This window comes from Natrix helvetica, assembly GCF_964273705.1.
Source record: "Natrix helvetica genome assembly, chromosome: 6".
Taxonomy (NCBI): Eukaryota; Metazoa; Chordata; class Lepidosauria; order Squamata; family Natricidae; genus Natrix; species Natrix helvetica.
In genome coordinates this window covers 46,733,664-46,877,842 of record NC_138553.1, presented here as the reverse complement: position 1 = coordinate 46,877,842, position 144,179 = coordinate 46,733,664, and the positions used below count along the sequence as shown (strand labels likewise).

At 40.6% G+C, this 144,179-nt stretch overlaps 1 protein-coding gene across 4 annotated transcripts; it reads left to right on the top strand.

Moving 5' to 3' along the window:
• Positions 1-66,433: 66,433 nt before the first annotated feature.
• CNOT2 (CCR4-NOT transcription complex subunit 2) lies at positions 66,434-138,933 on the top strand. Of its 4 annotated transcripts, none has more exons than XM_081958376.1 (16): positions 66,435-67,428; positions 96,344-96,411; positions 112,753-112,875; positions 115,232-115,298; positions 119,365-119,512; positions 120,404-120,586; positions 122,230-122,309; positions 124,707-124,832; positions 126,942-127,066; positions 128,271-128,391; positions 128,487-128,643; positions 130,777-130,838; positions 130,943-130,992; positions 132,559-132,659; positions 133,260-133,404; positions 137,791-138,933. In XM_081958376.1, the coding sequence occupies exons 3-16, from the start codon at positions 112,765-112,767 to the stop codon at positions 137,875-137,877; spliced, it is 1,563 nt and encodes a 520-aa protein (XP_081814502.1). In that variant the 5' UTR covers positions 66,435-67,428; positions 96,344-96,411; positions 112,753-112,764; the 3' UTR covers positions 137,878-138,933. The 4 variants fall into 4 exon arrangements, with proteins under 4 accessions (XP_081814504.1, XP_081814502.1, XP_081814505.1 ...); XM_081958377.1 differs by lacking the exon at positions 66,435-67,428 and adding an exon at positions 67,680-67,999; XM_081958378.1 differs by lacking the exon at positions 96,344-96,411 and having other exon boundaries at positions 66,434-67,428.
• Positions 138,934-144,179: the final 5,246 nt, after the last annotated feature.

Here is a 144,179-nt window from a genome sequence, read left to right as displayed (position 1 = left end):
ACAATTAATAACACACTACAAAAAACGCATACCCTGTACCCATTGTACAGCACCTACTACATTTGCTAGGCCCAGGAAAAATCTTTGCTAAATTAGACATACCAACAGTTGCCTGTAGATGGTGCTACAGTGGAGGTTCAAACCATTGTGATGCACGGGTGCATTCAAATGCCACCGCCTGCAATTTGATGTTAGTATCACCCCTGGACTGTTCCAAAGCGTCATGGAACGGCTTTTGCAGGGGATACCAGGAGTCGTCCCCTATTTCGACGACATCTTGGTATCGGCTGCAAATGAGATGCAACTCCTGAACAAATCAGCCAAAGCCCTACCCAAAAGGAGCAAACACTCACTCCTTCTACAGCCAGCTCAAGCCCGGGGGTACCGGGGGACTTATCTGAATTTGTTGTAGGCCCACAGCGAGCTCCAAATGAGCAAATCCCAGAAGCTCCAGCCGTGGCCTGGGAAAAGTTCCAGGAGATTCCACCAAGCGGAGCTGGAGAGCAGACAGGTCTGTCTGACCTGCCCAAAGAACTGGTTCCAAATGAACTGCCCAGGTCTGGTAGGATTAAACAAAAACCCACCTACCTACGTGATTACGTGACCAATAGAAACATCCCAACTAAAAGGGGAGGGGTGTTAGATATTCACTCTAACTACCATAGTTTCCACCAAGGTCCTCTGTTCCGGCTGGAACAGAGGTTCAATCCTATTGGTTGAGAGGTCTGACAGCTCCCTATAAAAGGGCTGCTGTCAGACCAAGCAGTTGCTGGATTGTACATACTGTTCTACTGTTAATAAAGAGCTGTTGTTGCTATAAGCCAGTGTCTGCCTTCTCAATACCCAATCTAACAGAGTCCTCATTTAAAAATCACATCTTGGACTGGCAACTTGACCCTTAAACAAAGCAGTCATAAAGTGAAACTGAGACTGTGCTTATAATCTTACTTCAGCTTTCTTTTGCTTTACAGACCTACAAAGGTCGTAACTGTGAGGATAGACCACAAAATTTCATTTTTAAAAATCACTGCAGAACTGTGAAATAAGGCAGTTTCTAAATAAAATACTCCCTTTACTGAGAGTTTTATTATCATACCCATTTCCTTTTGATAAATATCCACTAAATTTTGGTTTAATACAAAACCTTTGTGCATGAAATAAATGGAAACAAATCAAAATGAAGCTTTTTTTTGTTAGAACTCTTTGTAGCCATTGCTGGTAAAACTAAATGATTACCGGTACTAACAAATGAAACATTTTAGCCTACTTTAGTATAAACTGATTTAGGCAATAAAAATCAATGAAATTAAATTCAAATGTATGTCTGATCAAGTTGGATTTGACTTTAATTGTTTATTTTATTGGTGCTATAGAACACAATACTTGTACAAAAGTTCTCTTCCTTTAAATAATCCCTCAACATATTTAACTGTCTCCTCAACAACTTGGGTATCCTGGACTTTTACAATACAATACAATACAATACAATACAATAGTAGAGTTGGAAGGGACCTTGGAGGTCTTCTAGTCCAACCCCCTGCCTAGGCAGGAAACCCTATACCATTTCAGACAAATGGCTATCCAACATCTTCTTAAAGACTTCCAGTGTTGGGGCATTCACAACTTCTGGAGGCAAGCTGTTCCACTGATTAATTGTTCTAACTGTCAGGAAGTTTCTCCTCAGTTCTAAGTTGCTTCTCTCCTTGATTAGTTTCCACCCATTGCTTCTTGTTCTACCCTCAGGTGCCTTGGAGAATAGTTTGATTCCCTCTTCTTTGTGGCAACCCCTGAGATATTGGAACAATGCTATCATGTCTCTCCTAGTCCTTTTTTCTCTTAAGCTAGACATACCCAGTTCCTGCAACCGTTCTTCATATGTTTTAGTCTCCAGTCCCCTAATCATCTTTGTTGCTCTTCTCTGCACTCTTTCTAGAGTCTCCACATCTTTTTTACATTGTGGCGACCAGAACTGAATGCAGTATTCCAAGTGTGGCCTTACCAAGGCATTATAAAGTGGTGTTAATACTTCACGTGATCTTGATTCTATCCCTCTGTTGATGCAGCCTAGAACTGTGTTGGCTTTTTTGGCAGCTGCTGCACACTGCTGGGTCATATTTAAATGGTTGTCCACTAGGACTCCAAGATCCCTTTCACAGTTACTACTACTGAGCAAGGTATCATCTATACTGTACCTGTGCATTCCGTTTTTGTTGCCTAAATGTAGAACCTTACTCTTTTCACCATTGAATTTCATTTTATTAGATAGTGCCCAATGTTCAAGTTTGTCAAGATCCTTCTGTATCTTAAGCCTATCTTCTGGAGTGTTGGCTATTCCTGCCAGCTTGGTGTCATCTGCAAATTTGATGAGTTCCCCATTTATTCCCTCATCCAAATCATTGATGAAGATGTTGAAGAGTACTGGGCCTAAAACAGAGCCTTGGGGTACTCCACTGCATACTTCCCTCCATGTAGATGCAGTTCCATTGAGGACTACACGTTGAGTGCGGTTGGTCAGCCAGTTACGAATCCATCTGGTGGTGATGCTGTCTAACCCACATTCTTCTACTTTATCTAGTAGTAGGTTATGGTCTACCTTATCAAAAGCCTTACGGAAGTCCAAGTAAACTATATCAACGACATTCCTCTGGTCCACTAATTTTGTCACATTATCAAAGAATGCAATAAGATTAGTCTGGCATGATCTGTTTTTGACAAATCCATGTTGGCTTTTGGCTATTACTTTGTTTGCTTCTAGGTGTTCGCAAATTCGTTGCTTGATTATCTTCTCTAGAATCTTTCCTGGTATTGAGGCCAGGCTGATAGGTCTGTAGTTTCCTGGATCTATTTTTTTCCCTTTTTTGAAGATGGGAACCACATCAGCTCTTTTCCAGTCCTCTGGTAGTTCCCCGGTGTTCCAGGATCTCTGAAAGATACAATTCAGTGGTTCTGAGATCTCGTCTGCTAGTTCCTTCAGGACCCTGGGGTGTAATCTATCCGGTCCTGGTGATTTGAACTTGTCTAGGGTAGACACGTGCTCAGTTACCATTTTCTTCCCTATTTCAATTTGTGTTCCTAATCTGATTTTTGTGGTGCTGCTTTTGATAGGTTGGACTGTTTTATCCCTTTGTGTAAAGACAGATACAAAACATGAGTTAAATAGTTCTGCTCTCTCCCTGTTGCTTGTAACCTTCTTGCCACTTTCTCCTAGCAATGGACCAATTGTTTCCTTAACTTTTTTCTTGTTTTTAACATGTTGTAAGAAGCTTTTTTTGTTAATTTTTACTTTTGTGGCAAGCCTTTCTTCATTGTGAGCCTTAGCTTTCCTCACTTCATCTTTACAGGATCGGGCTATTTGCTGATATTCTGCCTTAGTTATGTCCCCCTCCTTCCACTTTTTATACTTACCTTTTTTGTCTTTTAGTTTGTCAGATAGTTCTTTATGCAGCCATGCTGGTTTCTTTTGGGAGCTGTTATTTTTCTTCTTCATTGGTATTGTGCTAGACTGGGCTTTTGTAATCTCATTTTTCAAAATTTCCCAAGCTTCTTGAGTTGTTTTCCCCTTGAGGATTCTCATCAATGGAATTTTTCCCAAGCTCTCTCTAAGTTTATTGAAATTAGCTTTCTTAAAGTTCAAGACTCTAGTTTGACTTTGTTCTACTACTTGTGTTTGGATAATTTTAATTGAATTCAGAATGCATATAGAAGCTTGCACCATTTTGCATATTTTTTGATAATTATTCTTGGAGTGAAATCTGACCTGTATACGTAAAATTATGAATGTGCATTTAACCTTTCCAATTTATATATTTTTTCTTTCTTTGCTGAAAATTAAAATGAATTCTCCACTGACTACCAGTATTAAAGCATATCCACAATTGTTTCATATTTAGAAATGCCATATTGATTTTGCCATATTGATTTTGCCATATTGAAATGCCATATTGATTTTGCATGAACAGTATTATTGGACAAACAGGTTGCGATATAATTAGGGGTTCATTGTCCAATTCAGCATGGAACCCTGTATCTCACACTATTATATCGCTCTCAAATATGGTATACCTAAAACGTAGTGAAACTACCCTATTCTTTATCAAACTGCAAAGTCTGAACATGGTCTCTTTCTCTAAGACTGGGAACATTTGTCTATTGGTAAAAGAATGAAATTCCTCAAGCAAGTAGCCTATCTCAAGCCATGGCTAATGTTCAGACTAACCCCAAAGGTATCCACAATTTTCAGAAATGATGTCTGCTAATACTGTACTTCCACCCATTTGTTTGCATATTTAACATAATCTCAAAAATTCACAGTCCATTATTTTTTTTTTGTAGGGGGGAAGGTTACATTGTTATTGCTGTAATTTCAATACTAATAATAAGAATTGTTTACAGCAGTGGTTCTCAGACTTTTCTTCATCACAGACCACCAATACCCTTAAATACTGTTCATGGCCATATACAATTTAACTCAATATTAACTCAATATTTAAATCATAACATTTCTTCAAGCCTTTCCAGAATCCATGTGATGACATCGTGCCCTTCCCCCAGAGGTCCACGGACCACCATTTGAAAACCAATGGTTTACAGAACTGTTTATACTTCTCACTTATCCAAGTAAGAAGGGTGATTTCTATTTCTATTCTGGTTGTAGACTGTGTTATCATCACTTGATTCAAGGAGTGAGATAAATTAACAAACACTATATAATAACCTTAATAATTGAGGAGGAGGTTTTTGCAGGATTTTTGACTATGACACATTTTTAAAAGCTGTCTTAGTAAACAATCTTATAAGAAAGGTAATGGCTTTGCACAATTACAGCAAGCCATGTTGAATCATGTTTCTTTAAAATAGTTTTTACAATACTCTCAGCTTTAAGTCATGATTTACAAATCACATTTTCAGATTGCCTAACATCCACTAAATTCAACTAAGCTAATATAACCTGAATATGATATGTTTATTTATTTATTTGATTCTCACATGTGAGACGATGATGTACTTGGTTTAATTTGTGTGTACATGAAACTGTATTCTGAAATACAGTGGATTAAATGCTACTGGTTAGAGCTAAATGCAGCATTTAATTTGGAAAGTTCTCAAGGAATGTTCTTTTTGATCTATTGATGTTAGTATTTGAGCAGAAAATCTGGAGTTGTGCATTATATAAATTCTAGGTCATTAATGGAAAAAAGGATTAATATGATGGACAGAAGCACTCTTCTTTTGGGGTACAACAATTCTATGACCATTTCTAGAACTCCATATGAGGTCAAATACCCAACTTATTTAATTTAGGGAGCTAAAGAAAATAATTATTTAAGTTAATTGCAAGTCAAATTGCTGGTTAGCCAGTTTTGGGAGGACTGTTATCCTGAAAAGTAGGATATAAAACTTGATTTATTTTTCAGTTTCTGCCAGATCATCTTAAAGTTGCTGCAATCTCTCTAGCAGGAGATCACATTACCATGGCAATTTTAGAAACTGGAATAAAATCTCCATTAATTACTCTATTAAAGAAAATTGTTTGTCACCAAATGTAATTGTGCCCTCTTCTACACTAAAAGCATTTAGAGGCTAGTGTAAAAGCAAAAGGTTTTGTCCTGAAATGTAAATGATTCTTACCATTATTTTACACACAGACCAATGAAGACCTTGTTATAAGGGAAAAATGAAAATACAAAAATATAGTGAAAATTAAAGACAAGTATGGCAGGGATAAGAGTTAAGGGTATGATAGCTAGAGGTAAAACTATGTGGTGAGTGCCCCCTTCCCCAAGTGTACTAAAAATGCTTATTTTCCTTAATGATTAATCCAGGGTTGCAATATGCTTTTGTGCTGTGTCAGTTTCCTGGAAAATGAAAAATAATAAGGGTTTAGGCTGAAAGCATCATTAAATGTTAATCTGTCAGAACTCCTGAGTCCACTAAGGTCAGTTTCAGTAGCTGAATATAGTGACAGATGGAAGATCTTCTGTGAAATAATGCAGCTTTGCCAAAAGCTATCAGTACACAAACTCTCTGGGACCCAACACATGTTCTCCCATGCATCCTATACTAAACTACAGTACATATGTGAGCATGACAGAAAAGCTCACAAAGGAGTACTAGAAATCTTGATTGTCTCATTATGCAGCTTCTGATTACCGTTTGCAAAAACTTGCCTTTGGATAATTTGAAAGGGAAACAAACCAATGATGTAGAAAAAACATAATTAGTGACACTGTTTTCCATTCCTTCCTTTGTTTTTCTTTCCGCCACGAATTTTGAATAAGTACAATCGATTCCTAGTGCACCCTTTCTCATAACGAATCTTGGTACAGCCTACTGATATATTCACTTTAGAAATAAACATTTGAGGTCACTACAAGCTTGCTCAACATCATGACAGAAGCCTGAAGGCTTTACTTGACCCTTTTCAAGTTTCAGAAACTGATACAGGTGGGCAATCTTTTTGGGGAAGGCAAAAACGAGCTATTTCTGAAGGGGGGGGGGTAGCAGGAGGTGTATTAATGATGCATGCTGCTCTAAGGCCACTAATGTTCCTTGGCCTTAAAAAAGGCCAAGGAAGTTAATAGGATGACTAGTCTAGAGATTTGGACAAAAATGGCTAAAATTCCTGGATGTTTCACAACTATATTTCTCCTTTAAATACAAAGCAAAATTGTAAAAATGCTGAATGATCTGGGATTGGTAGAAAATGGATGCAGCCAGATATACTAAAAAACATAACTGACAAAAATAAAGGCAAAGACCTAAAGGAAACCTCACAAAAATATATTGATTAACAAAATAAAAACAAGTGCTGCTCCTTTGCACTTCATTTTTTACAAACGGTTTTCCTTTAACGGTATAAAATATTTTGCAATTCATATACTTTCATTTTATAAACTAATCTTAAGAAACCATCAGATTAGTGAAATTCCAGATTGTTAACCCATAGGTACACTGCAAACTTCTCATCTGAAAAATCAAGAGTGACAGATGGCAAAGTTAAACTTTTTTTTAATGAGATGGAAGGGAGAAAGATTTCTGATCGTATTATTTTTATAAATAACTCAAGGCAGTGAACACATCACATCCAACAGATTTTCCTCTTCCTATTTTCCCCACAACAAGAACCCTGTGAGGTGAGTTGGGCTGAGAGAGTGAGCGACTGTCTTTCATGTCTAAGGCGCGACTTGAACTCACAGTCTCTGGCTTTCTAGCTTGGTGCCTTAACCACTACACCAAACTGGCCAAACTAATAAACACAATAAAGGTATAAATATATTTAGTAGAATTAAAGGAAGAACCTTAGAATGATAAGCATAGCAATAAAGAATGTAAGAAAAAAGAGAAAAATGTAGAGCTGAAAATGATATTATAAACAACTGCACAAACATTCATCATGTTGCGAGGAGACTTCTTCCCTGGCATTTTGTCAAAGACTATAAAAACTAATAAAACAAAACATGCACACCATCATTATTTGAAATGCCGACAAACAAAACTATCAACAATATATTGCTACACATTTCTCCTTCCAGTGTTGTATAATAAAGAAATCATGCTGTGAGAGATCCAGTTTATCCCCCAAACAGATGTAGACACCACTTTTAAACTGCAATTATCCCACAATGTAAGCTTCTTAGGAGTAAATAGGTCAAAGTTATATTTGAAATGCCCAGTGTTCTCCATATGCCTTACAGCATTCAGTGTGTTATGAAAACTGGTTCCTCACCAGCGGGGATCCCAATTTATGCTGGGATCTGAGACTACTTCGTTACTACCTCTCAACTACAAGAGTAGGTGAATTTGAAAGTTCCCCTTTCCAGACAGTAATTGATGCTAGAATGTATCCCCAGAATGTATCACTTGAATCTGAAAGTGTGTAGTAGAAAATTAATTCCATCTTTACAGGTAATTGTAAATACAGTGACAACTTTTGGAAAATCTTTGCCAAAGAAATACCTTGAATAGTTTGTAAACTCATACAATTCGCAGTAACTGGTTTCCTTTGCTATTAATACATATTCCAGCAAGTTCCATAAACCACCTTATCAGTGATGTTCTTGATCTTCACATGCTAGCCTTTGTTTCCATCAAGTAACACTCAACACCTCATGATTTAAATTGACATACCCATGTCATTTTCTTGATAGTAATACAGAAGAGGTTTGCCATTGCTGCCTTCTTTAAAAAAAAACTTTTCCATCTAACCTGCAGACCTGGTATTTTTGGAAATCTCCTGCATACTATGTATGACCCTACTTGGCTTGTGAGCCAAATCAACATTGGCTAATTGCTGCCACCTGCTGTAATGCATACTTTCCACAGAAAATAAATTCTTTTTGTGTAGCGAGTGTTGAGTATGTGGGGATCCCACAGAATGTTGTTTGTCTATGTCTTCTTAGATTTCACACACTGACAATAGAACTTGGCAATGTACTTTCATGGCTTCCTCAGTCTATTTTTCATTGAAATTCAATTGCTCTGGAATGACCTTAAATAGAAAATATTTGTGGATAAACACTTACTCCTGAGGGGGGGGGGGGCATGTTCTGTAAGACTTTTTTCTTTATAAGCATTAAGTTCTGATTAATATAGATATCCGACCTATTTGATCAACTTTTAATATTGTTCCCTTTTGCTGAATACTTGGATACTGATAGGAGGCATAGTGGGCTTCTTTGTGCAGTTTGTTGACCACTGTTAGCACAGATTGCTGGACTGGTTGGGTCAGGGGTCCAGCAGAGCATTGCTTATGTTCTTATGTTTTATGGCTCCTATTCAAATTATTTTTTGTTCTCCTGAAAGAAAAATACATTACAACTTCAGAATGCTAAGCATTCAGTTGTTTATCCTCACCAATTTATTGAAATTTACAGGCATGATCTAGTTTTATTCATTTTAAAATTAACCTTATATTGTGTCTTCTACTGTTATGAATGACATGGATGGTCCTGCAAATGATCTATTCAGGCTGCATCCTGCTGCCAAGAGACGGGCTTATGGCTAAGATCAAAGAATACTCTTGGAGGATTTGAGTTTATAATCCTCAGAAGAAAATATAGTCTATGGCAGAGGTTCCCAATCTTTTTTGGTTTGCGGCTCCCGTAACACTTCGGATTTTTTCCGTGGCTCCCTTAATAGGTACATCCGATTTTTTTTAATTTTTGACTTTTTAAGGATTTGGAAATCTACTTTTTAGTTCGTTAAGGTTAGGTTAATTGAAAAATAAATTAAACACGAGCTTTAAATTCACAATTTATTGAACATCGTTTAATGATTTAAAATTATTAATGGGATGGATGGGCTTGTTGTTCGCTGCACAACTTCTCAAATCTTGGATCAGAAAAATAGCTTTTGAAAAGTAACTTAACCACCACACTAGCCCAGTGGTGGGCAACCTTTTTTTTCAACTGAGCCAAATCTCGCCAAAACCACGATTGAAATTTATTTGGAGAGCCGCTCTTGCTTAGCAACCAAAATTTTGGGCTCAATTGTGGTCATATGTTGTTTTTCTTTCTTTCTTTCTCTCTCTCACTTTCTTTCTTTTTTTCTTTTTCTTTCTCTCTCTCTCTCTGGCTCTTTGTCTGTGTGTGTGTGTGTCTCTGTCTCTCCCTCTGTCTCTCTCCCCTCCCTTCCTCTTTCTCTGTCACTCTGTGTATGTGGGTGTGTCTGTCTCTCACTCATTCACTTAATCACTCACTCTGTGTGTGTCTCTCTGTCTATCTTTCTCTCCCTCCCTCCCCCCCCTCTCTCTCTGTGTGTGTGTCTGTCTGTCTGTCTCTCCCTCTGTCTCTCTCCCCTCCCTTCCTCTCTCTCTGTCACTCTGTGTATGTGGGTGTGTCTGTCTCTCACTCATTCACTTAATCACTCACTCTGTGTGTGTCTCTCTCTCTGTTTGTCTATCTTTCTCTCCCTCCCTCCCCCTCTGTGTGTGTGTGTGTGTGTGTGTGTCTGTCTGTCTGTCTGTCAGTCTCTCTCTGATTCCCTCCCTCACTCCCTCTCTCTGTTCCTCTCTCTGTCTGTCTGTCTCACACACACACACACTGTGGTCACCACAGTGTGTGTGTGTGTGTGTGAGTGAGACAGACAGACAGAGAGAGGAACAGAGAGAGGGAGTGAGGGAGGGAATCAGAGAGAGACTGACAGAGACGAATCAGAGACGTACTTTTAGCTACCTGGCAGCGGCGTTTTGCCTTGGGGGGCTCCTCAGAACTTCCCAAGACTTCGGAGGGAAGTTTACAGCCCTCCCTCGGAACGCTTCGGAGGGAAGCTTCTGCAAAGGCGAGTGGCAACAAGTCTCCCAGGCTTTAATTTGCCGAGCTGTGCGCATGCGCCTGTTTTCCACGGCGTGGAGCAGCGGCGAGATTCTGCGCGGTGAGCGATGATTCCAGGGGCCATCCGGGAAGATGAGGAACGCGAGGGGGACCCTGCCCCCCCCACTGATGCCCCCCGGAATCATCGCTCGCCGCCCAGAATCTCGCCGCTGCTCCACACCGTGGAAAACAGGCGCGCGCGTACAGCTCGGCAAATTTCAGCCTGGGAGACTTGTCATGCCCGGGCTTTTGCAGAAGCTTCCCTGCAAAGCCCGAGAGGAGGGAGGGAAGTGGGCGCCCGGCGCACAGAAGAGCCGCATTAAAATGTGCAAAATATTTCACGGCGCCCTTATGACGATAGCGCGGCTCCCCAGGGAGCCGCGGCGCACACTTTGGGAATCACTGATCTATGGGGATTCTTGATTAAATGGGTAACTTTTATTTGCTTCTAGTCAAAATGATTTAAGATCTGGACCTACAAACCATACCTCAAAGATGAAATCAAATACCCAACAAACCCTACAAACCCTTTTTGAACAACTCCTTTTTTTAAAAAAAAAATCATGATACTATAAAGCCAACAGTGTCCCACCATCAATATTAGTTTGTACCTGGCAAAATTAATTGAGGTTTATTAAACTCTTCAAAATGCTGATTTTAAAGGCTTTATATAGCTTTTTTTCACAATAGGTGGCAGTAAGTAGTCAACTTTGATCCTGAAAAAATGAACAGAGGTATGGTTAGAGTATGGAAAGTTTTAAAAAAGAGAGAAGGAAAATATCCTGGAAGATGGCCATGCAAATCACTGCCCATACTATTGGCCATCCAAGAAAGCCACATGGATATGCCTTTATAGTTACCAAAAGTAAAGCACAACTCAAGGGAGTCTTTACCTTTTACCATTCATGTATCAGCCTAATATTAGTGAGAAGCTTCCTTCAAGAATCGAATTCCTTCAAGGGTCACCATCAGGGACTTATTTCTCTCCTGCACAAATCTTGCAGATTGGCCTGATCCAGTGATGGGTTCCTAACCGGTTTACTACCGGTTCGCTGAGAGGGCACTTTGCTGCGCATGCGCGGTTGACTGAAAACTGCTCTATGCATGCGCAGAAACATGCCGGCAACAGCAAAAGATACTGGAGAACCGGTTCAGGGGCATGGCAGGGCTGGGTCGCTGCCGGTTCCAGCAACCCAGGCTGCCATACTACTACCGGTTCGGCCGAACCGGTCCAAACCGGTAGGAACCCATCACTGGCCTGATCTGTTCTTTAGGCTGCAGGGGACAAATAAACAGCAGTGAGTAGCAATTGGTTAAGTTGGCCAGCTATAGAAAATGAATGAATGAATGAGCTGACTCCATGGATTGGGAATTTGGGGTACCATCTTTGTAATCCTAGGTCTCTTGGCAGCTTTTGATACTATCAATCATAGTATCGTTCTGAGCTGGCTCCATGGATTGAGAATTTGGGGTACCATTTTATGGTGGTTCTCTTCCTTTCTCTGGAACTGGTTCCAGTGCCTATTGGTTAGCAAGGAGAAGCCATCCTGTGCGTGTTTGAACCACAATATCTAGGGATATTATAGCTTTAACTTTAGATATGGTTCACCTTCCCCAGATTGGTTTGCAATTTGGGGGTCCTCCTGGACACTCATCTCCTGATCATTGTGGCCAGGAAGACTTTTGCCCAACTTCATTTCATGCATCAGTTGTGCCCTTTTCTAAACTGGGGAACTCTTCATTCACTCCTGGCAACTCAAGTCTGGACTATTGCAATGCACTCAATATGAAGCTGCCCTTAAAGACTACCGACAAGTTCCAGTTGAACCAGAATACAGCAGTGTGGCAGTTATGGGCATGCCTTAGTATAGTATACTTATGTAACAGTTCTCCTTTACAACTCATTATCAGTTCACTTCCAAGTATGATTCAAGGTGCTTTTTGCCACCTATAAAGTCCTACATGGCACAGAGACTGGTTACTATTTTTTGTATATTTTTTATTTTATTTTTAAATATTCATAGACATCAATACATGAACAGTGTGGCATCTGGGTATCGTTCATTTTGATACAAATAACAATAACAACATTAATAATATTTATTACATTAGTCACACTTTTGTAAGTTTGACTAATGTAATAAATATACACGTTTGTATTGAAATATAATCCTTCATTGCTTAGTTATTCAATGTTTCAATACGCCATTCTAATGCCAGTCATATTTAAAGATACATAATGATACCATCTTTCATCTTTAATCTTTCTGTCTAGTTATTGCGTTTATTATATAAAAATGTGTATTCTTATTTCTACCTCTATTCTAGCTTTTAGTCAAGCCACCATTATATTAAAAGGAACTTCCTTTCTATCCATCATCTCTTGCCCATTTTAATACTTCAATTCTTATTTGATTTTTGTCTTGCCTCCCATATTCCTCTCTTGGATCTTTGTCTCTATCTACTATTTAGTCTGAATATTTCTCCCAATTCTACTATCTTATGATGCCAGGCCTTCAAAGTGTCTGCCCAAGCCCCTATCTCCCTTTTGAAAGTATCTTCCTGTTTTTCCAGTTCCATTTTTAAATCTCTTAAAATACTTTTTCCTTGATTTGTTTCATCAATCATTATTGACTTTATTGTCTTCTCCTTCTTGTCTTCTTGCTTTATTTGCTGATTTGTCTGTTCTGTCTTTTCCTCCATTCTTTCTGTTGTCTCCTCTCTTTCCTGGACATTTTGATCTTTATTCATGGTTCCTTGTAGAATAATTTCCATTTTCCCATCTATGCTAAGCATTAGATTCTTTATCTCCCTTATTTTTTTTGTCACAGTGTCTTGATACTTTGGAACATCAATGCCATTTCTTTTAAAATTCCACTCATTTTCCCTAGTGAAGAATCTCATTTTAGTAAGTCTTGCTCAATAGTCCAAAAACCATGTATTCAGGCCAAACGTTGCTCCTCAGAAGGTACAATGATCATAGTTTTTTATATCCCAGGATTATTCAATCAGTTCCATGTAGATATTCCAGGAAGCTTTCCAAATATCTCCTTACATCCACTCTATAGGTTTAGTCATGTATCTTAACATTCAAGAGTCACTTTTCTTAGGTATATTTCTTGTTCTCACAGTTGAACCTCCAATAATCATAAAGTAGATAAATATAGAACAGTAGATGTTAGATCGTGGGAAGGGATGAGGCAGACTCAGGCTTCAGCAACAACAGCTCTTTATTAGTGACTCAGAATCCAGCAACGACCCTGTCCGGCAACAGCCCTTTTAGAGGGCTCAGGCAGGGCCTCCGACCAATCAGGTTTGAATGAGTTCCTACTGGTAACAGCGGACCTGAGTGAAAACTGCTTACAAGGCTATTTACATGTAGATTACTCCAAGTACTTAACTCTCCTCCCCTCTTAGTTGGGTTCACCCAACTTGTGACATAGTCACGCAGGTAGGCGGGTTTTCTGGTAGCTCGACCAGACCTGCGCACTTCAGTTGGTGCCGGATCTTCAGTCAGGTCGGACGGACCTGTTGCCTCAGCTTCTGTGCATGGTAGAACCTCCTGGAACCTTTCACAGGCCACAGCTGGAGTTCCTAGAGCCGGCTCGCTCGGAACTTGCTGTGGCTCTGCACCCTCAACAGATAGGTCCCCCGGTCCCTTCGGGTTTGCGGTGTCCGTAGATGGAGTGAAATTGTGCTCCATGTTACCGTGTTTCCCCGAAAATACAACCTGTCCCGAAACTAAACCCATGCCACATTTTTCGCATGGGCAAAAATATAAGCCCACCCCCGAAAATAACCCCCCCTCCGGCCAGGCAGAGCACCGCTCACTGACCTAGCGTTATTCCGAAAGCACCAAGTCGCAGGAGCCAGGGGGGGAGCGCTCACGTTGCTTGCTGCCTTCGGGATACCGCTAGGTTGGGGAGTGGCGTTCTGCCTGGCCGAAGGGGAGAGTTGCCGGGCGGCTGCTCCCTTGTGAACTGGCTCCCAAAGAGCCGGGCACAGCCTCAGGGGCAAAGCAGCCATGAGGTAACCATGCTCACGAGCAGCCGCCCGGCAAATCCCCTCTCCAGCCGGGCAGAGCGCCATTCACTGACCTAGGGGGTAATCCCTAAGGTGCCAAGCCATGTGGCGCTCTGCCCGCCCTCCAGCTCCCGCGGCTTTGCACATTCGGCATACCCCCTAGGTCAGTGCATGGAGCTCTGCCCAGCTGGAGAAGTGGGTTGCGCGAGCGCCTGTTCCGCCCGCAGCTTCACCAAGCACTTGCGCAGCTCTCCCAGGCCACCGCCGCTGGCTGCTGCTGTCCGCCACCGCCCGCCACCGCCCCATTCCGCTTTGCGCATAACTTCCAAATCCAAAACTCGGGGCCGAGTGTTTCAGCATCGGCCGCTCTAGGAGTGCTCTCTATGGTGGGCCGGCTGCTGGAAGACTCTGTCTGGAAGACTCTCTGTCCGGCAGCCGGCCCACCATAGAGAGCACTCCTAGAGCAGCCGATGCTGGAAGACTCTGTCCGGAAGACTCTCTGTCCGGCAGCCAGCCCACCATAGAGAGCACTCCTAGAGCGGCCGATGCTGGAACACTCGGCACCAAGTTTTAGATTTGGAAGTTATGCGCGGAGCGGAACGGGGCGGCGGTGGGCGGTGGAGGGCAGCAGCAGCCAGCGGCGGTGGCCTGGGAGAGCTGCGCAAGTGCTTGGTGAAGCTGCAGGCGGAACAGGCGCTCACGCAATCCACTTCTCCAGCCGGGCAGAGCTCCGTGCACTGACCTAGGGGGTATGCCGAATGTGCAAAGCCGCAGGAGCTGGAGGGCGGGCAGAGCGCCACATGGCTTGGCACCTTAGGGATTACCCCCTAGGTCAGTGAATGGTGCTCTTCCCGGCTGGAGAGGGGATTTGCCGGGCGGCTGCTCGTGAGCATGGTTACCTCATGGCTGCTTTGCCGCTGAGGCTGTGCCCGGCTCTTCGGGAGCCAGCTCACAAGGGAGCAGCCGCCCGGCAGCCCCAAAACAATAAGCCCTCCCTGATAATAAACCCAAGGGCATATTTCGTGGGGCAAAAGAAAATAAGCCCCTGTCGTATTTTCGGGGAAACACGGTAGTAGGGCTTTGGCTAACTCATGCAAGAGTTTCCTCTGGTTTCCTAAGTCTGGATTCGGAGAGGCGGCTATGGAGTTGGTCAATGTGCCTCCTCCAAGTGCGACTGTCCTGAAGCTCCACCTGGTATGAGCAAGGTCCGGTAATACCTGTGACCGTGGCAGGAACCCAGAGTGATCCCCCAGCGTAGTTGTGGGCGTAAACTCGATCCCCTATGCTGAACTGTCTAATTTTGCTGTTTGAAACAGGGGGTGTTACGGCAGAGTAGTTTGGGTGCAACCAGTCTAAGTGTGACCTTAGCCGGTGACCCATTAGAAGCTCAGAAGGGCTTCTCCCAGTGGTAGCACTCAGGTTATATGTTGGATTAGCAGAAATTGGTCAACCCGTGTTTGCCAATCACCCAGCCCCATCATGGATAGGGCTTTTTGTAGCAGATCACACCATTCTCTCCGCCTGTCCATTACTGGCTGGATGGAATGGAGCGACCAGGCATGCCTGATTTCCTGTGCTGCTAGGAAGGTCTCGAATTGCATAGCTGTGAATTGAGGCCCATTGTCGGAGACCAAGACATCGGGTAGGCCATGCATGGAGAAAAGCGGTGCCTTAATGACTGCTTCTGCTGTGGTCGAGGTCATTAGGACTACCTCTAGCCATTTTGAATATGCGTCCACAACTACCATGAACGTCTGGCCGTGAACTGGGCCAGCAAAGTCAATGTGCACCCTAGTCCAGGGAATCTGGTCTGGGCTCCTGGCATGGTTTGCAGATAGCCACCCATTCCTCAATCTCTTTATCCATGTTAGGCCACCATACATAATTCCTGGCCAATGATTTCATCTGGACAATTCCGGGATGCCCCACGTACAATGCTTCTAATACTGCGACTCACAGTTTTTTCTGGAATAACAACCTGATCCCCCCACAATAAACAACCATTTACAATGGACAGTTTGTCCTTCTTAACATAAAACAATTTAAACTCTGGTAACAGCGGACCTGAGTGGAAACTACTTACAAGGCTATTTACATGTAGATTACTCCAAGTACTTAACAGTAGGTATCACCGCAATCCTCCAGGTAAATGTTTATTTCTCTTATTAAAATATTTCCCAGACTTGTAGCGGTAAGGTATATTTTCCATTCATCAGTAGGTGGTGCCCTCAGCTTAGGTTTCAGCATTGTCTCAGATCTAACAAGTATTTAATCCAATTTTAATTCTATTTATGGAAGCAAAGTCAGTTATTAAATAAATAGTTCCAGCACTTTAAAATACATTTCCAAAAACAATGCCTACCAGTTTAAAAGTCCAATTCGCTATGTTTTAAAAGATTTTTTCTTTCTTCCCCTTAGTTCCTTTCTTTTGGGTCTGGGATTTTTCTCTAAGTAGTTATTTGCTGCTTTAACAAATAGTTCTGAGAGTCTTTTTTCCTATTTTTTTTCCTTTTAGGATTAGGTTCTAGGTACAAAAGGAATCATCTCACCCAGATCCAATCACTTCATCTACACCGCTCCTGCACTTTATTTGTTGTCTCTGCTGTCCCAGCTTCATGGCAGCTATGATGGCTGCCTCTTCTCCTTGTGGATGAGAGGAAAAAGAGCCCTGAGTCAAGTGGAAGAGATGCAACTCTTTGTGACCTACAGGGCATCCCTCCTTTCTTCACCACCCCTTCAGGGTGGCTTTAGTTCCTTTTGAAGCCCTCGAATAGTGAGAACCAGGCGTGGGAGCACAGAGACCTGCTTCTCGCGTCCAATCTCGCCACAATGTCAGCCGGATGTCCTGCACAGAAACTGGTTACTTGAGGGACTGCCTGTCTCCCATAATATTTTCCCAGCTGGTTCAATATAGCAGGATTGGCATGCTTCAAGTTCCATCAATTAAACAATCTTATATATCAAGACCATGAAATCTTCTCTGTCTTCTAGAATGATCCGCCCTTTGATATTCAAATGGCTTTTATCCCACTGCTATTCCAAAGAGCCTTAAAAATCTGGTTCTTCATCCAGGTCTTTGTGAGGATGACTGATATGTCTTTCTTCTTTCTTGTTCCCCTCCTGGTTTGTTTTCTTTGCTTTTGCTATTCTATTGTGTGCTGGGTTTTTAAATGTGTTTTTGTATTGATTTCTGATTTAAAATGTATTTAACAATCATATAATTTCCAGAGTCACTGGGAGTTAATCAGCATGTTAATTTAATAAATTAGTATTAATCTAATCCAAATTATAATAAATGGATTAGTGTCTTGTGCATATCCAGCCAAAACAGCCAAATCATGGCTTAGTTATTTGATCTGAACGTTGCTTTCTAGTTTTTCTTGTCTAATCATAGATTTCCAATATTTGTCTTAAAATATCAGTTGCGTCATTCACTGATAGATGACCTCCTTACCAACCTCCCAAGATTCCCCATGAATCCAGCACCTCACTTCATGCCTATCTCTGTCACTTTTGCAAAGTTTATTTATTTATTGGTAAATATTATATAACCTTCCAACTTAAATACATAATTTTGGTAATGAGTTTAAATGACTATATCTAGGCTTTGTCATATACATCTCTTAGACAGTTGCTGCTTGCTTTATTTTAAAATCCTTGACGTTAGACATTCAGTTGTGTATGATCAGCTGTAAATCACATATAGTTTAATGTTATTAAGCATTGTTCCAAAGTTTTATACTTTCTGGGATTTAATCCAATGTCTTTGTTCTTTGGGAAATAACTTACTTTACCACTAGAATCCATATGAGTGTGGAACACCTACTTTGATGTTATTTAGGAATTATATTAATGTCCTTCCAGAAAACTATGATCTTCAGGCAGAGGAGTGATCTTTACATTTTAAGACTGCTGATTTCAAAATAAGGCTTCACTGCTGCAACAGATAAGACTGTCCTAGAACATCAAACAAGGATCAATTGAAGTTAAACGACAGATCATTAATGGGGATGGGGGGGCTAAAAACAAGGAAAATAGGGATAAGAGTTATAGGAAGAGAAAAAGCAGACATGTGGACATAAGCAGCTTAATTTCACAAATTTATATGGTAGCTGAAAAGAGGAAATTCATTCCTGAAAACAAATCAACAAGTGAAACAATAAGCAATAAACAATGTTATGTTAGCACTGGCAGTCTATTACCACATCACAGTATCCTTGTCAACTGTATATAATACAGTGTCAAAAAAGATACTGTGGTGCTGCACTTTAATCCCCAGCTTTTTCTCATAATGGACCATCCTAGTGAGCAGCTCAGACTTGCTATTTATAAATATCCAGGGGGGCCACAGATTCCAACTCATCTACGAGATAAAGTCAGTGTGACAGAAGATGAAAGACATGGAATGGAGAAAGGAAGAAAGCTAACAGTATATTTTACCTGAAAGCTTTTTTGCATTCTACTTTTTGCTGCATTCATTCTCAGAACATACTGTATATTTGGTTAATAATAGCTATCTTCCCACAATATATTGAACTCTCAAGGGTGAGCTAGTACATTGCAAATATAAAACCAGACATACAAGGTAGGAAATGGTAATTTTTAATTCAAACTAACCCAAATAACATTATTTGGAATTTCATCTTTTCTTGGTCCATCATACCAGGTAAAAATGGAAAAGATGTGTTGGTTAATATAGGGTTAATTCCAGAGTGGTATTCAGCAGGTTCTGACCAATTCCGGAGAACTGGTAGCAGAAATTTTGAGTAGTTTGAAGAACCAGTAAATACCACCTCTGACTGGCCCCGCCCCCATCTATTCTCTGCCTCCCGAGTCCCAGCTGATCGGGAGGAAATGGGGATTTTGCAGTAACCTTCCCCTGGAGTGGGGAGGGAATGGAGATTTTACAGTATCCTTCCCCTGCCACGCCCATCAAGCCATGCCCACCAAGCCACACCATGCCCACCAAGCCACACCCACAGAACCGATAGTAAAAAAAAAATTGAATCCCACCACAGGTTAATTCTCTATTTTGGTTTCCTGCAATGACATAAAAATTTAGAGCAGCTCAGAACGAGACTAGTTTAGGCCATTTCTACAGATTTATTTTTTATTCATACTTGTAGTTTTATTTCCCTTTTTTCCAAATAGGGAAGGCAGAGATGGAGACAGCTACCAGCCTGGATATTTGGGACGGGCCACTGATCCCAGCGTTTTATGTATTTTGCACAGCAGTGGGCAGACTGGGACGGCCAAGAGTATGAGATATTATTATTGTGCCATCAAATCGGGTGACTGCCAGGACAAATCCCTGCAGTTTTCTTGACAAAATTTCAAGAAATGGTTTGTCTTTGCCTGTTTCCTAAAGCTGAGGAATGACTGGCCCAAGGCAAGACTAGATCCCATGGTCTCATGGTTCCTAGCCTGGTGCATTAACCACTTCACTAAACTAGCTCTCTTGTGAGTATGAATGGAGCCAAGATTTATGAATTTCTCAGCTGCATTGCAAATATGCTTAAACCTTGGAAATAGACAAGATGCATCTGTTTTAGGATCAAATAGTTGATCTCTCATCCATCAAAATAGATCGCCATAAATAGATCTGGTTGTGATTTCAGGCAGCAAAGTCATGAGGCTGTAATTTCATTGTAATTTGCTGAGAGCTGGCATGAATTCATTAGTGTATAAATTAAAAGTTGATAGATAAATTGAAGCCAATGAGTTCTTCCCTGTCTGTCTACAATAAATTAAGTTAAAAACTAATTTTCATTTAGGAAGATGTTTTTATTTACAGATAAATAAATTTGATTGATAATAAATAAATAAATAAATAAATAAATAAATAAATAAATAAATAGATAGATAGATAAATAAATAAATAAATAAATAAGCCATAGTCATTCCTATCTTCAAAACGGGAGACCCCAGCCTAGGTGAAAATCACAGACCAATCTCATTGTTTTTGCATCACCTGCAAAGTCATGGAATCAGTTATAAACCAATCCATTACCCTCCACTTAGAGATAAACAACCTAATCTCCAACAAGCAGTTTGGTTTCAGGAAAAATGTGTCCTGTAATCTGCAACTCCTACACTGCAGAAGCATTTGGACTACACAACTCGATCAGGGTAAAGCAATAGACGCAATTTACATAGATTTCTGCAAAGCCTTTGACTCAGTGGTACATGACAAACTACTGTTAAAACTAAGCTCTTACAGCATTTCCGAATCCCTGCACAAGTGGATAGCTGCGTTCCTGTCAAACAGGCAACAAGTAGTCAAAATAGGGAGTGCCCTATCAAACTGTGTACCAGTTAATAGCGGTGTCCCCCAAGGCATCGTTTTAGGACCCACACTCTTTCTGCTTTACATAAATGACCTCCGCAATCATATTATAAATGGACCAACAATAATGCTGCCTTACAAGGTGATCTTGACTATGTGTCAGAATGGTCGAACTCCAAATCTCAACCAACAAATACTCTGTCTTACGCATTGGCAACAAAAATCAGAACACCAAATACAAGCTGGGTGGATATGACCTCGTAGACGACCCTCACTCTATCAAGGACCTAGGAGTATTCATCTCAAACGATTTAAGCCCCAGAGCTCACTGTAACAGAATTGCCAAAAAGGCATTAAGAATTGTTAACCTAATTTTGCAAAGCTTCTTCTCCAGTAACATTGTACTGCAAACTAGGGTATACAAAATCTTTGTATACAAAATAAATAAGTAATAAATAAATAAGTTAGCTTGTTAACTTATATACTAACTAAAATCCATCTTATTTTTTATTCTCACTCATTTTAAAACTTTTTAAAGGAAAGACTTCCACACAATTAGTAGGCCATGAAAGACAGTTGTTAATATACAGTATATTATATATGTATACATTTATTCTCCAGAAAATATTTCTTTCCTAGTGGTTTATTACATTTAAAATTTTTCAAAAGGTATTACCATGAACATTCCTACCTATGATTGTCCAAAACAGGCAAGCAAACCTCTTGATATTCTCGTTCCATGGATGACATGATGATTCTCTCTCAAATCCCAGTAGGTTTAAAACAGCATTACCCACTCCTGCTTCCTACTATGACAACCAATCTTTAGAGATTAATTATGACAAAAGTAAAATAATGGCATTCACTAAAAGGCCAAGGATGCTAAATTGGTCACTAAGTGAGCACAGGTTAGAACAAGTAAACTGCTTTAAATATCTTGAAATAATCTTCCATGTATTGGATAAGGCATGTCCATAGAGATTATGTGACACAAAATGCATGTACTGGTAAATTTGCTTCAGCTATCCAAGCTGTTTACTGTTCTCAGGGTGCCTAGTTTATTCCTATTACAGTAAAATCCCTTTCAGAAAAAGCTCATGTGTTTTATAGAGTGCAACTTGATATTTATTTCAAATTCTCAAGAATTGAACGTGCTTAATACAGTTCCTAAGACATATTTTCCAAGTGCCTGAGGGTGTGTCCAGTGCAGTTTGTTGTATAAACGTAGTACTGTTTATAGTTGAAGAGGTTAAATCTTTGAATTTGAACTAAATTTGGTTATTTTCTGTGTAAATTTAGCCACAAATGGTTGGCTAATCATTGGATGACCCCTTTGCGTCAAAATGAAAAAACGGGGTTGAAGGACCTATACCAGGGGTGTCCAAACTTGGCAACTTTAAGACTTGTGGACTTCAACTCCCAGAATTCCCCAGCCAGCAGAGCAGAGCTGGCTGGGGAATTCTGGGAGTTGAAGTCCACAAGTCTTAAAGTTGCCAAGTTTGGACACCCCTGACCTATACCATTAATGTTGTTGGGGTATACTTATCCAGGAAGAATATTAGACAGTGAATAATTGATGTGGACCATCAAATTGAGAATAGCCTAGTTCCTAGTTTAGTTTAGTTTAGTTTAGTTTAGTTTATTGTCATTGCACATTATACAATGAAATTAAATGCCATCTTCAGTGTACATTATAACTATAAAAATAAAAACACAAACACACATCCTTCATATGCTATAGAATTTAAATTGAAAACCCGATATTGCATTAATATTATTCCTGATGTCTTCTTAGGCAATCAAATTACCAGTTTTAAGCTGGTAAGGTTTCTTGATCTTATCACTATACAAAATTTTGAAGAGCATGGAAGAATAATAAAATTCCCATGGTGGAGAAATGAATGATGTCAGAATTTGGAGAAACAGCAAAACTGACCTTTTGGTCAGAAAACAAACAACAAAAACATTTCTGAAAGGCTGGAAACTTTATACGAACTCTTTGCTGAAAGAAAAAAAGAATCGGTGTATGAAGAATAAGAATGATGTGTACTAAATAAGAGAAAGAAGGACAGTAAGATTGCAATTATTAGCCATTGAAATAGTCAAATGTTTCTTTAATTTCAGTCCTACAGAGATCTGAAATGCAAAATTATCAAATATTTTTTGTTCAATATCCAGATCATACGGATTCTTTTTCTTATAATTATCTTTTATCTGACCATAGTAATGCACTCTATCACCCTTAAGTTTTATTTAATAACCAACAAGATTCAACAGATTATTTATTTAAAAGATTTTTATGATCTGCTATTTTAAAACACAAGTCTGAACAATTCCCTTGGAATCACATGACTTGATTAAAGTCGCTCCAAGTTTAGTAATAACAATAACTCCTAAACCTCCCATTTATTTGTTTTTAGCTGTAATTTCAGTGGTCTTTTTACTGAAGTTAATAGTGTTAGTTTTCAAAGTGCTTTATCAAAACGAAGAAAGTTTTACCTCTGCTAGTTATGCTATCTTTTATTCCATTTTGTCTTATATTGATGTTTTAAGTTAAATAAGACTGGTCAATGACCAACATCCAGAGTAATTCATTTCCAAAAACTATTTACCACAGATGTAATCCAACATTATTTATAATTTTTTTAAATCCTTAAATGTATTTATTACAAATGCTAGCTTTAAAGGAAATGATCACTTTTTGCAGTTTAAAAGAATACAAAATATTTTGGAAATAGTACTTGCATCTCAGATTTTTCTGTTGTAATCCTATCTATCTATCTATCTATCTATCTATCTATCTATCTATCTATCTATCTATCTATCTATCTATCTATCTATCATCTATCTATCTATCTATCTATCTATCTATCTATCTATCTATTTATCTACCTACCTACCTACCTACCTACCTACCTACCTACCTACCTACCTACCACCATTTGTTAGTTTGATAAGGAACTTTTTGTTCAATTGTTCTGTGTATACTAGCCTTTTGTTCTCTTGGATTATTTTAAATGGTGGTGGTGGTTGATTTTGTCCTCACATTGACATCTAACTTTTGAAATCACCCCAGTGCTCTCCATACTATCTGTAACAGGGTCTTAAGAAGGCCCAGGTAATATTTCTTGACCTCTTGGTAGGTCAGTCACATCCATAATTAAGTTCTGATTTGTATAGGCAGACAGATGGATTGTTATATGTATCAGATGCCCTTCAACTTCACTTTTTAAACAACTGTTTTGAAGTTGTCCCTCACTGATAAACTCCTACATATTAGTTAAAAAAAGAAAAGTAGCTGCTGTGGGTTAGAATTTCTACTCAACCATTAACTTTGAATTGATCAATTGCTGCATCTTGCTTGGGGAACCGACTTATTTAGAGAAGCATATAGGCCAGCAATGGTGAACCTTTTTTGGCTCACATGCCATAAGGGGGGGAGCACAGGGGGGTTGTGTGCGGGCATGCCGCACCCATAATGCAACGTGCAACCCCCCCAGTGCGCATGTGCACATGAGAGGCGCTTCCCTCCATTTTTGCATGCTTTTTTCACCCTACCCATGCTCCAGAGGCTTTATAGGAGCCTGGGGAGGGCGAAAACAGCCCTCCCGCCCCCCAGAGGCTTCAGGGACCTTCAGGAGGCTTCCCTGAAGCCTACGGAGGGCTTAAACCGACTCTACGAGCAAATTGGAAGTGACTTCCGGTTTGCTCGTAGGGCCGTTTTTAATCCTCCGGAGGCTTCAGGGAAGCCCCCTGAAGATCCCTGAAGCCTCCGGAGGGCTTAAACCGACCCTACGAGCAAACTGGAATTCCGCTCCCAAAGTTCTGGTTTGCCCATAGGGCTGTTTTTTTGTGCTCCAGAGGCTTCAGGGAAGCTCCTGAAGCTTCCGGACAGCCTCCGGGGTGGGGAGGCTCTTTTCACCCTCCCCAGGCTCCTATAAAGTGTCTGGAGCCTGGGGAGGGCGAAAAATGGCTTTAAAAAGGCTGAACTCAGCTGGCCAGTGTGCACATGCTTAGCTGTAAGAAAAACTGATGTAATGATGTAATAGACAGTTGAAATGATTCATATAGATGAAGATCAAGGTCTGTTTCATTCCAGAGCGCAGGTCATAATATAGTGGATTTAGGCTGCAGCAAGGCAGATACTACTGAATGTTTGGGGGCAGGAACTTCTTAATGTAAGAGCATTTTGACAGTGATCTAAAGAGATGAAGGTCTTCCCTTCCTTAGAAGAGTTCAAGCAGAAGATAGACAACTATCAGACCAGTATGCTTCAATTTAAATTCCTTCATAGAGGATGCAGCACGCACTGTGGCTAAAGGATTTTTTAATATGATTATAAGATCTTGTTCACTATGGTGTTTGGTTACTTTAGAATTCAATGGATGACAGTGGATAAATAAGATATGCCTCCCATGGAATAATGACCCCCAAGTTATAATTTTATATTCCAGCTCTGCAAAAGTTTTTTTTAAAATTCAGAATATTTTAAATATTTTGTTGTTTTTCTATCTAAAATTCACAGGCCTCAGAAAACTAATTTGTATGTTAATACACACAATTTTTTGCTGCAGTATAAAATTGTTCTTCTGATTATTAGATCTCTCCTTTATTGCTTTTTTGCCAAATGTTATTTGCAAATAAAATTGGTCAATCCATCCAATTAGAAAGATATAGTTACTGTAAATATGAGCTTCTTTTTAAGTCAACAGTGAAGGGAAACTTATTTACAGATCCTGAGGACACGTTGTTTTGTGCAAATTTGTCACAAAGATTTATTAAAAATGTAATATAATTAGATGACAATTTCAAAGTTCCATGTATTAAAATTAGGTTCTAACACATTCCATTTCTGGAGTGTGACCTTCACCTTGATATTGAAAGTCTCATAAAAGCTGCACATATTGAATTACACTACAAGCTACTCTAGAATTTACAGAAGCTTCCCTTTGTGAGTAACGATGCGTGAAGAAATACCACAGACACTGTAAGTGTAAATTTTTTTATTGTCAGCTTCTTTTTAAAACAGCAAATAGAAAATGCCCATAATTGGTAACACACACACACACACACACACACACACACACACACACGCATACAAACATCTTGCTGTGAAAGAGGACATCAAATAAAAATTGTTAGCATTAATTTCAAGGACAGCAGGATTAGACAGGACTTAGGTCAATGAGTCCAAAGCAAATAAAGATTAAATCTTCTGCAATATCACAGAAGGTTCTGAAGGATTTATTGGTCATTCATGCCAAAACTCATATAAGTCCCCAATTTGTGTGTTTTTTCAAAGGCTACCTTGGGTGCCATGTTACAGGCATTCAGTGATGAACCATATAATGTGATTAGCCATCCTATGTCTAAGAAGCAATGGGTGGAAACTAATCAAGGAGAGAAGCAACTTAGAACTAAGGAGAAAGGGCATTGGTCTTACCTGATATGCCTCTTCTCATAAGGTGGAGATAGCATCCAGGGTTGACTTCGTCTGCTCGTTGATTGGACTGAGTCTGTCAGAGCTGTTTAGACACTTCCCTGTTTCTAGGGCTTCCCAGCTTTTCAGCAAAGTTGAAGTGACAGACCCGACGTGTCTTGTGTTGAAGCTATGTTCGTTTGAAGCGAGGACCAGCATCCGTTAGGGTGGGGCTGGATGCTATCTCCACCTTATGAGAAGAGGCGTATCAGGTAAGATCAATGCCCTTTCTCCATTTTTTTAAAAAGAATTTTATTGGTTTTTGAACATTTATAGGGAAAGGTAAAAAGGGTACAAAGAAAATTTTGGCAGCTCCTGTGCTAGTGGTAGAAATTCCCCCAAATCTCACAGTTTTTAAAATGTTAAAAACAATGTATAAAAGATGAGCATAAACAGAATCTTGTTTTACATTATATCATCCATATGTTCAATCATCTCTTTCTTTGTCACTTTCTAGTATATCAACAATTATCATAGTATTTCAAATACATTCATTTTTGTGACCTGAGCCTTTTCGATATTGCTCCCTCCTCCCTGTCCCCAGGTGGAGCCACAGCCCCCCCTCCTTCATATCTTGCACACTATCTTTTTCACCACCTCCCCTATTTTCGTCCTCTAGGAGGGAACTATGTTTTTTAATGAAGGCTTCAGCCTCCTCCACTGTATTAATTCTGATTCTGTTTCCCTCCCAAAAAATCAACATTCCCTCTGGCAATAACCATCTAAACCAAACTCCTTTATTGTATAATTTCTTTGATAAGGAGGAATACTTCCTCCTTTTTTCCCTTATTTTTATTTTTTTGGAATTTGCTTTAGAATGGTGATTTCTTTATCTTTATATTTTAATGGTCCCTCCCTTTGGGCCCCTAGCACCTCATCCCTCGTGGTCCTCCTAATAAACTTAACATGTACCTCCCTTGGAACATTATGTGTTCTAGCATATGCTGAGTTAATCCTGTAAACCAGATTCATATCCCACCACAACTGTTCTTTATTTCTCTTAATATATTCTGCTAAAATTGTAGCCCTTTCTCCATTGAGTGGAGATAGCATCCAGAAATTGGACATGCCAAAGTTGGCTTGTCCTTACGGGTTGACTGCAGCCTGTCCGAAGTTTCCTGTCCCATGTGAACACTCTGCAGCACCCTTTGACCAAACACTGCCTCAGCCGAGGCAAAGCTGTCCAGTTTATAGTTTTTAAAGAATGGGGAAGGAGAGGACTATGTGGCCGCTCAACAGAGCTCTTCCAATGATCCCTGCATCGCCCACGCTATGGTAGTAGCTGCGCTCCTGGTAGAGTGAGTGGTCATTCGAAATGGCAAATCATATGCTTTGGCGATACACACCCTTAGCCATCTACCTGTAATCAAGGAAGTTACTTTCCTACCCAGGGATGAAGGCTGGAAGGACAGGAATAGGGACTCTGACTTCCTAGGAGAAAGTTCTCTTTATGTATACCTCCAAGGTGTGCCACTTCTTCTTCAGGGGGTGAGAAGGAGCCGGGCTCCATCAATGAGCCACAGGCACAGTTTGGAAGGATAGTTTCCTGGGCCCTGTGGAACCAGGGGCACACCTTGGGAATGAAGGAGGGATCAAGATGTAACACTACCCTGTTGGGGTGGAAAATACACAGGTCCTCCCTTATGGAGACAGCCTGCAGTTCTGAAATCCTGGCTGAGGCAATTGCCACGAGGAATGCCACCTTCAGGGTAAGGAAACATAAGGTGGCCATCCGCAAAGGTTCAAAGAGAGCTCCAGTGAGAGAGTTCAAAACCCTGTACAGGTCCCAGGTAGGGTACCTGTGCACCACCGGTGGTCTGAGGTTTGTAGTGCCCCTTAGGAAATGACACACTGTAGGATGCTGTGTGAGAGACTGTAGGTTTCCACAAGTCAGCACTGAAGCCAGTGCTGCCACCTGTCTCCTGATAGTATTTTGAGACAGACCCCTGTCCAGTCCATCCTGGAGGAAATCCAGGATCTGGAGCACTGTCACCTCTGTGGGATGGATGCCCTTGCTAGCACACCAGGTACAAAAGGTCCACCAGGTGAAGTTATATATGTGTTCTGTGGAGGGCCTCCTAGAGGCCTGGATGGTCTTAATGACCCTGGAGGAGAAATTGTCTTCCCTCAGAACACTCCACTCAAGCTCCAAATGGTCAGATGGAGCCAATGTGGTTCTGGATGAACCAGAGACCCCTGGCTGAGTGAGATCCTGTCTTGAGGGATCCTCCAGGGCCAGTCCACCGACAGGTACAGTAGATCGGCAAACCATGGCCGTCTGGTCAGGATGGGGCAACAAGCAAGACCTCCGCCTTCTCTATTACCTTCCTTATTACCCTTGGGATAAGGGGAAGAGGAAGGAAGGCATAAAGCAGTCCTGGAGGCCAAGGCCACCCGACAGCATTGACCCCCTCTGCCCCTGGTGCTGTAAACCTGGTGTAAAACCTTGGTAGGTGCGTATTGTCTGGGGTGGTGAAGAGGTCCACTACCAGGAGGCTGAAACAGTCCGTGAGTTTTCAAACTAGTGGCGAGTGCAGGCACCACTTAGCGTGGTCCACTGAAGCTCGACTGAGCCAGTCCGCCTGCACATTTGTCACCCCGGAGATGTGTTCTGCCATGATAGATGATAGGTGCCTCTCCTCCCAGAGGCCCAGTCACTTCTTGCAGGAGGGACATGGAGCAGGTCCCCCTAATGGTTTACGTGGGCTTTGGTGGCCACATTGTCCATCAGGATCAGCACATGCCTGCCTGAGACTGTCTGTTAAAATTGAGGGAAGGTCAGGTGGACTGCTCGTAGCTCCAGCCAATTGTTATTGTGAGTCTGGTTCCTCTGTCCCTGGGCCATCTGTGACTGAATCCACCCCCCCTCCCATTCATGTAGGCTGGTGTCCATGGAACGATGGAAATACTCGACACCATTTTGCCCAGGAGCTGTGAGAGCTGGCCAAGGATACAGTCTGCTCCCTCTTGACCTGCCCTGTTAGGTCCCTGAGACTGATCTGTTGCTCCTGGGACAGGTGAACCCTGCATGCCACCATATCAATAAGTGGTCCCAATTGGAGCAGCTGGTTAGTTGGTTCAAGGTGGCTCTTCTCTATATTAATAGATAAACCGTGGTACTGCAGTGTCTGGGCCGTGACTCTCAGGTCCTCCTTAGCTCGGGTCATAGAGGAGGACTGGATCAATATATCATCTAAATAGCATTGGACCCACACAGGCATAGCCCGCAGATGGGCCGCCAATGCTGCTAGGACTTTTGTGAATGCCCTGGGTGCCGAAGAGAGTCCGAATGGTAGAGTCCTATACTGATAGTGACAGCCTGCATAATAAAAATCGAAGTTATTGCTGCTGGAGAGGCAAAATGGGAATAGGGAGATAAGCCTCAGTTAAATGTATAGACATGAGGAAGTTGCCCTCCTGTAGGCTCCCCAGAATTATTTGCAATGAGTGCATCTTAAAATGCCTGTAAAGCAGATGATGGTTCAGGAGTTTGAGGCCTAGAATCACTCTTCTTACATCCTCCTGTATTCAACCATTTACATTGAGCTTTGCCCTTCAGGGCTTGAGCCAAAGCTCTGCCACCAAGGGGAAATCAGCGACTGCGAGTGAAAGGAGTCAGCTGGCAGAACTCATGGATTCGAAAATAGTTCAATCTCTTGTAAATATTATATCTTTGTCTTTTTCTAGACAAGAGCTCTTCTATGGCTCTTTTTGCCGACTGATGGGAGGAAATTACCACAGACGCTTGGGTCAGAGATATGGTGAGGTCAGGGCTCTCCCTTGAATTCATTTCCACACACCCCATGGTTTTTCATTCAATGCAGAGTCTCAAACAATCCGGCAAAGAGGGCCCTCATGCAAGCTGCAATTCAGCACCTGCTGGAAATTCAAGCCATACAGCAGGTACCAGAGGGCCAATGAGGGCAGGGGTTCTATTCAATTCTATTTGTGATCTGGCTGAGGTTCGCACTCAGTTTAAAGGCTTATTTGAAACCTATTGACCCTACAGGGCAACAGGAGCTTCTCTCCACCCAAGCCTCTACCCAGCCACCTTTAAAAGGACATTAGGGCCCCAGGGCCTGTCTACAAGCCAAGGCCAAGTTTTTGGGGGGGCTGTCACGATGCTGGCTATATCTCCTGAGGCTCCATCTAGACCAGTAGCCATTTTAAGAGCTTTTTTCTTACAGCCAACAGTGACAGTGATTGCAAGCGAAGATAAGGGAGGTAGATTATGCACTGCTCTACAAGGCAGCAGGAAACATTGGGAGCTCAATTCTAGCTGCACCAAAGCCAAGCAGAGCTTCACGCTTTCTGGGCATCATACTAGTCGTGAAGCGTCGCAAGCCCCTTTAAAATGCTGGTGCATTTAAGTCTCCTCAGTGCTCAGGAGTTTTCACCAACCCCATGGAGCTGACTGCAAGATCGCACTCACAGAAAGAGTGATAGGTGTGAAGCCTTGATCCCTGTAAGCGATCTCAGTAGGCGCAAATCAGCTGTTTTAAAAAAAGGCACGAAGCAGCATTCTGACAGGAGTGAGCTGCACGTCAGTGAGCCAAGATGGAAGCAATAGTCGCCGGTCTCCGTGATCAAGAGTCTGACAGGGACAGAGCAGCTATCCCAGAGCCACTGCCAGCCCCCCCCGCCGCCCAGAGCCTCCTTTGCAGCCCTCTACATCAATGAGCCACAGGCACAGCTCCAACACTGTTCAAAAAAGGGGGGAATCCCACAGGGGCTCCTAAGATACTACAAAGTTTGAAAAGGAAAGAGATAAGGCCCCTTGTTCAAAGGCTAATAGCCAAAGGATTCAACATTCACATGCCAGAAGTGAGTCAAGCCATGCCTGTGGGAGACACTCATTAGTTCTGTCACCAGAGGGTGCTGAAGGGCATTTTTCTCCCCCAAACCTGGTCTTCCCCATCAGTACCTCTGGACTATGGGGATCAGTATCAAATTTGCATACTCCAATTGCCGTTGCAGATCAACCTCAGTCATCGGTCAGGGTAATCCCAGAAGCCACATTTAGCCCAGAATCACAGCCAGATCCATTGACCCAGCCAAATTTGCAGAACATAATTGCTAATGCAATTAGGCAGGGCATTGTAGCAGGACTGCAAGACAGGTTTTCTCGGGCCCTGAACTCTATCCACAGCACTCTGGTGCATTACCAGACCCGGGGGCATACTCACCAGCCAATTCACAACACAGTCACTCTCCTCCGTCGGAAAAGGGAGAGATAAGAAAGGCAGACTTGTCAGAGGATGAGGGCATGATTATGGAACAGCCAGCTTCACTGGATTGTTCCAACTGACTCTGTTTAAGTCACTGCTTTTCAAAGCTAAGGCCTCAGCAAACCTCAGGGTCAAGAATACCTGCCGGCAACACAGATCCTGGCCTTCTCAGTGGACCCACTCTTCTCAGAACACACCACTGTGTCTCACCACTGAGACAATTCCATCTCCTAAACTCTTGGACATTATCCAAAGGCAGTGGGCCCCTCCTACCTCAGGTCCTATGCCTACCTCAGCTGATCAGCGTTTTTATAATTTGGGACCCAGACTCTACAGTTTCCTACAGTAGACACACCGGTGGCAGCTTTCTACACTTCTTCCACCATGCCCGGAAGGTTGGAAGAATACCTGAAGCCAAATCTAACAGATTTACAGAGGAGCCACCAAGCAGTGGCATGAGCGGTCCGGGCATCTACCACTGCCTTGTTCTTCAACTGGGCCTCATTGCTCTGGTTGACACAGCTGCAGGAGAGGATCCCGATGACTGACACCAGGGTGCACCAGGATGTCAACAAGCTGGTGGCAGCTATCCAGCTGCTAGATTTGCATCCAAGTCCATGGCTTCATCTATAGCGATATGTCATTTACTCTGGCTCCATCAGTGGCAGACGGATGTTCGCCTGGCATCAGATGCCCCTTTAAAGTGGCATCTTTGTTCAGTGAATCCCTAGATCCCATTTTGGTGGAGACCAGGGAGAAGAGAAAAATTTTGCCATCTGCTACCAGAAGGGGTTTGTTTTGCCCCTCGCCACCAGAGAAGTTTTGACACATCCGCCCATGCTGAGTCGAAAAGCTGGGGAGCCCAAGCAACAGGGGAGTGTCTAAACAGCTTTGACAGACTCAGACTCAGACTCAGTCAATCAGCGAGCAGATGAAGTCAACCCCATTCCTGGATGCTATCTCCACCTCAATGTAGAAAATTCCTGACAGAACAATTATCAGTGGAACGACTTGCTTCCAAAAGTTGTGGATGCTCCAACACTGGTAGTATTTAAAAAGAGATTAGACAACCATTTGTCTGAAATGGTGTAGGGTTTCCTGCCTCAGCAGGGTGTTGGACTAGAAGACCTCCAAGGTCCCTTCCAACCCTGTTATTCTGTCTTAAAAGAAATTAAAATGCATTTAATTTATCAGAAGAGATGGGAAATAAAATAGCATATATTTCAGGTTGTAATATAATTTATTTTCAAAATATATTTTAAAATGAAAAATGCAGGTTGTTGAAGAGATTTTTTTTCCAGACTAGACAAAATTTCAGTGTTCTGTAGTCAGCATTCTTTTTCTACAATCAACACAGTTTTTCTCCTTTTTTCCTCAGTTGGAGTTTGCTATAAATTCTGATTACTTTGCTTGGCTGTTTTAATCTCCCATCATAACTACATCAGTAGGGGTTCTTTTATATGTTTTTAAGGGCTGTTATACATACATTGTAATCTTTTTTATCTTGCACTGAGTTTTGCTCAGGCCTTAATTTATTTGCATCAAGGTTATTGCAGAATCAGATGACTTTTCTACCTTTTTAATGGCTTGCTTTTATAAAATCTCTTAACCATAGGCATGTGAATATATGTAATCATCTCTCTAATTACAAAAGTCATTTCTATAGGTCTCACTTTTTCATATTTGACACCCTATTTGTTTAGATTACCAAAACAAATGGGAAGTAAGCCTTTCTCTTGCAAATCTGAATTTAAAAAATGTTTAAATGATCCCTAAGGGTGAGAAGGACTCATTATTCAAAATAATTCCCAAAGCACCAATCCAATGGAATTGTGTAAGAATCTACAATTAGGGATTTGGCTAAAACGTGTGTTTATTAATTTATCATTAAATGAGCCAAAAAGCTTTATAATAGGGCTATAAAAAATTTTATAGTGTTTTTTTGAACACTATTAAGTGCAGCAACAAATATAGCCTGTGTTATACCAAAAATACATATAGTAACAGATGCCTGTTGTGTAGAAATATTTTTGTTATTCTTGGCTTTCCATATATATTAGACATGTACTGAATTAGGGGCATTGTATCTGCTGTTTCGTCACAAAAGAAGCTGTTTTAATTAAATCCCAGGGATGAGTTTAAATTGTTTTATTGAGCAATAAGAGAATCAAGAAGAGGACTGGAGAATGTATTGTTTTACCAAAATACTCTATGAAGACATGATTCAAAAAGGCTACCATCATGCACTGAGGGTTACCATTAGAATAGGAAATAGTGGAATATCTTCATTAGATTGCACTATTTATAAGAGGGTACACTGTTCCTCTAAAAAAAAATTTAATTTAAAAGAAGCAGTGTAAATATCCAGAATGAGCAATACACCATTCCATAGAATTCTGTTTCTAAACCTATTAAATGGTATACTTTCTTACATGAAAGTAACTTAAACATCTGAGTGTTTACACTGGTGACTTCTAGGTTGACTGCTTTAATGTGCTATATGCTCTACAGTTTTTATATCTGATCTCATATATTCAGTTGGTACATAACTTGGCAATCAGGCTGGCTTCTGGAAGAATTCAAAGAGACCATATTATTTATTTATTTGCACTTCTAGACCGCCCCCTCTCCCAAAAGGGACTCGGGGCGGTCCAAAAGGGACTCGGGGCGGTATTATATTATAGCTGTACTAAAGGCCTTAATTGCTTTTCAGGCTTGTTTTAATTATTTATTTAGAAAATTTATAGCCGCTCATCTTACAGCCAGGATTCTGGGCAGCACACAAAAGATTAAAACCAAAACATAACACGCCAGATAGAACTCAAATAACAATGACATATAATCTATGCCTGGGTCTAAAAACAAACCAATTTTAACCCATACAACCAAATAAACCAATCTACCAAAAGGACTTCTTTAACCATCTCTCTGAAGTGCATAGGAGAACATCTAGGTCTTGAGAAATGCAGTACGGGCTGGGAGCTTTTGTTTCTGGATGAATAAAGCAATCTTCAGAGCTTTATGTGGCATAGGTTCAGTTTACCTGAGATAGTGTCAGCCCTTTGAAACAGCCAAATCAAGGAACAGAAAACGCAAGGAATACAGGTAGTTCTCTACCTACAACCATAATTAAGCCCAACATTTCTGTTGCTAAATGAGGCAGTTGTTAAGTGAATTTTGCCCCATGTTACGACCTTTTTGCCACAGTTGTTAAGTGAATCACTGCATTTGTTAAGTTAGTAACATGGTTGTTAAGTTAATCTGACTTCCCCATTGACTTTGTCAGAGGTTCACAAAAGTTGACCGCATGACCCTGGGGCATTGCAATTGTCATAAATATGAGTCAGTGGCCAAGCTTCTGAATTTTGATCACATGATCATGGGAATGGTGCAACGCTAATAAGTGTTGAAAAATTGTTATAAGTCACTTTTTTCATTGCTGTTGTAACTTCGAACAGTCACTAAATGAACTGTTGTAAGTCAAGGACTACCTGTAATGGTATTCTATTTATTTATTGCCTTCCTTCTTGTGGCGTGTTTCTATACTTATTTAGTGATATCATATTTCTATTTGCTGAGATAATTGAATTAATTTATAGTACTATGGATGTAAATTGGGGTACAACCTTTGCTGTACTGAATTTATTGTTTACTTTTTCTAAAAAAAATCTGCAGGAAGAAATAGAATTTTATATTTAAGTTGATCCAAAGGGTGTGGGAGCAACAGTGAAAAGAAAGACATTAATAGCAGAGTTTCATTCATAAACAAACACTATTGAGACTATTCCAGTAAATGTATTAAAAATTAGTGGAATGACTTGGAGAAAATCTCATTATCTGCTTATAGGATAGACTGGTCTTCTCAGAACCACCATCAGGCATGGCAACATCCTTTAAAAAGATAATATTTTAAAAAATGAAACTTTTAACTCCTTTGGAATCCTAAATGGCAATGGATCTAATTTAGAATGTGGATAATATCTACATAAGTTAAAATGTCCACTTTCTGTAATAATAATAATAATAATAATAATAATAATAATAATAATAATAATAATAATAATAATAATAATAATAATAATAATAATAATAATAATAATAATAATAATAATAATAATAATAATATAACAACAACAACAACAACAATCATAGACATCGCAATACCAGGTGATAGCAGGGTCGCCGAGAAGGAATATGAAAAAATCGCGAAATACCAGGTCTTAAAAATTGAAATCCAACGATTATGGCACAAACCAGCAGTGGTAATTCCAGTGGTAATCGGCACACTGGGTGCTATTCCAAAAGCACTGGAATTACATTTAAAACAGTTAAAAATTGACAAAATCACCATCAGTCAAATGCAAAAGGCTGCACTGCTTGGATCTGCACACATATTACGAAAATACGTTACGACGTCCTAGGCCCCTGGGTGGGGCCCGACTAGTAATTAATGCCAAATCCGGCGAAACAACTGGCTGCTGTGATACACTTCTGTTGATGCAATAATAATAATAATAATAATAATAATAATAATAATAATAATAATAATAATAATAATAATAATAATAATAATGACAATGCACTACAGTTTACATCCACGTGGTGATATTGATAGACTATACCTACCCTGGAAATCAGGTGGCAGAGGATTATTACAAGTGAAGCAAATAATTGAAGAAGAAAAACATGCACTGGCTGATTATTTAAAAGAAAGTCAAGAACATCTATTAATTGAAGTAAAGAACAAAAATCTATTGAAGGCCCAACAGACGAAACAAGAATACAAAAAAGATGTGATAAAATTAAGAATGGAGAGTTGGCAGAACAAAGCATTGCATGGCCAATTTCTGGAAAAAATAAAAGATAAAGTGGACAGTGAAAAAACTTGGTTATGGTTAACAGCAGGTACATTAAAGAAAGAAACAGTCACTAATCCTGGCTGTGCAAGAATGACCGTTGTCTTACCTGAACGGTCGTTCTCATGGCGCTGCGGAGAGTACAAGGATGGGTTAACACAGCCTGTTTGCCCATGGACTGAGTAGATTTTTCCCCTCTGGCCACGCCTCCTTTGCCTCTTCTGGCTCAGTTTTAAAAACGAGGTCTTGTCCGATGAAGACGTTCTCAGCTCACACCTGTGCAAAGATACAATCTCGGAGCTAAACAATCACCCTGGGTGGGTCTTGTACTCTCTGCAGCGCCATGAGAACGACCGTTCAGGTAAGACAACGGTCATTCTCCATAGCGCTGCTTGGAGAGTCCAAGGATGGGACATGCCCAAGCTATTGTGTCCCAGGGCGGGAAGAAGAGACATTGTCCGGAGCCTCAATAACCTTCTGTAATACTCTACGGCCAAAGGAGGCTTCGGCAGAGGCAAAGGAATCGATCTTGTAGTTTCTAATGAAAGCCGTGGGAGACGCCCACGTGGCTGCTCTGCAAATGTCCAAAATAGATGCTTGAGTTGCCCAGGCCGCGGTCGTGGCCGCACTTCTGGTGGAATGTGCCGTTACACGAGGTGGAACCGGCTTGCCCTGAAGGTCATATGTCATCTTAATGCAAGCTCGCAGCCACCGACCTATGGTTGAAGATGACACCTTGCGACCCAGCGAGCCTGGTTGAAAAGACACAAAGAAGGCCTCGGAGTGCCTGATGTCCTTAGTCCGTTTCAGGTAAATGCGGACTGCCCTTCGTACGTCCAATTTGTGCCACCTGCGCTCCTTGGAGTGTTGAGGGCTGGGACAGAAGTTCGGGAGGATAACCTCCTGAGACCTGTGAAAATGAGAATTCACCTTCGGCATGAAGGCGGGGTCTAACCGTAGGATGACCCTGTCTGGGTGGATGATGCACAGCTCTTCCTTGGCCGAGAAGGCCGCAATCTCAGATACTCTTCTGGCTGAAGTAATGGCTATGAGAAAGGCAGTCTTAAGAGTCAGATGTCGAAGAGATACCTTCCTCAAAGGTTCGAAGGGAGCCGCTGTCAATGCCTGCAGGACAAAGGGTAGGTTCCAGGTCGGGTACCTGTGCACCACCTGGGGTCGGATGTTGTAGGCCCCCTTCAAGAAGCTCTTGACCTGAGGATGGTGACTCAGGGATTGAGGTTGGTGTCTGGCTAAGATGGTGGATAATGCAGCCACCTGGCGCCTGAGAGTGGCTGGTGCCAGTCCTTTGTCCAAGCCCTCTTGTAGGAAGTCCAATAACTGAGGGATGGACGCTTCCACACTGTCAATGTCCCGTTTGCTGCACCAGGAAGAAAAGGCAGCCCAAGTCGCGTCATAAATGTGAGTAGTGGCCGGACGTCTGGAAGCTTGGATGGTTTTAATGACGTTGTCTGAGAGGCTCTGGTCCTTTAGGAGCTGCCCCTCAAGTGCCAGACGGCTAACTGCAACCATTGGGGCTCTGGATGGTTGATGGCCCCTTGACGCAAGGATACCTGGTCTGGAGGAATTCTCCACGGTTGCTCCACAGACAGATCGACTAGGTCCGCGAACCAGGGTCTCCTGGGCCAATGTGGAGCCACCAAAATGAGCTCCGCCCCCTCCTTCAGCAGCTTGTAGATCACCTGCGGAATCAGAGGGAGGGGTGGAAACGCGTAAAGAAGCCCTGGAGGCCAGTTGGACCTCAGGGTATCCGTCCCCTCCGCTTCTGCTGACTTGTAGCGGGAGAAGAACCGCTGGAGCTGTGTGTTTGCCGCCGAGGCAAACAGGTCGACCTGTGGGAGACCAAACCTCCTTACCACCTGTGCGAACAGGTCCGGATGAAGTTGCCACTCCGAGTTGTCGATGGTCTGACGGCTCAACCAATCCGCACTCACATTGCTGGTTCCGGAGATGTGATCCGCCCTCAGCGACGCTAAGTGGATCTCTGCCCATCGTCCTATGGCCTCTGCCTCTGACATGAGTCTTTTGGAGTGGGTCCCTCCTTGTCGGTTCAAGTGAGCCTTTGTGGCCACATTGTCGGTCAGTAGCAGAACGTGGAGCCCCTTCAGCTGTTCTGCAAATCTCTTCAGCGCAAGCCGGGCTGCCCTGAGTTCTAGCCAATTGATGCTCCGGGCTGCCTCTGCCAGCTGACCTTGGCAATGCGCCCCCCAACCGTAGAGACTGGCGTCGGTCGTTACCACGATCCTGTCGGGTTCTCTGAATAGGCAGCCCTTCTCCACTGCTCGAGACTGCCACCAACCCAGAGACCGAGTCACTCTTGGTGGGATGCGAACTTTCCTGGTGGAGTTGCTGGTCTTTGCTCTTTGCATTGGAAGTAAGAACCATTGCAGTTCCCTTGCATGAAGACGTGCCCAGGGAACTATGTTGAGGCAAGAAATCATGATCCCTAACAGTTGGGATAGCTGCACCACCTGCCAGGACCTGTTCCTGCGACACGACCGGATCCTGCTCCTGAGGTTGCGGATTCTTTCCAGAGACAGGGACACCTGGCAAGGTACCGAGTCTATCATGGCGCCCAGGTGTTGTATGCGTGTGGCAGGAGTCAGGTTGCTTTTTTCCATGTTTACGGAAAAACCGTGGTCCTCTAAGGTGTGAACTGTGACGTTTACATCTCTCACCGCTTGCTGCTGAGTCCTTGAGTGGATGATGATGTCGTCCAGATAGCACTCCAGGCGGACTGGAAGCTTGCGCAGGTGGGCCGCCACAGCTGCAAGAAGCTTCATGAACGTTCTGGGTGCAGAAGAAAGTCCGAACGGAAGCGCCCTGTATTGGAAGTGCTTTCCGTTGTAACACAAGCGCAGGAACTTCCTGTGTGCAGGATGGATGGGCACATGCAGGTACGCCTCCTTGAGATCGATGGAGGTGAGCAGATCCCCTTGTCGCGTGCAGCTTAGGATCGACTGGGAGAGAGTGCATTTTGAAGCGCTTGTAGGCCAGATGTCTGTTCAGGCGCTTCAGATCTAAAATGGCCCTCCACCCCCCTGAATTTTTGGGGACCAGGAAGAGAATGGAATAGAACCCCCTCCCTTCCTGTTCTGGAGGAACTGCCTCTATTGCGTTGATCTGCAGAAGATGATCTATCTCTGCCTGCATGAGAGCCCTCTTTACAGGGTTCCTGGATAGTGGGCAGCGAACAAAGGTCCGCGGAGGAGAGGATAGAAACTCCAAGGTTAGACCCCTCCTGATGGTATTTAAGACCCACTTGTCCGAGGTTGTTTCCTCCCAACGGTCTGCATAGAATTGCAGGCGGCCCCCGATGGGAGGAGACCCCAGACGGTCACTTCCCACGTCTAAACTGACGGTTGTGGGATCCCCCACGAAAGGGCTTCCGAAAGGACCCCTGATTGGATTGTCTGCCCCTGGAAGAAAAGTAGTTTCGTTCCTGGGACCTGTCAGAGGACTGGTTAAACTGTCTTTGGGAGGAATATGAAGAGGAGGAGGCCTGGGCACCTTCCTGTGCCCAAAAGGCCTGTTTCCTGAACGAGCCCTGACCTTTCCTGTCATGCTTCCTGAAGGTGGAAGGAAGGACCTTCCTCTTATCCTTTGTCTCAATTAGGAATTTCTCTAGGGAATCCCCAAAGAGGTTCTCTCCCTTGAATGGAGCTGAAGCCAGCTTCCACTTAGCCTTCATGTCCGCCTGCCAGTGCCGAAGCCAAAGCAGGCGGCGAGAAGTGATGTTGGACGCTAGTGCCCTGGAGGCGAATTTCGCTGCATGCAGGGATGCATCAGAGGCATATTCCACAGCCGTAATGATCTTGTTAAGATCATGTCGCCAACGAGATGCTTCAGATGGGGGCTGAGATCTGAGTTGGCGCAGCCATAATAGGGATGCCCTCGTAAAGAACGAGGCAGAAGTGGAGGTTTTGATCACCCAGGCAGCCGCCTGGTGCATTTTGAGACAAGCCTTTTCTGCCCTCTTATCCTCTGCCTTTAACCCTTCTAATAACTCGGCCGGGAGATTAGAATTAGAGGTCAGAGAGACCACAGGGGCATCCACTTCTGGAGGCTTCAATACATCCTCCAGCCTAGGTTCTAAGGGATACAATGATTTGTCTGCGCCACTGGGGTTGGCCAGGGTACCTGGCTGTGCCCATTGGCGCTGGATAACCTCCATGAACATGTCAGGGACTGGTATCAGTTCTGGGTCAGGGGTTGTTTCGCTGAACAGCCCTGCCATGAGGTCCTGGGAAGTAGAGGGGACTTCCTTGTCCTTAGGTTTGGCACCAAGCTCAGTAGAGGCTCTGGCCTTGTGTAAGATGGACTTGAATAAGGATGGCTTAAAGAGACCAGTGAAGGAGGGCTTGTCTGGAGGCATATCCTCATCCTCCGAGAGAGCAAAGTCCTCAGCAGTCTCCTCCTCCCACATAGACACCTCTGTGGTGATGGAAGTGCCCAGGGAATCGAGTACTCTGGTCCTCTTTTCCCCCAGGGGGCAAGTAGGCCTAGAGGCCTTGCCACCCCTGCCTTCCTGTAGTCTCATGGCTTCTACCACACCCTGGGAAATAGCCTGCGTGATGAGATCCCTCATCTCTGCTGACATAGCTGGGCCCTTGTCCTCTACAGGCCTGGATTGGGCATAGGCCTGTCCCCTGGCACTCCTAGAAGGATCTCTCTGATCCTCTGCATGAAAACAGCATTGAAAGGAGGGGATATCCTCCCTGACTGAAGAGCTAGGAGAACCTGGATAACCCAGAGAGGCTGCAGGGGATCCTGACATGGAATCCCTATCACAGAAGGATGGAGATCTATCCCCCATCTCCTCCCCCTGCTCTATCTCCCTCTGGATGGGTGGGGAAGGAACTGGCCCAGCCTCACTTGGTAAGGGTGCAGAGGGAACCTGGGGCCTAGCAGACTTGTCCTTTAGGGAGTCCTGCCCCTTGTCCCCTTGAATTTTGGGGGCCTTGCTCCCAGCTGAAGAGTGGGAAGCTTTCCCCCCAGTGCCCTTGTTTCCCTTTCTCCCCTGGCCTGAGGGATCTGGCCTACTGCGCTTTGCAGATGGCCCTGCCAGCTCCTCCCTTCGCTCCAAACCTTCATCAGCCATCCCTGGTTGATCTTGAGTCGAAGAGGTCGCTGCTGTGGGAAGGGCAGTGGACGCTGGCCCGACGGCTCCAGAAGCGTCTGCAGATTCAGTTGGGAGGCTGGAACAGGCACCAAGACACTCCTTGCCGCTTCCCCTTAGTTGGCTGGGGAACTTCAGGCTTGCTGGAGACCCAGGCAAGCCCTCGCAATCCTCTGCGGCTGTCTGCTTGAGGCGGAGAGGCTCTGCTGCTTGCTGCTGCTTCTGGACAGTAAAAAAGTCTCCAAAAAAATGGCCGCCGGTTCTTCTGCGCGCCAAAAGCCTCACTTAAGGGCCAGGCGCTTCCTATTGGCTGCAGCCGAAAAGCGCGCCAAAGCAGCGCTTTTCAAAATGGCCGCCGCTCTCCCGATCGGCAAAAGACGCCGTTTGGAGAAGCAAGGGCTTTTTTAAAAGCCTCTCCTCCAAAACGACCAGGGAAACACGGGGATTGCCGTCCTTCCCTGCGCTCGCCAGCAGACGCCGGACGAGCGGCCTCGCTTGTTCCCCCAGCTGCGACTAAGCAGCTGTGGAACCGATCGCTGCCTCAGCCTTACTTTAGCAAATCCTCTTCTTGGTAAAAAAATAGAAAAAAGGAAAATAAAAAGTCAAAATAATAAAACCTGGGGAAAAATCCTAATAACAACTAAATATCAACACATAAAATACTCTAAAATTACTATTGGAGAACCCAGCCTATTTGCTCAAAGCTGAGTGTTCCCCAAACTCGTCCTACCGGGCAGACTGAGTTTTTAAAACTGAGCCAGAAGAGGCAAAGGAGGCATGGCCAGAGGGGAAAAATCTACTCAGTCCATGGGCAAACAGGCTGTGTTAACCCATCCTTGGACTCTCCAAGCAGCGCTATGGAGAACAAGCTATCCGCACAAATGCCATTAAGACCAAAATCGAAAAATCCTCTGATGATGCCAAATGTAGACTTTGCAAAGAGGCTGATGAAACTGTTGACCACATACTCAGCTGCTGTAAAAAAATCGCGCAGACTGACTATAAAATGCGGCACAATTCAGTGGCACAAATGATCCACTGGAATTTGTGCAAAAATTATAACATTAAAACAGCAACAAACTGGTGGGAACATAAGCCTGAAAAAGTCATCGAGGGTCAGATGGTCAAGATCTTGTGGGATTTTCGCATACAAACGGATAAAATACTGGCGCATAATACACCAGACATCACACTGGTTGAGAAAAAGAAGGTTACAATCATAGACATCGCAATACCAGGTGATAGCAGGGTTGAGGAGAAGGAACATGAAAAAGTCGCGAAATACCAGGACTTAAAAATTGAAATCCAATGATTATGGCACAAACCAGCAGTGGTAATTCCAGTGGTAATCGGCACACTGGGTGCTTTTCCAAAAGCACTGGAATTACATTTAAAACAGTTAAAACTTGACAAAATCACCATCAGTCAAATGCAAAAAGCTGCACTGCTTGGATCTGCACGTATATTACGAAAATACGTTACGACGTCCTAGGCCCCTGGGTGGGGCCCGACTAGTAATCAATGCCAAATCCGGTGAATCAACTGGCCGCTGTGATACAATCGTATAGTAGTAGTAGTAGTAGTAATAATAATAATAATAATAATAATAATAATAATAATAATAATAATAATAATAATAATAATACTTTAATTTATAAACCGCGCCCTCTCCCAAAAAGGACTCGGAGCGGTGTACAGTCAAATTAAAACAACAATATGGATACATAAATATAGATATATACAGACGGAGGAGGTAACATATACACTGTACAGTAATAGTTAAAATTCGAATTAAGAAATTAAAAATTACCCTTAAAAACTACCCCAGAATAAGATGTTTGCCAGGAGGTAACAGAGTTTGTTTGCCATTAGTAACAGATTCGATTGGGTGTGAGATGATATCACCATAATAAATGGGTGGGATGTGAAATAAAAATTGCAGCAAGGAGATTTTCCATGCTTCCAGGTAAGGATCTGGTTTCTTCAGAAGGAGGAATAATGCATACTGCAGTCACCCTGTGCAATAAATGCGTTCACTCATACAGCTCTGAATTTGAATTCAGTTCAGTCCATCTATGCAGAATTTAATCTTGAAAGTTTCTGAGATGTTTCTTTGGCATGAAAAGAGAATACTGACCTTGTTTTTATGCCTATTTACCCATTTGATTTTCTTTCTGGCAGTTACTTTGAGACACATAGATGTGGTCCAAATATTTTATTTACAGCATTACTCCGGTTATATATAACAGGAAATATCCTTTCACATCATTTCATTTTCAGTGAAAAATGTTTTATTAGCTTACAAACGAAATAAAAATATTTCCAAATATTTGCTTATCAGATTTTTTAAAAAATATATGCAAACATTGTTCATGTACCTTGCGTATTTAAAATATCAATTTTTATTACATGCATTAATTACAAAAATGGATTTTGGATCAATTCCTGTTACAATTACAGGTATCTTCTTATTTCTAAGTAGCTATTAGGGTAGTGGAGTATGGCATAAGTGATATTTGGAACTACAGGTAGTCCTTGACTTACAACAGTTCATTTACTGACTGTTCAAAGCTACAGTGGCATCGAAAAAAAGCGACTTATTATCATTTCTCACAGTTACAACCTTTGTAGCATCTCTATGATCACATGGTCAAAATTCAGATACTTGACAACAGATTCATACTTATGACCATTGCTGTGGTCCAAGATCATGGGATCCCCTTTCACAACCTTCTGACAAGCAAAGTCTATGAGGAAGCCAGATTCTCTTAACAACTAGGTTACTAACCTATCAATTGCAATGATTCATTTAACAGCTGTGGCAAGAAAGATCGTAAAATGGGGCAAAACTCAACAAATGCCTCAATAGCAGAAATTTTGGGCTCAATTGTGGTTGTAACTTTTTTGTATTTTAATAAATAAGTCATTTAAAATGGTGAATTTTTTTTTAAAAAAACTTGCATGTAATGAAAGAACTTTATTAAGCTGATCACATACGTGTGTGTATGTGGAGAAGAGTATGTGCTGTGGCAAATTATATTGATTATCATCAGCTGAATGGGCATGTTTTAAAGAACAAGCTTTAGGTGTATGATGAGATCAGCATTTAATGAAAACCTACGGACATGATTGATTATTTATTTTGGAAAGAAGTTGACTTGGCAAGGGACTGATTGTAATGGATGTAATATTATTAGTCTTCTGTGTCCTATATTGTGCCTCACAAGGATGGGAATATTTGATTAAGTTAAAGGGTAGTAAATTTAAAATGCAATAAAACAGAATACTACTTTCATACTGCAAAGCTCCTCTATTTTATGTTATGGGAGGTTGCTGAGGTTTGATAGTAGAACTGCAATTTTAAGGCTCTGTGGAAAAGAAGCTAAGAATAGCAATAATAACAATGCAATAATTGAACTCATCCTGCCCCTTCCCTATATAATCAGGGAGTTTCATGTCATAACCCAGTGTGCCATGGGAAGTAATGTCAGTGACCCAACAACTTTTTGTTATTGTTGTTTTCTGTTAGAGAAGCATCTCAATCTTCAAGTCTTTTTTTCATGACACTTCTCAATGTTACAATTCAGCGTTCCTCAACCTTGGCATTTTAAAGATGTGTGGACTTCAATTTCCAGAATTCCCTAGTAAACATGCTGGTGAGGAATTCTAGGAGTTGGAAATCCACACAACTTAAAGTTCTCAAAGTTGAGAAACAGTGTTGTAAATGCATCGATCCTTCCTAGTAGGATCACTTCACAACATAATTAGAGAAAAGTTCCAGCTCTCCTTGTATCATCAACTTCAGAGTTTTTCCATTTCCCTTATTACAAAAGGGAATTCTTCAGATGCTTAAAAACCAGGATGACAGCATACCTGCATATAAGACTGGCATTTGTGGCATATATGCTGGTACATCAATTGTTCTTGAATCCTGTGACTGAGGAGGATGCATTTTGTGCAATAAATAGACATTGTACCTCTAACAAATGTTGGTTTTGCTAGCAAAGCAGAATATTTCAACCTTAAAACTCTAGTCTTAATGCAGAAAGGAAGCATTTGGGGAGTGTCCTGTGTAAGAAATTGCAGACTTACTAACAACCCTGGTTTATTTAAACAATTAGTTTGAGATAACTATTTAGATAATAAGACAACAGTTTCCTACATTCCTTTCCTTTTTTTTAAGATTAGTAATTACTAGACAACCTTGCAACCTTTGAAAAAAGGTAACACAGAGAGATGTTATCAGAAGGAACATTAAATTTTAGGCTGACAATATTTTTTTAGCCTAATGCTGGGTGGTCCTGTGATCAACTAAGAAGAGTATATAGCATAAATAGAAAAATACAGGTGAAACTCGAAAAATTAAAATATCGTGCAAAAGTTCATTTATTTCAGTAATGCGACTTAAAAGGTGAAACTAATATATGAGATAGACCCATTACATGCAAAGCAAGATAGTTCAAGCTGCGATTTGTCATAATTGTGATGATTATGGCTTACAGCTCATGAAAACACCAAATCCACAATCTCAGTAAATTAGAATATTACATGCCATCAATAAAACAAGGATTGTACATAGAACGATATTGGACCTCTGAAAAGTATAAGCATGAATATGTACTCAGTACTTGGTTTGGGCCCCTTTTGCAGCAATTACTGCCTCAATGTGGTGTGGCCTGGAAGCTATCAGCCTGTGGTACTGCTGAGGAGTTATGGAAGACCAGGATGCTTCAATAGCGGCCTTCAGCTCTTCTGCATTGTTCGGTCTCATGTCTCTCATCTTTCTCTTGTCAATGCCCCATAGGTTCTCTATGGGGTTCAGGTCAGGCGAGTTTGCTGGCCAATCAAGCACAGTAATCCCATGGTCATTGAACCAGATTTTGGTGCATTTGGCAATGTGGGCAGGTTCCCAGTCCTGCTGGAAAATGAAGTCAGCATCCCCATAAAGCTCATCTGCAGAAGGAAGCATGAAGTGCTCCAAAATCTCCTGGTAGATGGCTGCGTTGACCTGGACTTAATGAAGCACAGTGAACCAACACCAGCAAATGACAGGGCTCCCCAAATCAACACAGACTGTGGAAATTTCACACTGGACTTCAAGTATCTTGTAGTGTGTGTCTTTCCATTCTTCCTCCATACTCTAGGTCCTTGGTTTCCAAATGAGATGCAAAAGTTGCTCTCATCAGAAAAGAGGACTTTGGACCACTGAGCAACAGACCAGGTCTGTTTTTCTTTAGCCCAGGTAAGACGCTTCTGGCGTTGTTGTTCAGGAGTGGCTTGACAAGAGGAATACAACATTTGAAGCCCATGTCCAGGATCTGTCTGTGTGTGGTGGCTCTTGATGCATTGACTCCAGCCTCAGTCCACTCCTTGTGAAAGTCCCCAATATTTTTGAATGGCCTTTTCCTGACAATCCTCTCCAGGCTGTGGTCATCCCTGCTGCTTGTGCACCTTTTTCTTCCACACTTTCCCCTTCCACATAACTTTCTATTAATGTGCTTTGATACAGCACTTTGGGAATATCCAACTTCTTTGGCAATTACCTTTTGAGGCTTTCCCTCCTTATGGAGATTGTCAATGATGGTTTTCTGCACAACTGTTCAGGTCAGCAGTCTTTCCCTGATTGTGATTCCTACTGAACCAGACTGAGAGACCATTTAAAGGCTCAGGAACCCTTTGCAGGTGTTATGGCTTAATTAGCTGATTAGAGTGGGACACTTTGAGCCTAGAATATTGCACCTTTTCGCAATATTCTAATTTTCTGAGATGGTAGATTTGGGGTTTTCATGAGCTGTAAGCCATAATCATCACAATTATGACAAATCACAGCTTGAACTATCATGTTTTGCATGTAATGAGTCTATCTCATATATTAATTTTACCTTTTAAGTTGCATTACTGAAATAAATGAACTTTTGCACAATATTCTAATTTTTTGAGTTTCATCTGTAATTGTAGTGGGAATGAACTTCAGTAATATTTACTTACCTAAACAGATAAACAGAATAACCACAAAGTAGGGCAAAAAAGTAGTTGGAGCAGGGGTGACTTCCCACTTCCTACAGCAGACAAGGCAAAGTATTATTGGTTTCGTATAACTGATAAATCAAGCAATATGTTTTGTAGTTTTAATAACTGCTTGCAGGGAAAATATCTGATAGGAATTGAAATTTGTAGTCTGAACCCAGGCTTTGCCTGTGTGGGTAGTAAAATAGCTTTGGTTATTTAATTCTTGTGCAGAGAGGAGAGCCATTGTCTGAACAGTTTTTGCATCAATTTAACTAGAAATTGTGTAAATTCCTGTCCTCCCCCTTCCCATGAGAATGGACTTGACAACAGTGGCTACCTTTTTATTGGACTTGGGCACTTGGATTGCTTCTTGGAAATATCAACTCCTTTTGCATTCAGACCTTGTACAAGTAAATGAGACTAATGAGTACCCTCCTAATCCTCACTCCACCTTGCATTCAGCATGCCAAATTAGCAAACTTTTCTATATTATTCTACCTTTAGTACTTTGGCCTGCTGTTTATCTTGGTAATGTATGCATAATATAATATGGCAATTTGTTTTTACCATCATGAAATACAGTTTATAATAACAAATAATGCTTGCTAAAGCAATTTAACATCCACTTTTAGAATGAAAAAAACAAAAGACTCTGAAACTTTGAAAAAACAAAGGAAAAATTATTCTTTGTGGAGAAACAAGAAAAATATAAATTGCCCCTTTCAGTTCTATTCAAAGCTAATTAAGGGTTGTACATCCAATTCTTGTCATGAAATACTCTTACTTGGATTTTTAAACAATCTGAATCCATGCGACTGTGTCACCTAATACCACACTGTCCAATTTATTATTCTTGGCTTTAGATGGTTTTTTATCAAAAAGATTACCTCATCCAAATTAGAATATGTGACAAAAACAAGCAGTATTATGAGTGCCATCAAGCAATTATCCAGTTTTTATTTTTGCAGAAAATTAAATCCCTTAAACACATGTCATCAGTCATTGTGCTGTCTTTCTTCCACTCAAGACTTAGTTCTGATATCATACTAAGATAGAACTTAGTATACAATGTCCAGTTCTGATCCAAAAAAAGCACTGTACACATTTTATTAAATCTAGCTTTGGTGAAAAAAAGAATTCCTTAAATACGGTATGCAATCCATCCGTACAAATGTACTGAAATACTCTTGAATTCTTTAGTGTATTTCCTAATGTTAATAAGATGTGAGTAACTCCGGCTGAACTCAGTACAACAGCAGTACATCAGACAGTGTTGTTAAACTTTTGCTATGTCATTTCCTTATATGATGAAATGAAAGCGGTCCTACTGGGGAAGGAAAACGAGCTATTCTATTTATAAGAGTATCCCTGCAAATGGCAATTCCTTGCCAATCTTGGCTGACCTTAGAAGCTAAACAAGGTCAGCCCTGGTTAAAATTTACATGGTATACAAGCTGGGAATTTTCCTGAGCTGTAATTGATTTGTGAAGACAAAAAAACAAAAAACAAAAAACAAAAAACAAAAACAAGAAAAGGCAATGACAAATCATTTTCATAACATTGCCAGAAAAGTAGAAGATGCGATTACCAGGCATCACTAGGCCCTCAAATACTGGCATCAGTACAGACATCAGTAGGCCCCTCAAGTACTGGAATACTGCAGCCATGTCACCACTAGTCCTTCTTTTCCTTAGTCTAGAGAAAAGAAGGATTAGGGGTGATATGATAATAGTCTTCCAGTATTTGTGGGGCTGCCACAAAGAAGCAGGAGTCAATTTATTTTCCAAAGAACCAGAGAACAAGAAACAATGGAAACTAATCAAGGAGAGAAGCAACCTGGAATTAAGGAGAAACTTCCCAACAGTGAGAATAATTAACCAGGGGAACAGCTTAAATTCAGAAGTTGTGGGTGCTTCATCACTGGAGGTTATTAAAGAAGAGACTGGACAGCCACTTGTCTAAAATGGTATAGGGTTTCCGGCTTGAGCAAGGGGTTGGACTAGAAGACCTCCAAGGTACCTTCCAGCTCTATTGAATTGAATTATTATACTTTTATTTACATGAGTAAGATTTTCTTATATTGGATTAATACTTGGAATTTTCTAACATATTTCCTTAGTTTATTATGCATATCACACATATCTTTAGAAAACTCATGAGCTGACTGATATTCCCTTCTCATTGTTTATGCAAGTACTACAGATGGACTAAAGGCAAATGTTGATGAAGTTAGCAAATTAAACCAACAGAGAATGAAAGAACAATAAACAAAAAAATTCAGATGGTATTCCCACCTTCACATGACATAGCTTATTGTGGCATAAATCCTAGGTGTGAATTTGCTGATTAGTTTAAGATTTAACATTCTTTACACTCTTTCGTAACCAGAATCCTGTTATTGTGTAAATTAGAAGTATAATTGATCAATAGTTAACTAACTTCCTGGTTTGTGGGTACCGTTAGAAATGTACTGCGGAAGCCTTATCAGGTATTTTTAATCCAATCCTAAATAAGTGTGGAATTGCTTCTGAGAGCTGAACAGAAAGCCATGGTCTCACAAAGTGGCACTACTAATGCTGCATAGAAAGAGATTTTTTTTAAAATTAAAAATAGAGTTTTAATGTCAGTGTATGAGTATATGCATGTCAGATAAAACTCGGACTTCCATGGGCAAAAGGTGTTTTCAAATACCCACAGTACCTTTCAAGAACATCTCAACATAACTGCATCTTCTCCAGGGCTTATGAAGCTCCCCTCTGTATCTGATACACAATCTTAGGGAAGGACTTTTTAAAGCCTCCTTAAAAGAAGACAGTGACAGACTGGGCAGGAGGTAATTTGGAGCCCTATATTAGTGAAACAGTTGGAAGCCAACACAACAGGCACATATAGAGATAATCCTTCATTTTCCACACAGGGGTTCAGCCATTTGTTCAGCTGTGCTCCGAGAGCAGTACTGTTCCCATCAAATGGGGCACAATGAAGTCCTTTGAAATAGGGCTTGGCTTGACATGTTATGTATACAGAAAGCAATCTTTTCTAAAACAGGTTCATAGAAAAGGAACAGAAATTGCTCTATCTGTCCTGGCATTCTTCCTTCTGCAGCTGCACCTTTTTCTGTTTCTGTTTCTTTATGACCTGCAAATTTCTCTCCTGTGATAAAGAGCAATAGCAGAGATGATGTAATTCATGCTGTTTATACAGGACTGTAACAGCAGTTGTATCCCCCTGCCTCTACTTCAGAGTTTGGAAAGAGATCAAATACCGTTTCAGTCTTTTTCAAAAGCTCCATGTGGATGGATTCTGAGTCAGTCTTCATGTGGCATAGTAGCAATAGCAGCACCGTTTATGATTTACTGACTGAATAGCGCACTACAGTACTGCTGTGATCTCTTGGCTCCTTATCCCTATGTGCAAACTATCCATAATTAGTACAGCTACTCGTGTATTGATAAATCGGAATTGGTTTTTTTGTATTGTAGCAGTGGACAAATTTAAAATTGAGTGGTTTCTGGTTACTTTCTATTTTGGATACACAGGCAAGAACATCACTGCTTAAATAGTCAAAAGAATAACAACTCTAAATGTGAGAGGTTAAAAAAATCTGAAAATAATTACTGAGATGGTATGATTGATGGTGACATGTATGTGTGTGTTTTTGTTTGGAGAGAGGAGTACATTATATCTGGGAGGAAGACTGAAAGGAAATGTTATGGAGGAGTTAAATAATTGAATGAAACATTTCACACTGTCACATTTTGTTGTGGAGAATGATTTACTACATACTCATCCAAACAAACAAAACTACAAGATGCTAAGATATATTTGGCAATAAACTTGCACTTTCAGAAAAGTGGAATCCTATAGCACAGTGTTTTTCAACCTTGGCAACTTGAAGATGTCCGGACTTCAACTCCCAGAATTCCCCAGCCAGCGAATGCTGGCTGGGGAATTCTGGGAGTTGAAGTCCGGACATCTTCAAGTTGCCAAGGTTGAAAAACACTGCTATAGCAGACACTAGCAAGTGAGGTGTTGGACTGAAATATTAATCTCTTCATTTTTTCAAATGATGAATGGCTTTGAAGTTCAAACATAACCGAAGGCCTTGTGGTTTATACAGAGCTTCAAAGGTTAGCATCTATAAAACAAAGCAATGTAAAATGTACAATTTTAGTCTTTCAGAAGCAACTTCGTAAGTTTAGGTTTGGTCTGCCTTTCCTTAAAATTCAGCTTATAGCTAGTGGTAGGTGCTGCTCACTCACTCACTCACTCACTCACTCACTCACTCATTCATTCATTCAATTTTCTATTAACTGCCCATATCAAACAATGATTCTGGATTGTTTAAAATTCCAAAACTATAAAAACAATTAAAAGAACATTTAAAAGAATAATACCATGCATGTCTCTTGCATAGTGCAGTCTGCGCTGTACCATCTGTATCATCTTCAGTTGTTTGGGTTTTGATCTCTCGTCAATAATCTTTGGAACATTTCCTTATATATGTCGCTCTCCAGCTCAGTTACCATATACTATCTACCTATGAAAATATACCATACTATAGTATAGCTACTATGCTATCTATTATGTTCATCCAAAAAACCCAAGCATATAACAAGACATGGCCTCAGTTCCTATATAGCAATAGGACTTATACCACTTTACAATGCTTTACAGCCCTCTCTAAGTGGTTTACAGAGTCAGCCTATTGCCCCCAACAATTTTACCCACTTCAGAAGGAAGGATGGAAGGCTGAGTCAACCTTGAGCCTGGTGGAATTCGAATTGCCAAATTTTCAGTCAGCCAGCTGTCGCCATAAGTAGCTGCACTCTAACCATTGCGCCTCCATGGCTCAACATTTGGTTTATTAACAATCATAACTTACACTATCGTTACGAAATAATCTCTGTATCAAACTGTCAAATAAGAGATAATGTGCAATTGTTGAGATCCCATAGGATGCTGAAAATGATTGAAAATTAAAATTGAATGGGAAAATGTATTTTAACATTTTTTCCTGTTTCTATCTCAATAGAAATGTGTTTCACCTCACATTTAGCCAATGACATATTTTTATTTGAAACAAGTCCTGTGCAGTTTACTGCAAGAGATCATTTGGTTGAAATAATCTGATTCCTTTTTCTCCAAGCAAAGCTCATGCTTTGGATGTTAATCTTTGCCTATATTGACATATATTAAAACATCAGTATTACAACAGTAAGTAGTTTGGAACAATGCTGCCTTCTGTACATACATATTTCTATCAAAAATACAGTTGTATTACAGTAGGTATTATAAAGATGGTGTTGAATGTTTTATAGGAGTCATATCAACTTATTCTTTTCTTACATCTGTTTTAACTAAACAGGTATCCCTAGCCATTTAACCAAGAGCACTCAAAACAGCTGTGATTTCATGGTGGCTGCCCACAATAAAAATGCCATTGAACTTACTTCCTCTTAGTAATCAGATAAATGCTATTGCTATTGCTATTTACATTATTCGTAGGAGTTTTTTTGCACACAAAAGTTCAAAAGCATCAATACTCTTACTATCTTGTTTCTTCAAAATCAAACTTTTGCTTTCATACAGTCTCCCAGGAAATACTATTGCTTGCATGATTTTATAGGGAAGAAAAACTTTCATAATTGCTAATAGCTAGTGGAATCCATGAGCCATAATTTTATTTTATTTTGAAGATATTTATATTAGAGGCTTTCACATTAATTAAGTATGTAACATAAAGGGTAAAATAGTAACTTTGTTTAGCCTTGAAGTTCTTTTTAGAACTTCAAGACTAAACAAGAATAAAGCATTGTTGTGCTGTTATCTTCCTGACCAAAGTAGCTTGTTATTTTTAACTATCTGTATTCCAATAAAAGATTATAATTTTATGTTTCCAGTGTTTTACACCTTTTGAGCATCTAAGAAAATATTTATTACAATTATTTTAAGCTGCATAGTGGTGCATCTTCTGCAATATTGCTATTTATATGGCATTATTAGAAGTCTCTTGAGAAGTTTACATGTGTTTGTGCCATAAATGTAATAGTAGTTACTATTCGCTATTAAATCCCTGTCAAAAAATCCATAACATTGTTTTTTCTTTTAATACCATGCCATAGCATGCTGAGTTATTTTCTACATTGCTTATATATTGCTTTTGGTTTCATTTATCTCATAAATGGCAACTTTGACTAAGTGGTGAAAAATCTGGGAAGAAGTCACTCATAGAGACTCTATCTTATCAATTCATTATAAATAAAACTGGGAAATTCTTCTTAAGAATTTCCAGGAATCTATATTAATTCCTCATAAGCAGTAAAAGTACATTTCTGAAGTCTGTGTTGCTCTTGATTTCTTAATATTGCCCAGCTGCATGCGGTTTGACAATACAGGTAGTCCTTTTTAAGCAATCACAATTGGGACTGGCAACTTGATTGTTAAGCAAAGCGTTTGCTAAGCAAAACCCTCAGTTGTGCTTATGATCTTTCTTCAGGTTTCCTTTGCTTTGCAGGCTTGCAAAGGTTATAAATACAAAGGCTAGTCATAGTTACTTTTTATCACCTTTAAACCTAACAATGGACACTAAATCAGTAAATACTAATTTGCTAACAAAAAGTTCTTGCAAGTACTCTCTCTCTCTCTCTCTTTCTCTCTCTCTCTCTTTCTCTCTCTCTCTCTCTCACACACACACATCTCAATTGCAGAAGTAAACCCTAGAAACTTAATTAAATAGCTGATTAAGGAGTTTATGGATTATGTAGCATTAATGGAAAAAAAGATGATCTGTGTGTCATGAAATTAGTAAAACTCTGACAACTTCTGTGTAGTATGGGTATATTAATATATTAAAATAAAAACACACGATGTACTAATTCTACAAGGATCATGACAGATAAACTGAAATAAAAAATAACAGATTAAATAATCAACACTCATTATATTTAGCACACTAAGAATCAAGACACAATCTATAATATTTCTACTTTTATTACTAATTACTAGACTTATTACTAATTACTAAATTTATTGCTAATAGGTCTAATCACACTTGGTCAAATAAAGTAGTATATTGTATTCTTTAAAAATGTTCTTATTACTGTTGGTTAAAGTAATCAATTATTAGGTAAATGTAATCATTTTGATAAGATGAATAAAAATTATATTCAACACTTGTCCATCTTGACTGGCACTTGTTTTAAGAAGTCGAAATATCCATGAAAGCTAGTTCTTCAATCTAGCCCCTAAATTAATCCTCACATTTCTGGACATTTTAGGATCACTCACTACATTGCATAACATTCAGTGGTTCCTTCAATCCTGATCTCCAAGATTGACCGTGAACTTTAATAGCCATATTTTGTAGATCACTTTTTCCTTTCCATCATTTTCCATTTTCACTTGCATAGTATGCTGTTCTTCTACAAAAAAAAAATGCTTTCTGTATAGTCTTTAGGAGTTAAATTGTTACTTTACAAAATGTTTCACTTTTGCTTTTCTTTCATTTTTAAATTAAATTAAATTGAATCTCTATTGACTCATTTCTCCTTCCATAGTCTTTTTTGGAGGGGATGTTTGATAATAATTTACTTGCTTTCTTTGAGCCTTTTTTCAAGTCAGTGAAGGTAATTTATTGTTAAAACATGTGCTTCAAAATATTGCACTATGTTATAGTTCAGTTCTGTCCTTGAATTGCAACTGCTGCATGAACAGATTACTATTAAATACATCTTTTTATGTCACTAGAATATAAAAATAGGCTGGCATATTAAATTTATAGTGGCATGAAGATACGGCAAATGTAGAATAATAAATTTAATGGAATTTGGATGTGGGTGCTTACAGGATTATGTCTTAGTCAAAATTGTATGTGCATTCTTGATTAAGTCCATCTTCAAAATCAATTTTTTAAAATAAATTGGAGAAATTGAGTTGCACTTTCAATGTGAAATTTTTGTCTGGATGTTTGGATTGCTTTTTCCTTTAGGGATAGAATTAAAAGGTATATCAATTTATTATTGGTAGGAATTCTACACAACTCACAAATCCTGCATATATTGTACAAAGTTGGACATTTTTATCTATGCGAAGAGTTTTATTTTATGAACTTCTCACTTGTATATCTAGAGTTTTGTGTTACTGGCCTTGATATTTACAAGTATGAGCTGCTATGCCCTTTGTGGAATGGGCTTTTTCATACTGATGATTAGTGCCTCTCATGATATGGTACACTACTAGTGCTTGAATTATTTGGAATTCTGATAAACCTAATTTGGTATTGGGACAATCCTCTGAAAATATGTTGCATTATAACAGAACTCATATTACTTCACATTAATATTTTTGCAAATTTAATATTGTGCCATTACTCATATTGGTCCTAATATTTCATTGTATGTTAATTTATTCCTTGCCATATTGCCAACTTGTTTTTAACTGCTGTGACAGATTGGTTCTGGGAAATGGCAGAAAAGAGATGTTATATAATTTTTTAAACTCAGAACAGTCAACTTAAATATAGGCATTATATGGTAAAAGGCCCCAGAAGGAAAATTTGTATTAAGCCAAGCTGTCTAAAATATGCTGTTCATAAATATATGTGCATGTATGTGATACAATTAAAAAATCAAGAAAATACAGCCTTCATCTTTAACTGAAAACTGCATCTTTTTCAAAGATATTTTTGGAATACTTTCTTAACAGCAGTGACCATTTGCTATTTTTATATTGACTCACCTGAAACATTTACTAAGGCTTCTTCTACTGCAGAATTGTTTACTGTTGTTAACTGCATGCTTTTTTGCAGTGAAAAGTAGCTTTCTTGTTTTCTTTTTCCAAATTCTTCAAACGTTTATTGGGAATCATGATGTTTCATTAATAAAATAGTAACAGATTGATGTTCCATTATATCTATTGAAAATAGCCCTCTTTGCAGTCTTAACCCAATACTGATAATTTAAAAGGTTCTTTGCTTCCTAATCCTTCTGGAGAAAAAAAGTCAGATTGTGCATACAATTGCTTTAAAGGTACCATATGAAGCAGTTTTATTCGTCAGAGAGCTAATTTTAAAAGTTTGCTGCATCTTGAGATGAATTTCATGAAGTCGTTTTTTCTAAAATTCCATATTTTATTAGTTCTCTTGAACACTGACAAGAGAGGATATTCCATAGGAGTGAGGCAAAAACCACAGGAATACTTTCAATTCACATTTAGTTTATACCTTGGTGGTCCAATCTTTTGGTTTGCCTGGGTTACATAAGGAATTGTCCTGCGCCACATACAAAATACTGTATATAGTTAATGTATATAAATAATAAACTTTATTTTTTTAGTATCTTGAGGAACTGCATTGCTAGCTGTCTAGGGCTGCATGTGGTCCATGGACCTTGGGTTGGTCACGCCTGGTTTATACTGTTCATTTATACCAGGGGTGTCCAAACTTGGGAACTTTAAGACTTGTGGACTTCAACTCCCAGAATTCCCCAGCCAGCCATGCTGGCTGGGGAATTCTGGGAGTTGAAGTCCACAAGTCTTAAAGTTCCCAAGTTTGGACACCCCTGATTTATACCATTGAACTTTGTCTTTTATCTTCAATTATCTCAGACACATTTCCCTAAAATCTGCATCTATTCAGCACTTACATGATTTGGTTTTTGTGATTTAACTTTTTATTAATTGCACTCTTAATTTTTACACCAATCATGGGATTCTGCAAATGATAAAATGGATGTATTGCAACCACTGCATTGGGGAGGAGTTTACATGCTATTTTATAATTTTGATTAACCCTCCAATTCTTATAGAAGTCCACAACAATGATTCCCTCATGCTGAATAATCTATTCTTCAGATTCCTTAACAAATTTTCTCATTTTTGGATTACATAATTTCTTTCCTTAGAATTTTAGCTTTCTCTGATTTTTACTTTGTCTCCATGTTTTCAGTCCAATATCTTCCTGTTCTTCGAATTCATATCTCACCTCTACTACCATAGACATTAGATAAATGTAAACAAGTATGCAGGATAAGTTGTTTCTCTTTATCAAGGTATACCAACAAAGTAAGCTGGAGTATTTATACATTAGAGATTTTATTTCCTTTTTGCCAATTGCCTTCTTTTCTCTTCCCTCTTTTCATCCTGGTCAACTGTCACCTGACATGCACTGAATAGAACCAAACTCAAGTGGTACAGGAAAAATAGTTTGCTAATATTAAGTTATCTCAAATGGAGAAAAATGATCCCCCCCCCAAAAATCATATGCAAGTTATCAGAATTTATTTCATTTTAAAACAATTTACCCCAAAGGGTGACATCTAATTTGTAAATCACTGCACTGCCCAACCTTATAAGCCCTGTATCATTATGCATTTTCTTTGTCAAAATCATCTACACCATTTGAATACAAAGTTCCAAGCCATACACTTAATGATTAAACCAGTCTTTATGAGTCACAATTTAATATGGTATGAAGCAATCATATCACACATAACTGCTTGCTAAATGTCTGCCACAGCACTGAAAATGGTTTTGCAATACCATAAAATTAATTCTGCAGTACTAACGTGACAGTCTTATCACTATCACTGATGACTAGGATCAGTCTTTAGCTGTACTATAATCACCCTAAGTCAGTGCAACTGAGAAATAAGCTGCTTCTATCTCGTTAGAATTGAACAAAGTTTAATTTTTGTCTTTTGTGTATACTGCAAACATTTTAATTTTTTCTGCATATATTGTATTTTCTAGCAGTTTGAACAAAATATTCAGGAAATCTGTACTACTGTTCTCCTAAAACCAGTTTTCTCTTATTAGTAATAGAAAATCTCCATTTTATGGTCTGCTGATTTTTAGCATTTACTTTTATATATTCTTTGGAACTTGTTTTCTTGTTCATTTGCAATTGTTGGATCTTCAGATTAGAACTGCACTGTAAATTTTGTTTTTCAACACAGATTTCTTTCATTTGAATATTTAGAACTAAAAGGATTTATTTTTTTGTTTTGTTTCTTACTAATACATTTTCATCGTGTCTTTATCCTTCCGTCCCTTGTCCTGGTAATATGATTTGGTAAAAAAATCTTGTTTCCTTCTTTGATAGTGCAATTATTCTAGCAGATAGCCATAATGCTGTGGGTATAGTTTATCTTGATTTCAGGAAACTTGTAGCAAGATTTCAAGAGTGTCAGATGAAGAAGATTCCATAGGAAGAATAAAGCTACACTTTTTTGAGGTAGGTTACATCAGAATGCGGCAAGCCTGATTGTGCTTTACTGCTGTTACCTCTTATAATCTAGTCAATTAGGGAGGTTTACCTAAATCTATTCTAAATACTATCAAGTTTCCAAGGTCTTAAAGGAATGTTTCAGTCTTCTTTGCTTATTTCTTGATTTTTGTCCATTTCCCTCCAGGTCATACCATTGGTTCTTTATTGCTATTGTTAATAAGCTGTAAAGTAGATAAAATAGGATAGATGTCATTTAGAATGCACCACAATAAAATAAAAATAAGTGAGAAAAAATGAAGGGCATGCATATGAAGGGGATTCACTGGTGATGCAGTGGTTAGAATGTAGTATATTGCAGGCTAATTTTGCTGACTACCAGGAGTTTGATCCTGAATGGGCTCATGGTTGACTCAGCCTTCTCTCTTTCTGAGGTCGGTAAAATGAGGATCCAGACAGTTGGCGATTTACAATCGCTTAGAGAGGGTTGTAAAGCACTGTGAAGTGGTATATAAGTCTAGGTGTTATTGCTATTGATCATTATCATCATTTTACTTTTGGAATACTTTGTAGATTCCAGATACCAGTTTTCAAAAAAGATATTGACAGGTTAGAGACAGGGCAGAAAAACTGATATAAGGATTTCAGAACATACCCTATGATAATAGGCTGAAAAATTATTAATGTGGAGAAAGGCAGACTTGAAGTAACGTGTTCAAGTACATAAAGGAAATTGCAGGGAACATTGTCAACTAGAACCAAAAATAAGAGTTGTAAATTGTACTAGATTTATTTAAATAAAATGACATCTGTACAAGGTATAACAGGTTACCTACACAGGTAGATGGATATTCCATGTCTGAAGAATTTTAAAAATCTGAACAGCCATCTCTCATAGGACTTTTTCATTGGTTCTACTGCACATTGCAAAGAGACTAGATGATCATGGTGGACTTATCCAGTTCTACAATTCTATGATTCTACCCAATCTGCAACCAGGGACTAACTTCCTGACAAACCAGCCTTCTCATACTTCAAGCATGGAGAAATGGGACATTTTAAGAAATACTGCTTCCAAGTGAAGGTCTGAGATAACAAAATTTAGTCTAAAACTTGTGGGTCAGGAAAAAAACCACCTACCAATACAGACTTGTATTTAGAATTAATACAAGCATTAGACCATGATGTAAGTAGATATAGTCATAGATGGATATCCAGCAGTGGCTTGAGGGAATTCTGGAGCTCCAACCCAGAACCAGGCATTTTGAAAACTAAATTAAATAGCTCTAGAAAATATTGCTAACAAAAACTCCTTTTAGGAGTTTATGATAAAGTACTGGTAAAAGTGTTTTAAAGCACTACTTGTAAGTCTGTAAGCAGTTATAGAAAACAGTGTTGGCCAAAGAACTGGAATAGACTAGTTTATATAGTTCAATACTACAAGAGCAGTTCTAAAGAATAATGAACTACTAAATAAGTGCACGTATACAAACAATATATGGAACAAGAATTACTAGTGGTGGGAGGATTTCAGAGAAAGTAGAGGAATGATCACACTGTAAATTTCCAAAAGGTAATGAAAAAGGCAAAATAGGATTAAAATATATTTATTTTTGCTGTATTGATTATATTAAAATTTTAAATTGCAGGAGTTGCAGTCTATAATGTATTGTAAATTGTCCTTTAAAGCATAGATATTATCAGACTACGGTACTTTATCTGCAAGTTAAAATATATATGTCGATTAGGAAGCAATAGAACATGGAATAACTAATTCAAGATTGTGATGAAATGGGGCCCAGGGAGGCAGTGGGGCTTGCTGATTGTATACTTGGCTCCTCGCTATGCGTCAGCAGCCCTGCCCGAGCTCCTCGAGCTGATCTCAGAGACGGCAGTTGAGACCCCCAAGCTTGTGGTTATGGGGGATTTCAACTTGCCGTCGACGGGGGAAGCATCCGAGGTAGCTCGGGAGTTCATGGCTTCCATGACAGCCATGGACCTGACCCAATTAATTCAGGACCCCACACACGAAGGTGGCCACATTCTGGACCTTGTTTTTGTATCTGAACAGTGGACGAGTGATCTGGGAAGAGGGGATGTAACCATTACCCCCCTGTCATGGTCAGATCACTCATGTCTCCGGCTGGACTTCCCTGGCGCTACCCCCCACCGCGAGGAGGCGGAACCAAACTGTCCAAGTTGGTACCGCCCCAGGCGCCTGATGGAACCGGATAGGTTCCAGACGGAGCTTGGGCCATTCCCTGTAGCCCTGACCCGCTCTCGCTCTGAGAACCTAGTGGCCGCCTGGAATAGGGCGGCCACTGGGGCCCTGGACCGAGTTGCGCCTTTGCGGCCTCTCCTGCGGCGACGACCCACCCGGGCTCCTTGGTTTACTGAGGACCTGAGGGTGATGAAGTGCCGTAGGAGACGCCTAGAGGGCAGGTGGAGGTCCTCACGCTCCGAATCTGACCGAACACAGGTAAGAGCCTATTCACGGACTTACCTTGTGGCATTAAGAGTGGCCAAACGCAGACATTGCGCCACTCTTATTGCGTCCGCCGATAACCGCCCTGCCGCCCTGTTTCGGGTGACCCGCTCTCTCTTATCACAGAGGACGCGGGAAGCCCCTTTACAGGGCAGAGCAGAGGAGTTTGGGGAATATCTGCAGGACAAAATCGCTCAGATCCGGAGCGGATGGGCCCCCTTCAGTGGACCAGAGGAGCCGCCAACAGTGAGTCTTGTGAGACCATTCTGGGAGGAGTTTGACTCTGTTGCCCCCGAGGATTTGGATAGGTTGCGTGGACGGCTGCGACCGACCACATGTTTAATGGACCCGTGTCCCTCCTGGTTGGTACTGGCATCCTGGGAAGTGACACGAGGCTGGCTACTGGGCTTGGTGAACGCCTCGTTGAGCGAGGGGTCCTTGCCTGCCGCCTTGAAAGAGGCGGTGGTGAGGCCCTTACTCAAGAGGCCTTCCCTTGACCCGATGGAGCTAGCTAATTATCGTCCAGTCTCCAACCTTCCCTTTTTGGCGAAGGTTGTAGAGAATGTGGTGGCACAGCAGTTTCCACGACACCTTGAGGAATCCGAATATCTAGACCCACGCCAGTCCGGCTTCCGGCCCGGACACAGCACGGAGACGGCCTTGGTCGCGTTGGTCGATGATCTCTGGAGGGCCAGAGATAGGGGTTGTTCCTCTATCCTGGTCCTATTAGATCTCTCGGCGGCTTTTGATACCATCGACCATGGTATCCTATTGCGCCGGCTGGGGGGGATGGGAGTTGGAGGCACCGTTCTGCGGTGGTTCGGCTCCTACCTCTCTGACCGGACGCAATGTGTGTTGGCAGGGGGGCAGAGGTCGACCCGGAGGTCACTCACTTGTGGGGTGCCTCAGGGGTCGGTCCTCTCGCCCCTCCTGTTCAATGCATATGTGAAGCCGCTGGGGAAGATCATCCATGGTTTTGGGGTGGAGTATCATCTGTACGCTGATGATACGCAGCTGTACATTTCCACCCCAGACCACCCCAACGAGGCTGTCGAGGTGATGACCCGGTGTTTGGAAGCTGTCGGGGTCTGGATGGGGGACAACAGACTCAAGCTCAACCCCTCCAAGACCGAGTGGCTGTGGCTACCGGCACCCCGGTTCAGTCAGTTGATTCCATCACTCACCATAGGGGGCGAGCAATTGCCCCCTGTGGAGCGGGCGCGCAATTTGGGCGTCCTCCTAGATGCCCGGCTGTCAATGGATGACCATGTGGCAGCCGTGGCAAGGGGGGCGTTCCACCAGGTTCGCCTGGTGCGCCAATTGCGCCCCCTACTGGACCGGGATGCCCTACGCACGGTCACTCATGCACTGGTGACGTCTCGGCTGGACTACTGCAATGCCCTCTATATGGGGCTTCCCTTGGGACGCGCTCGAAGACTGCAGCTAGTCCAGAACGCAGCCGCGCGGGCTATTATGGGGAGTACTAGGTACTCCCATGTAACACCGCTCCTGCGCGAGCTGCACTGGCTGCCTGTGGTCTTTCGAGTGCGTTTCAAGGTGTTAATTACCATCTTTAAAGCGCTCCATGGCTCAGGACCTAGGTACTTGCGGGATCGCATCCTACCACACACTTCCCTGCGACCGATTCGCTCTCACAGGGAAGGACTCCTCCGGGTGCCGTCCACTAAGCAATGCCAACGGGCGGCACCTAGGAGTAGAGCCTTCTCTGTGATGGGCCCAACCCTCTGGAATGACCTCCCCCCCCCGATATCAGAACCACCACCAACTTCCGCTCCTTTCGACAAAAACTGAAGACTCACCTGTTCCGTTTAGCTGGCCTGGCCCATTTATAGTTTTATTCTACCTCCTGGCAGATATTTTAATTGAGTATTTTTAGGGTATTTAAATATTGCTTTTAACTACTTTACTGCAGATATGTACAGTTTCTTATTGCCTCCTCTTTGTGTTTGTATTTTCTATTTATTGATGTGTTTTTATTTGACTGTACACCGCCCCGAGTCCCTTTGGGGAGAGGGGGCGGTATAAAAATCTAAATAAAAGTAAAGTAAAGTAAAAGTTGAAGTAATGTCTTATTGAAGATCAAAGTAGAAGTTACAAAAGTTGCTCTTATGCCCAATATTTTTTTTAATAGGGTCATGCCAGCTGTTGAAAGCCAGTTGATTAAATGGTTAAAATCAGAGACCATGAGTTAAGCAGAAATTTAGCTGGGTGATTGCATCGATAATTCTCTCTCAGACCTAAAACATCAAACCAGTTCCCAAAATGTTGCCAAAAAACACGAAGGAACTTATCCAGGCAGTTTTTAAGAGTGACTTGAAGGAAAACAAAGTTAGCTATTATTATCAGTTCGAGTGCAAATACCTGAAAACGTAATGGGAGAAATAGCAGACTTTATCTTCCTGGATGCAAAAAATGCTGCACTGAAGACTGTAATCATGAAACAAAATGACATCTGCTTTTTGGAGGCCATTAGAGAAATGTAGTCAAAAACCATATTGACAGCAATGATTTATAAAGATTTGTAAAAATTTTATAAACCTGAAAAAATACAAATTGATGCCTTTGTATAGTGGTGCTGGAGAAAACTGCTGGGAGGATTTTTTTTTCAATAGCATGAAAATAGCATTCATTAGGACGATTAGGTTAGAATATACAAGCAGATAGTGAAACTTTTTTTGATTCATAATACGGAAGCAAGAATTTTTGAATAGACTGATGTTTGGAAAAATTAAAGGCAATTTAGAAAGAAGCCAGCAAATGAAAAGGTGACTAGACATTATCATTAATATCATGAGCATGAGCTCACAAATACTCAGAAAAGCAGATAGTGACTGACAGACTGGAAAACTGTTGCCCACTGTACGATATTGTATGATGATGATATCCATTTAGTTATGCCTGACTCTTGGCAATTCCATAAGCTGGATCTTTCTACATCTTCCAATGTTGCACTAACTCACTGTATGCAAAGAGATATAAAGAACTGAATGATCAAGCAAACAGGAATTAAGACTTCAGTTCAGTTCAGTTTTTGGAAGCAACATGGACAAGTCTACATAGTTTCTTTGTAGTAGCATAGAAATGGCTTGTCATTTATATTTTTTCAACCATTCAATCTAGTTTACAGTCTTATTTCCTGGTGATTTCTTACCTATACACTAACTAGGTCCAATGCTGTTCAGCTTTTGGAGGATGAGCCATGGCCATTTAAGGGCTGCTGTCTTTATTGCCAATAATTAAGTAGTGCCTCACAATTGTCTACTAAAAAAAGGTTTGTGATTCTTAATTCAAGTAGAACAAGTTATACTTCCCTAAAAAATAAATTCAGTAAGGCTATTTCCCAACATAATTGTCAATTAATGCTACTTCTAGTATTATATATTTTCTACATAGGGTGTGGAAGTACTTTTGGCTGATCTCAAAAGCAAGGTTAGACACAGTAAAACTTGGATGAAACACCACTAGAAAATAGGCTAAACAGGTTAGCTGAAAAAACATAACAGAAAGCAATGGAAAGTCATTCTGCAGTTTACCAAGAAAGCCCAACATGTGTCTATGACGTTACCGGGAGTTAAGTTTGACTACATTCTTCACTGAGGATCATTTATACACATTAAAAGCTGAATATTTACATGAGACTTGCAAGGAATTTCATCTGTAAAAATACTGACTTCAATTAGGTGCAAAGATTTTGGCATGGGTAACACAAATAAAATTCAAGCACATTGTTAAAACCTGCAATTCTAAACACATTTTTAGGGAAGACAACCTTCTAAATACAAATATGTTCTTCATTGTAAAATGTTTATATGTATTTACATCATTATTAGACAATTTGTATCTATGCTATTGAGTCAATGTTGACTCATGACTGCTTAGGCAAATTCCTGCAGTTTTCCTAGTGGTTTGCCACAGCCTCCTTCCTAGGGTCGAGAGTGACTGGCCAAGGACACCCAGCTGGCTTTGTGCCTGAGGTAGGACCACAACTGTCTCTGTTTCTAGTCTTGTGCTTTAACCATTACCTTAAATTACAGTGCTTAATTTACGTCCCACAATTTAAATATTTGTCTCACCCAATTGTTTCATTTATTAAAAAAACCAATTTTTGTACCAGTTTCATATGTAGAATACTAGGCATGGGAAAACAATAATTTATTATCCAAAATATTATGATCTACAAAGATCAGGAATTATAAGATTATATTTGTGAGAGTTGTTTCATTGAAGTGTTTTCTTCAAACTGTCATTCAAGTACAAGAGATGCTGTAGTTGTGCACTATTTCTATTTTCATTGGGAAAGAAACCCAGATTTAAACATGAACTGAAGATTGTATGCGATAGATATGACTGATCTAATTAAAAAATTAAATTAATTGCTTTTAAGATTAGCACACTGAATTAGTGTGGCGCTAGAATGTTATCATCACATACATGGGTACTAAGACCTTAGTTTAAACCAGTGGTTCCCAAACTTTTTCAGCCCACCGCCCCCTTGGTGCTACAAACTGATCCTCAGTGCCCCCCACCCAGTGGTGGAATTCAATTTTTTTTACTACCCGTGCAAGCAAAATAGCGAGCGAGCGAAGGAGGGCATCGAGGCCCCTTCGCCTCCCACTTTGTCTTGATGAGGTCGCTGCAGCTGCCGGGCGTGGACGGACGGAGGTAGTCAGAGTGGCCCGGGCGAGCGGGCGAGCGATGGAGGAACAGGCAGCTCTCTCGCTCGCTCGCCCGGGCTTCCCCGCCACTCTGGCTACCTCTGTCCGTCCACGTCCGGCAGCTGCAGTGACCCCATCAAGACAAAGTGGGAGTGAAGGGAGGCAAAGTGGCCTCCCTTTGATTACTCGCTCCCCCTGACCGTCCGCACTATGCTAGCCCTGCCCACCGCTCACTGATTGGCTGGCTCACCAATCGTCCCACCCGCCTTTAAGAGCCCTATCTATAGAAAGCCAAGCAGAAAAAAAGGTAACTGGGTTTAGATAGGGCTCTTAGAGGCGGGCAGGGTGATTGGTGAGCCAGCCAATCAGTGAGTGGTGGGCAGGGCTAGCGGATGGGCGGGGGGAGCGAGCGATCGAGCAGCTTCTGGATGGGCAGGGGTAAGCGAACTGGTTCTGAATGGCTTGCTAGAGGAGGCCACCTCCAGCACTCCTCTGCCGCCCCCCCTTGCCTCTTACTGCCCCCCTGCCCGCCCCTTGCCTCTTACCGCCCCCCTAAGCCATCCCATCACCCCCCAGGGGGTAGTACCGCCCACTTTGGGAACCACTGGTTTAAACACAACTCCTAGGGTATAGAGTGTTGCATCTGATGTCCTGTGTAAAGGAACCATACCCAATTCTAGAATTTTATTATTTACTGAAGGTTTTCCAAACTCAGGATGTTATATTCAATACTCCTGTCCTTGTTATTCTCACGACAAATACCAAAGGTATGAGAGGTGAAAAATACTGGCAAAGGGAGCGTATCCTCAACAGTGACTTAGCTTTGGGATTCTTCTATTTCAATCAATGTTGAAAGCATATTACTGGACTTGCTGTGTTCCTAGTTGGAATATGAATCCATCCCTCCTTCTGCATTGGGTAGAAATAGAAAATACATATCCTTCGATTAACAGGGTATTTTTCTGAGGATTGCACAACATGGTCACAATCTTACACAAAAGTGTTACATGCACAACAAAAATGAGGAAGCAGCACAAAGGCCTCTTGAAATACACCTGTAAGGAGTCCAGGGTCGTTATTTACATGTTCTCAGAAATGTCACTTTGGAAAACATCCCTAAGTGATTGCGGAATAGGAACTGCAAAGTATTACAGCTTGGCGGCGGCGGCGGGGCAGGAGAGTTCGCCCCAACTTCAACTCTAAATATGGTGCAAAAATTGCGGCCTCCGTTTCCGTGCTTCCCAAACGGCCCGAATGAGCGTGTGCGCGCGAAGCTTCCTCCTTCCACCATGTAAAAAAAACAAACCACCCTCCCCCTTTCCCCGGATGTCTCGGAATCAGTTCGCGGTTCGTGCAAGGCCGCTCTCTCGGAAGTTGGGCGCCGAGATCCCGGCGGTGGCGGCTCCCCCGCCGTTTCCAGCCGTTCCGGCAGGGCAAAGCGCGGCGAGAACGAGACTCGAATCTCGCCGCGCGCCAAGCAGACAGGAGGCCTCGCTTCTGTGAGGAGCCCCGGCGGGAGCGAGTCTTCGGTCGGAGAAGCCGTTCTAGGCCGGCCTATCGCGTCTGCCTTCCCGCTTGTCCCGTAGTCGCTGCCGGGCGGCGGCGGCGGGGTCACGACGGCAGTGCTGGGGTCAGAGGGTAAAGGTCGCTCCCCCAGCATCCTCCGTGCGGGGTGCTCAGCCATCTTGGATCCTCGGGACAAGAAAATTCATGCGGTGAGTTCGGCCCTATTATTCTTCCCCCGCTGCCACCTCCTCTGCTGCGGCCCAACTACCAATCTGCCCGGGAATCCGCGGGCGGCCGGGGAAGGGCTTCGGTCGGGTCCGGGGCGGTTTGGGCTCTTTGCGGTCTGTCTCGTCCCCCTCGGTTTCCGTTTGCTTTTGTCTCTGTGAGGGAGCGAGAAGGGGGGGGGAGATGTGTGAGGGAAACAGGAGGGGGAGGAACACGTCGCGGCGGTGGCGCGACGCTTAGCACGGGAGCGCAGGAGCCTCGAGGCCCAGCCCGTCTGTGTCCTCCCGCCTTTCCTTCCTCGGCGCCTGGAGCAAGGGGGGAGGCCCCGCCGCGGGAGGCAGCATAGGGGAGCCGGGCTGTGAGGGTCCCGCTTTAGCTGCTTCTTCGGCCCCGCAGCTGCGTTTCCCGCCACAAGCCTCCCCCTCCTCTGCATCGCTGGCGGCGGCAGCGCTCGGCCTACTTGTCTCTCTCCTTGCCCTTTATGCCTCCGGGGTGCGAGCGCCTTTCGGGGTCCGCATCGGAGCATCGGGTTCCCCCTGATGCCTGAAACTCGGGGTAAGAAACGGGCAGTGCAGAATCCACTCCTCCTTATAAGTGTGTGGGGTGAGAGTGTCGGTTCGTAGGTGGACTATTACTTTCGGGGCCTGCTTTCCCGGTGAAAAAGGCCCTTAACTCGTTGCCCTTAGATCCTGTTGCCTCAAGAACTTCGTCGGGCAGCTGCAAGAAAATCTCTTTCCGGCCCAGCGATGTTTGCAGGAGAAACTTCTAGCTGTTCGGTTTCGGTTTTTTATTCGGGACGAGGTGTTGAAGGTCTTGTTTTGGTTTGAAAGCATTCGTTCTGCAATAAGCACTGCAGCTCCTCGCTCATAAGCTTAAGTGGGCAAATTTAATATATTTTCTTCTTCCTTACTGCAAAATGCAAAGCGATTCTTTGTTTGCATTGTTGCTGCATGTAGGGACGTGATCAGACTTGTCACATTTTAGTGAACAGGAGTTAGGTTTTGGTGAGACAGTTTGTTCAGTGCATCCACTCAGGTTAAAACATGATGTAATCCTTTTCTTATGTGGCAGGTATATAAAGGTTGATACCCTGTATATAACAGAAATTTGCTCTCTACATTGTAGTTGCTCTATGGACGACTGAATGTATTATTGTATTTTAATACGAGCCTTATTCACACTTCCTCCACTTTTTAAATAATAAGGTGGCTTTAAAAATTACAATTAGCATGTGTCATGTAGTGTTCTTGGTATCAGTTTTTGCCTCTTAAACTCTTGGAAAGTTTTCAAGTGTTAAAATATCCTACAACTGGTTACTTGAATTCTGTGCAGATTTTTTTTTTTTGGCTTTTGGGAGAAGACACTATTGTTGCAAATGAAAAGTGCATTGCCTTCATAAAAGCTGGTATCATGTATATGTAAACTGTAGAATTCTGAAGTACCTGTAGGAGCATGCTGTATTCTTAACAGCAATTTGTAGTATCCCTGTCTTAGTTTTATTGTTTAATTTCCAGGAAGTGTGAGATATAAGTAATATTAAATATGAATTGCTTTATAGTTTGTAAATATTTGGCAAAGCATTTGTAGAGAAATGTATAATCAGTCATCTCTTCTCTAGTTGCTCAAACTTTCCCCTTCCCCCAATAGCTAAACCACAAACAGGTTTCCCCATAATGTCAAACTGAAAAACTCTGATTAAAAATCACAACACCAGTTTTTAAAACTGGTACTATGTAGTGGAAAATAGGCTGTTCTTATATTTTAAAGTTGTCTGAATGCATTCCTATACCGTATACTTTTATTAGATATTTTTATGCTGTAAACATAGATTTTTCTTTGAGGCTTTTCTGCAGATTGAGTAATTGTACATGTTTTTTTCCACCAAGTCTTATCTTGAGGAATCTATAGTCAGAATTCATTATCTTTCTGGCTTATTGTGATACCTGAGTGCAATGTCAGATATCTGAGGAATAGTTTAGTATTGTACAAAGATTGATTAGTATTTTAAACGTTTTGGATTAATAGTGATGGAACCCTCAAATTGTTAAGCTTTTTTGTTAAGAAATACAGGCTCCTGCTAAGACATAATGTATACTATAGCTTGCTTTGTTTTTTGTTTTTTGTATTTATTCATTTATGTAATTTATACAATCACCTATTTCACAAATGAAACTCTGGCCAGTGTACAACAAAACAATATCTAAAACCTTTATCATTAAATAATTAAAAATTTAAAAATTATAAGAAGAGAATTAAAGCAATAATAATAGGTGAAGAGATGTTAATTATAATGGAGCCACCTCACTACTTTATCAGTCCCCTGGTATTCTAGATCTGTTAGCATAACAATCTTTCAGAGATCTTCAGAAGCTCAGAAGATATGGGACCATTGTCACTCCGGGTCGAGAAGATTCCACAACCAGGGTGCCAAAGCAGAGAAGGCCCACTGTTATGTGTAAACTATACTTTTTCTTTGTATGTTGCCCAAAATTAGCCAGTTGTCATTAATTTGACAAACCAAAGTTAAAGAAATCAGAACTTAGTGAAAAGTGGTCCAACATAAAAAGTGTGTTGCTTAATATAATGCTGCTGAATTAAAAAGTACTGCTCATTTGTACCCATTTGTAATATGGCTCTCAGTGTCAGTGTCCCTCCAAATGTTGAAGTAATATTGGGACATCAAAAATTTGTTTCTCCTACAATAGGATATTTAGATATAGTTATTGATAATATAAAATGACTTTATTTCAACTGTTCCGATACATATTTTTAAATCCTCACTTTTTAATGGAACTTGAATATACTAACTGGCTCAGATACCATGGTACTCTGTGATTTGTTTTAACCATCGTTTGTGGAACCAGCTATGATAGCTAGGATCACACAGTGTTAAGTAAAATATAAAAATTATGTTAAAGCATTTTGCAGGTTGTAAATCTAATCAGTAAGATGTTTGCCTTAATAAAAAACAACATAAATGCCTTTCTCTGTGCATTCCTCTTTTATATTGATATTTAACTGTTGAATATTGAATAGATAGCCCTTGACTTACGACCACAATTGAGCCCAAAATTTATGTTGTTAAGTGAGAATTTGTTAAGTGAGTTTTGCCCCATTTTATGACCTTTCTTGCCACAATTGTTAAGTGAATCTCTGCAGTTGATAAATTAGTAATCTGGTTAAGTGAATTTGGCTTCCCCATTGACTTTGCTTTCAGGAAGATTGCAAAAAGTGATCACATGCCCCTAGAACGCTGTAATGGTCATAAGTATGAGTCAGTTGCCAAACATCTGAATTTTGATCACATCACGTGAATGCTGCAAAGGTGGTAACTGAAAAATGGTTATAACTCACTTTTTTCAGCACTGTTGTACCTTTGAACAGTCACTAAATGAACTGTTGTAAGTCAAGGACTACCTGTAGTCCTCGACAAAATCAACATGATTTTGGCATATGGGTTTTTTGGCATGTGAGGCTCTCTTTTTTGTTTTATTTTTCTATTTACACATATTGAGTAAAGGGTATGAACTTATTCACACTGCAGCTTGTTAGGCCAGGATTCTGTGATATTTTTTGATGAATTCCTCACAATATATTCTAAAATTCCTACTGTATTTTTCTTTTTTAAAGAAGTATTTGAGGCAGTTTAGTATTTAGTAACTATGATTTATAAAACATAGATTGCTACATTTTGTTAGGAAACTTATGTTTACAATCAGTACAATTAAGGGAATTGTATATGCATTTGACATTTGTATTATGTGGTTCATATACAATTTTCTAGGTGGCTCAAATTTTGTAGATACAGGTTGGAAACAGTACATGTTCTCCAGATTCTCAGGTTTTCTGACTTCCTTAGGATGTTCTACAGTACATTTGATGCAATAGAGATAATTTTGAGTGTAAAGCAAGTAAGGTTATTTGAATATTGGGATTAAAAAACATTGGGAAATATCAAATTTTAACATATAATTAAAGAAGAATATATTTCAATGTTTTGAATTGCTTCTCTGTTAGTTGCATTTGTCAGAGTACATTAGTTGATAAGCATATTACTTGTATTTTTTGAGTTTTAAAGAATTAACAGTACAATCCTATAGGTAGTTAAATAGAACTTAGTTGAAGTAATTCAGTCTAGGATTGCAGTTTGAAGTATTGGTTAACTAATCTTACATTGTTTACAGTTCTTATAGTCACCTGGTTTATTACTAATTTCTGAAGAAAAATTTCATGATTAGGTACTCTCTGATTTTAGATTTTCAGGTTAGATTTGCATTGAAAAATATGTGGTGTGATGTTCTGCACATGATCAGTTGCATATGTAATTTCCCTATCTAAAAGACTTCTGTTGAAGACTTTTCTACATATTAATAATTTAGTATACAAAGGCTTTGGCAGATCTCAGTGGTACCTACAGTATACGCGGATCATGCTTTTATAGTTCAAATCTTCCTTTTTTACTTATTAAAATATTCATATTTTAGCTGGTAATATTTCAGTGCTAAAAAAACAGGGTATTTTTCATAAAGCTAACCTCCTAAATTTAAGCACAGCTACATTTTAAAAAAAGAGGAAATGTATCTTTAAAGTAAGTTTATTCACTTCTTTAAAATACTATAAATCTGGATAATTTTATTTAAATTAGTTTAATTTATTAAAGTTTATTATACTTTCTACAGGAATGGTATGAAAGTTAGCTATGATGAAGGAATACCCTTTCTGAACTAAAAAAAATTGTAGGGCCATTAGCTCCAGGATTCCCTCCCCGATTGCAAAAACAGTGCATGCAGCGGGCACTGCAGACTCACCTTCCCTTTCCTCTTGGCCAGATCCGCCACCTGAAACGCCTTTGTTTCAGATCCACCGCCTTCTGCACGCACCGTTTTTGCAATCGGGAAGGGAATCATGGTGGTGCCACCTGAAAAAGCTTTCCTTCCCGATATCAAAAACCTGGTGTGTGGAAAGCTGCTTTGGCCCTTGTCGCCAAATGAGGGCTTTGCAGCTGGATGGGTTCTCGCTCCCCCCCTCTTCCCAATACAAAGTTTCCTGGTAGGAGAACCACATGGGTCGCTCCCCTGACAGCTGGCCTGAAAGGACTGCTTAATCAGGATTTGGGGGGATGGATCCCCCCATTCCATGCTCTCTTCCCCATCCAGGTGGAGCACAATCAGAAGTGGAGACAGTTCACCTTCCGTTCGAACAGCTGTCATGATAATAAAGCTGTCCTATCATATGAATATGTAGGGAAGAGGGTGGTGGATCTTCAACTGGGCATGCAGAAGGCAGCGGATCTGAAACGAAGGCGTTCCAGGCAGTGGAGCAACTGCCCACTTCGCCAACCGAGTCCCAACCCCAGTGCTTCCCAGGGCCACTTCGGGAAGCAGCAAAGGTGTAGGGGACTAGCTGGGAAGCCTGGCAATGTGTTTATGAGAGGTAGTGTCCAGAAGGACTAAAGTGCTGTGTGTCTATCGGGCTTGCTGCAAGAAAGCCAGGCTTTCAATGCCTACGGTTATAGGTAGGAAGACGGGGCATCTCAGGAGTGGAGCCTTCAGTGCCAAGTCCCTCTTCTGCCCCCATGAAAATCATACCCCCCCCCCTCTCCAGTTAAATACGCATAAGGTGATAGGGTTTGTTTTAAATGGATAAAAAGCTCATTATCAAAATCAGAGTGGAAGTGAGGATCCCCGCCGCCTGGAACCACTCGAAAATGCGACACGTGGTGCGTCTTATATTTAAAAAAATATGGTATATCTATGAGATCTAAGAATGCATGCCCAGTAAGTGTGAAATTTGACTTCACAGAGCTATATAGAAAATATTTATATGTATGTATAAATTATATAACAGCCTAAAAATCTTCATTTTTCTATATTTTTATACAGTTCTGAACACATCTACAGTTTAACATTGACCTGTAATATTAACATGTTTGGGCCAAGTGTATATATATTTCAGGCAGCAATATGTACAAATATCCTTAGCTTTTATATTAAAATTGATTGTACTTAAATGTATCTTTGGAATCCTATGACCCATTGTTTCTAAAAAAGTATTGGGTAAACTTCAGAGACATAACTTCAAAATTAATATTAGAAAATATTATTTCACAGAAAGAGTAGTGGACGCTTGGAGCCAATTTCCGGCGGAGGTAATAGCCCAATCATCAGTAACTGAGTTTAAATATACTTGGGATAAACACAGATGTCCATCGTCTGATAAAAATTATAAAAAAGAAACTCAAAGGCTGACTCCATGGACCACTGGGTCTTTTTCTGCTGTTAGTTTTCTGTGTTTCTATGTTCTGGGCTAAAAGTGATATAAACCATTATTATAAATAGAAATCTTAAAACCATGGTAGAAAATGTAATATTTCACCTATAGAAATAAGTACATTTTTCAAGAAAGTAAACACTCTTTCTTTAAGGATGTCTCAGTAAATATTTGAAATATGAGAATAAGGAGGGAAGTATTCTCATTTTTTATTTGAGGCCAAAGTGCAAAAACCCCCAACACTTTTGAAGAGTAAAATACTTCGTGACTTAAAATTACATAACTTTTATATTGCTGCAGATATCTTCAAAGATTTAGATCAAAAGCAGAAATGATGTAGTAATTCTGTCATTGGATCTATTAAATAACATTCGTAAAAGCTGTTGGAAAAAAGTAATGTCTAAAGCTGCCAAATATAAACATCTTTAGATTCTAAAAGTACAATTTGGAAATCTGCCAAATGTTCAGTAATATGATGGTAAAGCACATGTATAGCAGAATCTCTTCTTATTTTCCATTTTTAGGTACTTCTACCTTTTTTATCTAAGGGCGGAATTCAAAGATAAAATTTATATGATCAAAAAATAAAAAACCATGCAGGTTCAAAATTAAAAGTTTATTAAACTTATTAAACCTGATTAGACCAGAATTTTCTTATTTATCTAGTTTTATTTATTTATCTATTTTTAATAAGTAAATTTTGCATGCTGGAATGAAGGGGGATATTTAAAAAGTCAGTCAATTTTACATATAATTATTGAGGCAGTTGCTGAATTAAATGATAATCCATTTAATACTATTACAGATTGTAAACCAATGTCTGAATTTCCTTCTTTTACTTTTGACTGCCTCATTAGCTCTAATAAATTTTTCCCAATAACGTCAGATTTAATTTCCTTGTCTTTCTCATTTCCATCTGGGACAGAACCCCCACATCCATCAGTTCTGGAATTGAACAGATTTTTTAATTTGGTTCTATTTAATAATCTCCATTCTTCTTCAGTGGAATTTAAATAGGGAAATTGTATTTTAGTGTGCAGACATTTATTAAGAAACTCTAATTTTGCTGTTTTATCATCTTAATGTACAGAAAGAAAGGAAAAAAGAGGCTTTAAAATAACAAAAGCAAGTTACCTACAAGCAGTCATTCAGTCTAGTATTTTAACACATCATTAAACTGTGACCACACAAAATAATATTGATTGGTCTTGTATTACATTGATAGACAACTAACTCATAAAAATAAAACAAATGCACACCAGAAATTCAGGATGTAAACCTGGGGTTGTAAATTGTTTTTGCAACATTGAAGAATAATCATTTTTACTCTGCTTTATAAAACAGTAATTATTCATATGATAAAGTTTTTTATTTATAATTTAAATATACTTTCATATATTTAAACCATATTAACAAACTAATCAAATTTCAAACCAGAATGGGGTAATAATAAGACGCCCATATTATGAGAAAGTGCTTCCTCAACCATTTCATCATAATGAAATCAATAACAAGCCCTTTTAAAACATTTTCTGATATGGTCAAAACATTGAAAAAATAGTTGAATTAGGCTACTCTCCAGATCATAAAGATGATTCTTAATAATTTAAAGGTATTTAGCCATAGATTTGTTAATATGTATATTCTAACTCTTTATTATGAATTACCTGCAAATAATGCATGTAGCATGCAACTATACAAGAATGAGCTTAACGTCCCTGATAACCAAGATGGGGTGGTCACTGACCTTGAGCCAGACATTGTAGAATGTGAAGTCAAATGGGCCTTAAAAAATCTGAGCAACAACAAAGCTAGTGGAGGTGACAGTATTCCAGCTGAGCTATTTAAAATCTTAAAAGACTATGCAGTAAAGTGCTATACTCAACAGTGGCCACAGGATTGGAAAAATTACATTCCAATTCCAAAGAAGGGCAATGCCAAAGAATGTTCATACTGCATCACTGCACTCATTTCACATGCTAGCAAAGTTATGCTCAAAACCCTACAAGCTAGGGTCCAGCAGTATGTGGATCGAGAAGTACAGGCAGGATTTCGAAGAGACAGAGGAACTAGAGATCAAATTGCCAACATACGCTGGATCATGGAGAAAGCTAGGGAATTCCAGAAAAACATCTACTTTTGCTTCATTGACTATGCTAAAGCCTTTGATTGTGTGGATCACAACAAATTGTGACAAGCTCTTAAAGAGATGGGAGTACCAGACCATCTTATTTGTCTCTTGAGAAACCTACAGGTGAAACTAAAAAAATTAGAATATCATGCAAAAAATCATTTATTTCAGTAATGCAACTTAAAAGGTGAAACTAATATTTGAGATAGACTCATTACATGCAAAGCAAGATAGTTCAAGCCATGATTTGTCATAATTGTGATGATTATGGTTTACAGATCATGAAAACCCCAAATCCACAACCTCAGTAAATTAGAATATTACATGCCATCAATAAAACAAGGATTGTACATAGAACAATATCGGATCTCTGAAAAGTATAAGCATGCATATGTACTCAGTACTTGGTTTGGGCCCCTTTTGCAGCAATTACTGCCTCAATGCGGCGTGGCATGGAAGCTATCAGCCTGTGGCACTGCTGAGGTGTTATGGAAGACCAGGATGCTTCAATAGCGGCCTTCAGCTCTTCTGCATTGTTCGGTCTCATGTGTCTCATCTTTCTCTTGGCAATGCCCCATAGATTCTCTATGGGGTTCATGTCAGGCGAGTTTGCTGGCCAATCAAGCACAGTAATCCCGCAGTCATTGAACCTGATTTTGGTGCTTTTGGCAGTGTAGGCAGGTGCCAAATCCTGCTGGAAAATGAAGTCAGTATCCCCATAAAGCTCGTCTGCGGAAGGAAGCATGAAGTGCTCCAAAATCTCCTGGTAGACAGCTGCGTTGACCCTGGACTTAATGAAGCACAGTGGACCAACACCAGCAGATGACATGGCTCCCCAAATCAACACAGACTGTGGAAACTTCACACTGGACTTCAAGCATCTTGTAGTGTGTGTGTCTCCATTCTTCCTCCATACTCTAGGTCCTTGGTTTCCAAATGAGATGCAAAAGTTGCTCTCATCAGAAAAGAGGACTTTGGACCACTGAGCAACAGACCAGGTCTGTTTTTCTTTAGCCCAGGTAAGACGCTTCTGGCGTTGTTGTTCAGGAGTGGCTTAACAAGAGGAATACAACATTTGAAGCCCATGTCCAGGATCCGTCTGTGTGTGGTGGCTCTTGATGCATTGATTCCAGCCTCAGTCCACTCCTTGTGAAAGTCCCCAACACTTTTGAATGGCCTTTTCCTGACAATCCCCTCCAGGCTGCGGTCATCCCTGCTGCTTGTGCACCTTTTTCTTCCACACTTTCCCCTTCCACATAACTTTCTATTAATGTGCTTTGATACAGCACTTTGGGAACATCCAACTTCTTTGGCAATTACCTTTTGAGGCTTTCCCTCCTTATGGTGGGTGTCAGTGATGGTTTTCTGCACAATTGTCAGGTCAGCAGTCTTTCCCATGATTGTGATTCCTACTGAACCAGACTGAGAGACCATTTAAAGGCTCAGGAACCCTTTGCAGGTGTTATGACTTAATTAGCTGATTAGAGTGGGACACTTTGAGCCTAGAATATTGCACCTTTTCGCAATATTCTAATTTTCTGAGCTTGTGGATTTGGGATTTTCATGAGCTGTAAGCCATAATCATCACAATTATGACAAATCACAGCTTGAACTATCTTGCTTTGCATGTAATGAGTCTAACTCATATATTAGTTTCATCTTTTAAGTTGCATTACTGAAATAAATGAACCTTTGCACGATATTCTAATTTTTCGAGTTTCACCTGTATATGCAGGTCAAGAAGCAACAGTGAGAACTGGACACGAAACCACTGATTGGTGCAAAATTGGGAAAGGAGTTTGGCAAGGCTGTATACTGTCGCCCTGCCTATTTAACTTCTATAGAGAGCACATGGGAAAGGCGGGGTTAGATGACTCAAAAGTTGGAATTAAGATTGCTGAGAGAAATATCAACAACCTCAGATATGCAGATGATACCACTCTAATGGCAGAAAGGGAAGAGGAACTAAAGAGCCTCTTGATGTGGATGAAGGAGGAGAGTACAAAAGTTGGCTTGAAACTCAACATTAAGAAAACTAAGATCATGGCATCTGGCCCTTTCAATTCCTGACAAATAGATGGGCAAGAAATGGAGGTAGTGATAGATTTTATTTTCCTGGGCTCCAAAATCATCGCAGATGGGGACTGCAGCCAAGAAATTAAAAGATGCTTATTCTTGGGAAGGAAAGTTATGGCAAATCTAGACAGCATACTAAAAAGCAGAGACATCACCCTGCCAACAAAAGTCAAGGACATGGTTTTTCCAGTTGCAGTGTATGGCTATGAAAGGCTGCGCACCAAAGAATTGAGGCCTTTGAACTATGGTGCTGGAGAAGACTCCTGCGAGTCCCTTGGACTGCAAGGCAATCAAACCGGTTAGTCCTAGAGATCAACCCTGACTGCTCTTTAGAAGGCCAGATCCTGAAGATGAAACTTAAATACTTTGGCCACCTAATGAGAAGGAAGGACCCACTGGAGAAGAAGGGGATGACAGAGAATGAGGTGGCTGGATGGAATCACCAAAGCAGTAGGCGTGAGCTTAAATGAACTCCAGAGGCCTGGAGGAACGTTGTCTATGGGGTCGCGATGGGTCAGATATGACTTTGCAACTAACAACAACAATGCATGTAATTTTCAACTTATGATGTCACTTAACGACCATTCAAAGTTACAATGTACTCGGAAATTAAGACTGCTGTCCCACCCCCATAGTCACATGATCACATTTCAAGTTCTTGGCAACTGACTCAGTTATGACTGATTGTAATGTTCCAGGTCATGTGAATGAATTTTGTGATGATTTTTGCTTTTGTAATAATTTTTGATAATGGTCCTTCGGGAGAGGGTGCGGCTAAGAAATAAATATTTATTATTATTATTATTATTATTATTATTATTATTATTATTATTATTATTATTATTATTATTATTATTATTATTATTATTATTATTATAATTATTATTATCATACTTTGATTTCACAATTCAGCCTTAATGCAGTAGCAAAATTTAAAATTCTTCAATTACTATTAGCATGATTCTGAAGAGTACTGTGATTATATGTATATATAATATTCATCTCATGTCTACAATTGAACCTGGAATTTTTCAATAGACCACATGACCTGACTTGATTTTATGACCATTTTATAATGCTTGTTAAGCGAGTCACTATGGTTATTATTATTAATAATAATAATGACCTGACTTGATTTTATGACCATTTTATAATGCTTGTTAAGCGAGTCACTATGGTTATTATTATTAATAATAATAATGACCTGACTTGATTTTATGACCATTTTATAATGCTTGTTAAGCGAGTCACTATGGTTATTATTATTAATAATAATAACCATAGTGACTCGCTTAACAAGCATTATAAAATGGTCATAAAATCAAGTCAGGTCATGTGGTCTATTGAAAAATTCCAGGTTCAATTGTAGACATGAGATGAATATTATATATACATATAATCACAGTACTCTTCAGAATCATGCTAATAGTAATTGAAGAATTTTAAATTTTGCTACTGCATTAAGGCTGAATTGTGAAATCAAAGTATGATAAATTTAGTAGTAAACATCTGGTTTGAAATTTAATGCAATCCAAAATCCTCTTGTAATAAATCATATGTTTAGCAAACATAATTAATAAGCTCATAATACAGATTTATATGACTAATTGTCCTGGACTTTATTCTCCCCAGTGCTATTATCAGACTGAGGCTGTCCCAAGAAATAGGTTTATCTTGTGAGCAAAGGTCAAAATTACATTTCTGTACCAATATTTGCTAAATGTACCTTGTAATTTTTTATGTACAGTAGGAATCCAATATTGTAGAGTTGTGTCCTAATGTAGATCCAAGACCCTGCTACGATGTTAAAGGGGACACATAGCGACTTTGTAATTATTCCTGTGGGTTTGTTTCAACCTGATTAATTAGCTTGAAAGCAAAATACATTGTATTATAAAGTGGAAGGTCAGAAAAGTTAGAAAACCATATTATGATAACCATAATTTAGATTTAAACAAGCTAGATGCGTATCCTAGGTCTTATATATAGATAGTCCTTGACTTACGACCACAATAGAGCCCAACATTTTTGCTGCTAAGCGAAACATTTATTAAATGAATTTTGCCCCATTTTGTGGCCTTTCTTGCAATAGCTGTTAAGTGAATCACTGAAGTTAGTAACACGGTTGTTAAGTGAATCTGACTTCCTCATTGCCTTTGCTTGTCAGAAGGTTGCAAAAGGTGAACACACGACCTCAGGACACTGCAGCCATCACAAATGGGCATTGGTTGCCAAGTGTCTGAATTTTGATCACATAATCATTGGGGTGGTCAAATGCATGTGAAAAATGATCATAAATCATTTTTTAGTGCCATTGTAACTTTGGATGGTCGCTAAATGAACTGTTAAGTCAAGGATTATCTGCACCTAATTGGTGCTAAAAATCTAATTTTTGCTTAAAGTTATTTAAAGGTATTACATTCTAAGTATATATGTCAATGAAATTCCATAACTTACAAATTTATTCCCCTTGCACTGAGTAGCATTTTAAACAATTTATATCTATTTTGGTCTGATATAAGATATATTTACATCTACAGATGAAGAGCACTTCTATGAAATATTTATTCCTAAATATTTAAAAGATTTTAGCCAATAATTGAAATGACAGTGGTTACAGATTTCCATAGAAAGGGGATTCTGGTTCTTTAGTTATTCTGAATGGACTGCCATTATATTGGCATTATTAATTTTAAAAATACAAAAAAGATCTCTTGTATTGTCTTATTTCAAGATACCTGAGTCTTCAAATATTTTCTTCTGTTCTCCATAGGGGGAAGGGAAGAGGATCCAGGAATGGGTTTTGCTCTGCTCTTCTGCCTGGTGGCTGAGCCTATCATTTTTTTGGCAACACTTCCTTAGGCAGGAAATCCTCCCAGTTTCAGCTCAGTCTTTTGCCAGTCAAGACATATTAAATTTTGCTCCTCTAACAATCATTCTTGGATTTTAAAAGGAAAGGAAAAAAAGGATCGCTAGAAATTGCTCTTTAGTGATCGCACGGTTAAATGGTCCGCCAGTTTAGCCGCTTGTCTGGCTTCATAGCCAGACCCCTGCCACCCGGCAACACAGTGGAGAGGGGCTTCACCCCTTTAAGGGTCCAAAGGCCCTAGCACAAAGGATTACAGTCCGGGTTGGTCTGGGCACACTGACAGCGGTGGAGCATTTGGCGCCAATTTCAAAGTTGCATCAGCTGCTGTTCATTTTGAACCTGCCTGCTTTGCCGCATGGAGGCATGACAGCCTCGCACTGTCCAGCGTCCAAAGTATTCAGGTACAGGGCAGGGAGGGACGTGATTCCCCTTCCAGGGCCCCTTCTACTAGCCAAGGGTCTTCTGCTTCAGCAGCAAGAATCAGAAGCCATGCTCAGCCTTCTAAGGGCACAAAAGCCTCTAAGGTGGTTGAGAAATGCAGAAGTGCATAGAGCGGCATATTGCAAAGGCTAAAAAAGCAGCAAGAGGCACAGGGCCAGGGATCTGCCCTCAGGAGAAATGCCTTTTTTCCCATCCTTTGGAACGACTGTTGGAAGACTCAAGCCTCTTGCAGCCCTATTATTTCTATTCCTGGTCACCAGATGGTGCCAGAGAGCAGGACCCCTGGGCTTGCTTTCACAACATCCTACCGTCCGCAGATTTCTAAAGGCCTAACCAATTTAAAGCCTCCTGTGGTTCACAGGTACCCAACCTGGGACCTGTCGAAGGTGTTAAATGCACTCACTTAGAGCCCCTTCAAACCAATGAGATTGGTCTACTTATGCTTCCTCTCTTGCAAGGCATTCTTGGTTGCCATCATATCAGCCAGAAGGATTTTGGAGCTGGAGGCCCTTTTGGTGAGGGAGGACCTCTGCATATTCCATCCAAACAGAGTGGTATTGTGCTTGGATCCCTCCTTCGTCCCTAAGACGAATTCCTGATTCTCCAGGGCCCAGGAGTTGATTCTGCCAAATTTTTGCCTAGGGCCCACTCATGCCAGGGAAAACGTTAGGAGGGCTGTCCGTATTTACATCAAGTGGACTGCCTCCTTCCGGAGGACGGAGTCACTTTTTGTCTCCTTTCAGCCTTCCTCCTTGGGTAGCAGGGTCTTCCCGACAACAGTGGGGCGATGGATTTGGGCGACCATTGCCAGGGCCTACGAGGCACAAGATCTTCCCATGCCTATACGTATCACGGAGTGTGGCCACAATGATGGCGTGGGCCACACAGGCTTCTATAGAGGAGATCTGCATCTGCAATTATAAATTGGACACATTCGCTTCGGCTAAGGCAGCCTTTGGCAGGAGGGTCCTCCAGAGGATCCATGTGGATCAAGGGACTTTGGCCCAGACTGCGACCCACCCGTGAGCTTGGAGGGCTTTGGTAAGTCCCATTCCTGGAGAAGGAGCCTTGGTCCTACCTGACACACTGCTTCTCGTAGGGAAGGGAAGAGGATCCAGCCCCACCCTAAGAGACCATCTGGTCCACAGTCTGGGAGGAGCTAATATTTTCACAGGTCACAAGCCTCGGCATCGTCACACCTTCGCCGAAACTGAGAGGATTTCCCACCTAAGGAGGCGTTGCCAAAAAGATGACAGGCTCAGTCTCTAGGCAGAAGAGCAGAGCAACATCCATTCCTGGATCCTCTTCCGTTCCCTACAAGAATCAGCATGTCAGGTGGACCAACACTCCTTCTCCATTGTGCTGATGAGGGAATCCAGGAATAGGAGGCAAGGTCAACCCATTCCTCGATTCTTTCTCAGCACACCGAGAAGGAGCATATCAGGTAAGACCAATGCTCTTTCTCCATTGTGTTGATGAGTAATACGTAAGTATTGGTTAGTACTTTTGGTTCCTGAATCCGAGTTTAAATAAGTGAAATCACATCAACAATCAACCAATGGAACAGCTTGCCTTTGGAAGTTGTGGGAGCTTCATCATTTGAGACTTTCAAGAAGAGATTGGATTGCCATTTATCAGAAATGGTGTAGGGTCTCCTGCTTGAGCGGGGGTTGGACTAGATGACTTATAAGGTCCCTTCCAACTCTGTTAATCTGTTAAAGTACATAAATATTTTTATAGAAAACAGCATTGAAAACTGCTTTATAGAATTTCATTTCCATTTATCTAGAATATACGCCGCCCCGAGTCCCTTGGTGGAGAGGGTGCGGCATATAAATTAGATTAATAAATAAATAAATAAATAAATAAATAAATAAATAAATATTTTTGCAACACAAGAGAAACTTATTTTACTTTCTAAGGTGCGGATGTGATTTTTTTTAAATGTAAAAAGTAGCTTCTTGGTGTTTTAAGAGTCTTTTAATGTAATTGTTATTAATTTGTGTAATATGAAATGTATTTTTCACAAATTTCTTTAAAATTGCTTTTTGACAGTGGAATTAGGAAGATAAGTTTCAGTACTATTCTGAAGAATTTCATATGCTATTTCAAAGAAGCTAAATAATGAAATTATAACACAACTAAATGTCTTTCATAACAGGAGTATAAGTTATGCCATTGTAATGTGCAGTAAAATATATGAGGCCATGCAGTTTAAATCTGTTTTTTTCTATTTTTTAAAACAGCCTTTCAACTCAAAATATTCATGTTCTTTATGGTTTTTAAAATAAAACAGCAGAATGGAGAAAAGTTGGATTATTGAAAAGTAACGAACTTTCATAATGGTGAATATTGCTTTGAAAACCTAGATCCCAGTTCAAATATAAATGATCCATTTTGGGGCCATGGTGTGTAGAAGATCTGCTACAATAAGAAGTTTGGCTAATAGTTTGAAAATAAAATTGTCTCTTTGGTGGCCTGGATGCCAAACTTTAAAGATTTGTCCAAGCTATTTAAGTTTCAGCTGTTGCAATCTGAGGATGTTGAAAAAATATTTGCTGTAAAGTCAGTTGTTAAGTGAATTAAAGCATACTTAAGTATAATATACATCAGCTAATGTTTCTCATTTATATTTGGGTTGTTGAGGCCATGTAAGTCCTGTGCCAGGGTTTTTATGTAGTGATAATGGCAAAATACTGAAGGCTGAATTTAAATGTTTAAGGGCTTTAGAAAAAAATGGAAAAGTATTATGTTATGTTAATTCTATGTTTAATATATTTTTATTAGATTTACTGTATTTTCTCCATAGTGAGGGGGAGGAGTATCCAGACTGGGTTAACCTGTCCTCTCACTGATTGGACTGAGTCAGATAAGCTCTTTGGGAACGCCCACTGGTCACCGGGTACAACCCAGTTATCGGCTCAGTCCACTCACTGGATGGTTGACCATTCTGGATCTTCAGCAAATTTCTACAATTTAGAGAAAAAAAGACTTGGACCCGCGAATTTTGCCTCCCAGCACCGCGCTTTAGCCTCCTATCTGCAAGACGAACAGCCACAAGCCGTCTGGGGCGGCACGCTGCCCTGGCCACTGAGTGAGACTGGAGTCACTCAGTGAGGACCTTTGCCAGGCAAGCAAGGAAGAGGGCACAAGCCTCCTGGAGGCAAGCCCTGCCGCAGAGGTTTTTCAAGCATAGGAGCGCTCCCCCGCTCCCCCCAGGGTTGAGCGGCGAACCGCGGCTTTTCTAAGCGCCGCGGAGTGCCCGTGCTACGTCCACGTGGCCAGATGATCGCAGGGAAGCCGAAGAGGAAATCCCTGGCCACAGCGGCATCGGAAGGAGGCAGGAGGCAGGAATCCAGTGGCAAGGGCACGCGGCAGCTCTGGAAAGCCCCAGCGGCTAGGTGAGCACTTTTAAAAGTAGCACCCTTGTGGCGCCATTTTGAAGCCGGGAGGACCCACGTGGTCCAAGATGGCGGCGCCCAGCAGCTCCGAGGAAACAGGAAGCCAGGCAGCTGCTAATCCAGCCAGCATCCCCACCGGAGGGGCAGAAGACCAGGCAACCAGGTCAGTAACTTTCCCAGAGACTGCCCATAGAAGGGGGAGAGGAAAGGCTAAGTCTAAACAGAAGCATCTCTTCCCCAGGGTAGATTCAAGGGAAGGGGGGGCAGAAACCTCCCAAGCCTGCCTCCAAGTACGAGAGGCGAAGGCATCAGATCTTGGAAAGGCTCTGCAAGAAGGCAAGTGCCACAAGAGCACTCCAGGCATGGGCGTAGAGGGGCAAGCTCCAGGGACTCCCTCCCCCATGGGAGCCACAGAGGAGAACTCAGCAATGCAGGCTAGGATCCCTATAGACACCTCTGCCTTTGGGGCCCTGCTCAGGGGGGGCAATCCCCCTCCCTTTCTGCAGTGGGAGCAGCCCTGCCCACAGGATCTCCAGGCCTGCGCATCCTCCAGCACAGGGAGGCATGGGACAGTCCACTCCCATAGGGGCACCCAATTTCCAGGAGATGATGATGAGGGCCTTTCAGCAATGCATGGCAGCGGCCTTCCAACAGCCTCAGCTACAGGGGCCTCCTCCTTCCCCTCCCAGGGCTTCTGACTACCTGGATGTCCAGGAGGAAAACTTTCCCAGCTCCTCAGCCTCATCCCAGGAGGACAGCGACCTGGAAAGTGAGGAGGGAGAGATCAGGGAGAGCAAGCTTTCGGATGATGAAGGCATGCCACCTCCCAAGCCTACATTCACCGGATTGTTCCAACCTTTGCTGTTCAAATCTCTGCTTTTTAAGGCCAAGACAGCAGCCAAGCTGGGCAGCAAAGCTGCAGAGGCTCCACCTCCATGCCAGGGCTTCTCAGAGGAGAACATTTTTGATGAGCAGACCATTGAGGCGGACATGATACCTACGCCCAAGGCCTTCCTTGACCTGGTCAAACGCCAGTGGGCATCCCCCACTGCGCGTCCTTCGCCTTTATCCACAGACAGGGTCTTCTCTAACATGGACCAGGAGATGGCGAAGAGGTTGGCACAACCCTCCATCGATGCCCCGGTCGTGGCTCTGCACACAACTACCAACCTGCCAGGGGAACCAGAAGATGCCTTAAAGTTGGAGGACAAGAAGGCGGACCTCACCTTGCAGAGGGGTCATCAGGCGGCCGCCTGGGCAGTGAAAGCAGCCACCACAGCCTCCTTCATCAACTGTTCTTCCTTGCTGTGGCTGCAAGAACTGCAGCAACGCATCCCCATAGCAGATGTCCGAGCAGGACATCAACAAGCTGGTGGCGGCCATCCTGTTTTCGTTGGATGCCACCCTAGCTGCAGCCATGTTTGCCTCCAGCGCAATCGCTTCTTCGGTGGCTTTCCACAGACTGCTGTGGCTACGACACTGGCAGGCAGACGTCCGTCACAAGTGGCAATTGGCATCAGCTCCCTTCAAAGGAGACGCCCTCTTCGGACCAGCACTGGAGCCGTTCCTAATCGAGAATAAGGACAAGAGGAAGGTCCTTCCCACCGCCCCGAAGAAGGGCAGCTTCAGAATGGCGCCGTACCCCAGACACTCCTACTCCCAAGGTCAAGACTCTGGCTCCTTCTTTCGGGGTCAGGACTCCTTTAGGGGATCAGAGGCGGGGATCAGGGAACAGGCAGTACCAGGGGGGATTTTCTGCCACGCAGAGATACCCAGACAGGCAACAGAAAGGCAGGCAGCAAAAGCGGCCCTTTTGAGGGGCGGAAGAGGCGGAGGGGGGTGCTCCTTCCACAAAAACTAAGTCTAGGTCCAGCTCTCCTCCCATCGGGGGGCGCTTGGCGACTGCTGGGACCTCTCATCCTCCGATAAGTGGGTGCAGGATACCATCAGGCATGGCCTTTCGTTAGAGTTTCTGTCCAACCCCCCGAGTTTCTTCCGGATATGTCCGGTCTCTAACAACCCGACCCAGAAGCTGCTGATGCAGGAGGCCATCCAGCACCTGTTGTAGATTAGGGCCATTCAGCCCGTGCCTCCAGAGCAGCAGGGTCAGGGATACTACTCCATCCTTTTTGTCATCCCCAGGGTCAGGGATACTACTCCATCCTTTTTGTCATCCCCAAGGATTGGAGGGCAATCCTGGATCTGAAGCACCTGAACCGCTATATTCGATATAGGAGGTTCAAGATGCACTCTCTGCACTCCATATTGGAAGGGATTAGGCAGGGGGACCTTCTAACATCCATAGACCTCACGGAGGCCTACCTGCACATTCCCATTGCCAGGGAGCACCGTAGATACCTCAGGTTCTGCTACTTGGGGCACCACTTTCAGTACCGGGCCCTGCCCTTTGGGCTGTCTTCGGTCCCTAGGGTATTCACTAAGGTCATGGCGGCTCTGGCAGCACGCCTAAGACAGGTACCGGTATGCATTCAATGTTACCTAGATGACCTGTTACTACAGTCATCTTCCTTTGAGGGTGCCCTAAGGGACTTAGATATCACCATGACAGTCCTGAGAGACCACGGGTTTTCGGTGAACATGGCCAAGAGCCACCTCCATCCCTCTACTAGCCTGATCCATCTAGGGGCCCTAATAGATACCCAGATGGGCACGGTATATCTGTCGCCAGAAAGACAGATAGCCCTCAGGCAGCTAGCCACCTTGGTAGCCAGGGAGCGCAGGGTGTCCTTAGCCATCCTTTCCAAACTGCTGGGTACCATGGTCTCAGCCATCGGCATCGTCCCATGGGCTCGCCTCCACACCAGAGTCCTCCAATGGTTCCTTTTGCCTTTCCAGCGGAGGCGCATGAGCTGCTTTCAATCCAAGGTACTTCTTCCAGCAGAAGTCACCCGATCCCTGTCTTGGTGGAAGTCCCCGGCGATCACAAAGGGCGAGACCTTTTGGACACCAGACCGCATAACGGTAACTACAGACACCAGCCTGAGCAGGTGGGGCGCACAACTGCAGGCTCAGATGGCGCTAGGACAATGGTCTCAGGCGGAGGGGACTCACAGCATCAACTGGCTGGAGCTCAGGGCGGTCCGCCTGGCCCTCTTACACTTCCATCGCTCAGTCAGGGGCCGTCGCATACTAGTCCTCACAGACAATATCACCACCAAGGCCCACATAAACGACGGGGGGGGACCAGATCGAGGGCTCTCATGCAGGAAGCCAGGTGGCTGGGGCTGTGGGCCGAAAGGAACTTCCAGTTTCTAAGGGCAGAGCACATAGCGGGGGTGGACAACAGCAGAGCCGACTGGCTCAGCCGGGCCGAAGTGGACAATGCGGAGTGGAGGCTGTAGCCGGCGATCTTCGAAGAGGTGGTGGAGCGCTTCGGATGCCCGGAGGTTGACCTCTTTGCCACTCCCCTCAATGCCCAGCTCCCGAGGTTCTTCTCCAGGTACCGGACACGGGCGGAAGGGGCGGACGCTCTCCGGTGCCCTGGTCCAGGGGTCTACTGTATGCCTTCCCGCCTTTACCGCTGATCCCCAAGGTTATACGGAAGGTCCTGCAGGAGAGGGTGGAAGTGGTTCTGTTGGCCCCTCACTGGCCCCACAGGCCGTGGTTTGCAAATCTCCAGTCTCTGTCAGTGGAGAGGCCCTGGAGAATTCCCCAGGAGAAGATATCCCTCAGCCAAGGGTCTCTGGAGCATCTAGACCCTCAATGGCTCCAGCTGACCGCCTGGCGCTTGAGCGGAGCATCCTGAGGAAAGACCTCTTCTCCCCCAGAGTGATACAAACCATCCAGGCCGCCCGCAGACCCTCCACGGAGCGCATCTACGGCGCCACATGGCGTGCGTTCTCCTCATGGTGCAGCTCCCGGGGGCATGATCCCATTCAGACCATGGTGCCACAGGTCTTGGAATTTCTCCAGGCAGGCCTGGACAGGGGGTTGGCTCCCAACACGATCAGGAGGCAGGTTTCAGCCATTTCATCAATTCTCCTGTGTGGCAGGAACCAGAGCTTGACTCACCACCCCATGGTCAAGCAATTCCTTAAGGGGGCTTCCAATCTCAAACCGCCCACAGTACACAGGTACCCGTCCTGGGATTTACACAGGGTACTGGATGCTCTGACAGGCGCTACGTTTGAGCCTTTAAGTACTGTTTCCCTTAAGTTCCTGACCCTTAAGGTGGCCTTCCTGGTGGCTATCACCTCCGCCAGAAGGATATCCGAACTGCAAGCGCTGTCCACCAGGGAGGATCTCTGCGTGTTCCACCAGGACGGAGTAGTGTTGCGGTTGGATCCGTCCTTCATCCCCAAGGTGTGCACCTGCTTCCATCGAGCACAGGAACTGAACTTGCCCAACTTCTGTCCAGACCCTTCTCACCCGTTGGAGAAGAAGTGGCACACTCTGGACGTAAAGAGGGCTCTGAGGATCTACCTCAGGAGAATCAGGCCAAGCAGGAAATCCGAAGCCCTGTTCGTTTCTTTCCAGCCGGGGACTCTGGGGAAAAAGGCAACCTCCACAACCATAGGCAGATGGTTGCGATCCTGTATTGCCACAGCCTATCAGTCACAGTGCCTGTCCACGCCAGGCCGCATCATCGCTCATTCCACACGGAGCGCAGCCACTTCTACGGCCTGGGCCACGCAGGATTCTTTGGCTGAAATCTGCAGGGCAGCCACGTGGGCTTCCCCTTCGCCTTTCGTAAGGAACTATAAACTGGATTCCTTTGCTTCGGCAGAGGCCTCTTTTGGCCGCAGGGTGTTGCAAGCGGTTCATAGGGCGGGGGCCACGCCTCACCAGGCATGAGTTGGGGTGGCCATGGGCCTCAGGGGTCTCCCTCCCTAGGGACGTGTAGGCTTTGGTACGTCCCAGTCTGGATACTCCTCCCCCTCACTATGGAGAGAGGGCATTGGTACTTACCTGATACACCTCTTCTCATAGTGGGGGAGGAGTATCCAGCCCCTCCCTGACAATGTTAGGTTGATAAACTGTTATGTTGACGATTTTTCAGTTATGTTGCTGTTTGATACAATAAAAATTTAATATATGTTTTAAGAAGTCTGGAGTGAATGGTTCAACGAGTCAGATAGAGTTCTTCGCCGATAACTGGGTTGTACCCGGTGACCAGTGGGCGTTCCCAAAGAGCTTATCTGACTCAGTCCAATCAGTGAGAGGGCAGGTTAACCCAGTCTGGATACTCCTCCCCCACTATGAGAAAAGACTTATCAGGTAAGTACCAACACCCTTTTTGGACTATAAAATGCACCAGACTAAAAAGACGCACCTAAATTTACAGGAGGAAAACAAGAAAAAAAATAGTTTCTGGCCTCTGCACCTCACGTTTTTGCTCTCCCCAGCCCACAGAAGTACTCTGCAGTGCTCCCCACATCCTGTTTTTGGGCTCCCAAACCTCGATGCGTCACATTTTTGCCCTGCCTGGCCCCCAGAAACCCTCTGCAGTGCTCCACATGGGCAGTTTTTGGCCTGCAAAGTGCTTCTGGGGGCCGGGGAGGACGAAAACGTGATGTGCAGAGGGATTGGGAGCCCAAAAACGGGCCCGTTTTGGCAAAACGGGAATGTGCGGAGCACTGCAGAGTGCTTCTGGGGGCCTGGGAGGGCAAAAACACCACTCACAGAGGGCTTGGGAGCTCAAAAAGACCAATTTTTGGCGTAAATTGGATGTGCGGGGCACTGCAGAGTCTTTCTGGAGGCCAGGGAGGGCAAAACCGCACGGAGGGTTCAGAAGGCCCAAAATGCCTGTATTTGATCTATAAGATGCACCTAAATTTTCACTTTTAGCCCACCCACCCCGAAATTTTTCTTACACTCCGAAAAATGCAATATATGCCACCTTTTGTGCAGCAGTTTATTTATCACTACAAAAGCAATTCTATCATGTAGTCACTGCCCGAGGGTCACACAATGAACTTCCAAGACTGAGGCTGGATTGTAACCTGGGGCTTCCTGCTCTGGTTCAGAATCTTAATGGTTATAGATAGACAGAAGTTAACCCATGCTTGGATTCTCCCGCAGTGCATAGAGAAAGAAAGTATTTCTAGCTCAGTCCTTTTTACTAGGTTTTAGCCAGAATATATTTTTTCAACATCCAAGTTCTCATAGTCCCTAAACAACAGATTAGGGCTTCTGTTGCATCACTGTTTGGTTTAAATTGAAAATATATAATTGAGTATCTTTTACCTCATGCTGATGGACCTCTCCAAGCAGCTTCATGTATTTGTACAGCAGAAAAAGTGCCAATCCTTGTAGAATATTAAAATGCCAATTCTTGTAGAATATTAAAATTCCTGTGAACCCAGCATATCTTTTCCCAAATGAAAATGAATCCTCAGATAGGAAGAATACAACTCTTAAGATAATGCCCACCCCTCCAAGTCCAGAAGGTTACCATTGTTGAGGATGTTGTATCAAGCTGAAGGCTTTGTAGTAGTTGTGGAAGTAATTTGTCTCCTTTCTGCTGTAAAACGTTTTGAAGGCCAGTCATATTATTTATATATGACAAATGTAGCTTTGTAATCATAGCATCTTTTAGAGATAGTTGTAAATATGCTATATTCAGTAATTAAGGAATCCATTGTTTTGTTAGTTTGAAGTCATGATAAATTGCTAAGATTTCCATTATATAGATTTGCACAAACTAGTAAATTTTGAAGGCTAAAGAACAGACTGTGGACTTTCGTAACACAGATACATTAAAATTGCATTTTAACCTCCTCCAAACTGTACATATTTAACTTTTTATTGTATTTTGTGATATTCTCTATGGACTGTACACCGCCCCGAGTCCCTTCTGGGAGAGGGGGCGGTCTAGAAGCACCAAATATAAATAAATAAATAAATAAGATACATGTAGCATCTGTTCTATGAATCCTCTTATATAGCTCTTCATTTTTTCTCTTCTATTATTTTTGATATATTCAGATAATAGAATCACAGTCAACCTTGTACTTCAGAAGCAAGCTGAGTCTGTCTCGCATCAAAAATCCTGGTTGTTTGAATATTTCAAAAATTCCTCCAAATATTTTTTGCTGATGCTCATATTTGGTTCTGCAGTAGTTAGTATTTTGTTTAGCATTTTTTTCAATTAAGGAATAGGCAGATTTAGAAACACATCTTAAATTCTAAAACATAAGGATTAACAGAAGGAAAATATTACAAAAGATACAACATTTTCATAATATGTTCTCATTGAATAATTTTTCAGTGCCTGAGTTTTTATTTGTGTTATTGAATATGACTGTGTTATGAATGAAGAACATAAGAATAGTTGCATTAGATGCAGCCAAGACCTATTTTAAGTCCAGCACTCTGTTTCACAGTGGCCAGTCATGTGCTTCTTGTATGCTCAAAAGGAAGAGATGGAGACATACTTTCCCCATTACTGTTCCATTGCAATTAATACTTAGAAGTGTAAGATAAGATTGAGGCTGAGTTCTGTAAATCTTTATGGTCTTAACCAGTTCTCTTTTTAAAACCAATGATTTTCACTACACTTTGCGATAATGTTTGCAGCAGATTAGTATATACACTGTGTAAATACATGCTTTCCTTTTCTTTTCTAAGTCTCCTTACAATCAGTTTTGTTGGGTAGCCCTATTCCTAGTCTTTTGAAAAAAAAACAAAAAAAAAACAGTTTACATTCTCTACCCCATAAATGATTTTATACTTCTCTATTATGTCTCCATTTGGTTACACCCCCCTCCCCAAAGGCATGGTCTCAACATCCTAAATTTGTTTTCCAGAAAGAAGTATTTGAAGCCCTAATTGTTTTGATTGGCTACTTGCCTTTTTTTCCAGATCTGTTACATCTTTTGCCAAATGTGACCTGAAGAATTAACACAGGACAAACCAATTAAATGTCAAGTCTAAAATCTTTTAAAATAACATACCTTGTTTATGTTGCATGACCTTGTTCAGATCCTATAGCAACTAGAGATAACTCAGAATACTTTCCTCCTAAATACTTCTTATTACATTGACTTAAATATAATACCATCATGTTTTGATGTCCTAATGTTCTCTTACCGTACTATAACTATGTTACATAGTACTATTCTGTATGTCACAATATTTAACAGCAGTATGATTTTCTCTGGAGCTAAGATGACTACAGAAATGAAAACAATCAATAAATTGCTCCATTTTAAGCTTGCTTGTTGACCTCATGCTCATGATCAGTCCCTAAAATTAATAATTCCAAAAACTGATTGGAGATTCTTTTAAAAATCTTCCTCAAGAATCAGTTATTGTATGTTATTAAATGCATTGGAACAAGATAATTTATTCTAGATTATTTTACAATTGAAGGAAAATGAAGCAACTTCTTGAATCTTAATTTTATTATATGGTATCTATGAGTTTATATGCATCATCATTATGATCATTTATTACATTTTTATCTTATCTCTTTTATATATAAATTTTGTGAACATACCCAATACTCTTGTATCCTGTTCCCTTACAACAGCTCTGTGGGGTAGGTTGGGCTAAAAGAGAATGACTGGCTAAATCATCTACTTCTGTGATGGCGAACCTATGGCGCACATGCCGGAAGTGGTATCTCTCCGGGCACATGCTGGAAACCGAAAGAGCAGCTGCTGGTGTGTATGCATGCACTGGATGGCTTCTCTTCTGGTATGCAGCACGTGCATGCGCATTTGCACACAAAAACCAGCTGGCCAGTATGCACCAGTGTGCATCAGAAACCAGAAGACCAGGTGGTGCAAACAGAAGAGCAGCCACCCGGTGCATACATGTACACTGAGTGGCTGCTCTTCTGGTTTCTGGTGTGCATGTGCACATGCGCTCCCGTTTCATGCCCAAAAGGTTCACCATCAGTGACTAGCTGGTTTTCATGCCTAAGGCAGGTCTAGACCATTGCACCAACGAGCTCTATGCATTGCTACTTTATTCAATTTAAAAGTCTAGATATTCTCAGTCATCCAGGTCATGGTTGTCCCAAAGGTGTTTTTTTCAGGAGGCAACTGGTCATTTGCATCCTTTTAGAGCAGGGGTGTCAAACTCAAGGCCTGTGGGGCCACCCTGAAATAGCAAAGGACCGGCTGATGGTGCCTCTGCCATACGGCTCTCTCAAGCTTCGTTTTCGTTGGCAGAAGGTTGCAGGAGGCCATCGCAGCCTAAACGGAGCTTGCTTGGAGGTTTATCTATGTCTTCAGGGTCACCTGAGTAGTGTTCCTGGTTCCTGTAATCTGCAATGTTTTCTCTGGAAATCCATTCCTACTCCCACACCATTCCAAAGATGTTCATCCCAAATTGTACAGCTAAAAGTCTGTAGAGCAGGGGTGTCAAACTTAAGGCCCAGGAGCCAGATCCTGCAGGGTGCTTAGATCTGGCCTGCGAGGCCACCCTGGATACAGTGAAAGATCGGTCTCAAATGCCTCTTCCAGTGAAAACAGAGCTGGGGAGGGCCATGTGCGGCCCTCCCGTGCTCCATTTTCACTGGCAGAGGGTTTCTGGAGGCCATCCCAGCCAAAAGCCGAGCTCGGTAGCCCGTTTTCGCTGGCAGAGCATTTGGGCCACTACAGGTGCCCCTGATATGAGTGACATCAAGCTGGCCATGCTCCCCTGAAATCAAACACAACCCTGATGCAGCCCTCAATGAAATCGAGTTTGACACCCCTGCTGTAGAGATTCTCAAGTCATCCAGGTTCATTTATTCAATTTACTTAATTATGTAGATTATATTTAGTGTATAGGTATTAAACATTCAGAATTGATCTGTTTAAGGAAGAATAAATTCTTATTCCTAAATTTAACTTGTTTCCGTTCAATGGTATCAAAGGGAAAGTGTAGGTATAGTGTGTGAATATTATTTTCATTTTTAAATACTTGAAATACTTGACTTCTACCCACCTCCATTTTGTTTGGAAGTTTCAAACATAAAATTATCTATTATTCTTATAGCTGCGTGGTATAGCTCATTTTTATTAGCTTTATATTCCTGAACTTTAGCCCAACCTTTGGCAGTTGGCAAAACTTTTGGTCAGAAAATGACATCAACATAATTTCCAGTTCTATAATCCCATTTCCCTAAAATAAAAATAGAATCCTCATTAGTTTTCTCTTTAATCTGAACCATTATGGAGAGTCCTACACTTCTATCATGTTTGTTATTTAGCTGTTTCAATTGTAAGCTATTTCAGTTGTTAGTTTCTGGCATTTGTAACTGTTCTTCTCATTTAACTATTTAACTAATTTCAGAATTCTCAAATTTACATTGTTATATGAGCCATCCCTATAATTTAGCTTTCTTGATTCAAGCTGCTGTAGCAATATGTTAATTAAGAGAGAATTCAACTCTACAAAAAGTTTCATTTTTTTCCATTTTAGAATGTCCTTTCATTTGTTTCCACATGTATTTTACTTCTGCTCTCTGAATGATAGTGGGAGTTTGTGGAATAAATCCACAAATTACAATTCCTCATTAAGAGAAAAAGATAAGGAACAAGAAATGAAACTTCTTTGTATCTGTTATGTATGTATCTTGGAAAATTGTCAGTTAGCCATGTTTGTCTGTTGCAGCAATATGGTACTGCTGCCATAATAAATAATTTTCATAGTCTGTTTTTATTGAAGAAAAAAAGTTCAGAATTGGAAAATAAACAGTATTAGTAATAGTGATAGTGATAGTGATGTATAACTCACAACGTACTCTGCTTTGGGAAATGATGAGTTAAGAAATGAACTATTAAGCTAGGAAGGTGTTTGAAAAAGCAAAAGCTGCATTTTAAGATTTATAATGAGCGTAGTACAGTCTTTAACATTGTTCATAAATGGAGAGTTAAAAAGAAAAAAATCGAGAAAGTAAATTATCCTGTACAGGTAATCCATTTCATTTAGTGACCATTCAAAGTTGCAACAGCACTGAACAAAGTGACATGACCATTTTTCACATTTTATGACCATCCCCATGGTCATGTGATTTTTCACATGCATTTAACCACCCCCATGATTATGTGATCAAAATTCAGACACTTGGCAACTGAGTCATATTTGTGACAGTTGCAGTGGCCCAGGATCATGTGATCACCTTTTGTGACCTTCTGACTAGCAAAATCAGTAGAGAAGCCAGCTTCACTTAAAAAATTTGTTACTATCGTAACAAAGGCAGTGATTCACTTCTCAACTATGGCAAGAAAGATTGTAAAATGTGGCAAAATTCACTTATAAAACGTCTTGCTTAGCAACAGAAATTTTTGGCTCAATTGAGATCATTCATGAAGATCTACCTGCATTAAATAATATTTTTGCACTTTACTGTATGTATTTATAAATTAATTATGATTGATCAAATCAACAGCAATATGTATTATATAGTTATTCCTCAGTGACTAAGATTGGAAAAGGTTTTTTTAAACAGTGACAGTAAGTGCATACTAAATAACAGATTTAGAAGTCTGAGAGTTCTTTAAGCTAGATTTTAAGAAAAAGAAAAGTACAATTAACCTTTCATGATTAAATTTGGAACAGATTAATAAAGACAAATTCATAGATAGCATATGTTTTGAAATTGTTGTAGTGTTTTGGGTTGTACTTAAAGAAATAAATTTAGCTTTTTTTTGATGTTTGATGTTTGACTCTTTTAATAAAACAAAACTTACTGTATTTGATAATGTTGTGAATTCACACAACTTTTCTAATAACCCAATCTACTTCATTTACAGGAAGTATCCATCAAAGCTTGCTTGCTTCAACAGACAAAAAAATTAATGGGCAAAATTACGGTTTTTAGGTAGGTAGATATTTTCCTAGTGTGTGTTAGGTGATTCTTTTAGGAAGATTTTTAAGTGGTTGATAAAGTATTTCTTTGCTAAACATTTGAAGAAGTTTAGGAATAATAAGATAAATTTGTTGTATATTTATTTGTTTGTTAAATATATGTATGGTTGAAAAAATGAGGTCCACATAGGACTGTACCTCCTGGAATAGATTTAATGTTAAGGCTATGGTACTAAAAATTAACTCTCTTTAAACTGAATTGGCAATTTTTTATTTGCTGCTGTTTGCATTCTCGGTAAATCATACATGGCAATTAATTGTAATATTTATAATAATTTTAACTCTTACATAATTATTTGAATAGCATATTGAAAAATGTAACCTTTTCCAAATGCCAATTTCTCCCCCCCTCCCTAACTACCTACTGTATTTCTCTCTCTCTCTTTCTATTTCTCTCTCTCTATCCTTCTACCTACCTACCTACACATCTCTCTCCCCCCCTACCTACCTACTGTATTTCTCTATCTCTCTCTATCCCTTTATCTCCCTCTCTCCCTAACTACTCTCTCTCTCTCTCTCTCTCTCTCCCTACCTACTTGATACTCCCTACTGTATTTCTCTGTTTTTCTTCCCTCTATCTACCTACCTACTTTTTTTTAAAAAAAAAGCCTCTTCAAAAACTTGGTGCGTCTTATACTCCGGTGCGTTTTATACTCCGAAAAATACGGTACTTTATGTAGTACCTTGAAATAAGCATTGGCTTGGTTGGCAAGTCCAACACTAGAGAAGTTACTTCCAAAGTGGTTACTTGTTTTTACTGGACCTTTAATTATTACCTGAATGGCTTAGCTAATATGGAGAAAAAAGATCTTGCATCTGGTCTCTCTATTGAATGTGTCATTTTCTCAGGCTGTCTTATGGTCTGCTTGCTATTTGATAAATCTATCTTTGCAACTGTAGATTACCAGGTATACCTGGTAATTTACCAATACTTGAGCTGAATATTCTTCTAGCCAATAGCCACCTGATGTTTAATGCAGTAGCATTATAGGTCTGAAAGCTGGGGAAGGGAATTATGATCATCATGTTGGCTCTTTCCACCAGTCTAGGTCTCTAATCTGGACAAATATCAATCTAGAATATATGTAATTTGGTTGTATGCATTTACACATTATTTGGGCAATGCTAACTTAAGAGCAATGCCTAGCAATTACAGAAATTTCCACTATAGCAAAGATTATAATGAAAACAAAATAAAAATTGAAATAATTAAATAAAACTAGTATTGTATTACTATTGTTGCATGGTTGTGACAGTCTTTCTCCACCAGCACATGGGCAGTTTCAGTCTAGATTAATTAGTTTTCAAATAGTTTTCAATGCAGATCAATGTATATGGCTTATCGCAGTGATGGCGAACCTTTTTTGGCTCGCGTGCCACAAGTGGGGGGAGCGCAGGGGGGTCATGTGCAGGCGTGCTGCACCCATAATGCAATGCATGGTCCCCAGTGTGCATGTGCGCACTACAGGTGCTTCCTCTCCTATTTTTACATGCTTTTTTCACCCTCCCCAGGCTCCAGAGGCTTTATAGGAGCCTGGGGAGGGCAAAAACAGCCTCCCCCGCCCCCCGGACGCCCTCTGGAGGCGTCAGGGACCGTCCGGAGGCTTCCCTGAAGCCTTCGGAATGCTTAAAACGACTCTCCGAGCAAACGGAAGTTACTTCCGGTTTGCTCGGAGGGTCGTTTTAAGCATTCCGAAGGCTTCAGGGAAGCCTCCGGACGGTCCCTGAAGCCTTTGGAGCGCTCAAAATGATCCTCAGAGCAAACCGGAAGTCACTTCCGGTTTGCTCGGAGGGTCGTTTTAAGCGTTCCAAAGGCTTCAGGGACCGTCCGGAGCCTTCCCTGACGCCTTCGGAGCACTCAAATCGACTCTCCGAGCAAACTGGAAGTCACTTCCGGTTTGCTCGGAGGTTCGTTTTGAGCGCCCCGAAGGCTTCAGGGACTGTCTGAAGGCTTCCCTGATGCCTCCGGAGGGCTTCCGAGGGAGCGGGGGAGGCTGTCTTCGCCCTCCCCGGGCTCCTATAAAGCCTCTGGAGCCTGGGGAGGGCGAAAAATGGCTTTAAAAAAGGATGAACTCAGCTGGCCAGCGCACGCATACATGCTGGCCAGCTAACAGGGCAGCGCCTCGCGTGCCCTGACAAATGGCTCTGCGTGCCACCTGTGGCACGTGTGCCATAGGTTCGCCATCACTGGCATATCGCCTAATTCATCCTCATAGTGCTGAGGATGTGAGTCACAATTGCCACAAAATGCAAATATTTATTGGACTACAAAATTATTAATTGATACAATCTCACATTGAGATTGATATAGGATTTTGGGGTCAATATTTTTGAGCTTTTCTGGTTAATATTTGGGGACTGTAATTGAAATGTTGATAACATGACATGGGCATTCTCACAATGCTGTGATGCAATGAAAGTCACATGATGTCCTTTTACCAGAAAATTATAATATGCCCCATCATTTCCTTGATTCTTGTTGGATGCTTTTTAAATTCATTTTGGGGAGCAGCAGGAGATTAGTGTTCAAGTATAGTATTGGACCACAGGCCTGTCATTGCTGAATTTTTAAAGATGCCTCAAGTGTATTTGGGAATCCAGGCCTATTCTTGAAAATAAAATAAAAAAGTATTCTTTGTGTTTGTGCTTTGCAGCACAGTCATTTCCTATTTACTTGTAAAACAAAAGAATATAAGTCAAATCAAGTAATTGCAGAGATGGAGATGTCTTTGGCATGGTAGCATCTTGTAGGTTTCAGGTTACAGCTGACAGGTTCATTTGCCTCTCTCTCTTCCCATAGTTTCTAAGGAATCAGTACCAATTCCAGGATGGTTACCGTGTTTTCCCGAAAATAAGACAGGGTCTTATTTTCTTTTGACCCCCAAAATATTGATTGGGTCTTATTATTGGTGGGGCTTATTGTTTTGGGGTTGCCGGGTAGCTGCTCTCTTGCGAGTGGGCGCCCGAAGAGCCAGGCACAGTCTCAGGGGCAAAAGGCTGTGTTGCGCTGTCTCGGCAATACAACATACCAGCCATGAGGTGACCACGCTCACAAGCAGCCACCCGGCAACCCTCCTTTCCAGCCAGGCAGAGCGCCACTCACGGACCCAGTGATATCTCAAAGGTGCTAAGCCATGTGGTGCTCTGCCCTCCCCCCAGCTCCCGTGGCTTGATGCATTCGGGATACCCTTAGGTCAGTGCATGGCGCTCTGCCTGACTGGAAAGGGAGGTTGCATGAGCGCCTGTTCTGTCCTCAGCTGGTGTGCCTCCCAACCTCACCATGCCCTTGCCCAGCTCCCCCTGCAGGGTCAATGTGCCGCCGCTGTGGCGGCGCTCCGAGCATAACCTATTCTCCGGCTTCCAAACTCTGGAGATCCACAGCCAAGTCTTTCGGCAGCGGCCACTCTGGGAGTAGGCTCTATGGTTGTGGGCTGGCTGAGGCAGAGCATACTCCCAGAGCAAACAACCATCGAGCATATTCCCAGAGTGGCAACTTGCGGAAGACTCAGCATCCTACCTTCGTGCTTTGGAAGCCGCAGAAAAAGCCATGCGGCAGCAGCAGAGATGCCCTGGCACTGCAGAGAGAGTTAGGCAAGGGCATCGTGAGGCTGGGAGGTGCGTGAGCAGGGAGAGGAAAAGCCGCTCGCGCAACCCCCCTCTCCAGCCATGCAGAGCCCCATTCATTAACCTAGGGGCATTCCGAAGGCGCCAAGCCACGGGAGCCAGAGGGCAGCAAACAGGCGCTCATGCGGCTTGGCAATACCCTTAGGTTTGAATGGCGCTGAGCCCAGTGGAAAGGGGGGTTGCCGGGTGGCTGCTCGTGAGCATGGTCACCTCATGGCTGCTGTGTAGTGCTGCTGCGACAGCGCAACACAGCCGTTCGACCCTGAGGCTGTGCCTGGCTCTTTGGGACCCCGCTCGCAAGAGAGCAACCACCTGGCAACCCCCCTCTCCAGTTGGGCACAGGACCGCTCATCGACCTAGCAGTATCCCGAAGGCGCCAAGCAACACAAGCCTTTGCCCCCCCCCCCATTCCTGCGGCTTGGCACCTTCAGGATACCGCTAGGTCAGTGAGTGGCGCTCTGCCTGGCTGGAGGGGGGTTGTCCAGAGGGCTTATTTTTGGAGGAGGGCTTACACTTTTGCCCACCCGAAAAATGTGGCATGGTCTTATTATCAGGACATGTTGTATTTTTGGGGAAACACGGTATTATCTAGTATAGTTCAGGATTTCGTTGCCATCATGACTAGTACTTTTTCATTGAACTGGTAGGTATTGGTGTATTGATATGTCTTTAATAGGGTTGGATAATTTCTACTGATACTTAGGTTTTCAGGGGCTTTTCCTGTTTACAAAGGTTGATAATCAATTTATATCTAATCTGGAAGTAAAAAGATTGCTGAAGAATATAAATCAGCTTTGCTCACCAATGCAATTAATAGATTTGTTGAAATCTTATTTTTTCTTTAGAATGAGTGAGTTTTTCCATTGAAGAGAGTGTATATAAATGAACTTTGGATATTGAAGGAAATGGAAATATACTTAGAATTGTGGTTTAAAAACATCATAAATCCAAGTGAGCAAGAATTATAATTATCTATTGAGGTTATATTGTTTCAGTAACTGAAGTGAAAAAATGTTCTCATGAAACTCAGAAGACTAGCAAAGATCAAAGCACTTTGGTTTCCATATTTGATCAAGGAAAATACTGCTTCCTTTTTTCCTTGGCAGGACAGTATTTAAAGCATGGATTCAGTGGTGTCAGTATTTTTCAAAGCACTTGTACTGCTATTTACATGTAAAAGTAATTGGGATGCCTAGGTGAGTTTCATACTGTTGATAGCTCACATTATAAGCTGAGAAGCAATGGATGGAAACTAATCAGGAGAGAAGCAACCTAGTACTAAGGAGAAATTTTCTGATAGTTAGAACAATTAATCAGTGGAACATCTTATCTCCCAAAGTTGTGAATGCCCCAACATTGGAACTTTTAAAGAAGAGATTGGACAAACATTTGTCTGAAATGGTATAGGGCCGTGATGGCAAACATATGGCATGTGTGTCGGACGTAGCACGCAGAACCATCACCCGGTGCTCTTCTGGGTTCTGGTGCGCCAGCCAGCTGGTCTTCATGCACATGGGAGTGGCAGAAACCAAAAGACCAGCTGCCTGGTGTGCATGCACGAAGCGGGAAGTTATCTTCTGGTTTCCGGCATGCGCGTTGGCTACCTGCTCTTCTGGCATGCATGCCAGAAGAACAGCCCACATGCCCAGAGACGGGATCCTGGCTTGTTCTTGGTGGCTGGCAAGGAGGGACAGCAGTTCTCCTCCAGAATCCTGGCCGCAAGTGGCAGGGTGAGAACCACCGCGCAGCCCTGCAGTCTCAGGAGAGCAGCAGGGGCAGCGCTGCTTCTTCTCGGTGGCTGGAAGTTTTTTTTTTGCAGCATTCTGGCTGTAAGCGATAGGGTGAAAATCGCTATGCATCTCCTGTGCAGCCCCCACTGCCCCAGGAGAGTAGCAGGGTCAATGCTACTTGTTCTTGGTGGCAACTCCCACGCGTTGCGACAGGAGGGGACTCCGCGCCAAAGGAACGTCTATCCAATGCCAGGGTAAGAGATGTGCTTGTTAGGAAGTGGCTGCGCTCTCTTGACAGAAGGGGTGGGAGGAGGCTGCCCTGACTTGTTCTCGGTGGTGGGCTGGGGAGGCACTTCATTGACTCTCTTCCGGGTTCCAGCGGCACCCCCTCTCCCAGTGGCCCATTTTTGGTGCCAGGAGACTTCGGGGAGGCTTGCCAGGGCCAAAAGAGGCAAGGGTGCTGCACATATCGGTGGGTGGGGAGCGGGGGAATGTGCGGGGGACAGGGCGCATGGGAGACATTGCATTATGGGTGTGGACATGTACACAACCCCCCTGCACTCCCCCTGCATTGGCACGCAATGGCAAAAAGGTTACCCATCATTGGTATAGGGCAGCGATGGCGAACCTTTTTTGGCTCGTGTGCCACAACTGGGGGGTGCGCAGGGTGGTCGTGTGCGGGCATGCCGCACCCATAATGCAATACGCAACCCCCCCAGTGCACATGCTCGCACAAAAGGCGCGACCCCCCATTTTTACATGCTTTTTTCGCCCTCCCCAGGCTCCAGAGGCTTTATAGGAGCCTGGGGAGGGCAAAAGGAGCCTCTCCCGCACCCCCGGAGACCCTCAGGAGGCTTCAGGGATCATCCGGAGGCTTCCCTGAAGCCTTCGGAACACTTAAAACGACTCTCCGTGCAAACCGGAAGTCACTTCCGGTTTGCTCGGAGGGTCGTTTTAAGCACTTCGAAGGCTTCAGGGACCATCCGGAGGCTTCCCTGACTCCCTTGGAGCGCTTAAAATGACCCTCCGAGCAAACCGGAAGTGATTTCCGGTTTGCTCGGAGGGTCGCTTTGAGCGCTCCAAAGGCTTCACGGACCGTCCGGAGGCTTCACGGACCGTCCGGAGGCTTCCCTGAAGCCTTCGGAGCGCTTAAAACGACCCTCCGAGCTGTTTTCCCCACCCTCTGACTGTTCCCAGGACAGGCAGTCCTTTCGGAATAGAGGCAGGTAGCAGTACTCCTTTCGTAGACCAAATCATACCGGGGGCTCCCACAGGCTCTTCCGAAAGAACAAGTGAGGTGGCTTCCCATTGGGGGGCAGCTTCAATGGGAACTCACCACGACGAACTCCTGGGTCCTACAGACACAAGGTCTCGCCCTGGAGTTTGTATCTCTTCCCCTGAGAACCTTCGTCCGCTGCCCCACTTCCTCATGTCCAATTAAGAGAGAGCTCATGCACCAGGAGATCCAACATCTCCTGGAAATCAATGCCATAGAACAGGTACCCGTAGAACAGGAACGGAGGGGTTTTTACTCCATTCTCTTCCTGGTACCAAAGAACTCGGGGTGGTGGAGGAGAGCAATATCGGACTTAAAGGGCTTCAACTACCACCTGATCTACAGGAGGTTCAACATGCAATCCCTACAAACCATCCTAGCAGGGATAAGACAGGGGGACCTACTCACGTCTGTAGACCTAAGGGAAGTATACTTACATATAATATAATAATAATATAATAATAATAATAAATATTTATTTCTTAGCCGCACCCTCTCCCGAAGGACTCGGGGCGGCGTACAACAAAACATAGGAAATAAATATATCGACATACATATAACAAAACATATACCAAGACATATATACGACATATACAAGGAGGAGGTGAACTGATAGATAAAAACAAGTAAAAACACAATGTTTAAAAACCCCTAAATAAATTGAATGCAATTAAAATACCCCAAATAAAAAACCCGTCAGGAGCGATATAGTTGGATCAAAGTTGAGCCAGGCCAGCAACTTGAAAAAGGTGGGTCGAGCTTTACACGAAAGGAGCGGAGGTCAGAGGTATTCCTAATATCCGGGGGGAGGTCATTCCACAGGGCTGGGCCCGCCACAGAGAAGGCTCTACTCCTAGGCGCCGCCCCTCGACACTGTCTGGTGGACGGCACCTGGAGGAGGCCCTCTCTGTGCGAGCGGATTGGTCGCAGGGATGTATGGGGCAGAATACGATCCCGCAAGTAACTAGGTCCTAAGCCATGGAGCGCTTTAAAGATTGTTATCAAAACCTTGAAACGCACCCGATAGACCACAGGAAGCCAGTGCAGCTCGCGCAGGAATGGTGTCACATGGGAGTACCTAGTACTCCCCATAATTACCCGCGCGGCTGCGTTCTGGACCAACTGTAGCCTCCGGGTGCATTTCAAGGGAAGCCCCATGTAGAGAGTGTTACAGTAGTCCAAGCGAGACATCACCAACGCATGAGTGACTGTGCGTAAGGCGTCCCGGTCCAGTAGGGGGCGCAATTGGCGCACCAGGCGAACCTGGTGGAACGCCCCCCTTGCCACGGCTGTCACATGGTCATCCATGGACAGCCGGGCATCCAGGAGGACGCCCAAATTGCGCGCCCGCTCCACGGGGGCAAGTTGAATGCCCCCGATGGCCAATGATGGAATTAATTGGCTGAACCGGGGAGCCGGTACCCACAGCCACTCCGTCTTGGAGGGGTTGAGCTTGAGTCGGTTGTCATCCATCCAGATCCGTACGGCTTCCACACACCGGGACATCACTTCGATGGCCTTGTTGGGGTGGTTCGGGGTGGAAAAGTACAGCTGAGTATCATCAGCGTACAGATGGTATCTCACCCCGAAACCACGGATGATCTCACCCAGCGGCTTCATATATGTGTTGAACAGGAGTGGCGAGAGGACCGACCCCTGTGGCACCCCACAAGTAAGGGGGCGTAGGGTCGACCTCTCCTCCCCTGCCAACACACGCTGCGTCCGGCCAGAAAGGTAGGAGCCGAACTACCGCAAAACGGTGCCCCGGACCCCCAACCCCTCCAGCCAGCGCAGCAGGATACCATGGTCGATGGTATCAAAAGCCGCCGAGAGGTCTAATAGGACCAGGATAGAGGAACAACCTCTATCTCTGGCCCTCCAGAGATCATCCACCAACGCGACCAAGGCCGTCTCCGTGCTGTGACCGGGGCGGAAGCCGGACTGGCGCGGGTCTAGATAATCATTTTCCTCCAGATGCCGTGGAAACTGGTAGGCCACCACACTCTCTACAACCTTCGCCAAAAAGGGAAGGTTGGAGACAGGACGATAATTGGCCAGCTCCAAAGGATCCAGGGAAGGCTTCTTGAGCAAGGGTCTCACCACCGCCTCTTTCAAGGCGGCCGGAAGAGACCCCTCGCTCAGCGAGGCGTTCACTAGGTCCAGGAGCCAGTCTCGTGTAACCTCCCAGGATGCCAGTACAAGCCAGGAGGGGCACGGGTCCAATAAACATGTGGTGGGTCGCAGTCGTCCACGCATTCTGTCCAAATCCTCGATGGCAACCAAGTCAAACTCCTCCCAGGTCGATTCCTCAAGACTCGCCGCGGACGTCTCCATTGGACCACTAACAGGGACCCAATCCTTCCGAATTTGAGGGATTTTATCCTGCAGATATTTCCCAAATTCCTCTGCTCTGCCCTGTAGAGGGGCCTCCCGCGGCCTCTGAAACAAGAGGGAGCGGGACACCCGAAACAGGGTGGCAGGGCGGTTCTCTGCGGATGCAATGAGAGTGGCACAATATTGGCGTTTGGCCACTCTCAATGCCACAAGGTACGTCCTTAAATGGGCTCGTGCCTGTGTTCGATCAAGTTCGGAACGAGAGGATCTCCAACGACTCTCTAGACGTCTCTTGCGGCATTTCATCACCCTCAGCTCCTCGGTAAACCAAGGGGCCAGGGTGGATCGTTGCCGCCGGAGAGGCCGCAAAGGCGCCACCCGGTTCAAGGCCCCGGCAGTCGCATTATTCCACGCGACCACCAGGTCCTCTACCCGGGGGCGGGTCAAGGTTACAGGAGGTGGCCCAAGCTCCGTCTGGAACCTATCTGGTTCCATCAGGCGCCTGGGGCGGAACCATCTAGTGCTTTCCATCTAGTGCTATACCAATTCGGCCTCATTATTGAAGGTTTCTGAGGTTCTTTTACGGGGATCGACATTACCAATACAGGAGGCTTCGGCATGTCATCGGTTCCCAGGACCTTCACCAAAATTCTCTCAGTTGTCGCAGCATTCCTCAGACAGAGGCTGGTGTGACTCCAGTGTTACCTGGATGACATACTCATTCAATTGTCACCCAGGAAACAGGCAATCCGCGACCTCCAGTCCACCATGCAGGTCCTCCAGGCCCACGGGTTCTCCGTGAACCTGGAGAAAAGCCACTTGATTCCGACTACCAGGTTTCTACATCTAGGCACGCAGATAGACACCTTGGCCTGCAAGGTCTTCCTGTCTCAGGAAAAGTTAGACAGCATAGGAGCCTTAGTTTGCAAAGTTCAGGGAGCGCAGCGGTTCCTGTGTTATTAGGCAACATGATTTCTTGCATATTGGTGGTCCCTTGGGTGAGGCTTCACGCAAGGGAGCTCCAATGGCTCTTGCTACCATTCCAAAGAGTCAACAGAAGCAACTCTCCTGCGATGGTTCGGCTTTCCCCAAAGGTGAGGCGTCCCCTCAGGTGGTGGCTGTCCCCATCCATGAAGAAGGGGTACCTGTTTAAGGAGCCACATCGCCTCGTCGTAACAACAGACGCCAACCTGTTTGGCTGGGACGCTCACTTCAGCCACCAAGTAATTCAGGGCATGTGGTCACTGGAGGAGTCAGTTCACATTATCAATTGGTTGGAACTGAGAGCAGCGAGGCTCACCCTCCATCACTTCCAGGACATTCAGCACCAACATGTTCTGTTGATGACGGATAATTGGCCATCAATCACCAAGGGGGCACAAAATCCTGATCCTTAATGGCAGAGGCAGAAGCCCTGGGCAGATGGGCGGAGCGTCACTTCGATTTGAGCAGACCATATCTCAGGGGTTGACAACACTCAAGTGGACTGGCTGAGCAGGACCACAATAGACAATTCAGAGTGGCACCTGCACCGGATCTCTTATTCCAGCTGCTACAGGGGTTCAGCATTCCGATAATTCATCTGCTTGCCAGCCAGAAGAACACGCAGCTATCCTGCTTTTTCTCCCATTTTCGCTCCCCCCCCCGAATGGAGGGGATGGACGCCCTCCATTGCAGATAGCTCCCATGCTTCTTAAATGCTTTTCCACCCCATCACAGATGGTTCAAAGTATCAGAGAGGGCGGAGATCCTCCTAGTGTATCTGCATTGGCCCAGGAGATCCTGGTACGCTGACATTGTCAGCCTCTCAGTGGCCAATCCCTGGCGCATTTCTCCAGGTCAGGTCTCCCTCAACCAGGGCACCATTGTCCACCCGGGCCCCCAGTGGTTCCAGCTGGCCATCTGGCACTTGAGGGGGACCTCCTGAGGAAACATAACTTTTCAGACAAAGTGATTCAGACCATCCAAGCATCCAGAAGCCAACGACCACCAGAATCTATGATTCCACATGGACTTTTTTTACCACATGGTGTTCCACGCGAGACCTTGATCCTGTCACAGTGTCTGTTCTACGCTTCTTGGACTTCCTACAGGAGGGCCTTGATAAAGGACTTGCACCAAACACCCTTCAACGTCAGGTCACGGCGCTGTCCATCATTTGATCAGGAACCTCGTCCCAGCCTCTCAGCAGACTCCCAAGGGTACTTAGTTTACTCAAGGGTGCTTCAAATTTGCGCCCCCTGGTGGTTCATCGCTACCCAACTTGGCAGCTTTCTGTGGTCTTGTGTGCTCTAACATCAGCTCCATTTGAACCACTGGGTTCTACCAGTCTGCGGCACCTGTGTTCCTCATCGCCATAACATCGGCTAGGAGGAGATCTGAGCTAGTGGCGCTGTCTGTGTGGGACGATTTATGCATCATCTACCCAGACAGTGTGATCCTTCGCTTGGACCCTTTTTTCATACCCAAGATCAATACTTGGTTTTACAAGACGCAGGAGATAATTTTACCAATTTTTTGCCCACACCCTCACCACCCCAGGGAACGAACCTGGCATACCCTAGACATCAGACAGGCATAGCTTCAATATATTAAAAGAACGGTGGGATTTTGCAAATCTGAAGCATTGTTTGTGTCATTCCAGCCGGGATACATAGGACGGAAGGTGACATCTTCAACCGTAGACAGATGACTGAGGGCATGCATAGCATCGCTGTATGAGCAACAATCTCTACCTATTCCTCATCATATCACCGCTCACTCCATGAGGAGCTCATCCACCACGGTGGCCTGGGCGACCCAGGTGATGATAGAAGAGATTTGCAGGACGGCAATGTGGTCGTCTCCCTCGTTGTTTGTGAAGAATTATAAATTGGACACATACGCCTCTGCCGAGGCATCCTTCGGCAGGAGGGTGCTACAGAGGGTCAACTCCACATCTGACATCCTGGACAGACCTTCTACCCTTCCTAGTGACATTTAACTTAGGTATGTCCCATGCTTGGACTCTCCAAGCAGTGCATAGGAGAATGACCATTGGCTTACCTGAAGGGTTGTTCTCTGTGCTCTGTGGGAGGGTCCAACCCCACCCAGGCTCTTCTCAGATCCAGGGTTCGGGAACACCTGAAGAATTGCCACATCATGACATCACATACCTTCCGGTTCCAGTGATTGTTGAAAAACTGCCCATAAGGAGGAAGAGGAGGCAAGGGTAAAGAGCTAAATTTCATCTAGAATAGAATATTACTGTCAAAAAAGAGAATTTAAAGGCCAGAGTAGCAGAACAAAAGAATGACATATTTCTTCCAGCTGTGAGACATAGGAATGTCTACATTGCAGATCTTAACATCTGGGCCAGTTTATCTTCAAGTAACTGTTAAAGGCCTTAAAAATCACTGCTAGAACTATCTGTCTTTTTGAGCTAATAGAGGTTTTTTTTAAGACAAGTGCTATATGATTTCTGAAGAATGTTCTAGAAATAGATTCACAGCTGCATTCTGTATTTCTTGCAATTTTCGAATAATTTTTCAAGGACAAACTTAGGTAAAATGTATTACAAGAAATCTAAACGTTACTAAAGACTACTATGGAGAGACCATCCCTGTCAAGGGAAGCTTGCTGAATGCATTCCAGACAATGTATGTCACCTAGACCTTGAGTAATAAAGATACATTCAGAAATTTACCCAGTCTCTACACTTATTCCTTCAGAGACATTGCATCCTTGTTCAAAGACAAAAGCCTTTTGATTTTCCAGACCCATAAACTACAAATTCACAATGCTTTTACCATTTTAGGATTCAGCTTCATTTTATTGACCACCTAATCATACAACTATTGCCTAGTTTTATGATTTGCAGGGATTAATTGTTACTTGTCTACCTGTACTATAAAAGAGAATCTAATCTGCAGCCCATATGAGAAAATATTGGGTGTATAGGGTTAAAAAATAAGAAAATAAAGCCAGCCAAATGCAACATACAAAAATTGGGAGGTTAAGAAATTACTTTTCACTGAAAATTATCTTTGATGTAAATATTAAATTTATAAAAATAAGATACAAGTAAATCTCAATTAATACAGTTAATAAATCCATTGAAATGGTCACATTATTACAGTTTGCACTATTCAAAGTAATATTTCTATGGAAAATATGGTAATTGGTTTCAGCTTGATGAAATAAGTGACAAAAAGTTGCCATTTACAATTAGCCATTTGGCACTTGAGGGGGATCTCCTGAGGCTAAGCAGGTTTTCAGACAAGGTCATCCGTACCATCCAGGCATCCAGATGGCCCTCCACAGTCCGAATCTATGAGGCAACATGGTCTGCTTTTTCATCTTGGTGCCAGTCTCATCAGGTTATCGTCACTTCCGCAACTATTCCGCAACTCCTGGATTTTCTACAGGAGGGACTGGACAAGGGCCTAGCGCCCAACACGCTCCATCGGCAGACAGCAGCCTTGCCCCCCATTCTGTCCACAGACTCATCTCTGCCGCTTAGTAGGCATCCTCAGGTTCGTAGCTTCCTCAAGGGAGCTACCAACCTCAGCCCTCCTACAATACACCAATACCCAACCTGGGATTTGTCCGTTGTCCTACAGACTCTGACTCAAACCACTTTGATCCATCAGTTTGCATCACTTGTCTCTCAAAACGGCCTTTCTTATAGCTGTCACCTCTGCCCGCAGGAGTTCTGAGCTGGCAGCTCTTTCAGTCAGAGGACCTTTGCGTGGTGTATTCGGACAGGTCGTTCTCAGACTAGACCCTGCCTTTGTTCCGAAAGTTAATAGTGTCTTCCAGAGGACACAAGAGGTGATTCTCCCTGATTTTTGTCCACGACCGAGCCATCCAAGGGAGCACGTGTGGCATAAGCTTGATGTTTGCCGTGCTGTGTGCATATACAAGAAAAGAAGTGTTTCTTTTCGCAGGTCGGAATCATTCTTTGTGTCCTTCCAGCCTGTTTCCATGGGCAGGAAAGTATCATCTTCCACCATAGGATGCTGGATACGGGCCTGTATTAAGCTAGTTTACAAGCAGCAGGCTAGACCGGTTCCTCCTCGCATAACAGCACACTCCACGAGGAGCGCTGCGACCTCGGCTGCGTGGGCCACGCAAGCGCCCATTGAAGAGATATTCAGGGCCACGACCTGGTCGTCACCATCTCCTTTTGTGCGGAACTAGGGACTGGATTCCTTTGCATCTGCGGAGGCCTCCTTAGGAAGAAGGGTCTTACAATGGGTCATCGCGACTTCCGCTGGCCTGGACACTTCTTCTTTCCACCCTGGGACTACATAGCTTGGGTATGTCCCATGCTTGGACACTCCAAGCAGTGCCTAGGAGAATGACCATTGGCTTACCTGAATGGTCGTTCTCTAGGCGCTGCGGGAGTGTCCAATCCCGCCCTGGGGTCGTCCGTGGGTGCGTATGTTACCACCTTTGAGGACATAGATCATTTGTATACATCTTCCTTTTGGGACTCATTCTTCGTTTTTTAAACTGAGCCTCTGAAAGGAGCAAGAGGCGTGGCTACACAAAGTTTAAACACATCCTTGGGCAGCAAGCTGAAGTTAACCCATGCTTGGACACTCCCTCAGCGTCTAGAGAACGACCATTCAGGTAAGCCAACGGTCATTTTTCCCACTAATTGAAAATATCTATTGTCATATAAGAATCTTATACACAGTGTAGATTGTAAAAAGATAGCTAAATTATAGTACTCAATCAACTCATACAACTTGGTTCAATAATATCTGTAATATTTCTGACTTCATATCTGGTATTAACATAACATGGCATTCTTTGTTTTAAGAATTACTGGTGTCAGCGTTCTTAGTAGTTAGACAAAGTGGTGGGGTCTACTGACAACCGGAGCACTGTATGATACCTCAAGTACTTGAAGGAAGTTGAGGTGTAAATCTAACAAACTAGATAGTGTGGAAATGGGATTCTGCATATCAAGGCTGAATACATGGGAGCAGTTGCAGCTTGTTTCTAATTTAAATATCTGATACTTGGCATTAGTTGTGATATTCCCAAATTACAAGCAATAGGAAAGAGTTATCTTACAGAATGTTCTCTCTGGTTTAATATATACAGAATAGTATTTTGTTGTTTCTCATTTTCATCCTGCCATTCAAGATTTCTCCTCTCATTACTTTGCCCAGTTAGAATAAAGGAGAAGATAATCCCTGTGGTCTGTTAAGCATTTCCCTTTGTAGGTGATAATTACATTTGTGCAGTGGGATGTGGTAATCATAAAGTGAGAACACTAGTTAAATGCATTGGAGGAAGATGGGATATGGTTTTCTATAAAATGGAAGTTAAGAAACAATACTTTCAATTAAACTCAATGTCATAGTGACTGGGCACAAAAGGAACCATCCTATTGTAGGCATTGTCTCCATGACTTGATTTTTCTGATTGCGGTACTACAGAGATGCAAATATTAACATATAGCCTTCTTGGTAAAATGTTACTATGACTGGGCAAAATTTTGCACATGTATCTCCATTACTCATCAGCAAAGTGGATATGATAGTTACTTTCAGTGGGTTGTTATAAAGAACGTAACATGATACAATTTTTTATATATGTTTATATGTTATGTTTGTTGTCTAATAACCTAGGTTCTCTGACAAAAATACAGTTCTACAATATAAAAGCAATACAGAAAAGCTGTTAAAAAGTAGTAAAAACCAAATATTATAAGTAACAAATTGCACAAATAGCCTACTAACTGTATATGATGTTTTTAATAAAAATCCATACAAGTATGAGTAATTTTAAAAACTGTAGCTAAAAAATTAAATTGCTTCTTACTGTAGAATTTGACTTTAAAAGAAACTTTTAAACAGTTCTGATCCGAAGTTCAGAATCATATCCGTTATATGCATAAGCTTTGAACTTCCTTTCCCCTCTGTTATGATTCTCAGCAATTTTTCATAAGGTTTTGCTTCCAGTTTCAATTTAACTATAGTTTATTGTTAATGTTTTAAATTGAAACAATGATATAACTATAATTTATGAAAACAAGCCTGAATCATGAAGTCTGAAGTTGCTTATCTCCATTATAATTAAAACTAATTTCTAGAGAGGTGAAAAGAATAAATTGATTAGTTGAACATAAAACAAGTCCTTGTGGGTGTTACACTGGTATAGAGTTCAAAAGCTGAAAGTTTGTTCCTATAATGTGAAGACATACAGAAATGCATTACGATATATCAGACCAAACCTGCATAAATGTGTATAAATATAATCTATGCTACTTGAATACTAGGGTTTTTTATTTTATAAATAACGAAAGGGAACAATGCTCTTTATTATCATTTAGGTGACAAACAGCATGTTTGGTGCTTCAAGAAAGAAGTTTGTAGAGGGGGTCGACAGTGACTACCATGATGAAAATATGTACTACAGCCAGTCATCGATGTTCCCACATCGATCAGAAAAAGATGTAAGTTTTTTGTGCATATTATATTTAATCTTAAAGTTTAGGCTTAATGAGAATAGTTTTTTATAATATTGTACAGAATTACCCCACCCCCCTCCAAACACAATTACTTTTACTATACAGTGTGATGACGCAGTAGTTAGAATACGTTATTGCAGGCTGATTCTGCCACTGCCAGAACTATGATATTGACCAGCTCCAGGCTGACTTAGCCTTTTTCAGTAAAATGGTTGGTAAAATGAGGACCCAGATAGTTTGGAGCAATATATGCTGATTCTGTAAACTGCTGTGAGGTGCTCCATTTTTATTGTCAGAGGCACCATGGGCCAGTCCTTTACTGTTTCCAGGGTGGCCCCACAGGCCAGATCTGAGCACCCAATTGGCCGGATCCGGCCCCTGGGCCTTGAGCTTGACACCCCTGGCTTAGAGTGTGCTGTAAAGCACTATGTAGCAAATATGAGTCTAAGGGCCATTACTAAGTGCTATAGTTACTGCTCTTGCTCTTATAACTCCCACATACATCCCTGCGGCCAATTCGCTCACACAGAGAGGGACTTCTCCTGGTGCCGTCCACTAGGCAATGCCAACGGGCGACACCAAGGAGTAGGGCCTTCTCTGTGATGGGCCCAACCCTCTGGAATGACCTCCCCCCCGACATTAGAACCACTACTGACCTCAGCTCCTTCCGGCAAAAATTGAAGACTCACCTGTTCCGATTAGCAGGCCTGGCATAATTACAACTGTCCCTCCTGGCAAATGTATTAACTGGTTATTTTAGGGGTATTGTTTTTAGCTTATTGTGTGTGTTTTAGGGGTTCAAAATCCTATATTTATATATATTGCTTTGTACAGTTCTTTTAATTCCATTTTTAACCTCCTCCATTCCAACTGTACATATTCAATTTTTATTGTATTTTGATATATTTGGCATGGACTGTACACCGCCCCGAGTCCCTTTTTGGGAGAGGGGGCGGTCTAGAAGCATGAATAATAATAATAATAATAATAATAATAATAATAATAATAATAATAATAATAATAATAATAATAATAATAATAATAATAATAATAATAATAATAATAACCATAGAGAGCTCTGCAAAATTGTAAAGGTATATCATGGTTTTATTAATGAGGATAACTATGTTCTCAGTTGCTGGGTAACTTTCCTCAGTGGCTTTATAGAAAAACAAGAAAGAAGGGGGTGGAGTTTTGGGTCAAATGCTCTTCAGTGGTGGTCCTACAGTTTCGTTTCCTGCAGTGTCACTTTAGCAACTAAAATTGCCAATAGTACAAAATTCAATTAAGATATCTAAAACATCTAAAGGTAGCACTTGTATTATCTCTGTGTAAAATTAATCAGTTTGGATACCTAAGAATTTTTTCAGTAAAGGTAGTCCTTGACTTAAGATGACAATTGGGCCTCAATTTTTTGTGGCTAAGCTAAACATTTGTCAAGTGAATTTTACCCCATTTTATGATATTTCTTGTCACAATTGTTAAGTGAATCACTGAAGTTGTTAAGTTAGGGTTGTGAAATGAATCTGGCTTCCCCATTGACTGCTTGTCAGAAAATCGTAAAAGGGGATCACTTGACCTTGGGACACTGCAACTGTCATAAATATGAGTCAGTTGCTAGGCGTCTGAATTTTGATCATATGAACCTTGGGGATGCTGCAATGGTTGTGTGAAAAATGGTCATAAGTCGTTTTTTAAAATGTTGTAACCTTGAACAGTCACTAAATGAACTGTTGTAAGTCACGGGTTACCTGTATTAAATTTCCTCAGTTACCTGAATCGATGATTTGAGGCCTGAAGCCAAACTGAAATTGTCATAGGCTTTCTCTTGAGTGTATATGTAGCTGACTGGTCATTATTCTTTCTATTACTTTGCTCAAGAAAGTGATATTTATAATTGGATACTAGTTGTTCACATCTTGATGTCCAGGAAGCCCCAAGGACAGAATAAACTGCAGCTTCTTTCACAGCACTGGGCATATAATAAACATTACATAATTAAATAAATTAAATAATAATAAGGCATTTTATTTATTTGTATCCTACCTTTATTATTTTTACAAATAATTCAAGGCAATAAACATTCCTTCCTCCTCCTGTTTTCCTCACAACAACAACCCTTTGAGGTGAATTGGACTAAGAGAAAATGAGGTCATCCAGCTTTTATGGGTACCATATTCCTTGGTATAACTTAAAAGTCCCACCTTGTCACATAATACAGTATAATACCATAATACCAGTGTTTAATGAGTTTCAATGCTTGTCTTTAAAGTGTTTAATATTTCATAACCACTATATTTTATCCTTGACTAATTTTTTTTATATTTGATTTCCAATTTAGATGCTGGCATCACCATCAACATCAGGTCAGCTGTCTCAGTTTGGGGCAAGTTTATATGGGCAACAAAGTAAGAAATCTATTTTTATAATAGGCCAATGGTTGTATGTATTTGTAAGTTACCTTAAATTAGGTTCATTTAATGTAGATTTTTTTCTATTGATATAACTTTTAAAGCTGTTCAGAGTATTTAAAAAAGATAGAGTCTTTGGAGGCCCTGCACAGCTGCTTTGAAAGCTGTCTTTGATTATCTGTACATATGTATCATAGTCAGCTGCTTTGCTTTGTCAGCAGAAGTGTTCTGTGTGTACAATGCAGACCACTGGAAACAAGTTTCAGAGCAGATGCAAAAGTGTTCCAAAAACTGTTACTACTTTTGTGCTTTGAAAACAGGTGCTTTGCTCATGTTAGCATGCAAACACCTCTTAATTGCTTTGTATATCCTTAATAATTTCAGCATAACTGCATCTTAAAATATGATGCAAACTTTTTTCCTGTAATATGCTTGCAAGCAGTTGTTGTTTCAGTTGAGGGCATTAAAAATGAACAATTCATAAATAGCTTTTTAAATTTTAACACTTCTACAGAACATTCGGTTGTTCATATTAGGTTCCTATCACTTAAATTACTCGAGAATCAATAATACTATTACTGGATTATGTTTTAGACCTCATCTAACTTGTTATTTCAGTTTATGCCAAGTCAGTATTTCACAAAAACTTTAGATATCTTCTCATCTGGCAGTAGGGTTTTTTTCCTATATATAAATAGCAAACTTTTATTAGTTACAAAGGGAATATTCATGAATCATATTTTAGGAAGGACAACATCCTCTTGGATTTTAAATAAAAAACATCAGTACCTAGGGTATTATTTTGCTGGCATCTTCATTATAATAAAATTGATCAGAAATGTTTCCAGATATGGGTAAATTTTAAATTGCTCCAAAATTGCTTCTGCTTCTATTTAATAATTTCTGTGTACCGTGTTTCCCAGAAAATACGACAGGGGCTTATTTTCTTTTGCCCCACGAAATATGGCCTTGGGCTTATTATCAGGGAGGGCTTATTGTTTTGGGGCTGCCGGGCTGCTGCTCCCTTGTGAACTGGCTCCCGAAGAGCCTTGGGGGCGAAGCTGGAGAGGGGAGCTGTGCGAGCGCCTGTTCCGCCCGCAGCCTCACCAAGCCCTTCTACAGCTCTCCCAGGGCACTGCTTCTGGCCGCCGCTGGCCGCCGCTGCCCACCGCCACCCCGCTCCGAGCATAACTTCCAAACTCCAAAACTCGGGGCCGAGTCTTCCAGCATCGGCCGCTCTAGGAGTGCTCCCTATGGTGGGCCGGCTGCTGAAAGAACTCTGTCCGGAAGACTCTCTGTCCGGCAGCTGGCCCACCATAGACAGCACTCCTAGAGCGGCCGATGCTGGAAGACTCGGCCCTGAGTTTTGGAGTTTGGAAGTTATGCTCTGAGCAGGGCGGTGGCGGCCAGCAGCAGTGGTGAGGCTGTAGGCGGAACAGGTGCTTGCGCAGCTCCCCTCTCCAGCCGGACAGAGCTCCATGCACTGACCTAGGGGGTATCCCAAATGTGCCAAGCCGCGGGAGCTGGGGGGCGGGCAGAGCGCCACATGACTTGGCACCTTAGGGATACCCCCTAGGTCATTGAATGGTGCTCTGCCCGGCTGGAGAGGGGATTTGCCGGGCGGCTGCTCATGAGCATGGTTACCTCATGGCTGCTTCGCCCCTGAGGCTGTGCTCGGCTCTTCGGAAGACAGTTCACAAGGGAGCAGCCGCCGGCAACTCTCCCCTCCGGCCAGGCAGAATGCCACTCCCCAACCTATCGGTATCCCGAAGGCGACAAGCAATGTGAGCGCTCCCCCCTCCTGCGACTTTGCGCTTTCGGGATAACGCTACGTCAGTGAGCGGTGCTCTGCCTGGTCAGGTGGGGGTTGTCCAGGGGGTTTATTTTCGGGGGTAGGCTTATATTTTTGCCCACACGAAAAATGTGGCAAGGCTTTTGTTTCAGGACAGGTTGTATTTTTGGGGAAACACGGTACATTATGAAGTTTGTAACTATCCTAGATGTCTTTCTAATTGTACTGTGAGACTCTAGGTTTTCTTCATTAGAGTTGAAGTGACATAATCAAGTGACTGTATTTGAATAATTATATTGCAATTCTTGACTAGGGTGCTTTAGGAATTCTTACCATTCCAAAATGCCAATTAAGTGGCTCCTCAGAATGCTTTGTTTCTCTTGTTCATGTTCACGTGTAAGAGAGCAGAGTAGTAGTGTATTTTAGAAATTTGCCTTTTTCTCTCAGACCTGTGACCTGCATGCAAGACTAGCAGAGGATAGAAAGTCTGGTCAGAGCATTCAAGGGGAAATTATGATTTTGACATATAAAGTGATAGCTCTAAGAATTTTTTTACAGCAAAGAATAATCATATCCTTAGCAGCGGTTCTAAGCTGTTGGGGAGCTTCTCTCAGATACAGATGAATGAATTTGTCCATTTAGACAACATTGTTAACAGTGCTCCCTTCTCATTTAGGGAGATGGTAATATGCATGACTTTTTTCATTATACCAAATAACACACCCACACATCCACATGTATGTGTATGCATGTATTTGTATATGTAAAATTTCAAGACAAATAGTGATAGCTTTAGTCCTTCCACCTCAGCATGGATAAACATTTCATCTTATTTATCCTTTGTTGTATGCTGTTTGTATTGGTATAAATGCCTGTAGTCTTACCTTAAATAGTAGTTTATAGTTCACTTAAAATAGCACATAAAAAGCCATTCTTTTTTCAATTGCATATTCTGCATAAGCCTGTTTTTGAAATATGTTCTTGAAGTTCTTGAAATATGTTCTTCTAAATTCTTTATCCTATTACAAAATAATTGCTTATATTAGAATGAGCAATATATTATATGTTTATATTTACTACTGTTCTTAATATTTTCATATGATCTTCTTTCTGTCTTACACTTATGGGTGCATAACACCCATGGATGTAAATAGACATTTTAATATATTTAATACATAAAAAGCTGAAATAAGGGATATGTTTTTAAATATTTTAAGAAAGCAATTTATTTTTGTAACTTTTGATTAATATGACTAGTGTGATTTGTTACATAAATTCAAATATAGTTTTGAATTACAAATGTATATTGCCTTGTCTGTTATTTTTCTGTCTCCAAAAAGCAGACTATATGATACATAAGCTACTAAATCTCAGATCCCTCCAGGAAATCTTCATTTGGCCTTTGTAAATTAGGGTTTTGAAGCATAGCTTGCATCAAAATTAAATGTTTATATTTGTGACCAAAACAGAGCACTGTCCTATTCATATTACTTAGGAGACATAGGGGAAGAGGAATTTCACATATGTTTCTCTTCCTTTCTCTTTGTTTCTTCCCATCTTATAACTCCCATTGCCTTTCCCCTCTCTAGAAGCTCCCTGGAAAATTATTTTAAGGGGAAAATAGAAAAAAAAAACCATTATGCCAGCAGTATCCATTCTACTTGCAGATGGACACCATTGAATTAATTAATAGTACACAATAATACATTTGATGCAAGTCTACTGTTATTGTTAGTAAGTTGGAATAGATTTCAGCTGTGATTATAATTGGAGTATAAGTGTAAGTGTCATATCTACTAATAAATGTTGGAAATGCAAACTTGTGATGTACTCTGCAAACTATCCTGATCTTTAAAAATTAATTGTTGATAATTGATAATCAACAATCAATTAAACAATGTGTTAAACTGTATGAAGCAGATTATTGACTAAGAAGTTTAGGGAATTCCTCTAGACATAGAAACTAGCTTGGTTTTGTTCATTTAAAAAAAAACATTTTTGATTCTCAAGTGTTTCTGGGGGAAAAACTAAACTGCATATTTAATCCATAATTATCCTACTCAAAAATCCTTTTTTTAAGCTTTAAATAAAAAATAAAGTTTGGAAATTGAAAACAGTGAATTTTAAATCTTGTTTTCATAAAATGGTGGTCTGCTTATCTAAATGTTCCTTTGATATTTATTAAGATAGTGTTTTTGATGTTAAAGCAAACAGATAAGATTATCCCTTAATTCTCTCCATTGTCCTTCTTTTGATTTTTTTCCCCAATAGGTGCACTAGGCCTTCCAATGAGGGGGATGAGCAACAATACCCCTCAGTTAAATCGCAGCTTATCACAAGGCACTCAGTTACCAAGCCACGTAACACCAACAACAGGGGTACCAACAATGTCACTTCACACGCCTCCATCTCCGAGCAGGTATTTATCGATAACAAATATTTCCCCAGGATATTTTCTATTATGTCGTTTTATTTCCTTAGAAGTATTTGCATTCTAGATATTTTTGAAATAATAAACCAAGTGTTTGTTTCTTGGATTGTTGCTTCTGCTTTGTGAATACGTAGGGCAAAAACTTCTAATGCAATATTGATTCTACTACAGAAAATAATGTATACATTTTGTTGAGGTAGATAAGTGGATGCTTTTAGGAACATCTTGCAGCACTGATAAAATAGTTGCTTGGTGTGTAAGCAGTTGTATAAACTTAATAAGTAAAAAACATTTAAATAAAATAAATAAAATACATTTTATATAATGAAAGTGTTATTTTTGGCATTACTTGATGTTATTTATTCAGGATTCCGAATTCAAGTAGGAATTGTAATTTTGTACATTAGCTTTAGGGGTTCTTGGACTTCCTTGAATTTCAGCGGCCCTGGCTGTTCCCTAACTGAACCTGCAGTGAATTTACCAACAGTTCTGTTTATTAAATAATAAAATATGACTGAGTTTGCTGCAGCATCCTGAGGCACCATAGTGCACAGTCTGGGAACACTTCTAGCCTATTAAGCCCATACTGATTTTTCCAAGTTCATATAGAGCTTTCATGGAACATAATCCTGAACACTAATATTGTTTTTTAAATATCCGAGCCTAATTGAACTTGGGAGCTCAGTATGAATCTGAAATTTCAAAAGCACTACCAATCACTATTGATACAAATGAAAAAGATGAACAACTGGTGGTCTTCATTATAAAATGACTCATTTCATGTGTGTATAAAATGTCCTCTTAGAAACAATTGCCTTGGACAAAGTAGAAATAATGATATGTTGACATATTCATTATTTTTTGTATCATATTTTTTAGGGGTATATTGCCTATGAATCCTAGGAATATGATGAACCACTCCCAGGTTGGTCAGGGCATTGGAATTCCCAGCAGGACAAACAGCATGAGCAGTTCAGGTTTAGGCAGTCCTAATCGAAGTTCACCCAGCATAATTTGTATGCCAAAGCAACAACCCTCTCGACAACCTTTTACTGTGAACAGGTATGATAAATTCAGGGTGATATATCCTATGTTATATGAAGGGCATTCAGTAACACAAAGAGATTCCATTTTCATTCCTCTCCATTCCTATGTACACTACTTTTCTGATAAAGAAGTGCAGCATATTTCAAAATGTACAACAGGCAGGTTAATTGTGTTTTGCTATGGTTTTTTCATCACTGGAATGATATAATATCCTTAGTTCTGAGTAAACTCCTCGTGTCTTACAAACTAATCTTCTTTCCAAAATTATTTGCTATGTCATATGTGATTTCTGAAGCCTGTTTTGGATTAGATTCTCTTTCATTACATTTTTCCAATCCGAGCTTAAAAGATTGTGGGGGAAAAGCAAATATTAAGTAGAAATTCATGGTTTATTTTTCTTCTTTTAGATTCCTTAAGTAAAAGGCAGGTTTTCCCATCATTATATTAACTCAATGTATCAGTCTTGGCTACTTGTTGATTGACAATAGTAACTATTAACACTTGTTTAGGAAAATATCTATATTAAATACAATGTTTCTAAGCAACAGGTAAATGGTGTTAGAGTTACTCCTGTTTCTAATAGTTTTCCTCCCGGAGTCTTTAACTTACCAATTAGAGATTCATTTTCAATTATACGATTAAATTAATATTTGTGTTGCATCTGATCTATTATGGACAACATATTAATAAGCATATACTCTTATATTCATAGCTAAGTCCTTTCTCAAGCATAGGTGGTACAAATAAACCCAGTGGTATATTCCTCTTGAATTGTTTTTTATATATAAAAAAGAAAAGGCTAAATGGGAAAAAAATAGTTGGTGACAGTGAGAAACAAGAAGAAAGACAAAGTAGAAAGAACCCTATTCTTATGAATTATGAGATGTGATATTAAGGAAGTATATTGTTTGTAAACCATGTTAGGGTTAGGGTACATAGATTATATGTACTGTTGTAACTTCCTGAAGAAGTTTTGGATTTCTTTGATTCTTAAAAGCTTGTGGGGCTGATCATGCTTTACATATCTTCACAGCTGCATTTTACTTTCAATTCTGTTTTGTAACAGATAGTATCAGCCCAACATTTTTTATGATAACAGTTTGTTTCAAACAATAGCCTTGGAACACAGAGTGTTAATTTTTAAATGCTTTATATCCAATTCAGTTTATATTTCATGGCACCTTTTGGTGCATTAACATAACAGTGTGCAGCTATGTCCTGTTAAAGGTTGCAGTACTGAGGTTATAATTCTTGGATAGCATTTATGGGCTGACTCTTCCATCAGGCGCCTATCTGTTTTTGAGATATAGTCATTAAGAGTTCATAGTTGGGTTATCAGCCTAGATTATTACCAGTTTAGAGAACAGAATTTAATTTCCAATTGGAGTCAGTAACTCACTTCCTATTTTAGCCAGAGTGTTTATTCACAAATGAGAAGCAATTGCTACCAACCAGATGACAACCATTTATTGCTGGTTGGTTCTATTATCAAGCCAAGATATTATTTTATATTATCTTTAAACTGATCCATTGAGGACAATACCAACGACATGCTTGTTTTGTATATTTTTTTTAATCTGCAGGTCAAACTAAGGTGATCTATATTTATTTAGAAGATTAATGTAAGCTTTCTTTTTTTCTGTTTTTGTTTATGTTAGCATGTCTGGATTTGGAATGAATAGGAATCAGGCATTTGGAATGAATAACTCTTTATCAAGTAATATTTTTAATGGAACAGGTAAGCCTGTTTTAAATCCTCATTCTTTAGAATTTCATTTGGAAGCTTATTGTGTGTGTATTCCATGTTACTTTCCCAGTATTTGTATAGGTATTCATAGTCTTTAGTAGACTTCATTTTCATAAGTGAAAGAGGTGATTCTGCCAGTTTTTCCATAGCCCCTTATATCCTTTGCCCTCCAGTTTTAATAATGAACCAAATCCACTAATTCATATGTTGCCATAGATGTATAGTATCTGCAAAACTGAATGAAGCAGAATGTAACAGTTCTGGAATCATAGTTTTTTTGTATTTATTTATTAGATACATATATGCTGCCCAACTCATTTGATCATGTTATTGGGCAGTATACAATAAAAAAACCAAAGGCAAATTCAAATTACAATTAAATCTACAATATAAGTAAAAAAAAATGTCTGCTTATTCCCAGCTAGTAGATATTCTCACTCTACTCAGGAACAGAAAAGTCTAGGTTGAATATCTTGTAGTTTTTGGATCACAAGTATTTGTTGGTTTTCATAGGATAGGAAAGGATAATTGAGGTCATTTATTTCTATGCCCTGCTCAGTGCAGGATCTGCTAAAGCCTTTTGGACAGATACGTATCCTGCCCCCAGCGAGGAGGACATGCCACTTCTTGGGGCAGCTATTCCACTGGTTCACAGTTCCTATTGCCAGGAAATTTCTTATAATATTTAACTTGACTCTCCTTTCCTGTACTTTAAGTTATTGATTCAGATCTTGTCTGAATATGGGATAATAGATTTCCTCTTTAGGAACCTGAAGGCTGCTATTATGTACGTCAGTCTTCTCTTCTGTGGGCTAAACATGCACAGTTTTTTAACTTTCTCATAGGGCTTGGTGCTTTCATCATCTTAGTGTTCTCTGATGCACTCCCATGTATCAGTCTTTTTTAAGAAAGCTGTGATGCCCAGAACTATGCAAAATACAGCAGTGTGGAAAAACTATTTTCCCTCATCTGGACTATATGCTCTTGTTAATATGTTCCAAAATAGCATTTACCTGTTCAGCAACACTTCATCACACAGCTGGCTTATATAATATATCTATTAGATCTTTTTCACATGAACTTTCCCATCTTATACTTTTGTGCCTTTCTCAGATGCAAATTTTTACATTTCTTCCTGTTAAATTTCATCCTGTTTATGTTTGAGATCCAGTATTCAAACCTATTTAGATCTTCTCTTTCTCTTCTGAAGTATTAACTATTCCTCCTAGTTTTGTGGTATCGTAAATTTTGATCATCATGCCCTCAGTTTCATCGAGGTTATTATTAAAAATGTTAAAAAGCACATTATCTAGCACAGAACGCGTTTGATACTACACTCCAATCTAATATAGATGGCCAATGAAGGCGTAATTTCACTTCTGAAAGTAGACACATAAAACATGAGCTTCTGCCTTCTGTTCATCATCCATCACCAATTTATCTCTTTCTGCTCACAGCAGACCTTATTTGCCTTTTTGTTTCTGATGTACACTTCACCCCCTCCTTTTTGTTGTTTGAAGTATTTCTTTGCAAGCCTCTGCTCATTCTACACTTTAGCCTTTCTGAAACATACCCTACAGTTTCTGCTGACTGCCTTGCATCCTTCCTTACTGCCATTACTTTCACTTTGTATCCATATCCCTTTTTCTTTTTAACATTTAGACAGTATAAATGTATCCACATGTTCTCTTAAGATGTCTCCAGTTTTTCCTTCTGGTACAAATTGTTTATAATTGTGCCTTCGGTACCTTGTTTAGTAGGATTTCCCATTCTTTCCAGACACTTTTCTCCTCAGGATTTCAAGCCTGATCCCTCCTACCTTCCGTCTGAATTCAAGAAATCCAGTATACAAGTCTGACTCTTCTCTATTCCTCCTCCCCCTGATATCATGAACTCAAGGATAACCTGGCCATTTTCTCTCAAGGTTCCTGTCACCTTCACTTCTTCAATTCCTCCCTGTTGGTAAGGATTATGTCTGGGATATCTTACCCGTTTGTTCTTTCTACCATCTTCTGACAAGTGAAGTTGGCAGCAAGATAGGACAGGGATTTCTTGGACCTCTGACTCTTGGCATAGATAGATTTCCAGCAGATATAAACATATTTGAATTCTCCTGTTTTTAGTATCATGTGCATGATACTACATAAAGCTAATACTTATCTTTTAAGCTTGTTTCTTTTAGAGGGCTAAATCACTACTTGTTCTTTCCTTCTCTCTCCTCTACCCCTTATCTTCTTTCTCCCAAGCTACAGGTATCGTAACTTGGAAGAAATGGAATATAATTATCATTAAGTTTCTACAGAATTGTGTATTTATGACATGTATGTATGGTTCTCCAAATACATCATTGGACATTTATAAACTTAAAAACAACATATTTTATTTTAGATGGCAGTGAAAATGTTACAGGACTGGATCTTTCAGATTTTCCAGCATTAGCGGACAGAAATAGAAGGGAAGGAAGTGGAAATCCAACTCCATTAATAAACCCTCTAGCTGGAAGGGCACCCTACGGTGAGTGTGAATCTGGTGTCCTTACAGTATTGATAATATGATATCTTAGGCATTAATAACAGCTTTTGCTAAACTTAACCTTTGGCCTAGGGTTATTATTTATTTAATCTGTCTTTTGCCTGAGAAATGAAGGTTCCTAAAAGAAAATTGTCTGTAGGTTATTTAGCTGCCACACCAAACCTGTTTGCTGTTAGTAAATGCATAGAATTGAGTGGAATCTTGAACAGACAAGTATAAAATGGTGTGGGTTTATTTTAGTGTCTTTACTCCTTTTTCCTTTTCTCACAATTTTCTATAACCCAATTATTTATGTGGTATATATGGTTTTCTGCCTGGATGGTTTTCTGTGATGAGCCGAATGACAGAAAGAGGGAGTAATGAGCTCCCTCCCATATTTGGGCATACCAGGGTTGTAACACAAATACATACCTATTTCCCTGGCTCAGCTGATAAGGAGGAGAGCCTGTGGCTTAGTGGCTAATATAACTGCCTAATATGTAATACAGCCCTGGTTCGAATCCCAGTAAGGGTATGGCTAGCTGATGAGAGCTAAATAGCTTGAAATGGATCTATACTAGTCTCCCTTTATTTATTTATCAGCACAAATACAACACACACATACACACACACCAAACATAAAGTTGTCCAAGAATCATAAAATTCCTTCAACACAGCCAATACATCGGCTCTGTCACATATCTGGTACCTAAGGCTTGAACATAAAACCAGATCTTCAGGGCCTTACAAAAGGCCAGCAGGGTGGAGACCAACTTAATCTCAGAAGGAATGATGTTCCAGGGGTCAAATTCCATGGCATAAAAGGATCTTTTTCAACATCTTGCTGTCTAATACTCCTTGGCTGATGGTGCTTACAGCATGTCTCTCCTGCCAGAATGAAGGACACATAGAAATGAGTGAGAAGAGATGATTTTGTAAGTAACACCCCCACCCCCAAGCCATGTGGGGCTTTAAAGGTAGTCACCAGCACCTTTAAAGATGACACCAGAGCCTAGAAAATTAATTTGGTGTAGTAGTTAAGGCACAAGACTAGAAACCAGAAGACTGTGTTCTGTTTCCACCTTAGGCCCAAAGCCAGTTGAGTGACTTTGAGGCAGTCATTCTCTCTCAGCCCAAGGAAGGAGGCAATAGCAAAACAAAATATTTCTTTGCAAACAAAAAAAATTGCAGGGACTCATCAGAGAGGCAATAGGAGGCAAATCTAGATGTCCTAATTATCATGGTATAGCTATATTGGTGATAAATTTGGAGCCCAGAATAGATTAAGATCCTATTGTAATACATATGAAATACTAAAAGGTAAATATAAATAGTTTTTCTTGTTCTCTGCAAGGAAGAGTAACAGAAGGCAAAGACTTAGAATCAAGACAAGCTAATTTCAGAATAAGAAAGGATTCCTTCACGCAATCCTTCACTCTAAACATAGAAAGGTTCAGCATGAGAGGACTCGGCTGTTATAGCCATTTTGTCTACCTTTACCTTGTGTATCCAATGTGCGTGCATAAACTATATCTTTGGTCTTAGATATAATTAGTTTTAGTAGTTCAACCGTGTATTTTCTTCTTACAGTTTTATACTTTCATTTAGTTACTATAAATCATTAGTGCAATTTGGAATATTACAAATGATTTGAGTATATTGTAGTAATGTAACAAAACAATTTTGAAAAATAATTAACTGCTAGTGCTTTTTAAAACCTAATTTGCACATTTACATTAGTTGTATATTTTTCTTTAAAAATCTTGTTAGCTTTATAGATAAAAATCATAATGTTTTTGACTATTTAAAGAAATCAAAAACTGAATAGGGTCAATATATTCATTATTATTTCTACAAATAGAAGGTTTGAAATTGATACTTTACTTTTTCTATATTTGTTAAAGTAAAATCATATGCTATAGAAAATTTTAACTATCAAAATGTAGTTTTACTTACTCAATTTACGTCTCTTTAATTTTAAAATATTTAGAGATTCACTTTCAACATGAAACATTAAAATCCATAATAATAAAATAGTACAAATAAATTGAAATAAAATGAAAATGAAAACTATTATAATTTAATGTGTGGTGTATTTATCTCCCAATGTAGTTGGGATGGTAACAAAACCAGCAAATGAGCAAACCCAGGACTTTTCAATACACAATGAAGATTTTCCAGCATTACCAGGTTCCAACTACAAAGATCCAACATCAAGTAATGATGACAGTAAACCTGTAAGTTTCAATTCAATTCAATTCAATTTATTTGTGCTTCTAGACCGCCCCCTCTCCCAGAAGGGACTCGGGGCGGTGTACAGTCCATAGAGAATATCACAAAAATACAATAAAAAATTAAATATGTACAGTTTGGAGGAGGTTAAAATGCAATTAAAAGAACTTTTAAAATGCAATTAAAAGAAGTTTGCCGTAATTTAAAGAAAAAACAATTCACACATCCACATGCATGAATGTATGTACTGTATGTATGTATTATGTATATTTTTATATTTAAGAAGGCAGTTAAATCATGGGTAAAAGCCTTAGCCATAAAAGCTGGCTGGATAACTTTGGGCCACTGACTTTGTCTCAGCCCAACCCACCTCAGAGGATTGTTGTGGGGAAAATGGGAGGAGGAAGGTGTGTTGGGCTTGTTTGCTGGCTTGAGTTATTTGGAAAAATAATGATGGAAAATAAAGGAATGAAGTAAACCATCCTCCTTGCCCAACCATATCAAATAACAGAAGTAATTAGCAAACTTGGGGACAATATTCTTCAAATGCAGTGCTGTATTTATTAATGGAAATTTGCCCAATTTCCATTTGCTTCACTTCTGGTTAAAGGGAACCATTCAGAGAAATGCTTTAGGATAGCACTTCTCATAGTGTGGATTGGGGACTTCTGTGGCCAAGATCCTTTCAGGGGGTCTGCAAAGTTAAAAAATACATTATATTGATATTTCTCAATTTTAAGTTCTCATACAGCACATATAAGCCATGTAAACCAAATGTCTTTGGAATCCTCAATCGTATTCAAGAATTTGAAGGGGTTAATCATAGTCTCTGTTTGTTTGGCATGTCTACTTTATCCAGAAAAATACATATGGCTTTACACAGACCCTAGATTCAAAACCTAAAAATGGCTGAATTCCCTGAACAGAACTTTAATATTGGGAGGACTGAAGTTTAATTTATTGTCATTAAAGCCACTAGTAATTCCAAACAATATTATCTATTGTCACCCTTGAATTGTACACAATAGAGAAGCTGTTTGTTACTAACAATGTACATGGATGATCTCACTTCATATAAATATACAAATATAAGAGATGAGAGAAACTCCTGTCGGGTGCTATTTTGTAAACACCAGTTAACTAAATTAGCTGGTCATGTATTTTTTTACAATTTTTATATTGATTTTTTTTCTTTATATCTCTTAACAGAATTTGAATACATCAGGCAAAACATCATCTAGTGCAGATGGTCCAAAATTTCCTGGAGATAAAAGTTCAACAACGCAAAACAATAACCAGCAGAAAAAGGGGATTCAGGTGTTACCTGATGGTATGTTTGCTAAATCTGCTGGTTTTTTTTTACTAATGTTTCAGATGACACTGGTTGTATGTTATTAGATAATACTCTGATTTATGTTTTTCTAGGTCGGGTTACCAACATTCCACAAGGGATGGTGACAGACCAGTTTGGAATGATTGGTTTGTTAACATTCATCAGGGCAGCAGAGACGGACCCTGGCATGGTACATCTTGCATTAGGAAGTGACTTGACAACTTTAGGTCTCAATCTCAATTCTCCCGAGTAAGTGTTTCCAAATTAATATCATTATTTAATGTAAATTAGTCACTTATTTTTGAATAACCACACTTCCAAATTATTTACTAAGGTAATCTAAAAATGACATTATTGTAAAATATGCATTCATGCAATTAGCTTCAAGATGTTAATATGTAATTCAACAATATTTTAATAAATTGGGGATAATAGTCATAAAAATAACACATCAGAAAAACCACAAATTTGTGATATACAGTATATCATAGAAGTGAGTACATCCCCTCACATTTTGTAAATATTTAAGTATATCTTTTCATGTGACAACACTGAAGAAATGACACTTGGCTACAATGTAAAGTAGTGAGTATACAGCTTGTATAACTGTGTAAATGTCCCCTCAAAATAATACAACACATAGCCATTAATGTCTAAACTGCTGGCAACAAAAGTGACTACACCACTAAGTGATAATGTCCAAATTGAGGCTCCTCTCTCTCATCCCCGCACGGGTTCCCACCAAAGTAGTACCTATTCATCTATTCACATTTTTACATGCTTTTGAACTGCTAACAGGGCAGAAGCTGGAGCAAGTGCCGGGAGCTAATCCTGCCCTGTTGTACTCAGGACACTTTGCCAATCATCAAGCCTCCATTCTAACCACAGAGCCAGCATGTCTTTCTACTCAGTACATAATCCACTAGAACATTTTTTAACAAATGATTATCTAGCCTCTGTTTGAAGACTAGTAGTGAAAAAGAAATCACTTCATATATGCAACCTTTTTCACTAGCTGGCAACATATTCAGTCAGGAAGTTATTTGTTACATTGCATCTGAGTTGCGGTTTTCACCCTCTGGTTCTGGTCATCCTAGCTTTGTATGAGCTACAAACATGCTACGTATCTTCCCACCTTCCTCATCCAAGTTAATTGACAGAAATGTTGAATAGTACAGAACCCAAGCAATAGCCCTGTGGCACTCCGATGAGACTTTCTTCCAAGTTGAAATGACACTATTATGGGGCATTTTTTGTGTAGTTTCTCAGCCAATTGTGAGTCCAGCAAAAATTACTGTACTCATATTATACCACTATTCATGAATAAAATGAGACTATCAAAGACTATCAAAAGCACAGGTATGTATGCTTGCACCATTTTTTGATCCAATTAAGTTTAAATCAGATTAATAAACACAAATTTCATTCATATTTTAATAGTTATTCCAACATATACCTTTTTCAAATATTGAAATAATGCTAATTTAGTCACAATCAAAAACTAATATGACATATGATTAATGATACGCATAAAAATAATATGACTAAAGAAAAGTGATAGTTTGTTATAGTTGCATGTTAATAATTGATTGCTGCAACAAAATGTAATGACAATGACAAAACAGTAATATGATGAAACATCAACTTAATACATTAATTTTAGGAAGGGATTGTCTATAACGGGTGTAAAACTGGCCTCGCACACAGGCCACCCCAGCTCCATGAATGGGGAAAATGTCGTGAAATGACATCACAGCAATGTGATGCCACGAGTTTGATACCCATGGTCTATAACATCTCAATTCTTTCAAAGATATAAGAGTAAAATGACAGAAGTACATTTATTAATTCAGAATAAATTATGAGTTGCATTATTTGTGATGATTATGATTGCCAAAAGTTGGTATTATGTTGTATTGACATAATGGCATAATTTCTTCAATGACAACATTATACCACAATATAGAATTATATTTAATTGCTTCATCTGGCCTACTTAGGATCTAACAAAGTTATTTGTTATTATCAATAAAGTATTAGTAGTATTGTAGTAATTTGTGAAAATAATTAAGTCATCTTGGCATATCTTTTTATACTGAATATTAGGTTCTAATTTAATATGTAAATATTGCTATATCCTATTTTGTTAAAATTAATCACAGATTTCTTCTAGTATTGAATATTATTAAATATTTTCACACTATTTCTAATCAGTGTTTTGTATTTATTGTAATATCTAATTCTTGGTATTAATCTAGATCCAGATAACCTATTTAAATTAGATAGTGTGCAAACCAGCCTCTGTTTTTATATTTGAAGAAACAGCATTTTGAGAAGGAATAATCTTTAGCAATTAAGTATATATAAATATTTTCTGTACAGAAATCTTTACCCCAAATTTGCATCACCTTGGGCTTCTTCACCCTGTCGACCTCAAGACATAGGTAAGGTTGATCAATTAATATATCTATTTTTGATATACTCTTAATATTCTTGAAAATCAGTATCATGGGTTAAGAATTAAATCACATCTCATTCCCTTATCCAGACTTCCATGTTCCTTCTGAATACTTAACAAATATTCACATTAGGGATAAGGTGAGTATACTTTATGGTCCCTTAACAGAATAAAGTAGAAATTAAAAAAAATATTCTCAGGCTGTTATATTTATGACAATCTGTATATATAGTGGTATTAACATCTAATGACCTAAATAAAGTGTCATTCTGCAGTAATATTAATTTAATGAGCTGTTTTTTGGATGAATATATGTAAAATGTTTCCAATGCTAAAAAAAATCTCTATATAATTGCTAAATATTATTCCTACTGAAACACATTTCCCTTTTATGGTATGCATTTATTCTATATTTAAGAGAAGTTTCTTTAAAATATAAAGTATCCTAATAAATAGTTTTACATTTTTAAAAGTTTTATTAAATAAAATTACTTCATTTGCTCTTAGTTTATATTTTGGAAGAATAGATAGACATTTTTTATTAACATACATTCTACTTTAACAGTATAATCAATCTATATATTGTACAGTTTTGCTATTTCCACTGAAAAAGTATTACTGTGTTTTCGGAATGTGCATGTATGTAAAAAATGGCAGTCTGATGAAGTACTTAAAACAATTATATTTGCAGAATATTTATTTTATCAAAGGCCAGAATTCTAATTACCTACAGGCAGAATACAGAATTATAATGGTATGATAGAAAACAAGTTCTAAAGTAAAAAAAATTTAATTCTTCACTTAGTTCTCCCAAATAGGTAAATTATAGTAGGATACTTCACACACTGACATTATTGCATTAAAGTAAAATATATACTTGCATAGTGGTTCATAATGCACATTCTCTTAGATCCTGTTCAAATATAATACAAGTATGGATGCTGCTTGTCATCTCTACTTAGTTATGCCTGACAGAAGAATAGCTAAACAGACTGGGAAATCTTTACCACTGTTTTGTCTGTCATTATATCAGTACTAAGAGGTTTGGTTTCAATCTCTCCTAACTATCAAGAATTTTAAGTTATGTGTGTGGTAATGGTTTTGGTTTATTGAGAAATAGTACTTCTGGTTTAGGTTTAATACTAATGGGCAGATATTCTCTGGTTTGTTTCACCATTCTTACTGAACATAGCAGTGGTGGGATATGACTGGTATGCCCCGGTACGGGCGTACTGGGGCCTGCTGGGAGCACCAGGTACCATTTTGGTATGGTGCTCCGGAGGGCCCGCCCGCCTGCTCTCCTTACCACTATTTGAGCCGATTGGGGCATTTGCTCACACGCACGGAGCGTACGGCGCCTGCGCAATGTTCCACCAAGCAGCTGGAGCATTGCGGGCGGTGGGTACGCATGTGCGCGCTGCACACGTGCACATGGTGGGCGCCCAGCCCAGTTGCAACGTACCGGTTTCAAACGGGATCCAGAACCCACCACTGGAACATAGGTACCAAAATGAACATTGGGGAAATTTAGGGAAGCCAATTAAAAATTCTGGCAGCCCTTCTGTCTCTTACCAACTACATAGATGTATATGTGTAACATCAAATAATTAATTCATTTCTAAGATCTTTATTTTTTAATCATCTTTTAGTAATATAAATAAAACTTAAATTGGATTTTGAAAGTCTTTTTTTTTTTCCCTTTTCAGTTGGCTGCAATAAAGCTTGGTCGCTATGGGGAAGATCTACTCTTTTATCTCTATTATATGAATGGAGGAGATGTATTACAACTATTAGCAGCAGTAGAGCTGTATGTCATGTTTTAGTGAATTTTGTCATAGAGGATATTCAGATTCACTTTTTAAAATCATGAATAGCTTTTCTTTTAAAAACAAATTACTGTAGTATGCAAATTACTGTAGTATGGAAGTTAAAGCAAAAACTATTCAATTTTTTTTTAAAAAAAACCCTTTTACTTGTAGACTTTCTTCATGGTGCAGAAGTATGTGAGGCGTATGGAATCTTTTAGATTAGTAAACATGCCTGGAGTTTAGAAAAGACATTATGGATGCTCACAAAAATGACTGCTATTCAGCAGACTCCTGTATTTATAAATGGTCAGTTTTGATAAGTGTTTCTTTTTTCTATAAAACTCTCAAATACTGTAAGGCAAGCAGCTCCACTTTAAATATTTAAATATTTCCTTCAATGAACCTACCATTTCTTTTAGGTTAAGTGCTGAAAGGAAAATTATAGTATAAAAATAGTTTTATAAGCTATTGTTGCACATAGAACATACTTAATATAGTTGTATAGATAAAGGTATTTTGTTATTTCTAATTTTGCTTTTTAACAAATTTAAATCAGTCCAGCTAATAGAATCTTCTTTTTCCTGATTGGATGACGAAAGATTTAATCGAGACTGGAGATACCACAAAGAAGAGAGAGTATGGATTACCAGAGCACCAGGCATGGAGCCAACAATGAAAACCAATACATATGAGAGAGGAACATACTATTTCTTTGATTGTCTTAACTGGAGAAAAGTAGCGAAGGTATTTTTTTAGATAGATCTTTAAAATACATGTTATTTATTACTGTAGGGTTTTTTCATTAAAGATTCTTATTTGGGAGTATGGGATCTTTTGGATTAGTAAACATGGAGTTTAGAAAACACACTACAGATAATTGCAAAAAAATTACTGCTATTCAGCATGCTTCTCTATTTACTGAGACATGCTGACTAGTACTAGTTTAAAATGCAATGACATCTCATTTCTAAAAATTTGTACCAGGTGAATGAAGGTGCATATGTGGTGGAAGAAAACTGTTTTAAATTTATTTAGTGTCAGTTGCCTTGGGTCAGTTTTCATGCACTTTGTTTTTTATTTCAACTGTAACTGATCTTTTATTTCTATAGATCAGAAACATATCCTGACTCCCTACTAAATGAAGCTTATTTTTTTGTTTTCAATTTGCTTTTTTTAATTAAACAGATACGGGATGAGCAGATTCAGCTGAGGTAATACAAGCTTTGTGTTGTGAAGTTATCAGGGATTGATCTGCATCTGTGAACCCTGAAGAAGTAAACAGGATTCTCTGTGCTATTAGCTTCTACCTATAGATTAGTTTCTTGCTGTATCTATTTGGTGAAGTATAGGAAGATGAGAAAATGCTGGGTAAATGCATCCTTGAGTGAGGAAGTGATGCCTCCCACTTGAAAAAGGGACGATGTCTTACATCTCAAGAAACAATAGCTCGAACTAGCAATTGGCCATTCTCAGACACCATTCTCTTTTTAGGGACATTAGCAGAGATTGAACCATAGTTACAAAGAACCTGGCTATATCAAATCAACTGATTTTAGTCAGGATTCAAGCCAGACTGCCATGAGAGATTGAAACCATATTGTTTAGTCTCATTGATGGCCTTTGATGGGATCAGGATAGATGGATTTGACTTGTCTTGATGGGCCTCTCAGCAGCTTTCGGTATCGTTTATCATGCCCTTAATTGGGTATACTCTTTCCTAAGTGGTCAATTCCAGTTAGTGATGATGAGTGAAGGGAGATCATTTTTCAGCCATTTATTTACTATTTGGTCCTTGCTTTCCTGCAGTGTAACATCTACGTAAAACTATGGGAGAGCTCATCTGGCACAGAGTGACATATAAACAGCATATCGATAATATGCCATTATGTGTCTCCACTTCAGCCAGGCAAGAGATGTAGTGACTGACCCAGTGCCTGAGGATTTTTAGGGGAAAAGTAGGAGGGAAAATAGGTTAGGAGATACAAAGAAAGATTGGTTATAGCTGAATCTGACTGAATATAGAAATAGTTCATCTTTTATTCTGGATTGCCTTTGATAGAATTGGCTTGCAAGTTGAGGTCCTTTTGGAGTCATAGCTTCTAGTTGAACAGCAAGTGGATTTTATGGCCAGGAGAAACATGGCACAATTTCAGCTTGTGTATTAATTGTGGTCTCTCCTCCGTTGGTAGTCCTTGTTGCCACACATGTTCTTGCCACTTTGTCACCAGTTAGATTATTGCAGTTTACTGTAGATGGAACTACCTTGAAAACTGTTTGGACTAGGTAGTTATGAGTGCCCATGCCACAACAGTATTGTGGGAGCTGTGTTGCTATCAGTTACTTTCTGGATGAAAGTGTCACAAAGCCTTATATGGCTTAGGGCCTAGGATATCTCTGAATTGAATTTACTATTCTAACAATATCTGGGAGAAAGTGAATGCCATCTTCAGGGAGTTTGAATTTGAGCCTTCTTGATGAAGGCCTCCTTCCTTCTGAGGAATATTAGTCCATTGCTTTCTTACTACATTTTTGGAGAATTGCAAAAACATGGCTCTTTGAAAACAATTTGGAAATTAATAAGATCACACTATTCCCAAATAATGGTCTATTGGACTGAATTGTGATTATATTAATTTATTAATTTATTTCTGTTTTTAATTCTATTACTATCGTATGCCATTCAGTTTCTGGAAATAGAAAGGCATAATATATATATCACACTTTCAGCCCAAAACCCAGCCTGAAGATGGCAAGTGAGACCTCGCTGAAACGTTGCCAAGACAGTCTCAATCTTACACAGGAAAAGACCTGAATACAACAAGATCAGCATAAAAACATGTGTGTGTGTTTTCGTAGGTATGCTGGTCTTGTTGTATTCGGGTCTTTTTCCATGTAAGATTGAGATTGTCTTGGCAACGTTTCAGTGAGGTCTCACTCGCCATCTTCAGGCTGGGCTTGGTGGGGATGTGTGGAGTGCTGGCTTTGTTTCAGTAAGTGGAATGATTGGTTGTGTGGTTGTATCATGATTGGTGCTGATAGGTGCTGATTGGTGCTGGCTGTGTGTCCGTTGTTATCTCCCGCCTACCAGACATCTGGAAACCAGCCCTAGTCAACAAACAAGCCCCATCCACCACCCAGGCCGTTACAACACGAAACAACAACGGACACACAGCCAGCACCAATCAGCACCAATCTACCAATCATGATACAACCACACAACCAATCATTCCACTTACTGAAACAAAATGTTGTATTTGGGTCTTTTCCCGTGTAAGATTGAGATTACTTGGGAAAAGACCCGAATACAACAAGACCAGCATACCTACACTCGTGAAAATGTACGAGAATGAGAATATATATATATATATATATATATATATATATATATATATATATATACATACATACATACATACATACATACATACACACACACACACACACACATACATACATCATACATATATATATAAAATAAAGTCAATAAATTGTCCTTATTGTGTGTAAGTAATAGAAATATGATATTATCAATGGGAGAAAACTAGTAATATTCTTGAAGCACTTAATAATGTAAAGCATTTTACTTAATTACCACTCAAAAATATGCCTCTTAATAGGAAGATATTAAACTATAATTTGTACCTTTCTCTGCTTCTTCAAGTATGACTTAAGATAAATATTTTACTTTTAGGGGGAATAGATGGAGATTGATTTTGTTCTTTGCATAACGAATACTACAAATAATTATTTGCAGAATATGTACCATTCACTACTTGTTGATTGATCTATCACAAGGATCACTGAAGATAGGGAGGCATTCTTTTTCTCGAACCTAAGATTTTTTTTAAAAAAAATCTCTTACCAGAGCCAATCAGCCTTCAGCAACCCTAAGATACACATATTAACTTCTATTGAGATTCATCCCTGATACCGAAATGAAAAGAGAAACATTTGTGCCATCTTTTGTCTAATTTCTATTAATTAATATGTGATTGTTTTCTTTTCAGGTACTTTTAAAACAATTGGGCCTATAAAAACAATTCTTGAGAAAATATTCATCCATCTTGGATTTTATAAATGGTTGCATATCTTTGCTGCTAAATATTACCCAAGCTTCACAGGGCATATATTGATATATTGATAAGCAAAGATTGTTTTCTGTTGATTTTAGTTATTTCATAATTAAAATAATCCAATATGCATTGCGAATGTGAAAAATAATTGCCTCCCTGGTTCAGTCAATTCAATTACAATTTACAGAAGTGAAATATTGTATTCTATAATAAAAATATCACAGCTGTCAAGCATGGAAGTAGACCTGTCATGTTTTGAATATGTTTTACTGCCTCAGAAGTTGAAGAATTTATTATAATTACAGAAAGTTTAAAATGTTATCAGTATTGGAGAATTTCACAAAGAATTCTGTCTACTAGCTGAAGTTTAGGTGGGTCATGTAAGAAGGCAGTGACCCCTAATGAATAAGCAAGGCTACAATGGACTGGAATAAGAGAATAAATTGGTGGTTTGGAATGGTGAAGTCAAAATCCGGACCTCAGCCTCATTAAAATGCAGGAGTTGAAACAGGAGTTCATGCTAGAAAACTCCCATGTCACTGATTTAAAATATTTCTCTATAAACAAAAAAACTAGGCTAATAGAACAAAGTGATGTGAAAGACTGATTGGCTGTTTATATTTACAGCTAAAGATGGTATAGTTAATATAAGGGTTTGATTACTTTTCATATTGGCACATATATTGGATTATCTTTATTTTGAAATAAGCTCCAAACGTTTATGTCTTTATGGAACCCACATTAAGTTCTGATAACATTCATTGGCAAAAATATGCGGAAATTCAGAAAATCTGACAGGAAGCAAATGCATTCTCACAGAATTGTATTTTCACAATACTAACACAAATCTCTCTCTATTTTGAATTCTTCATTTTTAAAAACTTAAACTAGCTGCAGTTAGATCTCATGTAGGTTTGTAAAAGGCTTTTCTAAGGAAAAGTTTATCTATTTGAAAGAAATAATGTTTTCTTTGAGTTAATTATACACTAATATGAATCATTAATTCTAATGACCTGTTGGCTGATAGTAGAATAATTACCATTGTTTGGGTTTGTAGGAGTTCCATCTGGAATATGATAAACTAGAAGAACGGCCTCATCTGCCATCTACTTTCAACTACAACCCTGCTCAGCAAGCCTTCTGAAGACTTCCCTCTTGTCTTGGGGTATGGCTGTCTCAGCACAATACTCAACATAACTGCAAAACTGAAGTGGCTCAGGCATCCCGGTTTTAATTCCTTTTGAGGATCTGGCAATTGGTTCATGCAAAAGGGTCACCATTTGAAGTCCTGCCTTACTAATTATGTGCTGCCCAACAACTAAATTTATAATTTGTTTTCCTTTAGTTTGAGCAGGGTCGGATTTTTTTTTTATATTATTTTTATTTTTTTGCCAGCAGACAAGCTTGGGTCTGTAAAGACAAGCAAGTACACTGACAAAAGTTTACTACTTAGTTTCCAAAATGTAAAAAAAAGGAAAAAAGAAACAAAATAGACAATAAAATTTGCATTGTTCATTGTAGCACTCTTGGTAATAAAAAAAAATGTTTGTGCATTTTTATGTGAAGATCCTTCTCGTATTTCATTTGGAAAGATGAGCAAGGTCTGCTTCCTTCATTTTACTTCCCCTTCAGTTTTTGAAAAGGCAGTTTTCGCCAACTTAATGCAAGAATATCTGTTTAGAAGAAAGATATTGCCACAACTTATGGTTCATTTCCAAAGTTGTGTGTTAACTGAGCTTCATCTTTCCAGAATGAGCAAAACACTGTCCAGTCTTTGTTACGATTTTGTAATAAATGTGTACATTTTTTTTAAATTTTTGGACATCACATGAATAAAGGTATGTATGTACGAATGTGTATATATTATATATATGACATCTATTTTGGAAAATGTTTGCCCTGCTGTACCTCATTTTTAGGAGGTGTGCATGGATGCAATATATGAAAACGGGACATTCTGGAACTGCTGGTCAGGGGACGTCTATGTCGCCCTGTGCACTAAAGGGCCAGATTTCAGCAGCCAAGGACATCCATACCCAAGTGAATGTGATGGGACTTAACGAAGTGAACTGAGACAATTCACTCTGGCTGTTTGAACAGCAGCGTTTCATAGGAAGAGAAAAAAAAAAAGATCAATCTTGTATTTTCTGACCACATAAAGGCTTCTTCTCTTTGTAATAAAGTAGAAAAGCTCTCCTCACTGCAGTGTTGACTTTGATTTGAAATTGTGATATCATTTCTTCAACAATGAGAATATATAAAAAGTTGAAGTATTAAAAATGCAAAGCTATAAGATGATTGTGGCACTTAATATGAAGAGTAGTTTTGCTGCAGACATTTCATGAATAAGAGTTGCATACGTTTCCACTATAGCCTAAATGCTTGATTAAACATGTTGTCATGTCCAAACAGATTAGCATAATAAAATAATGTATGTTAAGCCGTTGGGATGGACTAGTTGAGCAATCAAGGAAGATGGTCCAAAAATTCACATTGAAATAACTTTGTGTCGGTATGTTGTTTTAAACTTTTGAGAGGAGAGAAACATTTCATTTGATGCTTGATTTTTTTTTCCTGGAGGTTCAAAACCAAACCAACATGAACACATTCTATTTGTGAAAAGCACTGTAACTATATTATTTAGACTGTGGGTAGAAGAAAGTGTATATCCCTCTACTGTTTCAAATTTAACTCAGCTATTATATTGCAATCAGATCTTAAAAGTTGGTGCAATTTATCTGAAATTACCAAAGTAAGAAAATACAGCAGAATAATGTCAGTGAAATGTTTTAATTTTTTTTCTATGTAGTGTAAAAGAACATTGTTGGCTTTTTAAAAAAAACTTTGGGAAATAAGCTGCTAGTATTATATTTCTATATCAGGTGTACAGCAAATAAAATTCTACATTTTATATGTATTTTGGGTTAACTGGCAGACATAAAAATATAAAAAAGACAACTGTCATTTTATTATTTAACGCAAAGCACTTCCTCCGTCTGAGCAAAGTTATTTCTGGTAACATATATCATGCAAAATATTTGTTGCTCCATTATTTAAATGCAATTTACTAATTACAAGCTTTTCAAAAAGAATGAAAATATTCACAATTTCATAATATTTACAACCTTGACCTAGAAACAACATAAGTCATAAAAATTCTGTTAATATAGCTGTGATCTCTTAAATTGATTTTTCCATTGTGTGCTTAATTAATGTAGTCAAGTGCTATTTAAAATTAAAGTTATGGGATGATTGCAGGACAAGTTCATGCCCAACTAAGCAATGTATCTTAATTAAGAATGTTGCTGTTTCAAAAGATCATGGCTTTTAAAAAAGAAATACAACTTTAGATGCACTTTATTGTGGTCTAATTTGCAATATTGTATATTTACAAACCTGTTGGTTAAATAAAACAAGAACAGGATCCATTATATGTTAATGCTAACAAAATAAAGCATTACATGCTGTCAATTAAAGAAATTCTACCTAGATTGTCATTAATATGGAGTCAAGAATTGACAGTGATGATTTACCAAACAACCATGCACTTCAGCTTATTACATGTGATTTACTTAACGTTGAATTTCATATTTTGTCAATAATATGTATGTAAGAGAACAATAGTATTTACTGAGCCGTTCCAGCAATCTTTTATGAAAATTTCAGAAAAGACTAGGTTTTTGCATGAAAAATACAATTAAAACTGGAAGCATTTGATAAAGCCATATTAATTAAACTAATCCTTTTTACTGAAGTAAGAGAGTGTTTACAATCCGTTTATTCTAGAATAGCTCTAATAGCATTAATAGGCTCTACTGAACCTGCATCTTACAGCAAATAAGTAATAATTTTATAGTGATAATTTATTGCAATATATTTGCATTTCTATCCCCTGGACTGAGAAAGCAACTTAAGGCAGTTTACTGCCTTACATCATAAAACATAAAATAGAGTAAAAACCTGGTATCTAAATAAAACACAAATCTGTCATAATACATTGGGCACAGAGGTTGCAATTCATTGCCCAAAATCACTCTGGAACAGGTTTGTCTTTAATAGCTTCCAGAAGGCTGCCAAAGAAGACATCAGCCTAATTTCAAGAAAAACAGTGGAATATGAGGATTCTAAGCAAAAAATGCTACCTGCAGTCCCTTCGTGTATTTGAGGCATCATTAAAAGATGGTGAAAAAATGATGCAAAGGGTAAGTTAGGCTGCTTCTATGTGAAGAAGATGGTTCTTCCTTGCTGCCATGGTTATATGTTAAGTCCATCACTTTGAATTGCACCAGGAAATACATTGGTAACCCCTGTTGTGACCATAGAATAGATGTTGTAAGAATACAATTGATTTGATTGGCTAATCTAGGACCTGATACATTTTATATCAATTGTAGTTTCTGAGCAGTCTTCAGAGTCATCTTCGTAATCCAAGTGAGTAATGGTATGGTGGTTAATATCACGATTCAATATAATTTCACTTAAGTTGAAACACCTCAAATAAGTTTTTAAATATATATTCTCAGGTTAGTAAACTAATTTTATTTCCAGTTCATTCTAAATCCCCTTATGTTTTTATTTCATTCTGTATGTAAACAACTGCTGCAAGATACAGATAAAAACATTTTTCAGCAGGAAATTTGCATGATCTGTTTTTAATGTGACACTAAATCTGATGCAAAGGAATCATTGTATACACTAGCTTGCCAGTGACACTCCACAGGAGTGCATTTTAAGCCCAGGGCCTTTGAAGAATCTTATAGTGTTCTTTTATATTGCTCTCCATCCTTGCAATATCTTTCTTATCATCCTCATATTTATGTAGTTTAGAGGGATGGGTATCATTTTTCTCTACTCTTAGCTGGTTTTTCTTAACAATCATCTTTTCCCCAAGAAATATTTTGGTTGATATATCTTCATGATAGAATTGCTAAGATATTCACATAGCCTCTTTAAATTGTGTATTTTAGTTTACAGTGCTTTCTAATAGAGATAATAATTTCTAGACTTTAAAAAGTATTACACATGTGTTTATGTTTTTAGAAATATTCATGTCCTTCCTATATTTTTAATTAATGTAGAGGAATCCAGCCCAGTGTTTCGAAGTCAGAACCAGAACCTATATCTAATAAAAATACCTGGATCAGATAATACAGTTTCCCCCCTCTTCCAATATCTATGGGAAAGACATAATATTTTGAAAATCAAAATACCAAGGGAAAGAAGTTAATTCTTCATACTCAATTTGGAATGAATCTGGAAATTGGCAGTTATAAACACAATTAGCCTATAGTTTGATCCTTTGATAGGTTGCTTGTTGGTGATGGTGTAGTGCTCAGAAGCAATCTAAACTTAGGCCTTAAGGCCCCTTTAAACCAACTGGTTTTATTAGACCCTTGATTTTAATAGGACTTACTTTGGAGGTCTGCATAAGTTGGTTCTATTTGAGTTTGTGGATCCCAGACTGATTATGGCTAAGGTCTGAGATTATAGTTGGGTCAAAATAGGAAGTGTGCTTGCCTCTTGTTCTAGGTTGTTGTCTTTCCATAACAGTTTTATTTGATTTTTTTAATGGTATTTTGGATAAGTGTTTGGTGGGTAAATGTTGACACATGGTGGGATAGATAAAACAGAATATTTGGGTCCAGGTTTGTGTGTATGGTCCTTTATTTAAATTTGGTTCTTACTTTATCTTCCCCCATCCTCTGAAAAACATAAGACGTTAATGCCATATTTATACATTATATCTTGCATTTCATTTGCTAGAGATTGATTCTTCTAAGTGTTATCCTGATAGTAGCAATCCTGTAAATGGTGGTTTGTTAGAGATAATTACTGCACCAAATTACTGCACCATGTGAGCTCCATTATCAATTTAGTGTTACTCATAGTGTTTTCTACTCTGCTTCCATCATTTTAAACAACAGAAAGAACATAGAGAGTCTAGGATGACTCGCTGCTGCCAGCTTGCTGCAAGACAAGAATTACATTAATATCCAAGAAATGGTTGAATAGAATCATTAAAGAAAAGATGCAAAGGGAGAAACAAAATAAAATATGAATGACAAAAATTAAAATATTTTAAAAATAATTTTAAATAATTAAATTGAATGGTTGATTGTACCGCAGTGAGTTTGCCATGTCAAGTTGTCCCACGGCGAGTCAGTTGCGGTGAGTTGGCTGTGATGAGTTTCCTCATTCTGGGACAGAAGAGCACACTGGCAAATTTGTTTCTATTTATAAAAGAGAGTATAACATGTACAGTTCGTAATATCCAGTGACAAATATATATTAGATATAGGGATGAATTATCTATCACTTAATGCAGGGGTGTCAAACTCCCGCCCCATGAACTGGGTGCTTCATTTGCTGGCCACGCCCACACCCAGTTTAGCAAAGGGGTGGAAAGTCCCAATACGTCATTTAACGATGCTGTGACGATGCATATTTAACACCCCTGATCTAATGTAAGATGTAAAAATTGTGGAATTGCAACTGCATAATGCTATTAACATTTTAGCTTATTTTCAAGAGAAAAAAGCTAGCAGAGTCCAACAGACACATTTTATGCCAGAAAATAAGGCTTTTAAAAAATGATTGAAAAGGGGCCATTTTTTTCCAGAATACCTGGAACTTACTGAAAACCATAATAGCACATATTCAGTTGGAAGGTATTCCACAGTGTAAGAAAGGATGCTAAGTTTGTAAGAGGCCTAGCTTTCAAGAACTCTTAAAGAGGTTATAAATATTAAGCCCTTCCCAAGAAAACCAGTCCTAACAAGGAGAACAAAGAGCATTGACAGAAAATGTGAGGTGTCACATTGGAATGCAAAAAAAGCATATGGCCAAAAAAGAGGGAAGCAATGAGAATTTCAAAAATGATAATTTCAAGAAGAAAACTAACCAGGAAAATAGGTGGGCTGTTAAGTAATAAATAAAAGAAAGGGAGGATGATGTAGAAATTGCAGCAATTAATATTTTACATTTACTTTTCCTGAAGGGAACATGTAAACTAGAGAGAGGCCATATTGATTTTTCACGGGGAGGAAATTAAAACAATTAAAATAAATTCATGAAACAAAGTATTCTTCATTACATCATGGAATAATGTTCATAAAATGGTTGGGTTTAAAGGGGGATTGGATGGAGGGCAAAACTACCAAGAGCTGGGCAAGGCAGTTCTCCAAATTATATTTCTATTAGTTATAGGAACAATAGAAGGACATGCATTTTACCAAAAGGCTTGATAAGAAACCAGCTGTTAGACTATTGTGCTAGGCCTCATTCAGGATTATTTATATTCTACACTGAACATGTTTTATCAATGGAAACACACCTGTCTTTTGCACTTAGAGCTATAGAATCAGACCTTCATGGCTCATGTTGTTTTTAATAAACGAAAAGCCACTTTTGAAAGTGCTCCCTTATAATCAATGTCTCTTAGGAACT

Excerpts from the sequence above, each read along its gene's own strand:
- CNOT2 (XM_081958378.1), top strand. The coding sequence starts at position 112,765 with ATGTTTGGTGCTTCAAGAAAGAAGTTTGTAGAGGGGGTCGACAGTGAC. Across the intron at positions 127,067-128,270 it reads GTAATGATGACAGTAAACCT|AATTTGAATACATCAGGCAA; the intron begins GTAAGTTTCAAT and ends ATCTCTTAACAG. Across the intron at positions 128,392-128,486 it reads GATTCAGGTGTTACCTGATG|GTCGGGTTACCAACATTCCA; the intron begins GTATGTTTGCTA and ends ATGTTTTTCTAG.